The sequence below is a fragment of the Tiliqua scincoides genome, chromosome 2 (assembly GCF_035046505.1).
Source record: "Tiliqua scincoides isolate rTilSci1 chromosome 2, rTilSci1.hap2, whole genome shotgun sequence".
NCBI lineage: Eukaryota > Metazoa > Chordata > Lepidosauria > Squamata > Scincidae > Tiliqua > Tiliqua scincoides.
The window spans coordinates 116,016,020-116,128,479 of record NC_089822.1 but is presented as its reverse complement, the minus strand read 5'-3'; the positions used below and the strand labels follow the sequence as shown (position 1 = coordinate 116,128,479).

Here is a 112,460-nt window from a genome sequence, read left to right as displayed (position 1 = left end):
TACCCAACAACTGTGGATAAGAATCCATGGTCTGGCACTCTAAGGGCGCAATCCTAACCCCTTATGTCAGTGCTTCCCAGCACTGGCATAGCGGTGCCAATGGGACATGTGCTGCACCCTGCAGTTGGGGGGCACTCACAGAGGCCTCCTCAAAGTAAGCGAATGTATGTTCCCTGACCTCAGAGCTGCATGGCCCTTATGTCAGTGCCGGAGTGTGATCCTGGGGATGGGCAGGCAGGGACCTGGCAGTCATGCCGGCTCCCAACCCTGCTCCCTGAGCAGCTTCAAGTCGCTCTCCTCAGTCTTACTCCCAGGTAAGTGGAGGATTGCAGCCTTGAGGGAATTTTTTAAAAACGGAGACCAGCAACTGCTTGGGACGGTTCTTCATTTTAAACATTTTTTTTTTAAAACTTGTACTTATTATAAACTTTTCATTTACTCAATTTATTTGATTTTGTCATGGGGGGGTGTTAAAAATGTGCTTGCTTGATGACGTCACTTCCAGCTGTGACGTCACTTCCAGTGGGTCTGGATAGGTGCGTCATTCTAAAAACCGGGTCCCAGCGCCAAGAACCACCGCACGGTCCTGCAGCCGGGCTTCACCCCAGTGTGTCCCATCTCGTCACGGGTGTGGGGGGCTCGGTCCTGTCCAGCTCCCCAGCCCCAGTGCAGCCCCTCGGCGAGGGGCTTGCGGAGGCCTCCAGAACTGCCCTCCCGCCACTGGGTGCAGCCCAAACCCCCCGGGGACGGCTGCGCCAGGGCTGGGCGGCTGGACAGGACCGGGCCGGGTCCTCAAGCTCTCCCCCACTCGGCCGCCATGGCGGCGTTTGCTGCTGAGCAGGGCGGCCGCAACGGAGCAGCTTCCGCCCCGCCCTGCTTGGCCCTCTTCCCCCTCGTCGCCTGGAGAGTGGCTGCGATTGGGCGAAGCGGTCCTAAAGGCTGCGCCCGCGGAGGGCGGCGCTCTCCTCGTCCGCCCGCTTCCGCTTTCAGAGAGAGGCGTGTGGGCAGAGCTGGTTTCGGTGAGTACAGGTGGTAGGCCGCCCGTCAGGCGCCCCGCAGCTCGGCACGCACGTCCCCGTTCCTCCCTCCCTCCCTCCCTCCGCGTCCCGCCGCCGCTCCCGCAGGCCCTCGCGTGTCGGGGAGCGCCCGGCCCTTGGCCCCTCGCCCCAGTCCACGGCGGCGCCCCCTGCACCTGCCCCACACGCCCTGCCCTCCCTCCCTTGGCGCTGCCTGTCCCTCCTCGGCTGCTCGCTCCCTCGAAGCGGTGCGGCCCCTCCTGGCCTTGCCCCTGTGAATCCTGAGCCCGCTGCGGTCACGTCTTGGGGAGGGGGTGGCCCCAGTGTGGGGCAGGCTGTGCCAAGGGGTTTGCTGCTGGCTGAGGCTACCTGGCTCTTCCCCCTCCTGGAGCGCAAGCCGAGCCGCCCTCTAGGCAAGGGGAGATGCTGCCCCAGATCTGAACCCCTTCCTCATTCCTGTTTGAGGGAACAAGCCCTTCGCTCTCATGAATCTTGCATCCCAAGCTCTGTATTCAAATTCTTTCTTGCTTCCAGGATCTGCCACTCCCGGTGGCCTTGAAGCACAAGGCTCTCGCCATGAGTCTCCAGTGGGCGGCCGTGGCCACGTTCCTGTATGCCGAGGTCTTCCTTGTCTTTCTCCTGTGTATCCCTTTCATCTCCGCAACAAGGTGAGAGGCTGGGGAGGCTCACTGGGGCGGTGGCCGAGAGGCTCTTCTTTGGCTGCTGGGGGCGTGTTGCTTCCCAGCTTTGGTTTCTGGGCTGTGTCATGAGGCTGATACCTATCAAATAAGCAGTAAGAATGTGAGCGTAATTGATGCTAACAGGAGTGGCAGAGGGTGCCTGGATCTGTGGGAGGCTGGAATAGTTAGTAGGCACACGTGATGTCTCAATCATGTCCCCCCCTCAGGAGTCTCTTTTCTAGGCTGAAGAGTCTCTTTTCTTTGCCTGAAGAGTTGGTTACCTGTTCTTAAACATCCATATGGCTGTTTCTGTGGCTTGGAATTCTTGGACCAGGATATAAAATCTGAGAACTCAAAGGGTTACCATCAGAGTTCTTTATATCTTATGTTAAATTTTAAAATTATATAATAAGGTAATGCAAATTCTACACCAAGAGCAGCTGATCTGTATAGGTTATGCCGGTTAATGCTTGCATAATTTATAGCTGCTTGTATAAGGTTCCTTTGCATTTTTCAGTATCTGGTGCCATATTGCCCAGTTGAGGTGATGCCATAACACATCTACACTTATTTTTCTGTTACTATTACATAGTTCTGGTCTATCATAGTAGGAGGGGCAAAGGACCCCGATTCCCTTGTCCAACTACCGCGGATCTAAATTAGCATCTTTAGGCTTGCCTGTACTTCCAAGCATAGCTTCACAGCACTGAGGATTAAAACCTTATTGCTTTTGAAAATCAATATTTTCATTAAGCTGGATTCTGTTTCAGTGCAACACCAGGGTGTTCTGTATTCCTCCTGCAGAATCATAGCCCCCTCTGGTGGCTTTGCTTGTTTTTTCCTTTCATCCCCCTTCTGAATTTTCTTGAGCAGATGCTTCTAACCTGTCACCAAGAGTGGGTCAGTGCTTTCCTTAAGAGAAGGGAGCTTTAATGCCTCGTTCGTTGCTTTTCCTCCAAATGTGATATACTCCTTCTAGGACTCTGAGTTTACCTACAATTCTGTAGTGTCCCCCAACTGGAAATGGCCTTATAGTGCCAGATTTTGGGGGCGGTGTGTGGGAAGGGGAATGGCCCTGAGAGAATCTCTAGGGCAGTGGTTCCCAAACTGTGGGTCAAGACCCACTAGTGGGTTGGGGCCTGATTTTGGGTGGGTTGTGAAACTGAGAAGCTGATAGCTGACAAAGCAAATGTATTGAGCCCTGTGAAAACCAAAACAGCAGCATGTGCACATTTACTCACAAGTAGACAAACTTGCCTTGTGTTCCCCTCAGCCTGCCCTTAGAAGTGGACTAACACCACCAGAATGGTCTCAATCCAATGAACACAGACCCCAACAAACTCTCCAGAAGGAAGCTGATAAGGAAAGTGTGGTGAGCCCTATGGAAAGCAACACTGAGCCACACAAGTGCATTTACTCATGAGTAGGCATCCATGCCTATCCTCTTATTGAAGACCAGGTAGAGGGGGAAGCAAGACAACCAGAATGATCCCAGTCTGATGAACGTAGTGCTCACCAAATGTTTCAGAAGGCAACCCCCTCCCCAACCATAGTAAAAAAGATAAAAACAGAGCTTGAGCAGCAGATAAAGTGAAACTTTTTCATCTCTTAAACTAGATGGTGTCTTTTGAAAAAGTGGGTCTCGGTGCTAAAAGTTTGGGAACCGCTGCTCTATGCATAAGGAATGTATCTGCCCCCCCAACTGGAATTGTGCTGATTTAGAAGTTGCCCTTCCAGGAGAGAAACTTTCTGTGCCCAAACTAAACCGTTGTTTCATGTGTTTGTGTTTTTTTGACTGCAAGCTTTGGGCCTAATGCCTAGACTTTCTCCACAGATGGCAGAAAATCTTCAAGTCCCGCTTAGTGCGATTAATGGTGACATATGGAAACACCTTCTTTGTTGTGCTTATAATCATCCTTGTTCTGTTGTTTTTGGGTAAGTGAAAACCACTTCAGGTGGGAGGTTAGAATGGGATGATCTTGGTATCATTCATAGGAGTAATTGCTGTGTTCGGATCCCAAGGATTTCATGCTTCTTAAGAACATAAGAACAGCCCCACTGGATCAGGCCATAGGCTCATCTAGTCCAGCTTCCTGTATCTCACAGCAGCCCCACCAAATAACTGACTAACAGAATGGAGGCTGCTGGAGACTGGAGTGTGGCTGCTCAGCCCAGGGGTTACTGAAAGCTAAGATGCTGCTGCAGCAGCTGGAGAAACTGCTGACTGGGGCAGGAAGGATCTCTGCATTTCAAAGGGGCAAACTATCCTGGTGGTGGGGTCTAGCGTACTTTCTCCAGAGCTTGAGCCTCTGTTGGGAAGGAAGGGAGGCTAATTAGTGTGCAGTGGACATAAGCGCTTTTGAACATTGATTTGATGGGACTGCTCATCCAGCCATGCTTATTGTCGGACCAGAGTGCCAGGTTTGGCTATGAAGGATTAAGGTTTAAAGGGTGACCAGGGCAACTCTTGATTCCCTCATATGGCATCCTCTTGAATTGTCTAGAATGGCATTTTGTGTCTAGAAACTATTGAATGGGGTAATAGTCAAAGGGTAGGAAAAGTCGACATTTGTTCTGCAAGTGTCTTCTGCAGGGTCTCTTTCATTGCTGTCCTCTGATCTACAGTTGACCTATGCAATTACTGGTGAGCAGATGGCTCTGCCTTGCATAAGGAGCTGGGGTACGAGGCCTTTATGACTTGTATTATGAGATATAAGTCTGTGCAATACTCCCCTCTGCCATGCCTATGTAGGAAGGACCTTAGGAAGCCTGCTTTGTTGTCAGACCTCCATTCCAGTACTTTGCATACAAGGGTGCAACACACTTGTTGCTAGGCCTGATCAAGATGGTTGCTGTGGATGGAACATAGTAATAGGCATGCAAAAGGTTCACTGGGAAGATCTGCCTTGATCTGTTGATCTGCATGGTGTGTTGATGGCAAGAGTTGTAGCTGCTGAAACATGCCGCTGAAACAAGCTCCTACTGCAGATACCCTTGGGCTGACTACGCTACAACAGGTTTCTCCAGTTCAGGCTCCCTGGCAAAGAACTAAACTAGAATGAGTGCCACACTATTCCTGGAGCTTTTGCACAAGCTGTGGTTTAGGCACAAGTGGCACTAGGAGGATATGCAGGAAAGTGGCATAGGCTGGCCTCTAGAACCTGTTCAGAACAGGGATGACCACTTTTGTATTCATGGGAGGAGGAGTACTCTAGAGACCAGTCATATTCAACCTTTTTTGTGCCACAAACCCTAAATAAAGTATGAGGCTGGGGACCCACCATTGATCCCCCCACACTGCCTCCCCATCACTGCCCCACACTCCCTGGTCCTGCAGCTTCTTGGGGTGCCTTGTCTTTGATTGAGAAGATTAATGTGTGCCCATCTTTACAAAGAGATATGAGAGGGCTATTGTTGCAAATGACTACCAGCTAGTGCTATCGGATTAAAAATACAATGGTTGGAAAAATTGAGAGGGACACAGGAAAGTAATATTTTCAGTTTGCTGCAATATGCACAGGAAAGAGAGGCTTTCAGGGGAAATCAAGCATTTAACACTGCCCAGTCCTACCATGAGCACAAAGGGAAACTTATTGCTGTATTTCAGTCATATTTACATAGAATATATAGTCACTTTTTATACATATATAAAAAACACATGTGCGTGCACACAAATATATATACATCAATACATCTCTGTACTGAAATCCAGAGAAGGAATGGAAATGATGACCATAATGAGAAATAACACACTGAATGCTACCATACACGATAGAACAGTAATCAACATATATAAATTATTTCAACATTGGGCAGACATTTTATTTCTAGACCTGTCTTTACAGGTGGAAGAACTAAAAGCATCAGCTATTTGAGGCAACATAGTGTAAGCTTGAGGGCCAAACTGCTCCCTATTCTAAGATGCTGAACCTGCTCAGCAGCTTCTGGGGAATTTAAAATCTTGGACTGGGGATAGTAGTCTGGGTGTCCAAAGTAGTAGACATCCCTCCCCTGTCTGACAGGCTTATTGATCAAATATGCACAGGATGAGGCTGCTGGTGCCCGCTGCCAGTGCTTGGGCCTCTTCATCTTCAAAGAATGGCCACCTGAAGGATCTCATCTTGAGTGTACTGGTCCAGGGGGTTAGAACATAAGAACATAAGAACAGCCCCACTGGATCAGGCCATAGGCCCATCTAGTCCAGCTTCCTGTATCTCACAGCGGCCCACCAAATGCCCCAGGGAGCACACCAGGTAACAAGAGACCTCATCCTGGTGCCCTCCCTTGCACCTGGCATTCTGACATAGCCCATTTCTAAAATCAGGAGATTGCACGTACACATCATGGCTTGTACCCCATAATGGATTTTTCCTCCAGAAACTTGTCCAATCCCCTTTTAAAGGCGTCCAGGCCAGACGCCAGCACCACATCCTGTGGCAAGGAGTTCCACAGACCGACCACGCGCTGAGTAAAGAAATATTTTCTTTTGTCTGTCCTAACCCGCCCAACACTCAATTTTAGTGGATGTCCCCTGGTTCTGGTATTATGTGAGAGTGTAAAGAGCATCTCCCTATCCACTCTATCCATCCCCTGCATAATTTTGTATGTCTCAATCATGTCCCCCCTCAGGCGTCTCTTTTCTAGGCTGAAGAGGCCCAAACGCCGTAGCCTTTCCTCATAAGGAAGGTGCCCCAGCCCCGTAATCATCTTAGTCGCTCTCTTTTGCACCTTTTCCATTTCCACTATGACTTTTTTGAGATGCGGCGACCAGAACTGGACACAATACTCCAGGTGTGGCCTTACCATAGATTTGTACAACATACAAAACATAGATTTGTACAAGGAACAAGGGTTCCTTGTCCTTTCTTGTTAACTGGGTTCCAGTTGCATACTGCCTCCAAGCAATGGAAAAGCTGCTCAGCTGGAGAGGGATTGGGGTGGAAAGGCTGATGCCACCCCTCCAATGTCATTTTCCCCCTCCCCTGGCCAGAGAAGGAGGGTGCTGCAGAGCACCCCCAGCAGCCCCTTCCGTGGCTCTCCTGCCCTGAGACTACACACCCCAATACTCCCATCTCTGCGTGTCCCAAAGAAATTGCAAGATCTTTGCAGGTACCCCCAGCCAGTGCCTTCTGGATGTCTTGCGGTTGCTGCTACTACAGCCCTGAGTGCCACGTACTGCAACCAGACTTTTGACTTCCAGACTGTTGACTCAGACCGCAATCCCACAAATGAGACTTTGTGATCCTTTGGGATTGTGACCATAATGTTGGAAGAACCCTACCCTAGACAGTGTTCTGGACTTTATTGACCAGTAACCGATAAAGCTCTCAGAAATGTAATGTTTGCGAAAGCTAATATAGGGTAGATGCTATGTTGCAGCAGTCCAGACTAGGTGACAGTGCCTTGAATGATGATGCTTTGTTGATTCAGCTGCTGTAGGAGAGTTACAAGCATTGTATGGATGCAGCTGAAAGCCTGATTGTTCAGGGTAGTAAATTTCATGTGATCTGTGCTGGAAGCAATGAATTGGGTGTTCTTGTGGCACTGCACACCTGACCTTGTGCCCCATTCTTTGAATGGCCTGTTGCTCCCTCTTCCCCTTCCAAAATGAGGAAAGTCCTACTTTAGTTTACCTGAACATCGAAAAAGAACTCATGGCCTAAGTAAACTTTTCTTCTTTGTCTTTAGCCTGCCTTGGATTCCCCTGGAATGTGCAGTGTTGCAGTTAATCCTTCAGGAGTCTGTTGTCTGCATCCACTCATTCCCTTTGTCTCCCTGTCATTCCACTTTGCATGTGGTATGGCAGTGGTTTTCATACTGGAGATTTGACCCACTGGAAGTGCTTGTGGGAATGGGGGGAGGCAGCAGGGGAGGGGGAAGGCAGCGACGCGATCCCCAGGATCGTGCTGCTCAGGGTGCTGCAGGGGCTTGGGTGCACTTACCCAAGCCTCCTGCAGCCTCCCTGGGGTGCAGGGAGCCCTGCGCAACCTTCTGCAGGGCTCCCTGCAGCTGTGAAAGTGAAAGCGGCGTGATCGCACTCCACTTCTGCTTTAGCAGAGGGATCCTGGGGATCGCGCTGCCGCCTCCTCCCTTCCTCCAGGCTGCCCCCGCCCCTGAAGAGGGCAGAGGCCAGGACCCACAGGCTGGGGCGTCACAATGCCCCAGTTTGAAAAGCCCTGTGTTATGGTGTAGTTTGCCCATCCTTTTCCCAGCTGACTGGTAAACAAAGAACTTGGGTTTTAGCCAGCTCATTGCACTGTGAAGTCCTTCTGATACCCAAGAGTGGGACTCAGGTGTTTCTCTCCCCCATTCAGTCTCCAGCCTTATAAGTAAAACCTGGTATACACCATGTAATACTTGTGATCTGGCTGGTTGAATGGGGAGGGGTGGTGTTGAAGTGGGCAACAGCGCAGGATTTTGTGTGAAGTCTTTCTGAGGGGTTCAGGGAAGTGTGTGGGTCAGGTGGTGGTGGCTACCTGGGGCCTTGGAGGCTCTTTCCCTCTCTCCCAGCAAGGGGGTGGCTGGGTGGGCTATCCTTTGCCCTCTTCCTTCTGGCATTGGGTTAGCTGTCCAGGGCTGCTTTGGCACCTTCTTTCCCTCCAGGAAGGAGCCGTTGACATTTCCTCTGTCTTGCATTCAACTGTTTCATCATTGTCAGCAGCCAGGGCTATAAAGTCTTGGCTGCACTCTGTGCAGGACCTCTCCCTCCCCATGGCTGCTGATTGGTGTCATCACCATAGCAAAGGGGGAACCATTTTTCCCTCTGCAGAGCCACTCAAAAGTGTCCCTGATCAACTTCTGTTGGTAGTTTTGTGGAGGCTGCATGGCTTGGGGGCAGCAAGCCTTCACCTTTACAGCATTTGGGTGAGTTGGTGGTATCTGGACACAGGTTATAAAAAGCAGGATCATGTACCCCTTGACATATTTGCTCTGGTTACTTTAAGCATTGGGTGATCAAGGATGCCTGGCTAGGTGTGAGTGCAAGTACCAACATAAGAACAGCCCCACTGGACCAGGCCATAGGCCCATCTAGTCCAGCTTCCTGTATCTCACAGCGGCCCACCAAATGCCCCAGGGAGCACACCAGATAACAAGAGACCTGCCTCCTGGTGCCCTCCCTTGCTTCTGGCCTTCTGACATAGCCCATTTCTAAAATCAGGAGGTTGCACATGCACATCGTGGCTTGTAACCTGTAATGGATTTTTCCTCCAGAAACCTGTCCAAACCCCTTTTAAAGGTGTCCAGGCCAGATGCCATCACCACATCCTGTGGCAAGGAGTTCCACAGACCAACCACACGCTGAGTAAAGAAATATTTTTTTGTCCTAACTCTCGCAACACTCAATTTTAGTGGATGTCCCCTAGTTCTGGTGTTATGTGAGAGTGTAAAGAGCATCTCTCTATCCACTTTATCCTTCCCATGCATAACTTTGTATGTCTCAATCATGTCCCCCCTCAGGCGCCTCTTTTCTAGCCTGAAGCGGCCCAAACGCCGTAGCCTTTCCTCATAAGGAAGGTGCCCCAGCCCAGTAATCATCTTAGTTGCTCTCTTTTGCACCTTTTCCATTTCCACTATGTCTTTTGAGATGTGGCGACCAGAACTGGATCCAGGACTGAGTTTATATATGGTAGGGAAAGTGTTAGCTTGCCTTTGAACCTCTGTGTCCCCCTTTTACCCAGATCCACATTTTTGCCTATTCCTTAAAATTGACTTGTTTTGTTTTTTTCCTCATAACATTTTGTGTAACTTAAACCCTTTTAAGAAACTTTCTGTATGTCCATTTAAAGTGGGAGGTGGTTTGCCCTGGCTTCCGACATCACAAATGCCTGGTGTTTCTTTCCAGGGAAAGGTTCTGCCTTCTTTACAACTGGGATGGAGATTTCCCAAGGTGACCTCGTATCTGGAACTCTCTAGCTTTGGGTTGCAGCAGCAGTTTTCTTGGTTTAATGGGTGAAAGGGGGATGGGAGTAGTGCTGGTTGCTAAATTCCTAGCCCCTGCTTATCTTCATTCCAACACCAACTAGCAGGCAAGGTTGCTACGGCAATGAAAATGCTTGGAATAAAAAGCAATAGCTAACGTTCACAGCAATGGGTGAGATTGGAGCTTCACTCATGTTTGGCTTTCAGATAGACTCTCAGGGTATGAAGAACTTTCATTGTCTTGCAGATGCTATTCGTGAGATCCGGAAATATGACGATGTGACAGAGAAAGTAAACCTGCAGAACAACCCTGGAGCAGTGGAGCATTTTCATATGAAGCTCTTCAGAGCCCAGCGAAACCTCTACATTGCTGGCTTCTCCTTGTTGATGGCCTTGTGAGTACCTGGCAGGTTGTGCTTTTCAGAATAGATTCTACAGGATGCTGGCAAGGGTCAGGAGGCACTGGAAAGAAGCACAGAGCTCTCAGGGTAACAGCGCAGTAGCTACAACCAAGCTACATCATCCCTAGTACCAAGTTCTTAATGAGACCAGAGTGTATTTATTTGGGGGGGAGGGCTTAATGTCATTCCTGCAGATGGTGGCAAAGAGTTTGCCATGTTGTGCCCATGTGTCTCCATTGAGGAGACCTCTTTTGTGGGGAGCAGCCTGTAGGCAGACCTTGATACCTCCCTCTGCTGGCTTGTTTGGTTGTCTTGCATCACCATTTGGCTGGATGGTTTGCACTATGCCCTGATTTTTGCAAGGCACTGTCTGCACCGAGGCCAGAGGTTTCCAAACTCTCCAGGAGACTTTGAGACCTCACAAGTCTTTGCTTGGGGCTCTCAGGCTTGGAGGAATACTTTGGCAAGGAAGGACTTGCTTGGTGTGATAGTGGGGTGTTGCAAGAAACCGTAATTTCTTCTGTGTGGTTAAACCAAACTGAAATTTGTTGTTTCTGAGTAACCTGATCCTAAAAGAATGTCATAAGCTTTCTTAACAACTGTTGCTCTGCATCTTTAGCCTGTGGACTAAGATTCTTTTAACTGTGTGAGGTGATGACCCATTTCTGATTCCTCTTAACACTGCCATAACGATGCTCATGTTGTACCATGTGAAACATCAACTTGAGATATTAGTCTGCTGCACCTCTTCACCTATCTGTATATAAACGGAACACTGCCATTTCTCATTCAGCCATTTTAGGATACGTAACAATATGGGCTTTAGCGAAAGTCTAGAAAACTTGACCTTCTTTAGCAAAGTTGGCCATTGAGAGATTCTGGAGGCTTAGAAACTTAATCATGTTGAATTCAATCTTTGGATTGAAGTGATAATTGTGCCTTAGTGTGTAAATATTGGTTCTCAAAGTGTTCTGAGGAAACAGGAGTCCTCTGCAGAGGTTATGTGTCAAACAAATTGGCACAGTCTTCCTGAGGGATGGAAGTTAACTGCTATAAAAACAGGTAGGATTTGGTGTCAAAAGTGGTAAGTATATATTGCTTGCTGTCAAGATACTTATCTGAAAAATTTATATCCCATCTTCCTCATACTTTCTCATGTCCAAGGTGGCTTAAAATGCTCTGTTATGTACAACGTAACACAATAAGTTAAAAAATCAAAACAAAGCATCAAAACATCAGTTCCAGCGCTAAACACAAACATTAACCACACAAAACAAAGCAAAACCAACACACAATGTCAAGCCAACAGGGGGAACAACACACAAATTAATCCAGAGAAGAAGTCAAACCATAGCACTTGCAGAGGCGCAAACATCCACCCATCAACCAAATGCTAGACAAAACAGGTGTGTTTGAGCCCTTGCCAAAAAGTCATGAGGGAGGGAGTAGTTCTTAATTCCCCTGGAAGGGAATTCCATAGTTGTGGTGCCACTACAGAGAAGAAATGCCCCCAAGCCACCACCTTGGGGTAGAGTGGCACTTGAAAATGATAGCAAGGTGCTTCACTTCCGGGTTTTGTTTTGTATGATTCATTGGTCGGTTATATCTCATTGGTGGGTTATATCTAGCTCATATCACACATTCGTACATCTTTGTGGTGCTCTTGATTGTGTGTTAATCTGCTGTAGCTACTTTGCTGTAGAGCCACTCCAAGGAAGGAAGCAGAGCATTAAAGAATAGTATTGTTGACCGGTTCTGCAAGTGTACACATAGCCACATCACTCCAATTCCTGATTGTTAGGTATAAGGGCCTACTAATCACTTTGCTTGCAATCTGGTCTAGAGATCAGTAGTAGCCAATTCTGCTATAATTCTGTTCATTTTTTTGAACTGCAAAACTATGGATTGAAGGAGATGGTGGCTGAACTGGGCTGCTGTGCTTCTACCACCCACAAGGTGGCAGGCCAAGAGTATCTTATTGAAAAGCGGGTTGCCCCAGTTAATTCATGGAGACAAGAATAGCAGCAATGTTCGTATTGAACCAGAGCTTAAGAGAAATTAGACCTGCACGCACCAAATTGGAAATATCTTGGAGTAGGTATTGCTTGCTTACGCAACTGAACAGGTTTTCTGCACATGGAATTATAGTAGGAACTTCTCAGTCTGGCGGAAGGCTTGGGCTCGCCTAACTCCCTTCTAGAAACTACAGTATCAGTGTCACTGTCTTAAACTGTCAAATGCTTCCCCTTTTCATATAGAGGGCAGTTGTGTTTGGTATTAATTCTCTAGCCTTTTGTCAGTGGGTGTGGCTTGGCCCAACTGAACAATTGAATTGTATTCTTTTTGGCACTGAGAACGGACCACAGAAATTTGATGTCTACTCCAAGACTGCCTGTTCAGTTCTGTGGTTTAACTATCAGCTGCTGTTGACTAGATGAGACAGCTGACAAAAGGGCTCAACAATGCCTGTGCATTGTAAATCGGCAGTCTGCCCACAGTGCTTGCTGGAGTGGAGATGAGCTGTGACTTCCCTTTACAGCTCTCTCTGTCTCTGTGTGACTGTTAAGGAGGGGGCTGAATGGGCTTGCAGTTGTGGTTTCCTTTGTAGATGGTTCAGCATCTCTAGTTGCTGAGGAATGGAACCAAGGCAGGGTCCCTTGCCTAAATCTCACTTGTGGAAGTTCATCTAAGGCAGGGGTTTTCAGCCTGTATGATTACAGACCTGTCTGTAATGGATTGCCCAATATGTTACCAGAGTCAATATCTTGGTTTTATTTTACATATTTACAGCTAGAAAAGAATGTCTCAATGTATATAACAATCTTTTAATTGTTCAGAGATCAAGTCCCATATCCCCATCGTTTGGTTCCTGTACCGTCAAGGGGTATGGATACCCCTTGTTAAGAATCTCTGATCTAAGGCATTGTTGCACTTTTCTAGTAGTCTAGTCAGTCGTTTAAGACAGTAATTGGAAATACAGGTTATCCACTGGGGTTCTGTTCTGGAACCTCTAGTGGATTAAAAAAAATCAGTAGATAAAGTAGAAAAATAGATTTAAAGACTCATTTCCAGGTTTTTTGCCCCTCCATTGCTTCTAATGGAATAATGTCGTGTCTCAACATCTGCAGAGGTTTGATTTTGGGACTCTCTGCTGATACCATAAAATGTGTTAAATAAATTAAAAGTGTGTCCCTTTACAACTGTGGTTTAAAAACAGCTTTACTTACTGCCAGCAATTAGAAAAGCAAAGGCCCTCTTGCCTTTGCCTGGCTCAGCTAAAGAATGGAATGATCGCTTGCATGACTCTCTCTACAACAGTAAGAAAAGCAGTTTTTTAAAATGTGATTTTAAAGGAATGTTTTTTCCCCTTCTCCAGGAATCAGCACATTCCTTCCCATTTGCAGTGGCCATTCGTGTTGAGTCAAATCTATGTATAAAAAAATCCCATGTATAAAAAATACTTATAATGTATATGTATAACAAGGTTGTATAAAAAACAAGGTTGTATAAAAAAATGTATAACAAGGTTGGACCTGTATGTGACTTTTAGTCAAAAGAAGCTTTCCTAAACACAGGGTAGTCTTTTGCTGGAGGATAACTGCAACCATCCTGCCTTGGGCTTATCTTTTTTGGAGAGACGTGGGCTAGTTTGATTATTTTGCCTCCTTTTTTTTGTATTTGCTTCATGATACTCCTGCTGATAACCCTTACAGTGGTTTCCTCCAGCTATGTCTTGCACTTTTGTCTCCTCCCTTGGCCAGCAAGCCAGTCCATGGCTGCCATGCAGGTCAGTTAGTGGTCCTGTGGCAGTGATCAGACTACTGTTGTTGACACAGCAAGGCTGAGCATACGGGTGGTTCTGGCATTTGTGTCCTGCTGCCTTGTCTCTCTTTTCTGATAGCTCCAAGATGACATTTTTTCCTTGGGGAAGTCAAGCAGTCATTGGGTTGTATAAATCTTGCCACGTGACAGTAATTTCATGCCAATGGACTTCTTAAACTTGGTATTAACTTTTTTAACTTAAACCACCTTTCACAATTGAAAGCAGCTTCTCCCTTTAGAAGTGGAGAGATGAAGGCTATGTATATGTGTCTTGATTGGAAGGAAGCCTTTGGTGACAGGACTAGAAGCAATAGGCTGAATATCTAGGCCCAAGGGGAGGGGAAGAGCAATTGAGCAATAGGGGAGGTCTGAGGAAAATAGCCTAAAGGTTTTGTATTTTGAACTTTTGGGAAGAAATTTAATAGGCATCCAGATGAAGAATCCTAGTTGTCAACTCTTCAGTGGGCCAAACTTGTAAGTAAGGATAGGTTAACTATCAATGTTTGCTCCATGCACAGAGCTGCTCTGCATAAGACGAGGCAAAGGGCTCTCTTGCTCCCTCCTTCCCCATGCAAGCAACCACAGAGGCTTTGGCAGGCCTGTCCTTTCATTGTGCACCTTGATTCATGGTAGAACTTGTAAAGGAGGACTCTAGTGTAGGGACTGGGGTGTAGTCCTTGCTTTGGCCTGCATGGGAGAAAGTTGAGGTACATGTGTGTCCTGGGGATTGGAGTCTGTGCTACAGGGCCACCCTGGGCTCTTGAGCCATGTCCTCCTTTCTACATTGGGCTGAGTGAGTATTAATCTAAGTGGACCACCTTCTTTTAGAAATTCTCCAAAGTCTCAGACAGTGACTCTTCTCAGTCATGCTTGCTGAATCTTTCCCTTGGGATGTCAGGAGCTGAACCTTTGACCTTCTGCAGGCAAATAATGTGTTGAGTCAAATAATGTGTTGAGTCAAATCGGTGTTGGATCTTCCCCTTAAAAAGCACCCTGTCTTTAAGCAGATGCTAAGAATTGACCTGGAGTCAAAGTTAATGTGTCTTGCCTTTGAAAATGGAGTTGGGGAAATGGCATTGGCTCGTAAGCGCAGATACTGATTTTGACCTGAATGGCTTTGTAACCAACTAGAGCCATGTCCTGAAAGGTTTTCCCCCAGAGCCTGTACTGGCAGTTCTGTTGCCAGTTGCTGTGGGGTTGGATGCTGGTCTTCAGTATGCCTCATGAGCTCTGACTTCTGGATTATGTACTTTAAGTGCTACCTTCAAATACTGAGTCACCATGTTAGAGGCATCAGTCACTTGATTGCCGATTGGTGGAAAAGCATTTATTCCTGGACCAACCACCTGGTCTCCAATCTTGACAGAGTTAACAGTGCAGGCTTTGCTTTGGGATCCTAGCATTTTAATAGACAGATGCAGGAAAACCCTAGAAAGCATTATCTGGCCCCTGAGTTAACATGCAAAGGGAAAGCTGAGAGATGACAAGACAATAATAGATACTATCTCTGATGTTGGGTGCTGGTTTAAGGTCGTTTAAGGGTGCTGCTGGTAGGGTTGGGTAGGAATGTGCTTCCACCTCTAGAGGTGATGCTTTGTTAGAAGGAATCTTTTTTCTCATCTACATGAAATCAAGGATCATATCCTATTGGCGCCTTGGTGGCCTTTTCTTCAGCCTGCCCAGGAACACACTTGTATGCATTACTGTTGTGTCATCTTGTGACATTGTACTGCACATTTCCTGATAAGAGATGAAACCCAGTGATCAGACTTGTATCTGGTAAGGGGACTGGAGTAGTCTAGTTCAGCGTTTCTCAAACTCTGAGGGAGCTCAGTAAGTTCTTGCAAGGGAGGGGCTAGGGCAGCGATGCGGTCCCCAGGATGGTGTTGCTAAGGGGGGGTTGAGAGGTGTGCTTTCCACTTACTTTGAAGGATGTAGAGCTGCAGGAGGTGCAGGAAGCTCTGCACCTCCACAGCACTCTTCAACTCTTGGAATCTGCAATAAAAGTGAGCGCAAAGCACCTCCTGCAAAACGGCAGTGCTTTGTGCCCGCTTTTACTGATGATTCCAGGAGTTGGGGAGTGCTGCGGAGGGCTCCCCACAGCTCCTGCAGTTCCCACCAGTTTGAGAACCACTGGTCTAGTTGTTTAAGGAATTGGATTCAGATTGCTGTTCTGTTTGCCAATTAGCTTTGGTCAGAGCAAGTTTCTTGCACCTCAGATTCCTCAGTATGAAAGCAGCCTTGGGAAATGCATGGCTATCTAATGTGTTCATACTGGAGAACTTGAGAGAAAGGAAAACAGCTTGTCTTGCCCAAAGTTAATTCAAAAGTCTGTGACAGAGCAGAGATTTAAACTTAAATTTGAATTCCATGTGTGACTAGAGCACTCCAGTCCTTCCATCAGACCTTATCCTTGCTTGTGCTCTGTAATGAAAAAGATTATTGGGGAAGGCAGGCTTTTTAGAGCATAGCTCTTCACCATCCAGGCAGCCATTGTTCATTTCAGGCATTCATTTCTGCTTACTGGACCAGAGACTGAGCCCAACTTTTGCTGACAGCTATATTGTATCAAGCAATGATTTTCTGTATGAACTGAGATGATTCCTGTCTCCGGTGCATGTGTAAGCCATGTTTCTAGTCCTTAATTCTTAGAGCCCCTGCTCTAATTTGCTTCTGTTTCTATCTCTTGCAGCCTTCTGAGACGTCTGATCACCCTTATCTCTCAGCAGGCCACTATTCTGGCTTCCAACGAAGCCTTCAAGAAACAGGCAGAAGGAGCCAGTGATGCAGCCAAGAAATACATGGAGGAAAATGACAAACTGAAGAAGGTATGGTGCTGTAGGATCAAGATAGAGCCCAAGTGGTGGTGTTGGATTTGCTCTTGTGAGATTGTTGGGAATTGTGGCTATCAGGGGTTCCTGGGATCTCTGCTCTCCAAAAGGCAACATGGGTAGTATCTTAAATTTGCTTATGAATAATGTCAAAGTGGGTAACTGTTCTTGTAAATGTAAACAAGAATTTCTAGCCCATCTGGCTTTGAAGGGAAAGTAATTGCAGGATTTGCCCTAAAAATCCATAAGGCATGCCAGAGTTGAGTGCATTTTGGAGTATCATCTCTATAGCAGTGGTTTCCAAACTCACTGGGGCTATGGCACCCTTTGCGCTCACAGGGCATTGCATGGCCTCTTTCTGGCTCGCCAGGGCAACATAGCATGAGATGTTGGCCTGGTGAGTTGGGAAGAAGAGGCTGCACAGCACTCCTGTGAGTGTGCTGCAGTGCACACCTTGAGAATTTCTGTTCTATCTATACTGTCTGCACCAAGGTGGTTAGAAACTAGTGGCTTCTTAAGCCCTGAAAACATAGTGATGCTGTGTTCAGCAACAAATTCTTATATCTGTGCTATGAGCTAAATGCCCAATATTGTGCATTTGGATATTGAGGCAGGAACCTGTGTGTGCACATTCAGTAGCATTTTTGACTTGGAATAGCATACTTTGATGGTTTACTGCAAGCTACTTTGGTGGTTCCCATGCTACAACTGGAAATAACTAATGCAAAGCCCCCCCCCCCACTCACTCACTCACTCACCCCACCCCACCCCAGGACACTAGTTTGCACAATTCTGTGGAAGAAAATGTATTTGGCAAGACTTTTCTTGCCTCTATAATTCATTGATTTTAATATTTTTAGTATATATGAATGTTGCTTGTTGTGGTGCTTAACTTTTGTATGCTGCTTTGACCTTTGGAAAAATTTATGTCTAAAAACTTATGTAAATAAGCCTCTGAAGTCTTGGAAGGGTTTGATTTATGGATGTGTTTATTGGTTGGTGTATTGCAATCCTGTACAGTTTTGCCTGTCACTTAAATACGCTGGCTTCCCTTTTATGGCAGTAACCTTACCAATATGCTGGTCTCCAACTGAGACCTTGTTTTTCCAGGAAGGCGATGTGGATGATTTGACTCTGCTAGACTGCTGTACTAGCAAATGTCAAGCGTGCATAGTAACTTGCATTGCAGCTGCTCCTCCTAGTAGCCTGTTCCTGGCGTTTTGAATCACTTTGTTTAAAACCCATTTTTGCCTGGCTCACAGGTGTACATGTTTGGTCCCTGTTGCATATATGCAATGTTGGGCAGAAATGACTTAAAACAATGAGTACTGAAATCTCATTTCTCATTCAGTGCTACCTGCTGTTTGGGGAGGGGGGAGGCTTTCCCAGCCCTACCTGGTACACTTCACTCATGTACTGAAAAAGGATTTACGTTAGAGTGAGTTAAGACTCTGAACACTTCTATTAGGAGTCATATTTAGCCATAACTGTTCAAAGCATGGGAGGCCAAACAACAGGGGTGAGCTGCATATGGCCCTTGCCAGGGGTCCATAATTGGTGAGGGCATCTTGTAGTCTGACAAGAATTGACAATCTCTGGAGGCTGGGGAGGGACTGGGAGTGTCCCTGCCATTGCAGTCAGCCTTTAAGGCACCCAAGTATAGATGGCAGCTGCTTTCAGTGTGCATGAGGCTCGACTTCATGAAGAGCCCCACCCGGCCTGAGGTTCTTGGGTTTCTGAACTGGGCGCCAGTTCACCTGCCAGTAAATGACACTCTATTCCCCCAAGTGTTCTAGTGTTTCTGGGAATCTGTTGCAGCTGTAGATCTCCAATGCAAAATCCAGTAGCTGCCGCAGAATCCTGGCATTCTAGTTCCACATCTTGGAACATTAAACCTTCACCTTCATGATGGGGAAAAAACAGAAGAAACTACCCCACATGCTTTCAGAGTTAAGACTTTGATTGGAACTAAGGTGCAGATCTGGATACCATTTCAGCCTTCCCCATGCCCCCTCTTCATGCATCTTTTTTCAGGTTACAGTTTGCTTCCACAGAGTCACAGCCCTGCCAGCCCAGTTCCATAGCCAACAAAATTGTTTGGAAACTTCCAAAAACACAGGCTTATAAAAATGCATCATAACTTTCCTTTGCAGAATACAGGAATCTTTTTCCCTGGACAGAGAAATTTTAGGCTTGCCTGTGCTGTCAGCTGTTTAAACCTTCATTAGGCTAGCACTTCTGTTTGGATCATCCTGAAGAGGGAAGCCAAGCTCCACAGTGGTCTCAGGCATGTAGAAGAGTTTTTATGGAGTCAGTTTAATTGCTACAGTATATTAGCAGATGGCCTTGACCCTCTTAAATGGCTGAGATATCTCTTTAAACTTTAACTATAAATGGTATGCAAAGATTCAAAATTGCAACCTTGTTCAAAGGTGATGCTTGTTGTGTGTCCTATTGCTGTCTTGGTTATCTTGTTGTGGAAGAACTCTTCTTCCTCTGGGCATCCTGGAGTGCTGCAGCACTTTAATTTTTTAATTAAATTTAATTCTAGTGTATTTAAATGCTGGAAGTCAGGCATTACTTATGCTGATAGTCTTCTTTTTGTTGATATTGTTATGTTTTTGAATTTCAGTGTCCTCCCTATAGATTCTGGTGTGGTATTGTTACATTGTGGAAAGAACTTGCATCTGATTAAAATTTATTTGGTGACCAGTTCTCACAGCATGCTCTGCCACTGCTGAATTTGTTCTAAGCAGCAATGGCTTTCATGCTCCTTATTCTTGCAATCACATTCCTATTTGTGGTCCCTATGTAGATTTTTCCACATGTGAAAGGAATACTTGGCAGCACTTAAATACACTAGAATTAAAAGAGAAACCTACATAGCAATGATGAACAGGCAAAGTTTGTTAGTATGCCTTTAACAACTTAAGCAGGAACTGGCAGTTAAACTGGTGGCCAGCTAACAGCTGAGATGATGCAAATTCTTTGTAGCCCCTGAAGGTGCTTTCCACAGCTGAAAGCAAAACATCGGCACTAGATCCTACAACATATTTTAGTCCATGACTTAAAGACCTGAGAAACACTTCAAATTATGATTTGAACTCATCCAGCCATGTGAGTCTGGGTATGTTTGTAAAACTGTTGCTTACCCAATTCTTCCTCTGTACCTCTTCTTCCCTCAATAGGACCTGAAGCTGGCAGAAGTAGGGGGTGTGAACCTCAAAGGGGCTGGAACTGAGGAAGAGAACAGAGCACTGGAGGCTGAAGTCAAGAAACTGAAGGATGAATTGGCTTCCACAAAGAAAGGTGAGAGGATTTGGGCAGGGGGGGTGCTGAACTGTTTCCTTGGAGACATTTTTTAGACCTCTCATTCTAATTGTTCAGTGTTTCTGATAATACAAGATGCTTTTTTAATCCAAGCTGTTCATGGAGAAAGAGACCATTTGAGCTGCTCCCACTCCATTTGTGCATAGCTGGCTCAGAGCTAGAAACTAATAAAAGGGTGATACAGTATCTATTTATATCCCTAGATCTGTGTTCATGTGCCTTCCTCGTGTACCATCTCAACCTTCCCCACCCGCTGCTTTCTCTCAGTACCTAAAATAATTCATTTGGCATCAGCATTTGTAAATAGAGCAGACTAACCCTAAGCCCTTGTTTGTAAATACTCTAATTTGTCAGTAGGCATGTGGTGGAAGTCTCTTGTCCTGCAAAGCACTGCTTAACCAGCTCCCATAACCAGCCGGCTCTTGACTAGACCAGGGGTGTCAAACTCGTTTCATATGGAGGGCCAAATAGCATTCATGATGCCTGCTGAGGGCCGGAAGTGATGTCATTAGGCAGGAAGTGATGTCATTAAACAGTTCAAAACAAAAAATAAGTACTTTTTCTCACTTAGGAACTCATCTGCAAATGACAGAAAACACGCAAATCTTGATCATATTTCAAGATATTGGAGAGCCCAATTTTCAAGTGGCCTGCCCTTTCAGCAGTAACTCCTCAGCACTGTTCAGCAGCTGAGAGCCTGAGGGCCAGATAAAAAGCTTCTGCGGGCCGCATCCGGCCTCTGGGCCTTACGTTTGACACCCCTGGACTAGACTGCGTTGATGGGGCTGCCTCTTTCAACCATTGATGGCTTTTAGCTTTTCTAAAGTGGATGAGTTGGGCAGACTAGGATTTTTCCACCTGGATTCTTAGGGCACAATCCTAACTGTGCCTTGGGCCAACATAAGTCCCTTGCATCGGCCCGTGAGGGTAGCAAATGTGCCATAAAGTATGTTTGCGCATCCTTACGAGGAAGCTGCATTGGTACAAGGAGATGCGCCAACACATGGAGGCTGAGTCCAGCCTCTGTGGTGGCTTCCCTGCCAAGTCTTGCGAATGGCCCCAAGGGTGGGTGGGCAGGGAGAGGGAGGCGGGGCTGGGATCTGGCAGTTATGCTGAATCCAATCCCCATTCCCAGGGAGAATGGAGCAACTTCAAGCCATTCCACTCTCCTCGGACTTGTGCCACCTCCAGAGGTAGTGCAAATCCGAGGAGACCCACAGGGGCCAGCAGCCCTTACCCTGGGGTAAGGGGAAAAGTTGTCCCTTGCCTCTGGCTGAGCTTCTGGCCACAATCCTATGCCTCTTGGCTTGCCTGTTCCAGCGCAGGATAGGATTGTGCCCTTCAAATGAGATAGTTATGCTTCTCAGCCTTTCCTGGAAACTGCTTGCTTAGCCCCTTACTCATTTGCCCCTGACTAAAAGGCAGCTTAAGCTGCCGTGTAACCCTGATCACTGAGGCAAGATGAATCAAAGCTCTAGAATGCAATCCACTAGGTAGGCCTCCACTAGGCACTATAGAACGCAATCCAGTAGGTCAGCCCCTCCAAGTGGGGTTGAACAGGTACTGTGTAAAAGCATAGTAATTGGTGGGTCATAGTACTGTTTGGGTCTTCCCTGTTAGGCAGCAGAACATTTGATTTGACCTGATTCACTTTTGTTACCCCTGCTTTTTCTGCCTGTCTGCCACAGTTGCATAGCCTTCGAGGTTCAAGTCTCTCATTGGCTGTACTCTGTAAAGGCCCCCCCCCACACACTTTGATGCTGCTATGTAAATATGAAATTGTAGAGAGTTTGGGCACATCTATAGATCTTGATCTATGTGTGGATCAATTTAAGTTGCCAGCAGTAGCTGTAATGCAAGTCCAGAATGATAAAGCTTAGAGGCAGGTGTATCTGCGTTCTGCTTGTGCTGGGCACTGCTTCGGGTTTGATACTGCCACTTAAATTGTATGTGGGGGGGGGGGGAGAAACTGGGTCAAGAGGAATCCAGCAGTGTCTACAGTGAGTTGGGTAACCCAGTTTGCTATGAGCAGAAAGCTGAGTTGGACAGAAATTTTTGGTGTTCTTGCAGTGGGTAGTGCATTCCTAGCCCCCCTTTCTTGGCTCAGGTATCTGGGTGCATCCTCAATCTTGCATCTACATGTTGAGACACTCTTGCTTCCGCTGTTGTGTTGCTGAATTTAAAATACACATGCACCCCTTTCTGGTTTGCTGGCTCTGCTGAGAGAAGAGGCACAGACTGGTTGAGATTGCATTTGAGAACAGTAGCCTCTAGACCAGTGTTTCTCAAACTGTGGGTGGGGACCCACTAGGTGGGTCGTGAGCCAATTACAGGTGGGTCCCCATTCATTTCAATATTTTATTTTTTATATACTAGACTTGATGCTACCATGGTATATGACTGCATTTAAAGAAATTTTGCAGCTCTATAGTTTTTACAGGCTACTATGTATATGCTTTTAACAATGATAGTCAGTGGGGCTTTCTCCTGGGTAAGTGTGGGTAGGATTGCAGCCTAGGATTGTTAAAAATTTTCTTGCTTGATGATGTCACTTCTGGTCATGACATCACTCTAGTGGGTCCTGAGAGATTCTTATTCTAAAAAGAGGGTCCCAGTGTGAGACCACCCAATGTGAGTGTGAGAACCACTGATCGACTTTTAAATCTGGGAGCTGCTATTCTCAAATGTAGTTTCAACCAGTCTGTGCTGCTTCTCTGGGTCATTGGAGATGCCAAACCAGAGAGGCTAACATCAGTCCTGGAGTTGAAATGCTTTGTGAAATGCTGCCCTTCTGACCTTTTCACTACTTGGTAGTCTTGTGGAACGCTTTAGTGTGGTGTTTTTCCACTCAGTTTCATTGGATCGAATGTCAGTGGCCTGGCAGGCCTATAACCAGTTGCATCCTATGTAGATCTCTAGACGTGCAAGCAGTGGTCACAGCAACTTCAAGTTTGACTCTTTGCTTATTTGGGGGGGCGCTAGCAGGAAGTTGGAATTGTTTTGTTCATTCCTGGATAGACTGGGCTTCTCTCCTTCCAGGGTGTCCATTTGTAGCCTTAGGAAGCTTTTGGTTCTCTTGCCCCCTGCCTCCCCCCCGTTTTGCAATCAATGTGAGTGAATGGGATGCATTGATCTTGAGTTGGTGGATTGACTTGCTGCCTTGAAGCTCATCTACCTATTTTGGAGGAGTTGGTAATAGTTTGGAACTTGCTGTTTCAGAGAAATGTTTCATTCCTCATGAGAAGGTGCTAAAATTGTCAAAGCACACCACCAGATTTTGACAGTTTTCTGAAAAAGTGTATGACATTATAGGCTCACATCCCCCAAAGGCCCTACGAATATATGGCCCTCCCTCAAATTCCCACAGCTCACCTGCAGACCATTCACCATGTGGCACCAGTTTTGACAATCTTTGTAGTTGAAATTATTTATTAGAGAAACTTATATCCTGCCTTTCCCAAATGTCGAAGGTGGCTTACAAAACTCCATAGTAGAATATAAATGAGTTTACAATAACTTTCTACGGGCAGCTCATAGAACCCTTCTCTTCTAGATGGAATCCTTCATGGCATGTTTGTCACAAAATGAAGTGATCCAAGCCTTTGTTAGCAGCAGTGTTCAACTACTGTGTGCTGTGCAAGTCAGTGTGCCACTGCCGCTTTGCAGTGGTTGAACATCACTGCTTCTTCAAATGGTGTCTGCTTCTTCTGGTAGCAATAATGCTATTGTGGAAACATTCTAAATGCTGTAGGACTCTGAACTTTCTGGTAACAGATGTTTGTAACATCTAAATGGGCTACTGCTAGAAGACTTGTATGCTGCTATTCTCAGTGGATCCAAGACAGTTCAAATACAAAACTTAAAGCAATGTGTAATGAAACAAAAGCAGCAGAAACAATAGGATTAAAACAGGAGAGCAAGAAATCAAAATGACAAGTCAAGGGGTAGCAAGGAACCCCGTCAGAACAAAGGTTGTCTGCCTTCTCTGGGAAAAATTGGGTAGGTGCAAGCAGTACCTTATAAGAAGAGAATTTTATAAAGAGGGAGTTGTGACTAAAGTTCCCTTTGCATATCCCATCGCTATCCAAGGAGCAGCTTCTGGGGATATGTGAACCACCCAAGTTCTTTGGGACCAGGTATACTTACCTAAAGGACCACCTTAGTCCCCAAACCGTATAAAGCTTTGAAGATCATAACCGGCACCTTGAATTGCACCTGGAAGCTGACTGGCAGCTTATTGAATAGAGAGCAATCACACTGGCTTACCTCTTAGAAATTACTATTTGCCTAAGTGCTGTGCTTGTTAGAGAGGTATAGAGGATATAGCAGAGGGTAAGTTATTGATAGAGTTGGGGGATGTGCCATTCTAAGCATGGAGGAGCTGTGATATTTTCTTTCTTGCATGTATCCTAGATAGTCCTCAGGGACCTGTTCTCCCTACCCCCCCCCCCCCCAGCCCTGGCAAGCCACTTGGCATGCTGTTTCTAACCTGTCTAACTTGGGGTTGAAAACATTTCTTACATGACCATTTTTTTCCTCCCCACAGCCTTAGAGAAGACAGAGAGTGAGGCATTGGCTATGCGTAAACAGGCTGAAGGACTGACCAAGGAGTATGATCGGCTGCTGGATGAACATGCCAAGCTCCAGGTACCTTGGGGGATGTAAGAGATGTAGCAAAGATCTGTTTTGAGCAATCCAGTTGGGGCCTTAATGGCACCCATGTCATTTGATTCTGTGGTTGGCTGACCTGTTTCAGAGCCAAAGCTATCATTTCCCCCTCCCCCGGCTTCTAAAGATTGCATTGCTATGACTTAATGTATGTAAGAAGTGATGCTTAGGCATAAGCTTGAGCTACTGGTAGCACTTGCACTAAGGCCTCTGGTCTGACTTCTGGCTGCTTTTGGTCTTGCAGTGCAAAGGTCATGCTCTGTCCTGTATTGTTTCTCCTCTTCCCCTGTCCCTCAAATTGGGAATGCTTGGTTCTCATTGAGTTGGGCCTGGAAAAGAAAAATACCTTATGGGTGCCTTCCTGTAGTTTTAGAAGGGGTTCTTTACCTGGGGTCTATGGGTATGCTTCAGGGGGGTTGTGAACCAGGTGCAAAAACGTTGTGTTGATCTGCACCATGAATAAAGTCTGTGGTGGGGTCCCCTGCTCCCAGAGGAGTTGAGAGTTGTCTGCTGTTTCAGCTGTGAATGGTAATGGACATGACTAGAATCGTTTAAGCTTCCAGGGTAAGGGAAAAACAAACTGTCTTGCTTATAGCTCTGCAGTTCCTCTTCTACCTCCTCTGTCATGCTCGTCTTTCTCTTCCATCTTACTGGATCATTTGTTGTCCATCAATTACTCTTGTAGACATGTAGAATTCCTGCAGGGATTTTAATAATTTGTCTTTATTTCCTTTCTGTTCAAAAGTTTGATCAGCACAGTTTCATCTTGCCTATGGCTTCCTCTTAAATCCCTGTTCTGGGATTTAAGAACCATGTGAGCTAGGTTCTCAAAGGCCATGTGAGTAGCTTCTAAGTGCATGTGAGTGCATGCAGTGGTGGCTTCTGAATCCATAGTTTGCTGCTGCTTCATTATCAGTGTAGAAGATGCAGCAATCTCTTCTCTTCCCACTCTTAAACGCGGGGAAGGTAGGAGCACTAGGGCAGTCACGAAACATCTTGAACCTGGCCATAGCTGTGTGCTGTGACCCTTTTCTCCTATCCTGCTTCACTTGAAGCCTCTTTGGTCAAATTTGAGGTCCCTTTAAATTGCAGATCCACAACAAGCCTAGAATCACATGTGAGTTTAAAAATAATCTGTCCTTGGTTGCCAGGGCAATCTAATCCTCCAAACAGTTTCTGGAAGAAGCTATATAGCCTGGCGTGTCTGTACCTCCCCTCCCTTCCCATTTGCTGAATCCCAGCAAGGGGAGGAGCTGGGCAGTGCTGAGAGATTCTTCCTGGTAAACATCCCTCCACGTTTGTGGCGGCACGTAAGCAGGTCACAAGATGCTGCCTCACCTGGGAGCTGATAAAGGTGAATGAGTTGTGATGCAGGAAGAGGAGCTGCAGCAGTAGGCTGACATGCCACAGAAGTGCTTGCACAGGGCAGCCTGAGCAGCGGAGCCAGGCCCCATGCACTTGTTTGAAAAATGACAGATAAGACAAGGAGGATGGAGAATGCTGAGGTTTTCGGGGTTAGATCGGGATTCTAGAACTAGTGGCTATAATCTGCAGCTGGAGACTGGAAACTGAACAGTTTGGTCTTGTTTGAAACTGGTTAAGACTAGAAACTTGAAACATTTTTATATGAGGGATTTCTCACTGGCTTCTCCCCACCTCTCAGTCTTAACTCGGGAGCTAACCCTCTCATTTCTAATGCTCCCTATGACTGAGGTTGGCTATTCCTGTGAATATTCATTTTGGAGAGATTATCTGCAATGTTTCTCTTGCCTGTGAGAAATCAAAGTGATTTTTGTAAAACTGTAAACCTGTAAAGTTGAGTGGGGTGGGGTTTGGCTTGATGCTCATTGAATGTCCAGGGTGGTCCTTTCTACCAGCGAGGTGCTGCATCACCTGCTGTTTTGCTGTGAGCACATGGGAGTTAGAATTTGTTGGCACTCTACATCAGGTCGATAATGAGAGGTCATAGGATGTTGCAGCTGGGTGTCCTGCTGTTAAAGCAAACCTAAAACCTGATTAACTCCTCCTGGAACTTCAGTTACTGTGTCCCAACATGGCATCTCTCCAGGTAACTTGGTCCTTACGTGTAGCTTTGTGAACACCCCCCTCACAATTTATTGTTTCATTCCACAACCTGTAGATTCTTTCTGAGCTTCATCTTGCCCTGCCTGTTGCAACCACTTGCTTTTTCGTCTTCTCAGTCCTGGAGCTGAAGCATGGCCCAGTCCCTTCTAAAAGTAGTACTGGTAGAACAGGCTGTAGCAAAGCAATTTGCAGCAGCAGAAGCAACCAGCATGCTGGTGGAAAAGCTGGAGTATTCCCACAAGTGCCAGCAGCTGTTGTAAGGCCAATCGGAGCAGGCAAGCCTGATGAAGGGAGTGGAATATGGTGGGGGAGGGGTGGAACAGGGACAGATTGGGCCCAGGAGGGGGGATGGGTTTGGTGACTGGTGCCCACTTGGTCCAAACCCCCTTCCCAGGCCTGATCCACCTGTCTGGGAGGGGCAAATGTTAAGGGGTGGCAGTGGCAGTGCCTCCCAAGCTAGAAGTTATTGGATTCCACTCGGCAATGTGCAAGGTATCCTAATAAAACTGTTTTACACCTCCATTTTGTCACTCTGTCCAAGGTGCCAATGGATTACCTTGCATCTTGCCCCAGCCTTGAGGATTGGTCTGTCCTGTTACTTTTCTGTTCCACTTTAAAGTCTGGCTCTGCCGCACTCTTCAGGAAGATGATGGGGAAGGGAGAGTAGGGGGAAAATATGGATTGTGACTAGGTAGCAAAGCACCCTCATGTACAGATACAAGGTAGTAGCTATATCTAGGTGAAGCATCTGAAATGTAGTGGCCAACTACTTCTGCTTTCCATCTGCAGCCCTGTATGCTTGCCCTGAACTGTAGCAGTTGTAACCTCCTTCCTCATTGGTATTCTAATTAATTCCTTCATGCAGTCTGCAGGTTGCATAGTAAACATTCCCACATGGAGCCAGGTAGTCTTCCTTCCCCTTTGGCTGTCAGATCTTCCCCTGCCTGCCAGGGTAAATTACTTAGGGCTCCCTAGTAAGAGTTGACAAAGAAGCAGAATTCAGCAACTGCCCCTCTTGGGACACTTTGGGCAAGTTTCTGGTCAGTGCTTATGTGGGGTAGGATTTCCTTGAGTTACTGGACCTCATGTGTGAACATTTCTCTTAATGCATTTTCGTCATCTCTTCAAAAGGACTGTTGCTGCCCAGTCTCCATATCTAGTTCATGTGTTATGCAGCAAGCCCAATGGCTGCTCTGATAGAATAAGACCTAGTGGTAAGGTAGAATAGCGAGATCAGAGGTGTCAGGCATAAGGCCCATGGACCAAATGCAGCCCCCAGAAGCAATTTATCCAGTCCCCATTATAATTGGGCTCTCATATCTTGAAAACATGAACAAGATTTGCACATGTTCTCTTCTGTCATTTGCAGCTAATGAGTTTATACGTGAGAACAAAGTGCTCGTTTCTGGCTATCTTCTGCTTAATGACACTTCCAGCCCATAGCAGGCACCATGAATGCTAACTTCAGCGCTCTGTATGAAATGAGTTTGACATCCCTGAGCTAGATCTTCTGCCTACAAGAGAGCTTATCAAGATACCTACTGCTGGTAATCAGCTTCTACCAGGCAGAAGTGTAACCTCTGAGCTTTTGTGGCATGTGGCCCATCCTTAGATTTTTACTCTTAAATACCACACCTATACTCTGTATGCACTCCAGAAAGGGAAGGCGGGATTTGGAAACTGTGCCCACAAAATGCAAACTTTAAGCCAATAAAGCTGGTGTGTGTGTAAACTTGTGCAAATTGAACATGTAGATTGCGTAATTCTGATCTTGATAGCGAGGAGGAAGGGCAAGGAACTATATAGGAGCCTGCCTACCCACCACTGAAGAGGTAATTCAGCTATCTCTCTGGCAACTTAAAATTGTCAGGCATTGTCCTTGTGCTTTTATGCATATTAAAACTGTAAGGGCTAGAAATGGTTTTTTAGAAAAGCAAGACTGTTCAGGTGAAGTCTGTGTTTACCGCCAGATCAACCTTGTGCGTTCATAGAACTGTAGCCTGCAAATAGCTCTGAGAATATCTAATATCGCTTACGGTATTGGCACTGACACAGATACTAGGGAGAGAGTATGTGGGGTTATCAACTTTTTATAATACTGGCATGACTTATAGAAGTGGTCTGTTCGTTCTCTCAGCATCCGCATTGAAGTACAGTACACTGACCCGCATGGCATAAAGGCAAATAAATGTGACGTGCTCAAATGATAATGCCTGACGAACAGCTCATGACCTTGCAGAATACAAAGAGCAGTGGCTTGAATGGTGCTCTTACATCCTTGACCAGCAGGGAGTGGATCTGTTTGAGAATGCAGTCTTGTGACTAGCCCATTGTCTGCCTGAAGTGACGCTTGGCTTGATTTAGTGGATATTCTGTGCAGCTGAAAGCTAGCTACCTTGTCCTGTTGTCTGAGGAGCTCTATAAACATCTTGGGCAGGAGAGGCTAGGCTGTAATTCTGCAGAGGTGCTGAACCTGCCTGCTTGAGAATTGTGACTCTAGTTTTCTTTAAGAAAGCTTCTAGTCATTCATGCTTAAATGCATGTTGGAAAACACTTCTAGATTGGCAGTTGGGCAGCAGCTGAATTCTCATAGCTGTAAACACCTTTCAACAACATTGAAAGTTTAAGCTACAGCCTATGATTATATAGCAACTCGCATATGCCTGGTGCTGTACAGAATGAAAATACAGGTTCCTGTCCTCTAGGCTCACAGCTTGAACACTACAGTTCTCACAACTACCTTCATTATTTAGTCAAGCGTTTTAATAGTACTGAATCTAGTATTGGCTAGTTACTAGTACTAAGAAATACAGGCAAGATTGCAGTTAGCAGCAAAGAGTGTCTGCCTCATTTTTCATTCCTGTTGCTAGGAGCATGTTCAGTGTAACATTTCAAACGGAGATGGCTGTGTGGCATATTCTAGATAATTTAGCTTGATCTAGGAAGAGAGATGCACCAGAAGAGTAGGAATGCCCAAATGGAGCTTGCTGTTTACAGGTTGATATGCTATGATTACTTATAGGACTAAACTTTCAGGAAATAAGACATGATGCTGGCTCCCACTGAGCTTAAAAATTAAAGTCCAGTAACTGCTGCCTAAACAGTAGTACTTACATTCAGGTTGCTTTGTGCCCATCATTGGCTAGAATTTCAGAAGCCAGGTGGGTAAACGTCCAGTGGCTCAAGTGGGAAAGGTGCTGCAGTGTCAGCATTGCTCTTGGACCCTCACCAAGAGGAGTGAAAGCCTGTAATGAGCATTCTCTGTACATAAACTGCACAGGTTGTAGAATTCAGTGCAGAACTTGTACAGTTTACAGCTGAGCGTTTAAGCATAGAATACACATATAACTCTGGTTTTGAGTTTGCAAAATGGGAAAAGTGATATCTTTGTTCTAATCTCATGTTTTTGCCCTTGTCTCCACCAGGCAACTTGTGATGGCCCAAGGGACAAGAAAGAAGAGTGATTCCCATATTGGTGGCTCTGGCCAGTCCTGTTCCCCTGGTTGCTATACATTCTATGGGGGTGGGTGGGAATGGGATGACCTAGCTGAACCCCCACGCTTGCATTTTGGGCCTGGCAGTGGACTCATCCACCATTATTCCCTTCCCTTGATGCTAGCTTCTGAGTGGATTGCTAACTCTTTATGTCCCTGCCTCTTTCTGACTAGAGATGTGCTGGCAAGCTCACAGCCACAAACTGCATTCCAGAGATTTTTCTCAAGATGGGGGGGGGGGAGAAGGTAAATAGTGCTGAGGTGAGGCTATAGAATGGGCTTAGCTGCTGCTGTGCCTGTTTCTTCCAAACATGGGTGGCACTCCTCCCCCACCCCAGTCTCATCCAAAGCTTGAGAGCATGAGTGGGCATGCCCCAGTGTACTTATGTTGGTATTGCCAGGGATGGCTGTATTTGGGGAAGTTCTACTCTATGTTCACACCCTCTGTACTTTTTTATATTAAGGACAAGGTGTCTGTATAAAGCTTCTCATTAAATCTCTGGAACAACATTGGTATTTGACCTCTGATTGAAAGGGGGCCTAGTCGTGGTGTCAGTGGCATTTTTCCTTCTGCCTTACCTTCAACTTTGTGGTACTGAATATTGTGTTCTGGATTAATGAAGTGTGGGGCTCAAGGTGTTCTTGCCTACTATAATGAGGTCGGCACCCAGAAGCTGACCCACAAAAGGTGCAGGCCTTGTCCCCAGGCTTGGCTACAAGGCAGCAGGAGGATGACCTTGAGGACCCCTGTTTGTCCTCAAGGTCATCCTCCTGCTGCCTTGTAGCCAAGCCTGGGGACAATGCCTGCACCTTTTGTGGGTCAGCTTCTGGGTGCTGTCCTCATTATACTCAAGGCTCATTATACTCATTATACTCAAGGCTCTGACCTGTATTCAACCTCAACAACCAAAACAACAAATTGCTGCTGTGTGCAACTGTGGGCAGAAGGTTGCCATCAGAAGTGACACAATTGCCTGAGAGCCATCTGAGTAAGAGAAGTCCCTTGCTGAAAGAAGGGAAAGAGTAGAACTTAATGGAGCAGCAGCTTAATGGCCGCCATGTCTCAAGTAACTTCATGAGTGGAAGAATGGAAAACGGCTGGAAGATGGGATGAAGGTACAAGAGCATAAATTCCTGAATCTACCTAAGTCCACCTAGGCCAGGGGTGTCCAAACCCTTTGGCAGGAAGGTCACATCTCTCTGACACTGTGTTGGGGGCTGGATTAACTAACATTTCAAATGTGAATAAATTTACATAAATGAATATATTGGAGATGGAACTTCTATGAATGAATGAAGGTCTTGCAGATTGGAGTCCCTGAGGGCTGCAAGTGGCCCATGGGCTGGGGTTTGGCACCCCTGACCTAGGCCAACATCCATTTGTCAACCAGATGCCCCTCAGAAACCCATAAGTGGGGCATGAAGGCGATAGTCCTCTTCCATACTATGCCTACTGCGACTGGTTCTCGAAAGCATTCTACCAAGGATGGGCACGTAACTCGACTCATGTTAAGTGGCTGTTTTTGGCTTGAATCATGAGTGTCACTGAACCTGACTTGCGACTCTGGGGCCAGTGATTCAAAAAGAGTCTGAACTCAAAATGACTGAAATCCCTATCTCTTGTGTGTGCTTGCTTGCTTATACACTCCCCACCACCTTTTTTGATGTGCACTTTTGCTCAAAGACTAGCAACTGGAAGGGACTGAAGTTCTTTCAAGTCACAATGGGTGCGTACTGTGACTCATAAGACAAGTCACAGGGTAGGTGACTTGGGCACATCCCTGCATACTACTATGACCATGGAAATTTCTAACCATATTTGGTAATGGCCACAAGTTTAATTTCTGAAATTTACCAACTTAACCTGGTACTGTATGACATTACTGCCAATCAATTTCGGTGACCCTGAGTATATAGTATTTAGAGGGAGAGGAGAGAACTTTTCATACCATTCAAAATGTTGATAAACCTGTAACTCCAATTAGTGGCCCATTTTATTTCTGAATCAGAAAATTCTGATTTGAAAGGAAGGCATTAATCCCTTGATCATTTTGTCTGCCTCTTTCCCAACTCTCTTAGGGTAACTAGAACTATACAGATGCAACCATAATGTAATAGAAAAGTATCTGGGATTTTGCTATCTCGTATTCCATTCCTTCCTTTAAAAAAAAATCCCAGTTTTTCCCTGCTGCTGTATGCCATGTTGATCTTTCTGTCAACTCTCCACGTGATCCCAAGATCCTCCCTAGTTTATTATTCAGTTCACCCCTAATTGTATATGAGTGTGTTCTAGAATTTGTTGTCTTAATGGGCCTCCTTCATAGGGTGAACAAAAATCCTTAAGCTGCTGCGTCAGGGAGAGTTAAACATGTGCTTGGATCAAACTGGGAGTCCCTTTCAGCTGTACAATGAAGATTTTTAGAAGCTGTAATTATGGATCTCTTGCACAACATTGTTCCATCCGGAGAGGAGAGAGGGAAACAGTTGAACAGGACTACTACATTCCTTTCAAGCATTTTCAGCAAGTGGTTTATAGTGGTACCGTATGGTGTAAAGGGTTACAGTTGGCATCTCCTACTCTGCCTCATACAAGGGTTCTGAACACAAGCTGAGCATTTTTAGCTGTGAAGACAAAACTTCCAAATTGTTCTAGCAACTCTGATTGTAAGCTAAATACAGATGTGTGGGTGGAAAAGTGATATGTGGGAACTTCTGGAATGGGACCAGAAGTTTTTAGGTAACTTGAAGCATTTCCCTAAATGGTCTGAAATCTGAACCTTGTAAACCAATTATTGAAAAGTAGCTAAATCAGTTTTTCAGCTTCGGATGGGGTGGTGGTGACAACTTGGTTTGAACAAGTGATTGGTGTGCCTATGGAAGTCTTAAATAGTTGAAGGGGATGGATTGGTAAATGAGCCTAACAAAGCTTCTCCCTAAACTTAAGAGTTTTAAAATTGTGCTAGCATTGACCAAGTTAAGAAAACACTTTAGGAGAAGTTGGAACAAAGAAGCAACTTGTATTGGAAGAAACTTGTTGATTAAGAGGCTAGTGGGGCTGGGAGGCCATAATGCCCCCTCCCCGTGGTACCTGGTGTGGACTGCCTTGCTCCCCCACTAGCTACACCACCGGCTGACACCAGTTGGTTGCCTATCTCTTGATGACTTGTAATGTGTTGCCTCCCTACAGAAGTGTTTGAGCAATGGGAGGTGCTGTGAAGGCTTTCATTGGGGGTGTTTGGTCTAATGATTGCGATGTGTCACAAACTTATGGGGGTTTGCGGTGCTCAGAGTTCTTGGTTCTCGAACCCTAAAGCCCTCAAGGCCCCCTGTTCAGTAGTACTGCTAGACCAGTTACTAGACCTCAAGGAGCACTTGGTAGCTTGTTGAATGGCTAGGCAGGATTCTGCACCTTTGTCCCCAACAGACAATGAAACAACTTGGTAAAAGAGATTTTAGTTTATTAAGTACATAAGGTTACATAAAGTTACATAAGGCAGCAAATGCTAGAGGCATAAACATCTAGGAAACATATCAGTATTAAAATAACAAAGCTAGCTGGTTATCTCTATTTTTCCCTAACTCTCACCTGGGTCAGCTTCTTTGTAGATCTCTTAGCTCCAGGCTACCTGTGAAGCCAGATGCCCATGGTCGACAAAGGCCCCCAGCGTGCAGGATGTTGCACCCAAAACCTCTGTTCCAGCAGCCCCCTCGGGTCTCCTTTTTTTTCTTATGCTAATAGTACTGAGGTGACTTTGGGCTGTCCAATCAGGGACTTTTGGGGACAGAACTTTCCCAAAGCTGGTCTGGTTGCAAGCCCTCCTAGTTCTTACTCCTCTTACTGGGGATCCACAGCTGCCCTTTGTCAGCTTGATAGGCTTGGTAAAGGTGTTACATTCTTATCTTCCATTGATTTGTAAATCTGGTTGGCTGTTTACTCACATCCTTGCAGCTAGGAACTGCAAGCCACTTTTCTGTTACTGGCTTAGTTTGGTTCACGCTCTACATGCTATTAGGCCTAAACTGTACATCTTCATGACACTGTGTTGACACAAGTCATGCTTAAGATGGTGTTAAGCAAACGCAGTATGGGCAGACTTGGCCCTGGATATGGCCGAGTAACAGGTAACAGGATCCTGCTTCTCTTGCAGGATGTACAGTTGCCCTCATAGAGGGTAGGTCTGCTCATGGTTTGCCCCAATCCTATGGGTCTGGATTCACTTGGCATGCACACCTGGTTTTAGGTCCCTTTTGCCTGTTCATAATACCCTGCTTATTGAATCAATTGGGAGGCAGAAATATAGGTGTTGCTGGAGAATGCATGTGACCTGATACCAGAAATGGTGATGGTTTATCTTGCCACTCTGTATGGCTCTTAGTACATGGATCACATTGACTAGAGTGAGTCATGTGGGAGGAGGCATTTTCAGCTTTCCTTGCTTTTGTGTAAAGGGGTCAAAAGAAGTACCCTGTCTGCCTCCTGTTCATTCTCTCTCCCTTTGTGTGATGCAGGACAGCAGCAATCAAGAGACTCAGCAGTGTTGGGTACACCCTTTTGTCTTGTTCTTACCCTTTCTAATTGCCCAAGGATAACCCAACCACAGTTTCTTCCTGAGAAACTGGGCTTAACTAACACTTCCCTTATTTTTGCAAGAGAGGCTATGTGGACAGCACTGCAGGGTAGCTGCCCAGTCTTCCAAAGTTTACAGCTGAAGTGGAAAATTTTGAGTCTTTCCTCATTCTGGATTGGTGTTTGTGCATTGGTGTGGATCTGTTTTTCTAGGCCCTGCCAGGTAATTTATCATGGCAAAAGCAGGGCTATAGCCAGGAGTAACAAACTTAAAACTCTTCTCAGGCTTCCTGGCAGGGTGAGAAGAGTTCTCAATTGCAGGCCTGTTCTTTCTCCCCTGTCAAGGTTGAATTTGGCTGGAAGCCCTGGAAGTAGGGAGACATGCCCTGCTTTGTAACTGCAGGATGTGTTTTTCCTTGTGACAAATGTGTGTGTTTTGCAGGGAGTGAAAATAAAAATTCCTGTGTCTGCTGCTCTGTTAACCAACCCTCCTTCCGCACCCCAAATGATGGGTTAGAGCCCTGCTTTCCAGCTTCCCCCCAAATTGCTTTATTCATCTTTCAGACTGGAACTTAGGCTCCCAAGAACTCTCACTTTGTAACAGCCTATTCCTGTGCTCATTCGGCTGCTTTCACCAGCTCTTTTTACAGCTGCCTATAAAGAATGCTGAATGTTTGGCTACCCACCCTACAACAAAGTGAGAAAGCAAACCTGAGCCTCTGGTTCCAACTGGCTACTCTTCCTCTCATCTTCCCAGAAAGGGAGGGTGGGGGTAGAACTCAATATGCCTAGCTCCAAGGAGTCCAACTTCTGATAATTGAATCCTGGCTTCTTGCATTGGTTGAGAGGGGGAATAATTGCCTGCCTGTTGGAACAGCATATGCTTAGCACCAGGACTGCAACTCACAAAGGGTGCAAAAAGGTGCCTGAGGGGGGACATGACTGAGACACACAAAATTATGCAGGGGATGGATAAAGTGGATAGGGGGATGTTCTTTTCTCTCTCTCACAACACTAGAACCAGGGGACATCCACTAAAACTGAGTGTTGGGAGAGTTAGGACAGACAAAAAATAATTTATTTACCCAGTGCGTAATTAGTCTGTGGAACTCCTTGCCACAGGATGTGGTGATGCCATTTGGCCTGGATGCCTTTAAAAGAGGATTGGACAGATTTCTGGAGGAAAAGTCCATCACAGGTTACAAGCCGTAATGCTTATGTGCAACCTCCTGATTTTAGAAGTAGGCTACCTCTTAATGTCAGATGCAAGGGAGGGTACCAGGATCAGGTCTCTTGTTGTCTTGTGCCCTCCCTCAGGCATCTGGTGGGGAGGAAGCTGGACTAGATGGGCTTTTGGCCTGATCCAGGTGGGCTCTTATGTTTATCCTCTCCTGTGTCAGCGAATTGCTTGCTACTGGCAGCTCCCCGGTACTGAGCAGGCCAAGGCCTCTGGTGTGCTGTCCCTCAGCAGCTGCCCATTGTAAAGAGATTCCTCTTGGCTTACCTTACCTTACTGCCATTTATCTGTTACAGATACAGCCTGCCTTTGTCATAGAGCTCAAGGCAGCACATATGAGGTCTTCAGGTGGTCTCCTATCCAGGCACTTAACAGACCAGATCTGCTTAGATTCAGCAAACGTCAGAAGTCCTTGGACCATGTTTGCACAGTGCCTTGGTACTGTACTTGTCTCAGTCCTTTTCTGGAAATTGTCTACTATTCTCAGTTGAGCCAGGAATGAGGAACCCATATTATGCACAGAACTAAACTTTCTGTGAATGAGTTTTTCTTCTCTTGCTTTTAGTCTTTTATGGCTGCACTACACTTAAATGTATGTGAACCTGATGAAATCTTGCAGCCAGAGTGGTAACTCAAGATTCCAATCACTGAGGAATGCACTTCAGTGCCCTGCATATCTTTGCTTCTCTCCATGATGAACATGATGAACAATAAGAATAAACTCTCCTCAAAAATAAAAATTCTGACTAAACTTTACATAGCATTCTCTTTTCATGAGGTTTAAAGGACTACCTGTGCCCACTTGATCCTTTTCGCCTGTTGAGGTGACACCTTTTCTGTGTCCTTGGTTGAGAACTCGCCTGATTTAATCAATGCACAAATATGGATTTTCAAAGATTCCTACATGAGTGATCTGTCTCTGTTTGAAATATTTCTAGTTCACCATATGAATAACACCATTTTTCTGACTTAGAGAAGTGATTAATGTTTTATTAAAGCCTGACCCACAAACCTCATGCTCCTAACTTGGGTTCTCCTAGCCCAGATAATTTTTTGGTAAACCTTAGGAATTGCTTTTCTGGAGGAGATCCAGGTCTGAGTTCCAGCATTCTATTTTTCACAGCAGCCAAAGGCTCCATTAAGTATCATATCTAATAAAGAACCTTTGAGAGACCTCCTTCTCTGTGGACTTGCCTACAACTTTTAAAAAATGTGGGCCAGTGGCCATTGCCACATTTTGTGATTCCATAAGTTATGCATAGTGTGAATAAATGCTCTCTGTGTACTTGCAGATTACCTTAATAATATCAGGTATCAACAGAGTTCTAAGCACTGTGAGAAGAAAATTTCTCCACCTCTGAATGTTTGTTTCTATTCAAAATGGTATGAACCTTTGTAGTGATCTTGCCTCATGGGAGACAAAAAAGCTGTAAATTTCTTAGCTTCCTATGCCTTTGTAGGAAGACTTTTGCTGTCACTGAATCAGGTGAGTTGCCCCTGCCAACCCAGTGACTGAGGGTAGAGAAAAACAATTGTTGAGCAGCAGCAGCTCTTGTAACTGTTGTAACCAAGGCTGGTTTTGGGACAGTGCTAGAAATAAAGATTGTAATGAATGTTCACTAAATCGTGTTTCCCAACTAAGTTCGCAGACTATTGGATGGGGAGAATCTGCACAAAACTGAGGATATAAGGATTCTCACTTAAATGCATCATTGCAAATATGCATCATTTTGCTTCTGAAATATCCCACAAAGCTCTGAACTGAAAAAATCTTTAAGAACATAGGAAAAGCCTGCTGTCTCAAGCCAAGTGCCCAGCATTCTGGGAAGCACACAGGCAGATGAGAAAGGCATACCCCTCTCTCGCTATTGCTCCCCTGCAACTGTATTGCAGCTTACATACTGCCACTGAACCTACAGGTCACACATTGCCAATATGACCAGTAGCCACTGATAGATCTGTCCTTCCTGACTGTCCAACCCCCTTCTAAGGCATACACACTAGTGAACAACTCCACATTTTGTGCCAGCAAATTCCACAGCCTGATCGTGCAATGTGTGAAATAATGCATGGAGGTGAGGGCAAGCATCCCAACAAGTCAGCTTGCTTGGCCTGTATGGCAGGATTGAGAGTCTGTAGTGCAGCAATTTTCAACTAGTGTGCTGTGGCACATTGGTGTGCCAGTTTAGGGGCAGGGTGACTTATTAGTAGAGCTTTTGGGGATGTGAACCCCGCACTGGCAATGCAGTGTGCCTTATCAAATGTAAAAAAACCAGATGGTGTGCTCTGAAAATTTTAGCATCTTGTCAGTGTGCCATGAGATGAAAAAGACTGAAAACTGCTGTAGTGAATGCACTTGCTGTATTGCATGACCAGGATTAGCAAAAGCTAATGGATATGGACAAATTGTCTGCAATAGTGGAGGGGGGGAAGTCAACAAATTGTAGTACATCGTAGTAAAAAGAACTAAGGAGCTTTATAAGGTTTCAATCTTATGTGCTTGTGTACAAAATCAAAGGAAGTGCTTGTGCTGTGGCAGCCCTTAGCTCATGACTGTTGCTAGAGGTTGAGTAGGCTCAGATCTGTGGAGGGCTTGCTGCTACTATTTCTGAAATTGACTTCCTGGCACTTGGTGCAAAGAGCACCCTCAAGGGAGAGGTTGTAGCTCAGTAATAAAATACATACTTTGTATGCAGAAGGTTCCAGGTTCAATCCATGGTGGCATAAGAACTAAATATTGGGGGAAAGGCTGATTTTTCTCAGGATCTGGGAGAAAGAACTGTTGACAGAATAGATGAGACTGGGTCAGATAAACCAATAATCTGATGCACATACGCAGCTTACATGACAGCAGCTTCTGGGGCAAGGACCATAGGTCTTTGCGGGCAGAACCTCCTAATTCCTGCAATCCCTGCAACCTCCAGGTAGGACTGGAAGAGACCTCTTTGAAACTCTGCTGAGTCAGTGTAGACAAATGGCAGCAGCTGGTTAATGGGATAAGAAAAGAGGATCAGCTATGTACTGGGGTAGGCCATGAGCATCAGCTATTCTGATTGGTGCAGTTTGTTTTCTCTCCACCAAAGGATGTGCCACTGGTGGGCCTTGCTAAATGCATCAAAAGCCAGCCTTTTGGCTTCCAAGTCAACATTTCTGGATGCATCATTAGTTGTAAAATTTTTTACAATTACAAAAAAGCTTCTGGAAAAGACAAGAGATCAGGGTGATGTAGCTTCTAGGTCCCACAAGGCAACTTGTTGTCTATCTTTGACCTGCCCGTACAGTGTATGCGCATCCCTTCCTAGAGTTGCCTTTACAAAACTGCTTTCATTCCAGTCTATGTGCTCCTTTCTCTCCACTTTACTCCTTGGGCTCCTGGCTATTCCTCTGTCTTCCTTCCCTGCTAAGCAACAATGCAACTGCTGAAACTTTTACCTAAAAACGCAAGGGTGAACAAACTGTGGAACTTCTCTTTGGCATGCAGCTGTTAAGCCCAGGGAGCCTTGCCCCCAAAGTGGCAATTATAAAGTCTCTATGGCAGTGTTTTTCAACCTGTGGTTTGGGACCCACTAGGTGGGTTGCAAACCAATTTCAGGTGGGTCCCCATTCATTTCAATATTTATTTTTAATATATTAGACTTGATGCTACCATGGCATGTGACTGCATTTGGGGAAATGTTACAGACCTGTACTTTTAACAAGCTACTATGTTTTAACAATGTTAGTCAATGGGTCTTACTCCTTGGTGAGTGTAGGTAGGATTGCAGCCTAGGATTGTTAAACATTTTCTTGCTTGATGATGTCACTTCAGGTCATGTAATCACTTCCGGTGGGTCCTGACAGATTCTCATTCTAAAAAGTGAGTCCCGGTACTAAATGTGTGAGAACCATTGCTCTATGAAGTTTGGCAGCAGCAGGTTTGAGTTCCTGACCTGTGCGTGCTCAGTTGCTCTGCCTGAGTTTTCCTTTCTACGGGGCTTGCCTTTCTTGGATATACCACAGCTCAGCTGGTAGTCTTGGCAAGGGTGATGCTGAAGCACCAACAAGTGGTGGTGGGTAGAATTTGCCAGAAACTAGCCTTTGCTTCCTGACTGCTTCAGAAACAGCAGAACAAAGTTTCCTACAGCAGCTTTATGACTTCCAGCCATGGAGGGGATGGAGTTCAGCTTAGGGGACCCTAATGCCTTTCACAGTGAAGCAGAACCCAAGAAAGCTGTTATGCTTGATCTTGTCTGATCTCAGAAGCTAAGCAGGTTCGGGTCTGGTTAGTACTTGGATGGGAGACCGCTTGGGAATACCGGGTGCTGTAGGCTTATACCATAGAGACTGAAGGCTGCCAGCCAACCATTTGAAGTTTTCTGTGCCTCTACTTAGCTTTATGGTTTCCTTCCCCTTTGCACTGCACCCCAGATTGTCACTTGTCCCTTATGCTGTTTGACTTCCTTGTAAAACTGCATCCTGCAAGCAATTCACATTGGTGTCTAAAAAACCATCAACTGCAGAGACACAGCCCAACAAAAAGCAGGTGTTTTGCCATTTACCACATCCCTGGATGCCTTTGCCAGGTTCCTCATGTCTTGCTCTTACAACATATGTGATGAAGCAGATGTGATGGCGTAGATAGTACTGTCTTGCATAACATGGAAGCAGGGCACTTCCCTTTCACACAAATATTGATGTGTGTAGGTCATTCTACCTGTAAATTCACAGGCTCATACAGCCTATTACCAGCCTAGGGCACACAGCCAGACACAAACAGCCTCCTAGAGGAGATTGGATGGCCTCTCAGCAATAAATAGCTCCCACAGGCAATATTGGCCCTAATCTCAGGGACCTAGTAAAAGCTGTACAACTTAAACAGTAGAATGCCCAAGTAGCAAGAATGGCTACAGTTCCCCAATACAAAAAAAAATAAAAAAATACAAGCTCATAGCTTAAGTATATTTATTAAGAATTAAACAGTTATGGTTATATCTCTTTATAAAAGAAAGACCAATAGAGATTTAACAGACTGCTAAAACAATAAAGTTATATTCCTAACTTAACAAAGCTGACTACTTAAAAAGTACCATAGTTAGCTCTACCAGCATTGCTAGTTCACCTGTCTGAAGTAATGAGATGTTCTAACCTTGTGGTGGTGGTGATGAAGATGATGATGTTGTGCTGTCTGCCTTGCCAACTACGCATACCTCTAGCCCAGGGGTGCCCAAACCCCGGCCCTGGGGCCACTTGCGGCTCTCGAGGCCTCTCAATGCGGCCCTCAGGAAGCCCCCAGTCTCCAATGAGCCTCTGGCCCTCCGGAGATTTGTTGGAGCCCACACTGGCCCGATGCAACTGATCTCAGCATGAGGGCAACTGTTTGACCTCTCGCATGAGCTGTGGGATGAGGGCTCCCTCCACTGCTTACTGTTTCACATCTGTGATGCAGTAGTGGCAGCAAAGGAAAGGCCAGCCTTGCTTTGTGCAAGGCCTTTTATAGGCCTTGAGCTATTGCAAGACCTTCATTCAATCATACAAGGTCATCTTTAATATATTCATTTATGTAAATCTATGTAAATTTATTCAAATTTTAAATGTAAATTAATTCTTTTTTTCCCTGGGCCCCCGACATAGTGTCAGAGAGATGATGTGGCCCTCCTAGCCTGATCGAACATCCAATCGGGAGACAGGCCTGAAATTTCCTGACTGAGTGATGTAATGGGGTCACAGAGTGTCCTGAGGCTACTAAAAGTTCAAACCATTTAGCCCAAGTGGTGGGTCACCCGCTGAACAGAGTCTTCTTGACTATAGTGACTGTGCAGCCCCAGCTGGATGGAACCTTCTTCATTTACACTGTAAATGAAGCTAGATGGAACCTTCTTGTTTATAGTGTCCTTGTACTTTCATTGACCTCCTTCCACCTGCTGGCACTTAGAAACTTCAGCTCTTTTTCACAAAATGGAGTCCAACCATGATCTAGTCTTCTTTGTCTCCTTATACTACCCCTCCTGTTTCCCTCTAGAGATTCCCATAATCCAGTAGGTACTTATGCCTTTGTCACATACTTTTTGTGGCAGTGGGGCTTTTGATTCCAGGCCAATGCACCATGCTATTCAGCAATGCTTTTGCATCTACCTGTTCTCTCCCTTTAAAGGGGATGGTGGTGTTCTTTGTGGTGCTAGCTGTCCTGGCTGTGGCACTGCACAAAGAGACTTGTTGCTTCCTTAAGGCAAAAGTTCTGGAACTCATGTCTCCCTGGAAGTCACTGTCCTAATCCGATGCCTGTTTAACTTGAGTTGAACATCCTGTGGAAAAGGTGCTCTGGGCCTGCTTGATGGCATTCTGCATATAGCTGGACTGAGACCCCTTCTGTACCATTCCAGGGTAAGGTTTCCAAGTCTCCTAAGGCTCCAGTGTAAAATGTAAAAAAAACACAAACCTCTACGTCCATAGTAGAGGTGGGTGAAAAGTTTTATTTTTTCATGGATTTTAATTACTTCCAAAGTTAGAAGTAAAGAAAGCAGTGTTATGTGTTTTTATTCCAAGGGTGCATTTTTTAAAATTATAATTACTTTAAAAGTGTACTAGTTAGGTGATATAGTGTCAGCAGCTGCAGCACCGTGTATGTGGAGATGTTGGAGAATTGTTTTTGCTTTTTTTGTTTGCAGACTTGGGGTGCATTTTTTTTTTTTACAAAAATGAGAAGTGAAGAAAGTTGTGTTATGTTACCATTGAAAAACCCACCTCTACTCCTAAGTGATCACCAGCTCATGATTATCTTTTCCATGTGATTTTAGCATAAAGATTTCTTCTAGCTGTATTGGAAGCTGCATTGCCTGTATCCCACCCCACTACAGCAACCAATGACCCAAACTACTTATGTTTTCCATATGATGCAGAATGTCTTTTACTACACCCCCATATGTAGTACTTCCACTGGGCTGTGATTTAGTTCAGGTCTGCAGCACAGAGGCAGAAGGTATTTAGCCCTTTCTCAGCACTTGCTTTGGTGCTGAAAATCACATCTCAACTAACCCTTAAAGTGTCTTTGCAGAAAGAAATCTTGCTCTACTCAAGCAGTAGAACTTGAGCTAATAGAATGGGCTGTATCACTGCAGCCTACTGGTGATGGAGGGTGCCATTTTAATGCTCCCCTGAGAGTAAAAATAAACCATGGGAAGGAGGATTGCCTTCCCCTTTGCTTCAGGCCTGTCCTCCTGAAGTCTTGGGAGGCAGTTAATCTTCAGGTCAAAACCTGAAGTCTGATAATGCTATTACTTGATCACCTGTCACCCTCACACCTTCCAATCATATTCTGTGTCCTAGACATAATCTGTTCCTTCTCTCACATGCATCTTCTTTGCTACTAGCTACTACGCAATGCCTTGTCCAAACAAGTTTCATTTTTTTAAAATCAGTGTATGAAACCTGAGGCTTTATGTATTTGCAGCTGTTACAGTGATTTGTAGTACAGAATTTTGATTGGCTTGGCATGCTGTATGCACGTACATACATACATGCAAAATTTCTGTTCATAAGTCACAAAGCATTTGGTGGATTATGAACAAAATTCTGCCAGCCAGCCAGCCACCCTCCCTCAATAAACAAAGGCACATTCAGCTAGAAAGTCAGGGAGGCTCTTTTTATTGCTGTGTTTCATGACAAAGTTAGTACACACACACAAAATCACAAACCATATATAACCTGCACTGGGCAGGACTTGAGGGGTAAAGGAGAAGGTTTGAGACAACACTGGCATTGAGACAACACTGATGAGTTTAAAGCTGCAACCCTGGAAGACTGCATTTGGATGCTCCCACAAACTCTAGTGATGCAGGCATGAATGAGTTGCATATGAGAAGATGGAGTTGCTCTCCCAGTTTTCCACAGCAGAAATTGGCCCTGAGCAGGTGATGAGATAGCCAATAGGCTCTTGTCCTTCATTCTGAAGGCAAGTGGCAGGCAGAGACTAGGCGCTTTCACAGGACTGGGGCTGTTTTAATGGCAGCAGCACAGTTTGGAAAATTCCTAGCCATCCAACACTTCAGACCAAAACCATCTGGAAAATCACTCCGACAGTTCTTTTGAAAATGGAAGACAGCAGAACTGATTAGAATTATCAGGTTTATAGAACATGGCTGTTAGTTGATACAGGAAATTAATGCATGTTAGTAACACATTTCATTTCAACTGCACTTTCTAAAGTATGTTGACATTTCTCCCCCCCCCCTTCCTGAGTCATTCAATAATTGACCATACTGGATTCTTGACCTTAACCTTAATTCTGACCACCAAATTAATAAAGAAACTAAGAACCCAATCCTTCCCAGCGTCAATGCAGCCAAAATGCAGTCCCAGGGTAAGGGAACAAATGTTCCCATCCCATGAGAAGGCCTTTGTAACCGCCTTTCCAACTCAGGAGGTAGTGCACACCCTGTTGGCAAGGCTGCACCAGTGCTGGAAACTTGGATAGGATTGGACCTGTGAGGGGTAAAAATCTATGGTCAGTTAGGGATGTAAGGAGAGTGGGCTTTAGTTTTTAGATCAAAAGCAACAACAAAAACCATTGAGATTGTTGGCACAGCCCAGCAAATTCTTTTCTGTTCATAAGATGAGCAAAGCAGTAAAATTTATTGTTTCTTAGGGAGAGGTGAGATTGGCTTTGGCCAAGAGAGAGCGAATGACAGGAAATCTCTGGCCTCCTTTTGGCAATCTATGCCATTGACTAATGGATTTTAAAATCTGGCTGAATTTCAGAACATCAATCAGGAGTCCTCAAGCTTCTATTTGTTTGATCAAAGGGGTTTTGTTTTCAGTGTATGGTGCAGGGGCTATGTCATGATGCAAACAGGATAAAAGGGATAAGAGATGAGGAAGGACAAACACAATTGTTAAAGGGGTGTGAGGCAAATTCTATGCGACTCCTGGGCCAGATGAGCAGCTCATCCTAACCAAAAGTCAGAGTATAAATGCTAATCATATACAAACCTAAGTTGCATTGCTCATTCAGTTAAGAACTGGCCCTCCCCTCCATGCCCCTTCCAGCTGTGGACATAAACAGGCTGGAGGATGACTAGGGCACTACAGCATTGTAGTGTGGTTGCCTTTATCCACTCTCTAATTGGGCCAAGCCAAACTGAGAATGAGCACTCCCTCCAGTGGATGTGACTCTTCACCATGCTACCCTAGAAGCTTAGGGTCCAATCTTATCCAACTTTGCAGCACCGATGCAGCGATGCCAGTGGGGTATGCACAGCAGTCATGGAGGCCTTCTCAAGGTAAGGGAATGTTTGCTTACCTTACTTTAGGGCTGCATTGCAGCTGCTTAAATGCTGGAAAGTTGTATAGGATTGAGCACTTTGTGACATCAACAGCAATGTAATGACTCAGGAAGGGCAAGGCCCCAAGGGGATGGAGGAGTATGTAAAGGTAACACCCAAAGCAATTCCAGGCAAAAGCCTTTAACACCTAATGGGGTCAGGGGCAGATCCGGCAGGGGCCATGGTTGTGTACCCCGAACTGTCACACCAATGGGGAAGGGTGACCTCAGGGATGGGGAGCAAAGTTGAGCTCCAGGGGAACGCCCACTGGGTGAGGTGTTGGCGGCAAGATTGTGCCTGGCTGGGAGCCCAGGTCTACCTGCCTGGAAGAGGTGGCTCCAGAGAACAGTCATCATGGGAGCCCAGGTCTACCCACCCAGCAAACCTCAGCCATGGAGGACAAAGTACAACTGGGAGCTCTGGTCTAACTGCTTGGTTGACCTGGGCTCTGGAATTTAGGTAGTTCTCATGCCCTTCCAAATACAAATACTGGATCTGCCCCTGAATGGGGCTGAGCTACTAAACATTCAACAGATGCTTCTGAACAAAAGAACTAACCAGTGCACTGGTGAGATTTTTATAAAAATTGAAATTATTCCCTTTAAAAGCCAAACCAAACAAATCTGGATTACAACTAGTTCTGCACCAAAACCTGGTTTCATCTCAAAGGCTGTCTCCCAGGCAGAGGCCCTTTGTAAATTAATGTTGTGACTTAATGACTTGTTCTTTACTGGTTCCATCCAGTGACCTTCAAAACCATCTCTGTTTTGTACCAGTCAACAGTACACAAAGTCCCATAATTACTACAGGGAGAGGGAGATGCTATTTTCATTTGGAGAGGTGGGCTTAGTTTGCCAAAAAAAATTTCACCAGATTTGTACACATTAATCTCTGTACCCCAGTTGTAAAAACTTTACAAGTTGTGAATAAATGTCTAATGTCTTGAATTTTCTTGTTTTTAAAATAACTAAAACTGTTTAAACACCTCCGTACCCTAAAATGTTTGTGTGCATGTAAATTCTTTAAAAATACTGAACAGCTAATTTTGTAAGAGAATACTAAATCGGTGTGCATGTGCCTGTGCCCAAAAAGCCAGAAAAAAAATATTGAAAAGCTGCCTCTTATATTGAAGCAGAATCTGAGCAGACACAAGTAAAGTTAGATTCTAGAAGGTTTATTTTTAAGGTCAGGAATGGGCCTGGAAGCTTTAATTTTAGTTGTTGTGGACATACTTGAATCACTGGGCCTGAGCATAAAGAGCACTCACGTCTTCTAGCTCTAATGTTTATTGTAATGGGTAATGATAAAGAACCTATTTTAGACAGGCTTTCATCCTAAATGAGCCACAGATTTTAGCTTGCAATTCAATCATCTCTAAAAGGCACCTATACTGAAATTTTGGTAATATTCAAACATATTTAAATTGAATCTATCATTCAAAAGGCAGGTGATTAATCAACTAAGAATTCTTTAATCAGTAGCCAGCCTTAAAAACAAAACAAATACCCAATACATATGGCAGAGGAGAAGGGCCCAAACTGTTTGCCCATTTGACCTTTGCTGGTGCTAAATGTTGTTGCATTAAGAATTCAGACATGACAAACCTCCAATGCAGGAAATAGTTTGCAACTTGTATACAGAATGCCATGCTCAGTGCAATCACCAGGTTGCTGGGGCCCTTAGGACAAAGCCTGGAACTGGACACTCCTGCTGAGCACCAGATGGCACACTGGACATCATGGCTACCAATCAGTCCTGCGGGTTCACATGTCAACCTAGCTAGTGAGCCCTTGGCCAGTGCTCCATCTGGCCTATCCCTGACACCATCCCTGGACATACTTGACAATTGCACATGGGTATATTTGCTGTAGATAGAGAAAAATGTAACTCATTTGTGATGGTCTGCTTGTAGGCTGCATAGCACTTCTGCCTTTAAAGCAAGCATTAAGTTGGGCAAAGCCCCGCTGGGTTGGCTCAGGGGTCAATTCAGCCCAATGTTCCTTCCTCCATTGTTTGTCCTCAGCCTCTGGTACAAACCAGAGGAATGCAACATCTGAACATGGAGGCTCCTTTAGCTTTCTGTGCAAGAATTTTGTTATGCTTGAAGTTGTTCTGATTAGTACCTATTCTGTGAAGTGTCAGTTGATATACAAAAAGTTTAAAAAGCAGATATCAGAAGACAGTACAGTATTCATTGTGGACTGCACAAGCTATGTGCAGCATAGGATGGAACAAGTCATATAATTATTGGTTAGGGTGGGCATCGTTTATCCCACCGCCACGAGCATTCCTCCTGTCCGCTTTCCACCACCATAGCCATATGCTGACATGATCCACCACTAACATGATTGCCCTCCCTTGTCCCTTCCCTCCCAACCCTCACAATTTTTAATTACCCTAGTCTCCTGTATCATTTGGCTTGCTATGTTATTTAATCTTTCACATATATATATATATATATAATTTATGAAACAAATATAGACTATTTCCCTTTCTTATAAGTGCTTCCTTTAAAAATATATAAGTGGGAAGCTTTCCACACAGTTCAAGTTCTGTTTGTTTAAGATATATTGGGGTGCGTGTGTACCAATCATGCTCTCTCACTTAGAAAATGTGCAAATTAAAAGCCCAGCAAAGGATTTTTTTGTGGGGGTGGGGGAAGAGTTGAGTGTAAGGATACTTGACGTACAGACAAGTTACTTTAGTTAGGTTGGTGATGTTGGGTGTCATACTGAGCAGAGAAATGCGGAACATCTGGATTCTCTTTCTAGCGCCCTTGAGGTATAATTCTAAAATGGTTCCCCCCCCCCAACAAGTTCAGGGTACAATTTGTGCAAACAGCAGGTAACACACAATGTATTACCAACACCTTCACAAACTGGTGATTTAAAACATATTTAAAATGAATCTATTAATACCATGAAACTCTGGGCTGTTTCCTGCAAAGCATTCTTATAACTAAAGCTGTAACATGGGACAGATTTATAGCAGCGTCCACTTGAAAGTGTGGCTCCAAGAAGTCTGAGCATAGCTTTGCAAACCTGGTTTGACACAAGAGTAGCTACAGGTACAATATAAAATAATTCTGTCCCAGATTATAATCTTCAGCAAGGAAATGTCTTTGCAGCTCCTTTCCAAAATCTGTCAGTGTGGGAAGCATCTTCCAAACCTGATGTACACTGAGACAATTAGCTGCAACCAACAATGGCTGTTAACAGCTGTTTCTCTTAAACAGGGATACCTCTTTGCTGCCCTACATTGGAGTGAGAGGAGCAAGGCTAAAGCAGGGGCTGCTTCAGCAACCCCAACCATTCCTCACAGAAAGGCAGTGAAGTTGGATGCATTAAAACAACATATACCATCTCAACATAAGACCGAGGAGGTGGGAGCTGTTCCAGACATTCCGAAGGAACAGTGGATATGACTGCCCAGTCACCACTGTTGGTAGAACATACTGTCCAGGTTTCCAGCCCCTTTTTACTCCTTCCTGCTTTTTCCACCTGTAAGATACTTCTTCCCTCACAATGCTGGAGACAAAACCCAGGCATTCCTCCTCTACTTAGACCCCAGAGAGTTGGGGATAGAATTCTAGGATTTCTGGATTACCAAACTCTAGACCAGGGGTGCGCAAACCCCGGCCCGGGGGCCATCTGTAGCCCTCGGGGACTCCCAATCCAGCCCACGGGGAGCCCCTAGTCTCCAATGAGCCTCTGGCCCTCCTGAGACTTGCTGGAGCCTGGGCTGGCCCAACGCAACTGCTCTGAGTGTGAGCGCAGTTGTTCAACCTCTTGTGTAAGCTGTGGACTGAGGGTTCCCTCCACTGCTTGCTGTTTCATGTCTATGATGCAGCAGCAGCTTTGCACAAGGCCTTTTATAGTCTTGAGCTATTGCAAGACCTTCATTCATTCATTCAAGTTCCACCTAGAATATATACATTTATGTAAATTTATGTAAATCTATTCAAATTTGAAATGTAAATTAATTCTTTTTTTCCCCCGGTCCCCAACACAGTGTGAGAGAGAAGATGTGGCCTTCCCACCAAAAAGTATGATCACCCCTGCTCTAGACCACTGGGTGAAAGGAAATTCACCCTCCCAAGTGTTTGGTGTAATTATATATAATGCATCTATAGAAATTTAAAATATTTTGTTTTTAAAAAATAACTTTTCTTTTAAAAAATGTAAATCTAAGGCTCTCTTTTTCTCCCCTTCCCTCCCACCACCCTTTAGAATTCCCACCCTCCACTCAGAGATCTGAGGGCTGGTTGTTCTTTCCCTCAGCCAGGCTTCATTCTGGTACCTCAGGAGAGAAGGTGGAAAGTAGATTTAGAACCAGTAATACCTTTTCCCAACATGTAGGGAGCACTGCCCCCAACTCAACACATGGCAGGTGAATTGGCAACCAAGAGTCAAGTGGCACCAAAAAAAAAAAGTGCCTCTTGTCATTGGGATACAGTAGGTGAGCACTGGTCACATGACACTCTCCAAGATGACAACTTTGGCGCTCCCATCAGAAACAGGGGTCAGGCTGGTCAGAGCACCAATCTCTGATTCAGGCACCTTGTATTCCAGATGGTGCAATCCCCAGATTGGCTGGGTGAGATGATGCCAACGCTGCAGGGAGAGAGAAACAAGCGTACCAGTGGAGAGCTGCATAAATTCAATGAATGTACAATGTTGTGCATGATACCTTTTCTGTGTCCATAACGCCTTCACTCTCTCACAGTCCCCCCCCACTCACATGCGCATGCTACTCATACATGCTAGCTTGTATCAATATCTCACACACAACATTTGCAAAATTTCAATAGTGCTGTCTATGCCCTTCATTAATGAACCCCTTCCTTTCTGCCAATGGAAGGAATGTTTCTCCCAGCCCTAGAAGCAGTGTGCTGATAGGTCTTTTAAACCTCAGAGGACTTGAAATGTTCATAAACATTCCAAAACACATCAGCAGCCTCGCCAGAAGCAAGAGAAGACTAATTTCAATCACCAATGCAGCCCCCTGAGGTAAGGAAAAGCTCCCTTACCTTGAGGAAGCCCCCAAGCTGCCCTTCCCCACATCCTGCATGATGCAGCACATAATCCATTGGCATTGGTGCTGGAAAGTTGAATTGGATTGGGCCTTTAGTCTGATATCTTATTTGGCTCTCTACAACCATGGTGAATTCCCTGAAATCTGACTCTGACTTCAAACAGATATATAGATATCTCAAAAAGAAGCCAGGTTGGTGGTGATGGGGTGCTCCCCAAGCTAATACCTTGTATATTTACATTATACACACCTAAAAACTAGTCTGGCCCAATAGTGTTAAAGTACAACAGAAGCATTTTAAAAGAATTGGGCCAAGTCCATCCAACTTTCCAGTACTGATGCACTGAAGCCAACAGGCTGCATCCTGAGGTGGGGGTGCAGTCATGGAGGCTTCTGCAAGGTAAGGGAATAAATGTTCTCTTACACCTCAGGGCTGCACTGGTGGTGGGAAGTTGAATATGACAGAAGGGCAAGGGCTGCATGTGCTGAGCAAGTGCATCCACTTCTCTAAACAAAACAAGTACAGGCATGTCCAGAGGGTCCTGACAAACACTCAGATCAATCAGCAGTAATATGTGAAGCAGTACACACTGCAGTGCATGGTCACAACTGCTGAATGCCCCAGGAAGGGCACCTGGAAATGGGAAGGGAAAAGAAAAGGGGGGCTTGCTAGTGGCCTCTGAAGACTGATGATGAAGGCACAAACTATGCCTTCATGTAGGGACAACAGGGCCCTCCTAATTCACTGCTCAGCAGTGACAGTCCTTTCTGCTGCCTTGCTTGACTGCTGCTGAACTTGCGACAGACAGGAACTGCAAGGCTCCATGCCACAGATTGGCTTCAGCACGTCATGGACAGAGATGCTTCAGCTACGTGGTCCGTCCTTGGGTCAGAATGACTGCCAGACTAGTGCAGATGCAAAATCTGCTTCCTTCTATGATATCACGGAGGCGATGTGGAAAGTAACCCCTGGATGTTCTTCAAGACTCACATCCCTAACCCTGAGAACCCTGAATATCAAAGAAGCCTCACCTCAGCCAGTGTTCCCTTGGCACGAATGAATTTGTACAGGGCAGTAAGAGGGACACATAACATGGAGGATAGTGCAAAGCCCCAGCCGATGGCTTCTCCCCACCAGGGGTAAATATAGCTGTTGTTGTAGATCAATGGCTTGTAGTAGGCGATGTTGAAAAGAAAGACGCCCTGGAAATTGGGAGGGATGAATCAGAAATCATGAAGCTATAGGCTTTTTTCCAGCTTCTGTCCCTGGAAGATACAGGTTTCCTTGCTCCCACCTCCACCCTTTAAGCAGTGGCATCACTAGGGCTTGCGTCACCCAGTGCGAGAGGCCAACATATCACCTTTCATATCACATGATCTCCTCCCATGTAGTGCGCAGGACAACAACCCGGGTGGTAGGTGTGGTGATGTACCATCACTCCACCCGTGCTGGTTTTTGGCCATTCCTTTTGAAAGAATAGAGATATTTTAAAGCAGTTTGTTTCATTGCATTATGCTGAAAATTAGACATCGAATGGAATATCACATGATGGTACTATTCCTACAAAGGGTGATTTTGGTCACTAATGGTGTCAAACCCCCCCCCCCCAGGTTATCACCTTAACAACACCTTATTGGTTCCATGCTGTGTTATAACAACAACTCATTGACTCTTCAAACACTCAGTCTAATTGGTCTGTTTTAAATTAAGGAAACGTACTTTTTAGTTACAGAAGACAGTTGCATTTTGTGGGGTTTTCTGGTTTTTTGGCCATAACTTTCAATAGAATGGAGATATTTCACTCTGGTTATTTTTAATGCATTCCCCTGCAAATTAGGCATCGAATTGTATATAACATGATGGTATTATTTCTACAAACTGCGATTTTAGCAATTTTGGTCACTAGTTGTTTGACTCCCCCATGCACGTCACCTGGTGCGGGCCACACCGCGCGCATCCCCCTAGTGACGCCACTGCCTTTTAGTTTAACACACATAAGACCACACCCTTGGAGGCTAACATTATTCACATACTTCTATTTCATTTCTGTGTACACTAAAAAAAAAACCACTTACTTTTCCCAACATCCCTCTTGAACCTTTCAGCCATGTTTTGAAGGCATTCTTGCTAGGGAGCATTAAAGCAACTCCCTAGACACTTCACAGGATATGGATGCTACAATCAGGGATCACACAGATCTGCAGTGCCCACAGTGTGGCTGCTAGTGGCTCTAAGGAGCAACTTGAATGGTGCCTAGCATGTGTGTAGAAGGCTGCTGCTGCTGATATAGGAGGGTCTTTTTGCCTGCATAAAGCAGAGCAGCAGTAGAGTGTGGAAACTAGGAGGAGCATTCCAATTGCTCCCTAGAGGACACACACCAGAATTCTGCTTTCTTGTGAGATTTGAGTATGCAGACCTGCATTTCTCAAATGTGGGAGGCAAAGTGTAGGTCAAACTGTGAACAGATAAAGGCCAAGAGCAAATTGCTCAAGGCTACAACTGAGCTGAAACTTGAACCCAGACCCAAGAACATCTCCATATATAGAGGCTGACTGTAAGCTTAGAAGTCTGTCAAAGTTTCCACCTAACCCCTGTGGATCTTTGGCCTGTCCAGATCACCACTCTAGGGACTCTACAGGCTTCGTAAGGATGGTGCAACTTGGCAATAGAACAGAGTCATATGCATGCAACAGCATATTGCATCACCAACAAGGTTGCCAGGTCTTCAGGTTTGACCTGAAGTTTCAGAGTTCTAGCCTCAGGGCCTCCAGGTGGAAGGGTACAATCTCAGGGTGAGGGGCCAGAATCACAGGGACGAGGCTATTTTCTAATTGGTGAGAACTTTTGCTATTATTAGTTCTGCCCACCTGTTCATCAGACTCCAAAGTGCTGGGGGGAGGGGCAAGAAATGAACAAAGTAGGTTTTGAGGGAAGACATGCAATCTGTGAGGAAAAATGTGGGGCCACTTGCCCTCACTCAGCAGCTGCAGGAGTGCTGGTCTTGGCCTGGGACATGCAGTTTGTCCCCCACCTGCCTTCTGGTGCTGCTCTGTGTACTCTCACTGTCATTGGTGCTGAGGGTTCAGGGATCAGCACAGCCAGGTAGGCCCCTTGATAGACTAACCCTTTATGCCATCCTGAGCTGCAGCTATGGCTGCTCACTAGTGCTGCCAATGACAGCACTAGGTAAAATCAGGGGAGGAAGAGGTGAGAGCAGGAAAGTTTGCCCAGGGACAGTACTATCATGAGATATGTTCAGCTATCTCAGATTTTGGCCCTATTGAGGGCAACAGACAGACCTGATCCATCAAAAAACCAACTAAAGACATTCTGGTGCCTGAAGCAGAAAATCCAAAATTGCATCTTCCCGCTCACTGAGAACACAGTCCCCAGGAAGTTCTCCTGCACTAACCTGTCTGTCACAAACAAAAGCTATGAAAGAGCATGGCAATATCTGCACTTTTCAATGGAAGGTCTGGAGGAAAACATTCTGGGAAACTGTACCCTGTGTTGATGAAGAAGGTGTTTAATGTGTCATTTTGGATTTGATGCCAAAGGCATCAACTGATTCATTCTAGGATTGCCTACCTTTGCACTCCAATAGCACCACATATGCATACAACATCCTGCCCTCTTTCTCAAGTACCATTTGCCTACCTTGGTTCTGAGCTATAGCTGTCCCCTTTTTTACATTCCTGCTACCAGCTTGATATAAAGAAACATTATCAGGCAAAGTTTTCGCCATCACTTATCTCTGTGATAGGGAAAACTTCATCTAATAAATCCGCATATGTAGTTGGTTACTATCAAAAGCACATCAGCAGGGTCAATAAAAGGAGCTGGTAACCCAATAGGTTACTGAGCTAGCACTGAATCAATAGAGGTGGGACACAACAGCTACAGCTTTTCCTGGTTATGCAGAAAGAACTAAACTTGTTGAAGGCCAGCACTCCTCGCAGGAAAAAAATAAGAGTTGTGTTAGAGTAAGAGCATTACCAGGCAAACGAGAGGGGTCAGAAACATCCAGCACCACTTCATCCATGGGAAAGGGCGGTAGCCAATCATGCAGGCAATGTCATCCATGAAACGGTCAGCACCTGAGAAAAGAGATAAGCACTGAGAGAATGAGCAAAAGCCAGAAACACCTCCTCACTCTCACTCCCAAACTCCAATCCCATCATGCATTCTCAATAGCTCTTGACCCACCCGCTCTCTACCCCAGTTGCTGCATGGACAACTTTCAAGGTCATGACCCTGCTTGGGCTTGCACAGCCAAAGAGGAAGGGAAAACAGAGATGCCTTTGACTAGGAATAGTGAAGAACAAAACATCAAGTTCAACCTTTGCCCACATTTATTGCTTACATGGAGAAGGATAGCAGTCTATCTTCCTTCTTCACAAGCTAGTTCTCTATGTGCGTGAATTTTTCCCCTTATGTGGTAGCTTTCAACTATGCTGCCTGTAGTAGTCAGTCCTGGAACAACATTACCACATTGCTTCCTTTTTCAGTAGACCAGCCCTTAAAGAGGAGCTAATTTGTGTTAAGTAACCTTGAACATGTGCCTGCAGACTTGCTGATGCTGCACAGTCCAGGTCTTTCCTGCTTGCTGTCTTAATTCAAGGTGGTAATTCCTGACCCCATTCAAATTATGCAGTTGCAGGGTATCATCAAAAGGCACTCTTGGGTATGAGGCTTCCAGCTGCTTTAAGCCTCTACTGTGCATGTGTGGAACAAAATACTAAGAGGCTTTTGTAATGCAAATGAGCATTCAAACTAATTTAGGGTTTTTAACACGCACTTTACAAAACAATTAAAAGCAAGAACCAAGTTAAGGACTCAGGTGTGAAAACATGCTAAAACAGAGTTCAGTTCTAGATGCTAGGGCTCAACTCCAAAACATGAAGGCAATACATAGACAATGGTATATATACAATGGCCTGCTAAAGGAGGCCAATCTCCCAAGACCTGCTACTCGTTCTCCACAGGATACAGGATACAATGGTCCCTAGCAGGCCAGATAATTATCTTAAGGCAGCCGTTTTCAAACTCAGGGAGAGTTTGAACTGCAGAAAGTCTTAGTGGGGGCTGGTCTGCAGAAGTGTGATTGCACTACTTTCACTTTTAGAAGTCTGGGGAGCCCTGCAGACACACAGGGCTCCCCGCACTCCAGGACGACTGCTGCAAGGACTGGTGAGTGCATCCCAGTCCCTGCAGCCCCCTGAGCGACGCAATCCTTTGGATTGTGTCACTGCCTCCTCCCTGCCCCACCCCTTAAGGGGGCAGAGGCCAGGGCCTTCAGGCTGGGGCATTGCGACGCCCCAGTTTGAAAATCACTGTCTTAAGGTGAATGGTAGACAGAGGTTTACATGGAGTAGGGACATTCTTGCTGGGCTAGAAACCAGTCTAAGGATCTCTGAAGACTTCAGGACCAATCCTATCCAAATTTCCAGCACTGATGCACTATGCTATGGGAGCATGCGCAGCATCCTATGTTGGTAGGGCAGTCACGGAAGCGTCCTCGGAGCTGCATTGTGGCTGCACTGGTGCTGGAAAGTTGGGTAGGATTGGGCCCTTAGTTTCCAATGCTAGGATTGCGGATTTAGCCCAAACTATCTATGATGGCAGAAGACCTGGGTCTTTCTATGTAAATTTGCCCCATTCCCAAGAAAGATGGGGCAAGTGTGATTGTAAGCACCAGAGGTGCACAAGCAAGGAGTGCTGACCCTTCCTCTGTTCATCGCTCATATCCTCTGCAGTCTGTCCCCAGGCTGGTTGCTTTCCAGGAACTGATACTGGAAGGAAGCATGACAGGGAGAACAGCATCTACAGGGAGGTGCTATGGAGGAAGGAAATAATATCCACAACAACAGGTGTCTACCAACCCCATTTGGCATTTTACACTGTGCCTCCAGGCTGTCATTTTACAACTGAATTGGGGAAACCCATGTTTAAAGATATGAAGCTTCTGCCACCACCACGTGTAGCTTGGGCCTTGGCTGCACTATCTTTCTGTTTACATGCAGACAGCCTCAGTATACCTCTGCACATGTATAGAATATTTCTGCCCTATCCTTCCATACCAGGTAATCACAGACCAGCTCCTGAACAGCTGAAGTTATTGGACAGAGGATGCAGTCACTAGGGAGATACCAACTGAGCTTCCTTTTTCCAGAATAAATGTGAAAGTTGTGGGTTTTATGCTGTCTGGAGTGGCCATATATGCATGCACACATATGCTAGGAGCCACAAATGAAGGTGTTACACCCTCCAGTGGTGTCTCCCCATTTGCATTTACTCCACTCTCCCTGAACCCATGAGGATCAGAAACTTATTTTCTTTATCCAGAGTGCATATACAAATGTGTGCCAGGGAACAGGCATACAACATCAAAATTGCGGTTACGTCCCCTCCTTTCCTAAGAGATATACGACTCAGTCTTACCGTAGACCCAAGCGATCACGACACACTCCCAAAAGGCCTGCCACAGCAATGTCATGCCACTCGCTGAGTAGTAGTCAAACAGCTGGAAGACATACATGCCCCCCTAGCAGGAGGGCCTGGGTTTAAGATTAGCATGACAAAAACAGCATTTTTGTAATACGAAAGTCTGCCTCACAGCTCCTGCTACTCAGCTCCCCCTTGATGTCTTGAAACGTCTTCTAACTAGGGTCGTCTCCATTCTAACTAGGGTCTGTCTCACTCCTTGGCAACCCAGGTTAAGCTGCAGCTAAAGATTGTACTTTTTCCCCCCACAGCATCCAGTGGGAGCAACTTTCCCTTTCGAGCAGTATTTTGTTTCTGCTACTTAAGAAAAGCAAGTGGAGGGGGAGGCTTGGCACTGAAAGGAAGGATCTATTAAAAGACCAAGGAGCCAGTGGCAATAGAAGCCAGCAGGGCTTGCCCAAAACACAAGGACAAAAATGCAAACTGTGCTCCAAACCGCACCAGCTGCTACAGTTTTAAATGCTGCTCCGAAACCACTGCTCCTGGCAGCTGCCTCTTTCTGCCCCAGGACTGGCCTGGTCATAGATATTAGGGAGCAAGGAGCCTTGTCAACCTCTCTCTTTTTCTTTCTTAAAATGTCTCTTAAATGCTCTCTAGCCAAGAGGCAGGTGTGAGGGACAGCTGCATGAGCACCAGCAGCTCTTCAAGACTTGCGGCTCTCTGAGAAGGGCTGAGGGGAGCAAGGGAGCTGCGTGCCAGCCTTTCCCAAATGTTTTATTTGTGGGGAAACTGTGTTGTTTTTTTTAATGTTACTTGGAAATTTTTCTTTGACAAGCATTCATCATTATAGAAGAAGAATGGGAAATTCTTATAGAAAATGTATTTTCTGTCTTTGTGGTATGGTGGTGGTGATTTTAACCCCCCCCCCCCCACATAATGAAAAACAAACAAAATGAAAAATAATAAGGGGAAATAAATGACATTAAGATGGAGAAAAAGAAAGAAGAAAGGAACTGGGTTAGAAAAGGCAAACGGAATGAAGCCATAATGAGGTGGAAAGGGATGTGAGTGGCAGTGGCGTCACTAGGATTTGCGTCACCCCCATGTAGTGGGCAGGGCAACACCCCAGGTGAATGTGGTGATGTACCATCGCGCCACCCCCACCGGTTTTTTGGCTGTACCTTTTGTTAGAACAGATATTTCAATGTGGATTGTTTCATTGCATTCTGCATGAGACTACGCATTGATTGATATATAACATGATGGTATTATTCCTCCAAATTCTGATTTTAGTGATTTTGTGACACACACACATACCCCGTGTCAACTTACTAACAACTTGTTGCAGCAGTTCTCAAACTTTTAGCACTGGGACCCACTTTTTAGAATGACAATCTGTCCAGGAACCATTGGAAGTGATGCCATGGTCAGAAGTGACATAATCAAGCAATTAAAATAAATAATTATAAATAATTAAAATAATTAAATAAGGGGGAGCCAGTCCTGTTCCACCAAGTGAATCTACTCTGAAATAAGTCCTATTGTGGTCAATGGGGCTTACTCTCAGGAAAGTGTGAGTAGGATTGCAGCCTGTGAGCCCAATCCTATGCATGTCTACTCTGAAGTAAGTCAACGGGGCTTACTCTGTAGTCTTCCTGCAATAACAACCCCCCAAAAAGAATCGGTGAGATTTCCAGCCCTCCCAGTGCCCAGTTTAAAGTTCTTCTATTTCAGGCATATCCAGATAAAGACCCACCTGGTTTTGCAAGTGCAAAATAGAAAACTTTCCTCTTACTTCTTTTTTGTTCTTTTTAGGGAGGGGGCAGGCTGCCTTCTGGAGCAGCTCCATCAGATCAGGACCCTTCTGGTGTCCTCACATTCCCCTTTGCCTGGCCTGACCACCAGCCAAGGCACACCTGCCTACTCGCAAGTAAACTGCTTTGCTTTCCATAGGGCTCCATAGACTGGGAGGGAGGCAGCTAGGAGGGAGGAACCTCCTTCTCCAGTGTTTTTGGGGGCTGCACTCATTGGATGAGGACCATTCTGACATCCTTGGAGCCTCTCAGCTTGCCTTGACTAAGGCAAGTCTGCCTACTTGTGAGTAAACGCGGCCACAAGGCTTCCTTTTGGGCTCAGACTCGCAGCTGGGAGGGGGAACTCCTTGGGTGTTTTTTAGGGGCTGCAATCATTGGATCGGGACCATTGTGGTGGTCCCATTGGATTCCTCCACCATTCCGGAGAGGACCGTTGGATTCCTCTCAGTCTGCCCTTTCCGACAGACTATGGCAAGTATGCCTACTCGCAAGTAAACACGCGATACAGCATTCACTTTCTATAGGGCTCCACGCATTTTTTCCTTCTGGTTTTTTGGTCATACCTTTTGAACGAAAGGAGCAATTTCAATTGTCTTTTGCACTGCACTCCGCTGGCCATTCCACATCCAACTGTGTATGGCATGACGCGGTAGCTCCTAACCCCGTGATGTTAGCGCATCCTCCCCCGGGCGCGTCACCTGGTGTGGCCCGCACCCCCCGCGCGAAGCCAGTGGTGAGTGGGAATTGGCTACAATAAGGATCTATCTGTGGTTATAGGTCAATGGCAGAACACTGGCTTTGAATGCAGAAAGGTCCAAGTTCAATCCATGGCATCTCCAAATCAAGCTTGGAAAAATCCCTACGGGTGCAATCCTAATTCACTTTCCAGCACCGACATAAGGGCAATGCAGTTCCTAGATAAGGAAACAAACATTCCCTTATTTTGAGGAGGTCTCCGTGAGTTCCCCTCAACTGCAGGATGCAGCACACATCCCACTGGCACAGCTATGCCAGTGCTGGAAAGTGGGCCTAAGTCTGACACTTCAGAGAGCAGCTGCCAGTCAGCATAATACTAAGATAGATGAACCAAAGGTCTGATTCTGCATAAGGCAACTTCTTATGTTCATATCACCCAGAGTTCTTATTAAAGCTAGGCATTGTATCATATGAATGCAAAGGAATATGATGCATCTCTACTATCAAAAGCAACCTTTTCCTTCACGTTTAGGTCAAGCATTTCACTAAACTGGTTTTAATCTACAGTTGACATTGCCTCTCAATGTCCCCTCGTTTGCCCAGTTGCCTAACTTCTGGGTGCTGCTTCCAGGATTCTCTGCACCGATTAGCTGTGGGGCGGGCCACATCTGGGAACCCCAGCATGTCCTTGCTGCCTCCTTCAGGATGATGGCACTGTTGTATGGTGACCAAGAGAGAGGGTAGGGTGTCTATGCTGCCAGAGGCTTCCCTGCCCCCAGGAACAGAGAAGGGTTGCTGCACCCAGCCTGATGGGTTAGTTTTCCAGGCACAGTTCAGCCCTTCCCATGGCATACAAGTATGCCTCTGGCAGGCATCTGGGAATCAGTTAGGAATGAGCCTGAAAACATGAGTTGGCACTTTTTTTTCTCCAGAGGAGTGAGTCTGGCTTCCCCCTGCTTTCATGCCGCAACTGACACTTGCCTGTTCATAGACTGTATTTGTTTGTGCTACTTGTTTAACAATGCAATCAAAAGTTGAGAGGTTCATATTTAAAGATCTCAACCAATTCTTTGTGTGTGACAAAACTGCTCTGTGGAGCTGTGACAGCACAGCTAACAGCCAATCAGTCCTGTGCACAGCCAGCTTTCACTTCAATTCACAGAATGGTTTTCCCTGAATCCAGCTCTAGAATGAGTACATCTCATGACAGTGTATACATTGCACTTTCATAGTGTGATGGCCCTTGATTTTTAACTATAAGCACCTTTAAGAAGTTGGTTGGTGCAGTTGGGGTAACAAGGAGAGCCTTGTTAGGGCTTGATAAACCACAGATACAAAGTGAGTAAAGAGAGATCATGAGCCCCCTTGGACCTCCAGAATCCTGGGTAAGAGTAGAGGTTGTGCAGGATTTTAATAGTTAGGGTGTTTAAGTGCCCAAGATCTTTCCTGACCTTGACATACAGTCATCCACACTCAGGTCTGTCTAAACTCCTACCTGATTTTAAAGCTGATCCCTCTCTTACACTGAAATTGGATCTCCTTGTTCAGGTCATTTTCACCTTCACTGAAGTCTCCTTAACAATGCGACTGTCTGTATTGGAAAAGGGCACATAAGCTGAGCCAGAGTTTGACAGATTAAAGTGGAGCAGTTAGTAAGGTGTCTCAGCTGTTTTGCATGCTAACTGAAACAATCCTTGAGGAAAGGCCACCCAAAGGATGATATGAACCAGGGAGAATCAGAATCCAGCCAGGGAATATGTGAGAGAATAAGAGAATGTCTCTGAGCATTTGCAGAGTTTTTTGCCCACTTCATGAAGGCAAATTCATATCTTACAAGATCAGTCACCACATATAAGCTGCAGAATCAAGTGGTAAGGCTTTTTACTGGATTGCACCATTTCAGTCTTTAGGTGGGGAACTGCGTGTTTGACTATATCCCCCACCCCCAATAAAACTTCCCTGGATACAGAAAAGCTAGCATGTCAGGGAGAAAGAGGTGGCCTAGACTCCACCCTCCCATGCCAGGTTTATGTGTGTAAGGAAGTTTGCATATGGAGAATATACAAATAAGCATGCAATACCCCACTCGCAGGTTCAAGGAAAATTTTGCCTTTTGATTCTGCTGACAGTATAAACTGATCTTCAGTGGGTTTACCTCTTCCAACATATGCTATAGACTGTACCATGTGAGGGCAAATGCTCTATTTCAATTACATGTGCACTGCAATTTCATGTAGTTTGTACACATAGGCCCAAATCCTAACCAACTTTCTAGCACTGGCATAGCTGTGCCAATGGGACGTGTGCTGCATCCTGCAGTTGGGTGTCACTCACGGAGGCCTCCTCAAAGTCAGGGAATGTTTGTTCCCTTACCTCAGACCTGCATTGCCCTTACGTCAGTGCTGGAAAACAGCTTAGGATTGCGCTCATAGGCATAACGGGGGCAGTACTTGCTTGTAAGTGCTTGCTTTCTGCTCCCTTATTTTGGAGGATTGCTTGAAGACAAGGGTTCCCAAATTCTCAGGGAAAGTTTGGGATCCAGTAAGTGTTTGCATGGGAGGGGCTGTAGCCCTGCAGCTGTGACCCTGAGCTCCTATACACTCTTTCATGGTAAGTAAATCCACAAGCCAAAGAGCAGGCCAGTTTCTTCCCAAATCTGACACAATATTAAGAGTGTCATGTATGCATTCCTTGACCTGGTGCATATGGCTTATGGCAACAGCCGCTGTCATTCACCCACAGTAGTGCAGCATCCCGTGCCGTCAGTGAGTCCAGGTGAGACTGTAAGATACCAGGAAATTTCTGGGCCCCTCCTTTGGCTCCTTGGCCCAGGTACAAATTACCCCCTTTACTCCCCCCCCCCATGAACCCTGCCTGAGATACTTTGAAAACTAAACTTTGTTATAGCTAAGCTGCTAAAACGACTGAGATCTAAGTTTTTGCAAACTAACTGCAGCTGATCTGGAACAAATCATTGGCAATAGAAATACTATTAATTAATGCTTTTGTTTTAAGCACATGTTTAGGAATTGGATTTCTCTGACTGCTATTAAAAATTTACGCATTTTCCATTTCTTGATTTTACTTTCACTGTGGATCAACAACAGCAGCAGAGATATCAGAGAAGGGGCCTAAATCCTGCAGCAACCCCACCATGAGACTGCCTTGTGTGTCACAAAGGAAAGGGTAGCAGAGTAGGAGACAAGCAAATCTGACCCATGGGGTGAACATTATTTGATTTATAAAATATTTATTCCACCCATTTTGGTCTGCAAAGAGACCTGCAGCAGGAAGTTTTCCTGTGTAAGCTCCACGGAATTGAGCTCCCACTCATTTCAATTAAGTCCGTGCAAGAGAATTTCCCAACAGATGAACAACTCAATCCTATCCTTCCCGGCAGCGCTGGGTACAGCAGTGCCAAAACTGTTACTGCTATATCCAGTGGGGCCAGGGCAGCCCCCACAATAGGACTTGAGCCAGCTACTTTACTGGCACAGACTTGAGAGGCCCTGGGCTGAGCTTTGCAGCCCAACATGGGGCACAGCATCCGGAGAAGACTCCTCTGCTAGTTACATACTCCTCCCAGGACTGTCATCATTCTGCACTCCCCCCGCTCTGAAAAGCTGTATCGCTGCTCAGTGGTGCTACTTACCATCGGCGTCTCTTCACCAGCGTCCTCCTGGCACCAAGACCCAGTGCCGGCTGGTGCTGGCCCAGCACTGGTGCCACCTCCTCACTGGGTGCTGCAAACGTGGTTTACAGCACATATGCAACAGTCAGTGCCAGCAGTATGCTCATACTGTGGCGCCTGAGCCCATAGGATTAACAAGGGACTAAGAAGTCCCTTGTTAATTAGCAAGTGTATGTTTGAGGCTGTCGCTTGGATTTGCTATTTCAGGCACCACCAAAACACCTTTATCCTGTCCCACCTAAACCTTCTTCTTGGCTTTTCAGAAACTGGCAGGTATGTGGTTTACACACCTCCTCACCCACCCATCTGTTTATTTGGGTTAGGTACACACCACCTTTCAGGTTAGGCTTCATACCCAACATAAAAGCAGAAAACAGTCTTAATGAATGAACTAAACCAATAAAATCATGGGGAAAATGAACAACAAAACCACCACAATCCGTAAACCACTAGAAGAAAAACAGTACAATATATCATCATAACTTCCCATTTCATCAGATGATTTTAAAAGCTTGGGAAGATAAAGATGCTTTTGCACTGAGAACACATTAATGGGGATGCAAGGGGAGTTTTCCTGGGGGAAGAATTCCACAACATAGTGTCACTTCACCTCAGCAGGAGGGGATACGTAGAGGCTGTTTTGGGAGCAGGTGTTCCTATAGGAATCCAGGTCCTATAGGAATCCAGGTCCTATTGCTGACCAGGTGCAAACTATATCAGGTGGCCATCTGGTAGAAGGTGGTTTGTGTAACTGATACTGCTTGCACCTCCACTGACAAAGCAGGCACACCCCCCAAACTGCGAACCCAATTAAAGGGTGCCAGCCAGCCAGACTGAACATCACCTTCCTGGGCAGATGAATCACTAAATTTGCACCCAGAATGACTAGACCAGTACCCAGGTCTTGTCAGGATTGAGTTTCACAATTTTTTAGCCTCAGTGGCAGTCGTACCTCCGTCACCATGGACAGTTCAATGAAGAAGCAGGCAAAACAGCAGACGGCCACAGTGACCTCTCTTTGGAATCGAAAGGTGTAGGCGGTTGGGAAGAAGTCCAAGATGCCCGTGATAAAGCCTTCAACGCCCACAAACTGCACAGGGAGGGGAAGGTGAGGTGGTAAAAGAGAGCAGGAAGGGAGAGTGTGAGATGCAGGGCAGTGAATCTGCTCTCCTCCCTGCATCAATGCAACTGCCCACTCATTTGCAACTCCCAGCCCCTTCTTCACCAACAACTCACCTGACTATCCAAGCCCAGGAGCAGCAGCATGAAGAAAAAGAGGGCAGCCCAAAGTGGGGCAACAGGCATCAGGGTAACAGCTCGTGGGTATGCAATAAATGCCAACCCAGGTCCTGTGGGGATTTGGGGGAAGAAGAGACAAGAATGGAATCCTCACATAACCAGCTCCCAGTTAGGGATGGATAGCCCTATTAGGCCATTGATAGGGTTGTCAGTCACACACACCATGCAAGTACACAACTTGGGAGTCTAGTGGAGAAATCAGGATTCAAATTTCATTCAGAAACAACAACAATACAAGTTGCTAGTCCTCTGGGATGTAGAAATAAGCTTGGTAATTCCAGTTATCTGGAGATAAGGTACAATGCAGAGCATTGAACCATGGTCTCCTCTTGCCTAGGAGAAGCACAGCAAATTATGCAAGCCTGTTAGCTTGATTTGCATAATTTTTCATAAATTTGATTCATATTGGCACACAGTTTGGACTGTTCTGCTGCAGAGTCCATGCTGTCCTAGCTATTCCTGCAGTTCCAATTATCATGCAACACAAATGCTGAAATTGGTATTGGCCTGGAAATTCAGCATCATGAGAATCTCAGCTCTTACGTTTTTAAAAATAAACATTCTCTCCCACCTACTCCTGATCAAAAGAACAGTGGGGTACCTGGGTGGTGGTCCTTGGCTGCAAGTACACCCAGATGCCATGGCTGGGGGGGCACCTCCCAGCTGTGCCACCCATCAGGGGCTCCTACACCCACTGCCCATCTGAGACCTTCTGAGGGCTGGAAAGGCTGTGCGTGGCCTCCCTATCACTCAAAAGGCCTTAAAACATCTATTCTGGTTTTTTGGAGTGTCACATCCATGGTGGACCTCTGCTTGGCTAGATCTTGAGATGGGGTTCCTACCAGGAGAGATCGGGGGTTCTTGCTGAGATCGGGGGTTCTTACTGAGAAGAAGTTGCAGAGGCCTCAGAAGTGGTCTACACCACTGGTTTATTTGGGTTAAGTTCTTTACATACATCTGGCCCTGCTACTTTACAGGAGCCAGGGTTGCATTCAGCCCTTAACAAGAACCCTGCTTCACATGCATAGGGGGACATGGCTTTCCAGGTCTCATGGGTGCAGTAAGAGGTGGTTGGTGCCTCCCTGGGGAGGGTTGAGTTGGAGGTGCAGGTAGGTCCTGGAGTCAGGGCTAACCACCAGGTGGATGTAGTTCTAGGGGCCTCGTGAAGGGTTGGCTGGGGGTTGGATGACTTTGAGCTGCTGGGTGAGAGTGACCCTTACCCAGTGGCGTAGCTAGGTCAATTGACACCCAAGGCCCATAAATTTTTGTCACCCCATACGACATAATTTTTCAAGTGATGTCATGGCTGGAAACGACATCATCAAGCAAATTAAAAAAAAATAATTATAAATAAATTAAAGAAAAACAAATAATTACATAAGAGGAAGCCAGTCCTGTTCCACCAAATGAATTTTCTCTGTAGCCAGCCTACAATAACAACCCCCCCTCAAAAAAATTTTGTTTTTTGGTTTTTCAGCCATAACTTTTGATAGAATGGAGATACTTCACTCCATTTTTTTCAGTGCATTCTGCTATAAATTCTGCATCCAACAGTGTATAGCATGATGGTATTGTTCCTAACCACCACAATATAGGTCCCTTGTAGTGTCACCCCCTCAAGGCTGACCTAGGGCAGACCACCCCCCACCCCTTGCTAGCACTGCTCTTACATCCTGCCTTGGGCTGGCTATCCCAGAAGGATAGGGCCATCTGCCCTCCCAAGGGGCTCCTAGAGCTCCTTCCAGGCTGGGAACAGGCCATGGTAAGGGTATGGGGTCGACTGGCTCCGCCCCTTCTATCCTTGTTCCCAGCTCGAGATCTCATGAGATCTTGAGCCACACCAAGGCAGCAGGCCAGCTGGCAGCAGGTGCAGGCCAAGCAATGGGCAAAAGGCCAATCTCCCAGCCGATGTCCCACCCAGTGGGCATGTGGCAGAGGCGCCACGGGAGTGTGGCCACCTCCTGGGCATTGGGCCAGCTGGCAGCAACCCTGGCCATAAAATGGGGGACCAACCTGGCTGGAGGTTCCCCAGTTGCATTCTCCTCGTCTCCCGGGTGTGCTCCAGCCGCCACTCAGATGCTGAACTAGCTGGCTGCCGCCCCAGGCGGGTGATTGGGAAACACCCCCATAAGCAGTTTTCCAACTGCAGGGCCATCCTTTGCTTGCCTCCCCAGGTATGCTCTGGCTGCCAGGTGGGTTCCTGAGGGACACGGGAGAAAACTGGAAGTGATGTTTTAAGGCCTGGGGAGGGCACTTTCAGGCTTGCCCTGGGGTGGCACAGTGGCCAGGTCTGCCACTGCAAAATAAAGTTTCTAGCGTTTAAGGCTTCAAAGTATGTTGGCAAAGATGGTGAAATCTCACAAGCCGAAGGGTTGCTGAGTGCCATTTCTAGGGGAAAGGCTTTCAGTGCCCTCCTTGCTTATTTCTATGACTAGCAGAGCCTGAATAAATTATCAAAATAAATTATCAAAATAAGCAAATAAATTTGCATATCAAGGGGCCTCCATTCTTCTTGGCACCTACAAAAGTTTATTTCTTTAACAAAACAGTCATCACAAAGGATGGTATTTTATAACCAAAAGACATATATTGCAGCATAATCTTAAAAAAAAAAAAAAAAAACGACAAATCTGAATGTATAAAACAAAAATTGGAACAACTATACAGATACATGAAGTCACAAAGTCTACTCTTACCCTAAAAATTCTAATTAACCCCTTACAATTATCCATGTATAATAATATAAATTCTGACTGAGTTTTAGCAGCAACAAGAACAGAATTCACTACCTTAGGCACGGCAAAACAATGATCTCAATCAGAGCATAAGTACATTTAAATTCAGTCAATAATAGGTCTGATGCAAAAAATCCTTGATATATTGTTTTTGCAACTGATTGTAAATTGGACATGAAATAAGGAGAAAGATTCTTTGATTCATTTTCTCCACAGACAAATTCTCTGCTCGCTTGGGGCCTATTCCTATTCTCCTCAGTGCCAGTGGCACATGTGTACCACTAGATCAGAGCGTGAAAAATGTATCATAAAGCACGTTTGTGGCACCCAGGGAGGAGGGAGTGCCAGCGCCAGGCCTCAGTGCTGGGAGTATGCCCATGACGAACCACCAGAGTAAGTAGCACCTCCGAGCAGCAGTGCAGCTTTTCAGGGCGGGGGGAGAACAGAATGGGGGAGGGACCTGCCTGGGAAGGGGGTGAGACCAGTGGAGGAGGCCTCCACCAGATCCTATGCCCTGAATCGGGCTGCAAAGCCCAACACAGGACTTCTCAAGTCTGCAACGGCAAAATAGCTGGTGAAGATTCAAGCAGACCCATTGCGGGGCCTCAGGCTTTGCTCAGAGGAAGGGACGAAAGAAAATTAATGTCCATGTAAAGGCAGTACATAATACCAATTTCATTTAGGCAGAGGTTCATTTCTTTTTGCTCAGAGTTAACACAGCTCTGGCTATCTAGCGGGCCTACATTCATCCAGCAGTGCCTGTGTGGCAGAATGTTGGTTTCTCCTGTACCCGTCATCTGGCTCTCTTGAAATGTCTCTCAGCTCAGAACACAGTGGCTGTTCCTTCACCAGCTGACAAGGGAACAGATGCCAAGTTCCCAGTTACAGAGAGACTGAAAAGAACTGGTAATTTGAGGAGCAGAAAGAGGTTAACAAGACAGCTGATGACAGAAGCAGCAGGAATGTGTGTTCAGAAAAAGAAGGAATTGTGACTTTACAATCAGGCCTGTCTTGCGAGCAAGAAATACAATTCCTGCGATCAGCACGAGTTATGCTAATTCTTTTCATTTGCCTTAAATGTCTCAGAGACAAAGAAAAGCAGGGGATATGAGGATGGGGGATTTTTGAGATTTCCTTCAGAACAATAAGGAACTTGTTTTGTACGTTTCAATGGAAGCGGAGATTCTCTGGATGCCTATTTCACTCCAGACTGTATGCTTATGAGACAAACTCATGGAATACCCAAAGCCCTACATATGGTAGCATGTGCACAGCATGTACTGTTAGGGCGTAATTCTAACTATGAGTTAGGAGAGTCGCAAATGTGCCAAAAAGCACATTTATGCCTTCTTGGGAGCAAGCCATGCCAGCGCACAGAAGTGCGCTGGCACACGGAGCCTGCATCCAGCCTCCGTGGTGGCTTGCAGGGTGAGCCTTGCGTCAGCCAAGCTCAGCCAACACAAGGGTCTGGGCTGGGTGGGGAAGAGGCGGGGGGAGGCGTTCTGGGGCAGCAGAGGGTGGTCGCAGGGGCAGGTGGGTGGGGAGCGAAAGGTGGGGCTGGGATTTGGCTTTAATGCCGGATCCCAACCCCTGTTCCTGAGCAGCGCGGAGCGGCTTCAAACCACTCCACTCTCCCCAGACTTGTGCCACCTCCAGAGGTGATGCAAGTCCAAGGAGACCCACAGGGCCTGCAGAGGCTTACCCGGGGGTAAGGGGGAGAGTTTCCCCTTACCTCTGGCTGAGCCACTTTGGTGTCCTATCTCACACTGGATACAGCGCAAGCTTCCTGGTTTGCCTGTTCCAGCACAAGATAGGATTGTGCTGTTAGTTACATAAGAGGCACATTCCCAGAGCAACATCCTATGCCAGTGGTTCCAAACTGTGAACCATGGTGCCTAAGGGCACTACAACAAAGTCACAGGAGCACCTCGGAATGTTTCGAGCAGCACTCCTGTGTCACAATGCTCTTTTCTTCCTGGTTCTCCCAGGTGCCACCATCTTCAATCACACAAGATCTCTCACAATACTTGTGACATCTTGTGTGATCCAAGGTGGCGGTGGCCAGGAGTCCCAGGAAGAGGCCACTTTACACTGTTGTGATATGCATCTGAATATTGGAATTACATGGGTGGGCCGACCTGCACGGATCCTTTTAAAGGACACCGTGATAAACACACAGGGATGCTGTGGGATGTCTCCAGCAGTCTCTTCTTCCTGACTTTCCTGAGTGCACCATCTGGGATTATGCAAGCCCTCATACAATTCTTGCACATGATTCTCCCTAATCAATGCTTGGGTGAGAAAAACCAACACATCTAGCCCTATAAATAATCATCATTATCATTATTAATACTGACACGGTTCTGGTACCCAGTTATTTACAGCAATGACAAAATATCTCAGCGTGGAGAAGTGCCTCCTGCACAGCTAATAGTATATGAATAGGGGCTCAGAGATGAGGGACTAAGGGCGCCATCCTAACCCACTTTCCAGCACCGACATAATGGCAATGCAGCTCCAAGGTAAGGGAACAAGCATTCCCTTACTTTGAAGAGGCCACCGTGAGTACTACCCAACTGCAGGATGGGACACATATCCCACTGCCACTCTACGCCAGTGCTGGAAAGTGGATTAGGATTGTGCCCCAAGACTATGGTTCTGCAGACAGATCCAAATGTGATGATCCCCCTCACTGAACCAGGAACTGAACCCCAAACATCCCAGCTCCCATCTCATTCCCAGGTGACTCTGTGACTAGAAGCCTAAACATTCACCTGACTCAGCCACCTTGGCGATGTCAACCCCCTGCTCTGCTGCCATGAAGCCCAGGATGGAGAAGACCACAAAGCCGGAGAAGAAGCTGGTCCCACTATTGATCAGTGCCAGGATGATAGCGTCTCTGAGGAGGGAAGGCAAAGGGTGACAGGGATTAAATGAAATAGGCAGGACAGTCTGGAGGGATTCTTATTGCGGTGAACTATTTGATCAAACATGGGTAGAAGGTGGGGAACTTCAACAGCAACACCACGAAAAATCCACTTCTTTAGGGCTTCCTCTTGCTTTCTCTGGCTGCTGTTCAATTTTTAGGCAGCTGTTCTTGAATACTGTTGTACCACTGGGTGAGACTTCCTGGATATACATATCAAAACCTGGTATATATCATATCAAAGTATGAACAAAATTATGGCCAGCACTAAGATGATGTGTCTGAAAATGTGGTTCTCCTTTAAAATACCTCAGACACCTTCTCTTTTAAGACACACCTGAGAATCCAGCAATAAGTGAGCAAACTGGCAGAGAAGGGAAGATTGTGGGAAGAGGGCAACTGGCAGATCCTCTATTCACCCTACCCCACTTTCATTACATAGCGAGAGCTTCATTATAAGGAAGCAAAAACAGAGAGGCAAGGCCAAGATAAAATGATCAATAAAACCAGCAATAAAATGATCAAGCGCTATTTTATAACTGGGCTTTGGATGTTCTTGACATAATTGGTTCTACACAATAGAAAAGTCTAAGGCTGACACTCGAATTGGCCAACTGGACAGATTAAAAATGGCACAGCCAACTCTTATGCCTTTAATAGCCATTTGATATGCAGAAACAAGCAAGTGACATTTTACAATGCTAAAGAAACATTATCACCTTGTCGTGTCTGCTTATCAGAGGGCACAGCCGTGACTGTGCAGCTGCATGTCAGTGACAAATTCAACAGATGCAGCTTTTCCTAGTCTGGATATACTTAGCAATGTATTACTGCCTGCCATGGCACTGTTGGTTAAGAGCTCTGTTAAGAAAAAGAAAAAAGCAGTGGCAACCTTGCAGAAAACATTAGAGCTACATGATACTTAAACTCATCTTTAGAGAAGGTTTTCAAAACCCAGAAGTGGTCCTCTGCAGCTTCTAAATAGCTTCAGAGGGGACCTTAATGAGTGTGGAGACTTCCCCCCTCTCCACCATTTGTGCAGTGGAAATTGCTCCTTCAGGTGACAATTTCTGGAAATCACTGCTTTGGGGGCAAATTGCCCTGAAAGGGAGATTTTCACTGCACACCAGGAGGCGGAGGACAGTGTTAAACGCCCTTCCACTATGCTCCTATGTCAAATCTCTCTCTCTCTCTCTCTCTCACACACACACACACGCACATACACATACACACACCATTCCAGTTGCTCTGGGGCCTCAAAAGGTCACTTCTGGTTCACTTCCAGATTTTAAACCCTTCTGTTAGAGAGAGGTTCAAAGTATCATCTGTCTGGCTTCTAGCCTCCCTGCCAGTTTCAGCTTCATCCTCTGGTTGTGTACAAAATGGGCTCTCACTTATAACAATTGTTGTTGAACCGGTTATAGCTGCCCAGGGCAGTGAGTGCCCCCAGTCCTATGGCATACGAGAAAAAGATTTGGGTCCCAGCATCAATCCACACCTGAAAAAGAAAGAGAGAGACAGAGAGAGAGAGAGAGAGAGAGAGAGAAAATTGAGAGGTGAATCCAGGAATCTTGGCTCCAAGTTCCTTCTGACCAAGTTATCAACCAACTCCTTTAGAACTGGTCTTGATCTGAATTAGCAGGTGTTAATATTTATACAGGTCTGGCCTTTTTTATCCACAGATTTGGGATGCATGGATTCTACTCACCATGGGTTCCAAACCAGCAGTGGAGGGCTGGACCGGAACTTCCAGATGTGACTGAAGGTGTTTCTATAAAAACCAAAGTGTCTTTCTGGCACCTCCACAGGCCCACAGAGGCCATGCACAGACTCTAGGGGCCTCTACGGACCTCCAGGCACAACCAAAGAACATCTCTGGTCATGTAGGTAATCTTGGACTGGGCCCATGGATAACCTCAGGTAATCTTGGACCAGGCCCATGTATTCACTTATCCACGGGGGGGAGGGGGAACAGGGACAGATTCCTGCAGATACCAAGTCCAACTGTATTCATTCTATGAAAAGCATTAGTTACCACTAAAGGAGTCAGTAGATTAGTACTCCTTTTGGAGCATGACAACTAATCGCACAAGCGGCGAAGGTAGGCGTGGGGGGCGGGGAGGGGGCGTTTCTGGGCAGGGGGAGGGCAGGTTATGGGTGGCCCCGGGACCCGGCGGTTATGCCAGATCCGAACACCCGTCCCCAGAGAGAACGGAGCGGCTTCCAGTCGCTCCGCTCTCCTCGGACGCGCGCCACCTCCAGAGGTGGCGCAGGTCCGAGGAGACCCATTGGGGCGTGCAGCCCTTACCCAGGGGTAAGGTGAAGAGCTCCCCCTTGCCCCTGGCTAAGCCGCTGCAGCCAACAAACCTGGGCTGGATCCAGCGCAAGCCTCCTGGCTTGCCTGCTCCAGCGCAGGTTTGGATTGGCCCTTGGTCAAAGTATATTAGGATTTATGTAGCTGGTATCAAGAAACTTATTTCCTGTACCCGCTGACTTTGCTTTCTGTTTCAGAGTGCTGCCCTTTTGCTGTTTTCTGCCAATTCTTGTATAACAAGCTGTGGTTAAAGGTGTAGCAACAGAAGCTGACTGATAAGCTGACAATCTTATTCCTAACCCTGCCACCCCCACTCCAGGACTTTCAACTTACCTGAGGGGAGGCCAGTTTGGACCAGTCGGGTTTGAGATAGTAGATTATCCCATCTTGAGCTCCAGGCAGCATCACCCCTCGGATTAGCAGTATAATGAGCACCACATAAGGGAATGTAGCAGTGAAGTAGACAATCTGTATTGAAGGAGAGAGGAAGTTGATACTCCATGGAAAATGACCCGGTTTCTGAGATTCTGATATGGACTGGGAAGGTTAAAATGCAGAAACATGCCTAAAAGGAATCTTAAAAAGCTTGGGAACATTTAGGAAGGAATGTCCAAACCTCGTGACAGAGATGGCATTGCAGTAGTGCACAAACCACTACTTTTATGGTAGCCACTTTTGCTCCTGTGCGATTAAGAGAAGCGTGACATTCAGGCAAGGAACAGATTAGGCTCTTCTTGCCAGTTATGGCAGGAAAAGTACAATCTGCCAAATTTTCAAGTACTGTATCAGAAAGGGAACTTCGCATTGCTTGCAGGTTGGACATGAAGGTGCAGGTTGAGCAGGAAGGCAGCACCTTCCAAGGTGTGTTCTGGCAGACCGAGTGGTCCATACAAAGTTGCACCATACTGAGTCAAACTATTGGTCCATCTAGGTCACTACTGTGTACCCTGACTGGCAGCCCTGTCCAGGGTTCCAGGCAAAGGTCTTCTTTCCTAGCCCTACCTAGAGAAACCAGGAATTCAACTTGGGACCACCTGAATGCAAAGAGGGTGCATTAGGCTTCTGCACAAGAACTTCTGGCACTTGAGGCTGTCTCCCTTAACCTGCTCATGCACCAGCCTCTGCTCCTCCCTTTCCTGGATTGGAAAAGGAAAAGGGGAAAGGAGCAAAAGAGGAAGTGTGGAGGAAAGGAGGATGCTATCGGAGATGCTGTGGCCCTAGTCCACCATTAGATGGGAGATCCGTGCTCTCCACCAACTTGAGGCAACCAGCTGGCCTCAGGAATGAGCCGGCTGTGTCTGAGGGTTCCATCCCCCAGGAGCTTATCTAATGAAAAGATAAATAACACAGGCCTAAAGTTTTCTCCCCAAACTTTATGGTGGTTTGATATGAATTTGGGGTGCTGATTCCAAAAATGGCATCCGTTTTGCCCTATCATGTGTAGATTTGGAGATATAGTATAGCCTCATTAGTGAATGGTTCAAGCAGCTTCCTCAGGAGGAAGCCATGGTGTAGGCTTCCTCCTGAGGAAGCTGCTTGAACCATTCACTGAAGGCTATGCTGTGCCTCCAAAACTAGACATGATAGGGCAAAACGGATGCCATTTTTGGAATCAGCACCCCAAATATACCCACGAATTGGTGTAACATTTAAGGAAGCAAAATGTGTGTTGGCCTGTGTAACGGGTAGTCAGGCTTCCCTGAAATAATGCTTGCCTATCACAATGCACAGCTACAGGGGAATGCTGCGTGTATCTTAGGACACACACCGTTCAGAAAGAGCAAGGTTTTGGCTAAGCCCCAAGTGAACTGTGCACTGTGTCTAAATCATGTCGCAGAATCTTCTGCAATACTTGGGGATTCCATGGTCCATATGCTGGGGTTCAATACAAAACTGATGGAGGTAGCATTCCCAAAATGAGACTATTTGAAAACCAAGGGACTAAGGGCATTCAGTCATTAACAAGAGAGAGAGAGTCCATACATTCCCTTTGTTTAGAAGTGCAGTGGTAACCTAGGGATGCAAGAATTAGAAGAGGGAAGAACCAGAGAAGTGCAAACAGCCTTTTTTATGCACCGAAATACCCACTGCATAATTTGGATTAGTCCTACCATCACTCAGAATCAGTGTGAACCGAATGCCACAATGCATCTGGGATTCAAGAGTCCAATTGTCGGAAATCACACAGATGCATACACACAGCTCCACTTCCTCAACTCTTTACACAGTTGAAATAAGGTTGCTTCCGCTGTTCCACCCTGCAGTGTAGCACACTTGAAGTCTTGCTCATTATAGAGGGAAGGGAGGGTGAGGGATGACTGGCAGAGAGCAAAAAAAGGTGGGAGAAGCAGTGACTGACTCATCTTCTGCTGCATTAGGGAATTTAAAGCCACAGATGCATTCTCCAAGTTGTGACCTGGCAATCCTAAACATTCATGACCTTGTTGAAATGCTGAATGAGATCAAAATGACAAAGCACCCTTTGTTGCAGATGAAAGTGCTCTCAACATTAATAATGGAAAAATTATAAGAAGTTCAAGGCATTGGCTTTCATCTTCCTTCTCCCAATGGACTAGGAAGCCCATTAGTGATCAATAGTTTCTCCCTTGAAAAGGTGCTCCCCTTAACTACTTTTATGTGGCATTATAAAAAAACACTTTGAAAGGGATAAAGGCCTCTAGCTAACTCTGAATGCTCCCCTTCAGCCTCAGTTCTGGTCTGGATCTTTGGCAGGTTCTGGCTGCCCACTAACAGAGACCAGTCTGGATAGACAGCGTTCAGCCACGTGGCCCGCTCTGGGCAGCCTCTCCTCACCCAGGCCATGTGCGCATAGCAGTGGCCAACTGTGGGAGGTCAAGCCACGTGCACTTCTCTGCTGAGGCCCTGAGACTGCTCTCCCCACCCCCAGCTGCTGTCTGGTGAGAAATGTCAGGCTTGCTCAGGCGTGGAACTTGCTGATGGGTGATATTTCAAACGCACTGGACTAAAACTCTGGAGGGCAGCTGTCAGGCACTGGATGCCTGAGGGGAAAAGGAATGCATATATGACAGAAAGGGAGACTTTCTTCTTCTTCTACATAGACTATGCAGCAAAAGGAGGCACAGAAGAGAAAGGGCCATAGGCCAGCGGTACATCCCTTGTGAATCCCTGGCATCTCCATTTGAGAGGATCTAGAGAAGCAGGGCTGAGAAAGGAAACCAAACTAGATCACATGCCTATTCTGTGATTGGGGCTTGGGTGTTTGATTTTTAAATGTAAACAGCAGCCATGGGGTTGTGTGATCTGGACTAGGATCATGGGAAAAGTAAAAGGCTGAAATCCCCCTCCCTCCCCATGCTGTGGTCCCAAAATGTTGAAGGCTCTACTCAGCTGCTATTTTTATTTGAAAAATCATGCATGCAAACCCAATCCCACAATAGAGCATACCATCTACTCTTGTCCTGAAGAGCCATTGCCAGTGGAAGTAGAAAATACTGGGTTAGGTGATCCAGTGATCAGACTCCAAAAAAGGCAGCTTTACATGTTCAACCCCCACCCCAGGCAGACACTCTAGAGCCGGAGTGTAGATTCGGGGCTAGGAGTAGGGTCGTGGGCACTGTGAGAAATTTTGCTAGCCTTATTAAAACATTTCATTTTTTTCTTTCCTTGGATGTGCCTCCCTGGCAGGAGCCTTAAATTTGCCTTGAAATTTTGCTTTTGGAGAAACTGAGATGCAACACCCAGGACTAACCCACCATGTGGAAAGTTGCCTCATGGCATGGAAAAGGCAGATGAACTCACAGCACAGTGACTAAGATGCAAGAATGTTTTCCGTGGATCCTCCTGGGTCAGGGTGTGCAGACCCTTCCTCAGTCCTATTAAAATGTACTTCTTGCTCCACATTCTCAAAACTCTTTGTATGTTTCTTCTGAACAACAACTTGCAAATTTGCCTTAAGCGAAACTTGGTGACTACCCTAGCCAGGAATATCTTTGTCCTCAGGCTGAAGCAGAGTTAGGAGTGGGGAGGAGGTAAGGGGGAGCAGGCTGGCTGATACTGACAGGAAATGTCTCTGTCAATCAACCAGTAAGGGAAAGAAAAAATGGAAGCTCATGCTATGAAACCTGGACATCTCTTCTAAGGATGGTACATTAGGGGGCCACCTCAGGAGGTAGAAATTTAGGCTCCGTTAAGAATGACAGGTTGGGAAACAGACGTGACACACAGGGCACAATTTGCTAAGGAACAAACTAGATGTGGCAGTGGTAGACCTTTACGTTAAACTTGGGTCTACTGTGTATCAGGTATGTGGCTTAAAATTCATCATGAGCAGGGAAGTCGAGCCCTTCCAGCTGTCCCATTTTGCCCTGTAACCACCACACATTAACTGGGCAAAAAGTTTAAATGGGGGAGGCTCAGGCCCCTCCTCCAGCCTCTCCATGCTACATTTCCAATGGCCCTTTCCTGTGTTACCTAGCAGGAACCAAGTTGAGTGCCACCATAATATGCAGAAGCCCTCCCGGTGCAAGCTGCCCCACTGACCTGAATGGGAGCTGTGCCCTTTGGCAACTTCTGTTCATGCCAGTGGGTCATGCGCAAGAAAACTTCCTTGGGAACTGTGTCCCATTTTTTTTTAGGGAAAGGCGACATTTTGTATTTTCTTCCTCTGGAACTGAAATGTCTAGGGCAGTGCTTCTCAAACATTTTGCAGTGGGATCACTTTTTAGAATGACAATCTGTCTGGGACCCACCAGAAGTGATGTCATGGCCAGAAGTGACATCATCAAGTAAATTAAAATAAATAATTATAAATAATTAAAATAAATATTTAAATAAGGAGAGATAAGATGGGGAGCCAGCTTTGTTTCACCTAGTTAATTCTCTTTGTAGCTTGCCTGCAATAACCTCAACTCCCCCCCAAAATAAATCAGTAAGATTTCCAGTTGTACCCAGTGCCCAGTTCAATTAAGTTCTTAAACCAGTTCAGTGTGATTTGGGATGAAATCAGTTTTAAGTCCAACATGGTTTGGGGGGGAGGGGACCTAGACTGAGATTCAAAGCTTGCCTCTAAACAGCATTCAAAACCCAGAGTGATGAGATGAGGAAATGAGGCTCCACTGGAGGGGAGGGGGGGATCTGGAAAAGGCAACAACCCCTTCCAATAAAGCAATGGTTCCCAAAACTATTAGCAACAGAACCCACTGTTTAAAATGATAAACTATCAGGACCCACTTAGGGTGCAATCCTTACCTGCGCTGGAGCAGGCAAGCCAGGAGGCTTGCGCTGCATCCAACGCAGGTTCGTTGGCTGCAGCGGCTCAGCTAGGGGCAAGGGGAAGCTCTTCCCCTTACCCTTGGGTAAGGGCTGCCCACCCCAATGGGTCTCCTCGGACCTGCACCACCTCTAGAGGTGGCGCACGTCCGAGGAGAGAGGAGCGGCTGGAAGCCGCTCCATTCTCTCTGGGGACGGGGGTTGGGATATGGCATAACTGCTGGGTCCCATCCCCGCCCCCGGCTCCCCACGCACCTGCCCATCACCCATCCTCCCCTGCCCAGAAGTGCCCTCCACCACCCCCCACGCCAACCTTTGCTGCTTGTTCCGACGCGAGTGCGCCAACACAAGCAGTGGTATGGGAGCCGTCGCGGAGGCTTCTGCACATCAGCGCATCTGAATGTGCCGATGCGGCTCCCGCCCACAGAGGCGCAAACATGCCGTAACTCCAGAGCCTCTTATGCCTGCATAACTGCCGGTTAGGACTGTGCCCTTAACTTTACAGGGAAAAAAAACCACCTAACTAGCTCAAGCTTCTATGTCAATCCTTTTTAGTGTTGGGGGCTGCCATCTGGAGCATGTGTTGAGCTCTACTTTCATCAGATCAGGACCATTCTGGCGGCCTCACATTTCCCTTTGCTTGACCTTCAACATGAGCCAAGGCATGTTCGTTTACTCGTGAATAAATGTGAACATGTAGCTTTTGATTTCCACAGGGCTCAATACATTCATCAGCTTGGAGGGACATCCTTCTCGGGTGTTTTTTGGGGGCTGTGTTCATCAGATTGGAACCATTCTGGTGGCGTTTGATTCCTCTCAGCCTGTCCTTTGCAATGGACCAAAGCATGTTTGGCTACTCAAGAGTAAACACGTGATGTGGCTCAGTTTCACTTTCCATAGGGCTATATGCACTTTTCTTCTCAGTTATTATTTGTCCGTTTCAGCTTCATGACCCACCAACAATCAGGCTGTGACCCAGCAAGTGGGTTGTGGCCCACAATTTGAGAAATCCTAGTCTAGGGCCCTCCCTTCCCTTTTAGCATTCTTCAATTGACACTTTTCCCTATGCTCAGACATTTGTACATGTATTACCATGCCAAGCAAGCATCCTTGACAAGAGTGGGCTTCCTGGGAAAACTCCTTGATCAGGACTAGAAAAGCCATACAATGCCTTTCATGGCCTCACACAAATCTCCATAAATCCCTCCAGCCTCAGGTAACTCTTCCATTCAAGCTTTCATCCTTGCATATATACACAGAGCTCTTCCCCCAAGCTTTCCCCTTTAAATAGCCTTTACCTTTCTTTTAATCCATGAATCCTCAGATAATCTGTTCATTCATCCTTCACACACACACCTCTGTCCATTGTCCAAGTCCTCCAGTGCCACAAGAGTGAATCCGTGGGGTATATAAGCATCTCAGATGGGCTGCCAAACTGCCTGCAAAGGGTTCTGAGGAAGGAGGCTATTACCAGTACTGGGAATACTCCAAGGGGGAAAAGCTTACCCACTTTCCTGGAGCCTTGTGTGACCTTTGCCATGATTCATGCGTAGTGTCTCTCCCAATTCATAATTACTCCCCACCCAAGTGTCAGGTTGTCTCCCCGTCCCTGATCTCATACCTTTCCTGTGGACTTGACGCCCTTCCAGACACAGAAGTAGACAAGGACCCAGCAGGCCAGCAGACAGAGAGTGACCTCCCAGTTGATGTCCCCGGGGAGCTCCAAGCTTCCTGACAGACGCAGCACCTTATTCCTGAAATTAGGAAGAGTTAGCATTGGCAAGGGAAGAAGACCTTTTCTGATCAGTGGGTTTTGCCCAGACTGGCCCAAATGACACTTTGATCAGTCCACCCCAGGAGGGTCTGATGACCAGAGGGGGATAGGGCAATAACATGCCAGGACTCACTCCCAGAACTCGATGACAGGTGACCTCTTGTCGGAGAGTTCATCACAGGTGAGATTGCCACTGGCGGTGCCATTGGCGCAGTCGCCATGCCGGAAGATCTCCACACACTCAGGAGAGTTCCAGGGATTCCCACAGGTTGCCCAAGGCAAGGTTGCTGTGAAGGACTTCACCAGGTAGTAGAAGCCCCAGGCAAGCACCATGATGTAGTAGGTGTTGCAGTAGAAGACAATCACCATGGAGGCAAACCCCAGTCCTGTGGAGAAGTGAAGTTCTGTGTGAAAATTTGACCCAGGGGGATCTGAGGTGATCTCACCCAGGCTGCTTGAGCATGCGGGGGCTGCCTGTGCTCCCTGCAATCCCACTGGGTGAAGGACTGTTAAATAGGGCAGTGGTTACTCTGTGTGCACCCCATAAGAAAATTCTGTACCAGGAAATGCTGGATTCTGTAACCTCCATAAATTATGGCTTCTGGGATTTCTTCAGGCATTGCCTTCTCAAATCCATTGATTTCTCAAATCTCCATTGTTGTAAAGGCTAGAAAGGCTTTTTAAAAATGAACACTCAGGTTATCAGGCTGAATTCTGCAGCCAATAGCACATTTTGCACTCCTGCATAATCATGCAGCTACTCCTGCTACCCACTGACTATCCAGGCCAAGACTCATTGCCGGTCGCTTTCCTCACTCCCTACCACTCTCACAAGCCTACTGCAGCCTGCAAATGCTTGGCCACATTTCAGTGGCGGACCTCCCATTCATTCTATGGGGCAAATACCCCAGGCGCAGAGCCTCTCTGAGGCTCCCAATGGGATCGGAAACTGTGCTTCCGGTTTTCGGAAGCACAGTTTAAGCAACAGGGAACCTCAGAGAGGCTTCCCTGATGCATCCTGGAGGCTCCATGAGCTCCAGGTAAGGGGGGGCAGATTTGCGTGGGGGAGGGGGGCAGCGACATCCTGTGCCCTGGGGACAGGACTGCAGGTCCACCACTGTGCTGTGTACTCCATCTTGCACTGGAGGGGCTTATGAAATGTGTCATGATAGTAGGAGAAGGAGGAGGTATTATCTACTTCAAACCATGTCCAGGACAGGAGACTGGCTTGCTACAAGGGACTAGGAAAGGACCCTAGCCCCTTGTTTATGTATGTAAGCTGTTGGTTGAACCCCCAAGATGGGGACAGTAGATCATGAATGCTGAGATTCAGGCAGTGATCCACTGCTGCTAGAAGAGGAACTGTGTTTGGGAGTCTTCTCTCTCTGAAGCCCTGAACAGCAGCTAGAGGAAGTTCCTGCTCAGCCTGCTGCCCAGGTCAGTGCCTAAAGTAGCTAGGTAAGCCCTTTTATCTGGACAAGAGAATGGAGATAACAAGGGGAGCAGACAGCATGCATCCTGGGGTTGTCTTTAACATCCATTTATCCTGATCCAGTCCTTTGCCCAAGGCCAGATTCAAAGGCTTGAAATCCAGGCAACAGCCAGGGGCAACAGGGTTGGTGGGTGGGGTGCAACAGCCATTTTGGTTATTCTTAAAATTTAAACATTTCTGTAAGATTAGAGTCTGTGGGGCATGTGAGCCTTTTAGATGAGTTGCCAAGTTGCTAGCAAAAGGTTCTGAGGAAGGAGGCTATTGCCAGAGCCAGAAGTACTCTGAGGGGGAAAAGGTTACCCACCTTCCTGGAGCCCTGCATGGCCCTGCATGGCCTCTGAATCTATTCATGCATAGATTCTCTCCCAATTCCTAATTATTCCCCATCCAAGTGTCATACAGTATAGTTTTAATGTGCCTATATACGAGTAAATGCATTAATAAATGCAGATTTACAGATCCATTCATGCAATTTATCATTTTGTAGGACAGAGACTAATCATTCATGCAGATCGTGCAACTAAGTAACAAAAGGGGCTACAAGTGTGATAAAAAAACAAGGTATTCAAAAATTAGAGGGGGTGGCTAAAGCACTCACTGCTTAGGGTGCCATTTGGCTAGGGCCAGCTCTACATTCTTGTGCATGCCAATGTGATCAAGTATTCCAACATGCTCGCTCACTCAGCAGATGGCTGGTTACAGAGTTTGAGGAGAGGGTGTTTAGATGGAAGGGACAAAGTTTTCAAAGTCTGATATACAGAATATTCCTCTGTAAGCAGGAACCTGTTGTGAACTAGTCCCAGACTGGAGGTAGGTGGAGTGGAAGGCAGGGCTAGGAAGGAACCAGCTGATGTCAGAAGAAGCAAGTCTCTTACCTTTGAAAAGTGGTGCGATGTTCCATACGTTGATGCTTCCAGCTTTCATGAACTGCCCCAAGGAAATTTCCAGGAAGAAGATGGGAATTCCACCAATGAGGGCAATAAGAATGTAAGGGATGAGGAACACACCTGTAGCCAGGTGAGCAGCACAAAGTAAGCAACAGCCCCCTTACTCTTTCATTCCACCCTCCTGAGCTTCTCCACATAGCTATACACTGTGCTTCAGTAATACAAAATGCTGTGTGCGAAAGCAACTCACACTGTGCAACAAGGAAAGCAAAATTCTATGGCATATATAAATGATGCAAACACGCATGATTTCTTCTGCATCATTGCTTTTGCTTCCGCTAATTGGGTGGGAATCTGTACAAGAATTTATACAGAGTCCCTCCTACTGGAAATGTTATTCACCCACTTCTCTGGCTTCTGGGATATCACAAAGCATTGCCTGCACACCATGGAGCATATTCTGGGCCAGGATTAGAGAATGTGTGTGCATGATACAAACACACACAAGCAATGCAGCTGAAGGCCCCCCTCCCCAAACCTGTTTCATGGGAACATCTCCCAGCTCTGTTCAGAGATATTTGGCTGGCAAGGCAGAAAGTTCAATGTTACAACCAACTGCCATGCATACAGAGGCAGCCCTGACCCTTAATATAGCTGCAGGGGAGTCAGAAAGAGCTTCAGTACAAAGGAGGAAATACCGTTCTCTGCTGTCTTCCCTGTCCCTGCTTGAACTCCACAGGTATTCTAATCTGAAATCTCTTTCAAGCATGCATGTCCAGAAAGAGTCCCTTGGCCTTTCTTATGTTACCTACAATGGTTGTAAAATTTTCCGTTTTGCTGAATGCTGCTGCCTTCTCTCAATCTTGACTTCCTGCTTCTTCTTCCCCAACCAGACCTCACCGTTCCTGTCACCACTGTGGCACTGGGTCCCAAAGGTGATACTATTTATATTATAAATCCCAGGGTTAAGAGAAGGCCCAGAATCACTCATCTCCCAGCAAATTCCTGTCTAAGAGGATAATCTTGAGGATGGGAGATCATTCCCATGAGGATTAGCAAGACAGTGGTTGGGGAACCCATTCGTCACTGGGTGCCGAAGAGGAACAGGAAATGCAACCTCTGGTTTGCAGTGCGTAGCTAAGGGGGTGCAGGGGGTAGCAGCTGCACCAGGCTACGGGCTGGGGGGCAACAAAGCGCAACAACTGCACTGCTGCAGCCCCGCCAGGCACACTGGGAGCGCAACAATCATCCACAGGTGTCGCTGCACTCCGTGTATGACTTAAGGCCCCCCAAGCAGCCAAATTAAGAACCCAATCCTATCCACACCCACCAGGGAGTAAGTCAAATTGACTACAGTGTATAATGGAACTTACTTTTGAGTAGATATGCAGAAGATTTCACTCAGGTAGCCCAATCCTCAGCTGCCCAGAGTGTGGGCCTGCCGTGGCGCCAAAATGGCTACCATGGCATCCTTAGCACAACCAGATAGCCCACAGCAGCTCCTCAGAGGAAGGGGACTTCCGCCTCCTTCTTTCAAGCAAGGGAAGTAGCCCTGCAATGGGGCTACGTGATTCTATGGAAGCTCTTGAGGCGGCACAGAATCAGACTCCCGTGTCAGGTCGTGTGGCCCAACATAGGACTAAGGATCTGGTGGAGCTGAGCTCCACCGGTCTCACCCTCCTCCAGCTCCACTTCCTCCCTCCGCCACGCCTTCCCCCACTCTCCCCCTGCCTCCCCCACCCCAGAACACCTCCTTCCCACCTCTCCACACACCCCCATTCACCTCTCTCCCAGCGGCGCTGGCCCAGTGTGGGCTCACTCTGGGCCAACTCCAGCACTCAGCCAGCATTAACCCTTTACAGCATGTTTGTAATGGTACATACTGGCGTTAAGCCAGCACACTGAGCTCAGGATTGGGCTCTCAGTCACACAGGCGCTGCCTCAGGACACTGGGAGGGGCTCCATCCATCCAACCTTCCCTGCCTTGTCTCTTCCTCTCCCTCCTCAGAGGCCACAGAGGTTGAGTTGGTGGGCTTGGGGCTTCCCCTTGGGGGGTGAGCTGGAGATGGTAGAGGAGGCACTCTTCCTGCTGCTGCAACCCACACAAAGGGTGAGTGAGCAGGTGAGTCCTCAGGGGGGTTGGCTCAGCTTCGCTGCCCGCCCTCCCAGATGCTGTTTGGAGGGAGCCCGTCTGGCAGGCAGACAGGCCACTGTTTGAGGAAGCAGAGGGGCCCCCAAGGTCTGTGTGGGTGACTGCCCTCCACCTCAACTCTGTGGGTCCCCCCTCCCGATGTGGAACTGTGAGCTGCCACTAATGCTCTCCTCCTCCTCTTCTTCCTCAAGACGCTTCCTACTTTGGGGTATTGTTTCTGGAGTGCTTTGCGCAGACTGGGGGGGGGGAATCTGGAGGTCCTGCCCAATTGTGGAGGCCTCTGATCTCAAAGTGTCCGTGGAGGGGGAAGGATCAACAGCAAAGGAGGCTTCATGAAGGAGGAAAAGGTATTTGCCTTCTTATACTGCAATCCTATAATGCTTTCATGGGACTAAGTCCCATTGAACACAATGAGACTTACTTCTAAGTAGACACGCATAGGATTGTCCTGTTAATCTGGAGTGGTATCACAAAAAAGAAAACAATTTAATTAGTTTTAAGGATGAGTGTTTTTATTGGTTATTGTTATATATTTTGTTGTTGTTTTTCTTTTAATGTATTGCCACGACCTATGGTTTTAAGCAAATAAATTGAAACTGAAACTGAATTAGTTAAATTTTATGTCGTAGGAGGGGCTACAAAATCTTCTTTGCACCAAATAGCAAATGCATTAGCTATGCCACTGCTGGTCTGTATGTCTGTGTGAGATGACCGGGGGGGGGGGGGCATGGCCCTGCTAGTGTGTATGACTAGGAGACATATGCATGAACATGGTGTGTGTGTGCTTCAATAGGGTGGTAAACCTGAATCAGGACTGTGTCACTTTCAGTTGCAGGTGAGTGTTCACCAGATGAAATATTCTTCCACACAAAATAATCCCCTCCACACAGAAAATTAGGGAGGAAGGTTTTTAGTTTAATCTTCTCCCTGACATACTAGTTTTTTATGCAGACAATTATTTTGCATGGTGAAGCACTAGATCAACCATTTTCAACCACTATGCTGTGGTACACTGGTGTGCCATGGATGGTCTGCGGGCATGCCACCTGTGTTTGGGGTGAACCATTTGTTAACAGGGCCACTGGGGGATGCAAACCCCTGCTGTCAGTGCTATGTGCCTTGTCAACTGTAAAAAAACGGATGAAAACTGATGGTGTGCCTTGAATACTTTAGTACCTTGTCAGTGTGCCATCAGATGAAAGAGTTTTAAAATCGCTGCACTAGATGCTATGAACTCCTCGCATGAAGTCTACAGCCCCAGTCAAAAAAATAGGAGCAGTACAAGAGCAAGGCTGTGACCCATAGGACAGAGATTCCTGTCTCTTAACTTCACTTTCCGTAGTGGTGCCCATCGCTGCCTCATAGCTGAGCCACTTCAGTTTCAAAGCCAGAATCAAGCCCTGAAATACATGAAGCAAAATAAAGGCAAGGTTGCCTCTGTGAACACTGAAAGCACTCTGTGAACTACAGAACTGTTAGGGAGCCCTCAGAATCTCCAAGAGAATTTTCCTCCAAACCACAATTCACATGCTTCTTCAGGGAAGCTATGACAGCTTAAGCAGGTATACAAACAATACAATTCATTTATTTTTCACTATTGATATGTGTCATGTGCTGTTTTTAGATTTAGAGGCAGGATTTAGAGGTGAAGAAGATATAAAATCCACGGATCCCACTGCTTTTCACTCAACATCAATCGATTTGTCTTAAAGAATCAATCTTCTTTATGTTTTATCTCTTTGTTGTACACCAGTTTAAATTTTAGAAAAGCAGTACATAAATCTTTTTAGAGTCCAATCTTATGCATGCCTACTCAGAATTAAGTATCAGTACAGCCAATAGGGCTTACTCCCAGGTAAATGTGGACAGGATTGCAGCTTTAAACAAACAAGCAAGCAAACAGGCAGAAGAGAATTTTTTTCCATTTCACTTCTGAGTGAAACCAGCAGTGCTCCTTCTTGCCCTCAGTATAACTCAGCCTAGGGACTGACCTGCATTAACAACTGGAAACGTACTTTCTGGGGCACAAAGAATGATTGTCAAAGTCAGTGTGCAAGAGCCAATGCCATAGACACGACATTACTAGCAAGTTGCCTGAAACAGAAGAAGCTGATACAGTCACCTGCCAGCAACGGCCAACTGAATGCCAAGCAGTGTTTCGGCACCTTTGAATCAGTCCTCAGAAACTGTTAGAGAGACTTTTGTTCAGGAGATGAATCTCCTGCTGGTTGGCTAAAGGTTAAAACAAGGGAGGTCCCTGCTTCACTCTCAGTCTGAGGGGTGGCAGTAGATTATCCCAGCCTCATCAGGAGCCAACACCCTCAGCCAGGGGTGGATCCAGTGTTTGTGTTGGGGGGGGGGATATGAGCACTACTTAACTCTAGAGCTCAGATCAACCAGGTGGGTAGACCTGGGCTCTCAGTTGAACTTTGGCCTCTGTGGCCAAGGTTTGCTTGGCAGGTAAACCTGGGCTCCCACCCCAGACCTGGAGCCCAGATCTACTGGCCTCTGTGGCTGAGGTTTGCTGGGCAGGTAGACCTTGAAGTGTTGCTGGGTAGACCTGGGCTTCCAGCCATGCTTGCGCTGTTGCTGCTCCCCATCCTGGCAGGCGCCCTGACATGCTGGCTTGACAGTTTGGCGCATACCAATGGCCCACCCTTGGATCTACCCCTGTCCTCAACCACCTTCCCTAGAAAGCACTGAAAGATGGGAGAAAAGTCATTCCAGTTCAGTAAGGCTGTCCACTGAAGAGCTCTTTATCTCCTGCCCCAGCTCTGGCCTACCTCCAACCAACTCTAACAGTGCCCCTCAGTTCCAAGTGATGTTTCTTCCAGCATTCTGCTCCCCTCACTAGAGTCACACAGCTCCCTTCCTGACCCTGGCTGCCACCCAGCCCCTTTGACTGTCTGGATCATTTTTCCCCCCTCCTGAGCTCCTATGAGCCTTCAAATATTATTAGCAAGATTTACATTATGCCTTGTCAGGGCTGAGAGCAGCAGCAGACCTCCCCAGCCCTGTGCCCAGGGCAAAGGTCTGTGATGGTGCTCCCCCTCAGGCTTCCGCCGCCCTCCCACGCACAGAAATCCACCCCCCCCACTCGGCACACGGAGCCTCGCACGACCCAGGAACACTTCGGAGAAACCTCTGTGAGGTTCCCCGATGCTTTAAAAACTGGAAAATCAGAAGCACAGTTTCTGCCTGTCGGGAGCCTCAGAGAGGCTTCCGCGGGGTCCTGGTGCCTCATGACTAGGGCTTTTGCCCCATCGGACCTAATGGTAGGTCTGCACCTGGCTGAGAGTCAAAAGAAAAGTACTGGCCATGCTAAAGCTTGTTTCTGCCATGTTCCCCCTTCCTAGTTGGCCTGGCCTTTTCCTAGGGCCCAGGTCTGTCTCAACCAGAATATGAGTCAAAGCCTGCAGTCTGATGGGACAACCCTGTGCCATTCTCATGCCCACATATAAACACACTATCACTAGGCTCCTTGCCAAATTTTACTGGCAATTCCTGGAGTGTTTGCTCAATTTGATTTTGTTCAATGACACTTTATTAGTATAACAAGATACTCTACACAAGTGGTGTCAAAACAACTGGGAACAGATCCCAGAGCTTTCCAGTGACTGAAGAAAAGAAACACACAACCCAGTAGGTGCTAGGAACAGCTGGGGGCTGCTTCCTTTTGTAATCCAAGTTTAAATCACAGCGGTTCTCCTGCAGTAGCTGCTGCCTATGAAACAGAATGCAATCTCTCTCTTGGAACTGGGTACATTTCCAACTGCTCTCTTACTCTGGACCTCTATTTAAAAGACTTGCAACTGCTAATATTGCCTAAAGTTATTCCCTGTAAATGTCAGGGGGAGACTGGCTTCAATGGTGCAGCTTGATTTTCTGCTGAAGTCTGCCAAAACATAAACCACCACCCCATCTCCATATACAACACACTTATTTAAAACAGCAGATTTTATTTAAAAATTTGTAGTTCTCAATAAAGCAAGGAGAAAAATGAAAGGGTGCCATCCTTGAAGGGACAAATTGACAATGTGGATTGCAAAGCCAACTCTGTTGGTGCAGGCAACAGTCAACTCTGTTGGTTGCTGCGTCATTCCAGCTAGATTCTACATGGACTGTATTTATTGTGGTATTTTTATGCTGCCTTCTTCTAAGGAAGTCAGGACTGCGTACCTGTTTCTCCCACCCTATTTAATCCTCACAACAACACTGAGAGGCAGAGTAGGCTGAGAGTTAGTGACTGGCCCAAGGTCACCCAGGAAGCTTCATGTTTGAGCGGGGATCTGATCCCAGGTCTCTCCAATCCAAGTCTGGCATCACACTGGCTCTGTGCAAATACCACAGAGAGCATTTGACAGGAAGAAATTTATGCAGAGATGTCAGCTGGGTCTGATCATTTTCCCCTGAGAGAGAGGCAGAATGTGTGCATGTGTGTGAGAGACAGTTATGATCACGCACACCACCCCTCCCCTTGTAGGCTCACTTGTCAACTTCCTTGACTGTTTTGTTCTCCTCTTCAAAAAGTAATGAGGAGAAAAGCTGCCTTACCTTAGGAACAAAATAAAGAGATGGCAAACTTGCTATCATATAGCAAATGGAACAGTCATCCTGATAGTGGAATCCAGACACATATGCACATCGCAAGAATGCAGGCAACTCCAGACAAACCAGACCTCTGGAAGCATCACGTACCAGCTAGCCTGGATGTTGGGTCCACTGGCTTGCAAGTCAAGATTCATGGAGTCACCTTAGCCATTACTGCTTTGTCATGTGTTTTGGGGCTAAGTCCTTGTTTTGAAAACAAGTAATGCAGATCTCCTTAAGCCCACTGATGCCTACACCATTTCCCTCATTCCCTGGCAGATCTCTTTCCTCCACATACAGCAGTATGCTTTGAACATTATGTTGTGCCAGTTCAACACAATTGGATGGAAATGAATGATTCCTGCTTTCAATGGACTTTCTTCTCTGCATCCTTTCCTTGGACCACCAGTTAAAAATGGACCAACCACAAAGCAGTTTGTGCTTCTTACAGCCTGATGTGTCATCCATGACCTTAATGGGTCAGTTGCTCTATTGAGATTTAATGAGTGGAAGCAGGTCTGCCAGAGAGCTCTTTTCTGTTCAGGCTCTCTGCAGAGTCAGGCAGTGGACATTGCGTCAAGTACACCTTGGCTTATGTCAGGGAACATTCACTTTGCATATAAGCTTTATGACTTATTATAATAGAAATTGCCTTGGAGTCATTTTCAGGGCTCAGGAGTGGACTTGGGCCCCAGAGATACTCAGAAGTAATCATCTCTTCTAATTTGCCCACTTCATCCACACACACACACACACACACACAAATAATCAAACTAGATATTATCTCTGGTCCCATCCTCACATTGGCCAAGATAATGGAAAATGTGAAACACTAACTGGGAAAAGCTAGGGGGTGATAAAAGGGGTGCTGAACACTTCCTGTGTTACAGGCTCCTCTCTGCAAATACCCACTCCAACACCCTGCCAGACTTTTTTCTAGTTTTGGAGGGGGAAGCTTAAATAACAAAATGTGGGGGAAGTGTTGGGGAGAATCAGCGGTCAAGGAAAGTGTTAAATTCTCCCTGCCACCTGACTCTCTCTAGCAAATGTCCCTTGCAAGCTTGCATTACTGTTAAGAGCAAGTGTTGCATAGTGGTTGATGTGGTAGACTAGAACGGAGAAGACCTTAATTAAAATCCCTGTTCCATCTTGAACTTACCAGGTGATCTTGGTCCAGTCATGCTTTCTCAGCCTTATCTATTTCACAAAGTTGTTGTGAGGTTAAAGTGCAGGGGGGAGGGCCACGTATGTTGTCCTAAACTTTTTGGAGGAAGTGTGGGATGTCAGTGTAATAGTAATACCATACAGTACAAGGTCATTGCATAATGTCTAGTTTAGCCCACAGTCAAAGGTGGAAGCAGCTCCACCATGAGGCAAGGCAAGGCAATGATTTTGAATGTCATTAAGAATGACAGAAAGGAGTCAAATGGGGCTCAATTTACCAAAAATCTCTGCATAACCCTTACAGAAATTGATAGGGATATGTGCACACTGAGGACAGAAGTGCTCTGGTGCAGCTGCTATCCATTTTAATGGCGCTAGTGCAGGAGGACTGTAGAGCGTGCCAAATCTTTGTGCACGCGCACAAACACACACAAAATTTGTAATTTTTGTGCATGGGGCGTAAAATCCTAAGAATGTAATCGACCCTCACAGCAACAGGTCTGAGAGTTAGAGTGATGAACAATCAGCTGCTGGATCACTGCTGTGAGCTCCTCAAGTTTAAGAAGCAGTGGGTGGCACAGAGGGTACTAGATACTACACTACGTGGGGAGGGCGACAAAGAAACCCCTTGCCAAGCTGAGGGCATCTGCTGAACTGTTGCTCACTTGTCTGGCCATGCTACTCCCATCACAATGTGTAGGGCCTTCTCACCTGTTCATTCCACCTCTCACTTAGCCATTATTCTCTGTAGGGGGGATATTATTGTCCCATACAACAAGCCCTGGCACTCCCTTAAGTGGGGTGGAGGCTGCACTTTGCTCCTCATCTAACAACAGATGAGTAGGGTGGCATGCTCTGGAAAGCCCCATGCCAAGCTGTACACTCCCCCTTCCCTTTGCAATTCCAGTTAAGACAGGATTCTTCCTGCCTCTAATTACAGCTCTGTCTTCCACCCTCACTCATTTGTCTGCACAGGAAAGACCTCACTCCTCACAGCCTCACCTGAATTTTCTCCAGCCTGAGCAGAATCACTTTCTCAGGTGATTCCTTAATGCCCCACAGTGGAGATTTCCGCTGCACATCACCACTCAAAGACCCTTTTGACAAGACAACCAGCACCACCCTCTTCCTGGTATCCAGTCTCTGAATCCTATCTGTTGCCTGCAGCATTTTGATCTGGCAAGAGTCTCTCCATAAGGTTATAATTCACTTTTGAGGATGCTGCATTAACAAAATTCATTATCCCCGGGGTTCAAGAATGCCCCACAGTCATGCCCTGGAATAGGGACGCTTCCTGAGCCCAGGTGTGAATGGGGTTGCCTGTGGTTACTCAGTACGCAGGTGAAGCAAGCTCTTTACCTCCCTTCCAGACTTGTGCCCTGACTTTGGAAACAGGTCTTGGGACTAAAAGCTGACATGACCGAAATCAGTTCTGTGTCCTGCTGTCTGTAGGAAACGGACCCTATCATTTTCTTTCGATGACTCCCACATTTTCTTTTTCTTGCAGATGCCATGGATCTCTGAACAGATCTCTGAACAACCTTGCCCCTCTCATGTTTAGACTATTCAGTAGGCGATGCCTGGAGAGCTCCAACCTCCTTTCAAGGTTGAATGCTTTACTGGTCTCTCTCCTGCTGGGCAGGACCAGTTGGTCCTAGGATCTCACCTACCAGAATGGACAATGCTCCACCCCCCTCCTGCAATGGAATCCCCACGAAAGGGCCGTCTCTCCCCCTCCATCCCTAGATCTTTTCTCCATGGAGTAGGAAGCCCTCTTTTAGGACAAGGGCTTCCATTCTGTCACCTGAAGCCCCTCTCTCCAGCCACCCCCAGTCCCACCCCAGCCGCCCACCTCACCACGTGCCGCAGGATGCTCACCTCCCCCGTTCTTGTAGCACAGGTAGGGAAAGCGCCACACGTTGCCCAGCCCCACGGCGAAGCCCACGCAGGACATGATAAAATCCATCTGCCGGGTCCAGGTCTCCCTCTCGGGGGGCGGCAAGGCCGGAGCCGGCCCGGGGTGGTCCGTGGCCTCCCCCTTGCCCGCGGAAGGGGCTCCCTCGCACATGGCGAAGGGGCACCCTGTCTTTTTGTCCTGTTGCTCCGCCGAGACGCTGTAAATGCCGCCGCAGCCGCTGCTCTCCGACGAGGCCCCCTTGGCCATGGCGCCGGGGGGGACCCCCGAGTCCCGGCCGCCCCCCTCCAGGCGGATCGGGGAGATGCTGGAAGGAGGGGAGAGGGGCTGCGGGACGGGCGCGGGGAGAAGCCCCTCTCGGAAGGGGCTCGCGGGAGGAGACGGTGCGGGGAGGGGGATCTCAGAGGGGAGGGCTCGCGGGGGGGCCGGCAGCCGCTCAGAAACAATCCACGAAGCACTTGAAGGTCAACCTGAAAAACCTCATGTGTTCAATGGACGCGGGGAAGGGGGTGTTAGAGGGCGGAGGGCGGCGGAGGCAGCCGGGGGGGGCACCCCCACAGCACCCCGTCCGGAGGCTTAGCGGGGGATGGGGTGGAGGGGGGAAGACGATCCCTGCCCGTCCGCAGCGCGCCCGTCGCCAAAGCTCCCTCTGCGCTTCTGCCGCCGCTCGCTCTCCTCCCCTTCGAGGCTGCTGGAGAGAGCCCCGTGACGTCAGCGCCCCGCCCTCCTTCCCCGCCGCCGCCTGCTCCGTTCCTCCTCCTCCTCCACGCTTCGGCACCGCCGGCCGCGAGGGGCGGAGGGCAAAGAGCAGGCGCTGTCGGAGGGAGGGAGCGAGCGAGCGCCCTCTTTCTCCCGCGCCCCCTGCACCTGCTCCTCTCCATCGCTCTGCGCCAACGCTGGACTGCACAGCTCTGTGGCGCTCCGCTCCGAAGGGGCTGGCTTGGGATGGGCGCGGAAACCCGTGACCCTTCCCTGGGACTGTGCCCCAAGGCTGCAAGTCGGCCACCCCATGCCCGTGGCTTGGGAAGACCGCCACTGAACTTGAGCCGCCAGGCACTTGCTTCCACGTAAGCGCGTCTGGGAAGGCTCGTGCTGTCGGCATCGCATACCAATCATCCCCCGCAAGTCAGTCTCCCTCCCTCCCGGGGCGCCTTCTCCGCCAGCCCTTTCCGTTCCACTCCATCTTTCCCCACACCGCCCTGTCTTCCCAGTCCCGCCAGAGGCCAGTCTGTGCAAGGGGCAAACTTGGACTGCAGCCTCCAAATGGTGATCATCTGGGAGGTGATCCTTCCTCGTCGATGTATTGAGCTCCTCCGAATTAAACTGAACTAACTTCCTTGTACCTCGGCGCCTCGCACCCCAATCTTAGCCACACTTTCCTGGGAGTAAGCTCCATTGACTCCAATGGGACTTACTTCTGAGCAGACATGCCTAGGATTGGGCTGTCAGGCGGCACTCCTAAACACACGTAGCAGGGAGCAAGACCATCGAACACAGTGAGTCTTACTTCTGAGTAAATATACACAGGAGTGCGCTGCCAGTCCCACAGACACGTTGCAGAGCAATCCGACAGCCCAATCGTATTCACACTTTCCTGGGAGTAAGCCCCATTGACTCTAATGGGACTTACTTCTGAGTAGGCTTGCATAGGATTGGGCTGTAAGCAGGGCCTCCGAGAGGAATTTTATCACGGGGTACACAGTTTCTTTTGGGCCCCCTTGCAAAGGGGGGAGTGAAACAGTGGGGGAGGGTAGTGATGGGCAAGCAGAATAGGGGCAGGGAGGGGTAAAACAGGGTAGGGGAGGGTAGAGACACCGGGATAAGTCTTTGGAGCCCAGGTCTACCAACCCATGTTGCATCAGTAGTGTCCCCAGCATCCCATGCAGGCAACAAGTCTGAGTAGATAAGAAAACATAAGATTCCCAGGAAATATCTGGGCCCCCTCCAGATAGCCCCTTTGGACTGTGGGTCCTGGTACAAATTACCCCCTTTACCCCCCTCTCCTAGGTCCTGGCTGTAAGGCACCTATTCTCAGAAGTAAGTTTCATGATGTTCAATGGGGCTTACTTCCTAGTAAGTGTGGTTACAATTATCACCTTGCAGCCTAATTCCTCTGCATATTTATCTGTTGATTACAATGGGACTTACTCCCAAGTAACTGCATGGATTACTGCCTCAGTAATCCATGCAGCTAAGAGCCCAATCCTATCCATCTTTTCAGCACTGGTGCAGCCACAATGCAGGCCCACAGTAAGGGAACAAATGTTCCCATACCTTGAGGAGGCGTCTGTGACTGGCTCCCCACCACAGGATGCAATGCACGCCCCATTGGCACAGCTGCACTGGCACTGGAAAATTGGATAGGATTTGCTCCAAACACAGCACACAAAAAAGAGCCTTGTCATACCTTATTGTGGCTTGTGCCACAATAAATCTGTTAATCTTTAAAACACCACAAGACTTGTTTTGTGTTTTTAATTCAAGAGACATGTGGGCTCCCACCTGGAAAGGAAAACCAAACCACCCATCTCAGAGACACTCCCTTCTCCATTATTTTTTCACTGATGTACTGACATCCCACCACACACCTTCTTGCAGTATGGGGGGGTCCCTTAGATGGTGGAAAAATGGGAACAAGAAAATGTTTCAAAAAATGACCTAGCTGCTGTTCTAAACATGTGTATAGCTGTAGACTCAGGGTCCAATCGTATCCAATTTTCCAGCACCGGTGCAATCGCAATGCAGCACCAAGGTAAAGGGACAAATGTTCCCATACCTTAAGGAGGCCTCTGTGACTGCTGCCCCACCACAAGATGCAGTGCATGCCCCATTGGCACAGCTGCACCAGCACTGGAAAATTGGATAGGATTGGGCCTTCAACAAACAGCCTCTTCACCTCAGCTCCCCCTCCACTGAGCCTATGCTCTAGAATAGTATGTGTCAGGAATGGTTATAGATAATGGTAATTGACTTTGTACATGGGAAACAGCCATCGTGTTTATTGTGGCATAATCTTCATGGGCTAGAGCTCATATCCTCAGATGCTTCATCATAGGCTCTGCCCCTGTAAAAGATTATACCACAGTATATTTGTGCCACAGAAGGTGTTTTTATTCTGTTTACTGCAGCAGGCCAAGATGGCTATCTCTGCACTTTGGACATGGTTAGAGGAGGAACCCCTTTTACTTAGTTCCCCTTCCTACATTCTAGACAGTGGAAAAGGTTTTAGAGTCCCTGTTCAAATAAAACTACTTTCCCCTCCCAGGCAGTCACATATCACCATCTACTTGAGTCACCCTTTGTATCCACAGTATTTCAGTACTCACATGAGCATATGAGGCTACCTTCTCCTGAGTCAACCTCTTGCTCCAGCTATCTCAAGCACTATCTGCACTAACTGGCAGCAGTTTTTCAGATAGCCGTTTTTCCCAGCCCAACCTGAAGATTTAAGGATTAGACCTGAGCCCTCCAGCTTTCCTGGGTTCCTGTCTCCAAATGGAGAGGGTAGAAGGAGCTGCAGAGTTCAGGAGCTTGCTGGTGTTGTTTAAAGGCAGCCCCCCCCAACTCATTCTTCCCAGTCCATGTAGCATTGTAAACAAATATATGCATAGGAACAGATTTCAGTCTAGTCACTGAGCTGCAGCCCCATCCCTTATAATAATACCTCACAGATTTCCTTTAGCTCACCCTTTCCCAGAATGCTCTTCCTGGTCAGTGGCTATGCAAGCCTTCCTTCTAACTCCTCACATCATACCCCTTAGCCATAAGAGGATCCTGGAGTCCTGGTCACTTGGTGGCAGGACAAGTGACATTCAGGGTTATTCAAGGTGATAGGGCTCAGGCCTTTGTGGAATTTATACTTTCTGACCTTGAAGCCCTTACCCTTCATCCCACACCCTCTGCATATGCTCAAAAGCACTCTTGTATTATTTCATGTATTCTATGTCCAAACTCTGGCACTGAAAATAGTCCCTGGGTTTCACTGAGCCCTACAGCAGCCTTGGGACAAACCTTTGAATCATATCTATTTGTCTCCTTTAAGCCTCACTGCCTGCTCTGCAGGCCCTGATATATCTCCTCATTTTATTTCCTGATATGGGAGGAGAAGAAGGTTTAATTAGCTTAGAAAAGCTCAGGTTGCCAACCAATCAAAATAAAACCATATATCACAAATATTCCTGGCCTGACCAGTTTTTGTGACATCTGGGCCAATTGCCCAATATATTTGTGTAAAAGCCAGGCTTTGGAACTGGTTGTCAGCATTTTGTGAGTAAAGCTGGAATTGAGGAAACAGCAGCGGTAGAATTTTCCCTTCATGTGCTTGCTTGAACTGCATGTGATTGTGTGGGCTGTGGTCCATGAGAGCTTCGATGCCACAACTTTGTTAGTCTTTCAGGCACCACACGTTTGAACTATGTCCGCCATCTCTGCACACCAAGGCCACTGAGCTCAGCACCCCCAAAGCACCATGTTATAGGCTACTGCAGAGGTGGCTGAGCACATGTATGTGATCCTTGGAAACTGGCTCTCCTTGGTGAGCAAAGAGGGCAGTAACAGAGCAACGTGGAAATTTGGCAGCCAGAGCTTTGGGGATTGCTCTCATATCACAGACGCTTTCCAGCACACCTCCTTCACCCCACTGTATCTTTCAACACCAGGCACAGGAACAAACATAAAGCTTTTATTATTTGCTCTACTCCCACTGGAATCTACCAGGGTCTGCTCCCAGACCTGAAATTTCCTGGGTCTCTCCTACATCTTCTCCCTGAACATTTGAAATCAAAAGTTGGCAAGAGTAATAAGAGCAGTACAGAAGGATCCGGGGGTCATATATGCTTCCTGGGTTCCCTTGCCCTCTCAAGCTCTGTTTCCCTGCCAATGGAATGTGCACTGCATGTTATGGATGGTGGTGGTCAGAAGGCCAATGAGAGGTGAGTAAAAAACTTACTTATTTATATGCTTATTACAGACACTCAAGCATAAGTCGATCTCATAGGGCAGGTTTTGAGTCAAAAATCATGGAATTTTCTATGACCCTCAGCTAAGTTGGGGTGTGTGTGTATATGTATTAAACTTAGGGGGATGTATGACTATAATTTTGATTTTACCCAAGGCCAGATCCTGAAAAATAACCTACCAGTAATTGTTACCTGAGAACCATACAGAGTCTAATATAGTAAATTATCATAAGATACATTTTTATTCATTAACTTTTTAAATTCTGCTCTTCACAACCTTTTTGTAAATACTATCAGAATAAGTTCACTGTAAACAATATACCAGTAGAACCATTAATCAAATCCTTCTTTAAGGTGTCTGGTGTGTTAAGTCAGAGGCTCTACATAGAATATACAACTTATAACACATAACTGGGAGTGCGCAATTCAGTTCACAGCAGAGAGACAAGCACCAAGGAATGAGTGTGAGCAAGTGCAGCTACACAAAGTTGCAACTCGATTTACTAAGATGTAGACCCATTGCTTTCCAAGGGTGTTATTAATCTAAAGTATTGTACTTAATTGCAGCCTCGTACTTTGCTTCAGATGGAAATGAAAATCCTGGTGTTTTAAAAACCAGACCTCTATCAAACATTTGCAAAATGAAATGAGGGTGCAGAAGGGTCATGTGTGATCCTGCCAAAGAGAATGAGGCTTGCTTGATTGAAATGGAAGTGTTGAGCCCCTGTTTACTTTTTTCTCAGGAGGAGTGAAACTTTGGCTGCAGTTTTCAGCCTCATTATCCTGGAGACTTAACAGCCCAATCCTATCCACACTTCCCTGGGAGTAAGCCCCACTGACTGTAATGGGACTTACTTCTGAGTAGATATGCATAGGATTGGGCTGTCTCTGCCCTATAATTATCTCTGCATTGTCCTCTTGCTGTCCTCTGGGCTTCTCCTGACTGCCCCCATGCGCCTCAGCCCTGACCCCTGAGTAACCCACAGATAAGTCGAGGAGATGATTTACCGGCAGAAATTTCTCGACTTATGGGTGAGTATCTGCGGCATCTAAAGAAAGCTTAGATAACCCTCAGACCTATAACAGACCCATGGGTCTGACCTTGGACCCATATCAGTTATGTAACTGACATAAGCTCAAGGAGAGTAAGGGGACAGGGCAGGCTGTAAAATTGGGGATAGGATCCTGTTGCAAGTTGCTGACACTGGGATCCACCCCCTGTAACCCCTGCCCTCCCTTAAACTCTGCCAAATCTCCACTTTCCCCACCCATGACCTACCCCGCTCGCTGCCTTACCTGTTCATGCAGGCTGGGTCCATCAATGGCAAGCCCGAGAACTGGTGACCATTTGCGTTAGCAGTTCCAACTCCCCCAGCAGCAGCATGCTATTTGTGGTGGCACGGCACCATTTATGATGGTGGATTGTGAGTTCTGATATTGTAAATCAGTGACAGGATTGGGCTGTGAGTCACTTTTTTTAAAGCTATCTAAACTTGCATCACTGCATCCCTGGGAAGTGAACTGCATAAATAAATTATGAGCTGTGATGAATTACTTTATATGTTTTGCATCTATCACCACCCATCGGTTCCATTGGGTGATGCTGAGCACTGGTGTTACGACAGAGGGAGACAAATCTCTCCCCCCCCCGCAACATTCATAATTTCATGACTCCTCAGTTGTCTTTCTTAAACTAAAAAGCTCTAAACAGAGAAATACACGTATACCCAGTCATGATCAGGGCTGGCCCATCCATGAGGCCAACTGAGAGCCTAATCCTGAGCTCCCAGGGCACATGATTACGACTGCACCAAAAATGTCCCGCCGGGTAAAGGGACTAGCCCCGCAATGGGGCTACTTGATGAAGAGCCCATGTCAGGCACCGAGCCTGACGCAGGGGCTCAGGATCCCTGGCTCTCTCCCTCCCCACTCCCTCCCCCCTGGCACGCCCCCTGCCCCCTGCCCCCTCCTCGCCTCCCGCCTCCCCGTCATGCCTTGTCCCCGCTCTCTCCCCACCCTCCGTCCACCTCCCCCCTTCCCAAAATACCTCCTCCCTGCCCCTGCTTTCCTCTCCACTGGTTGGCAGTTCATGTGATTCGCTCAGTGTTAGGCAACAGTGCGCACTGGTGCTGAGCTCAGAATTGGGCTCTGAAGCTGCTACATGAGGCAGTTGCTCTTTGCCTTCTTGCTACACTCCACTACTTCTCCTTCTATTTCCATTCCCAAGATTATCAGGCTTTACTTCCCTCACACATTTAGCATTTCATTTGTTTCTTTGTAACAAGATACTTCTTTTGAGATTTGCACAATCAGAATGCAATTCATCACATCCAGTAATCAGGGCAGAACATATGTACTGGTTACATTTTACAACCTTTCCATCTTAAAATCATGTGTACAGGGATCTCTTCCCCCCCCCCCCATTACCTGCACAAAAGTCTGTGAGGTACGTAACCATTGTTACATAATAAATCTCATGTCTGAGCAAGGATTTGAACCAAGGCCTCCACAGCCCAAGCTTTCTTCTCTTATCATTACAACAAATTGTATTCTATACTCCATTTAAAAATGCTGTCTCAAACCTCACCCGTTTTTAAAGGGAGAGACTTTCTTGGATAATAATACATAAAGCAGAATAAAAAAGAAAAAAGTAAAACAATCATATGCTGAAAGTTTAATGCATGATTATTTAACTGCTTATTTTGAACTACCGCAGATACCTGCCTATAAGTCAATCACACAGATCAGTCAAGGGCAGGTTTTGAGCCAGCAATCATGGAATTTTCTATAACCCTCTGATAAGTCGGGGGTTAAACTTAGGGGGGTGTCTGACTATAGTTTTGTCTGATTTTACCCAAGGCCAGATCCTGAAAAATAACCCACCACTAATTGTTACCTAAGAACTGTAGTCTCTAATTTATTAAAAACATAGTAAAAGATCATAAGATACATTTTTATTCTTTTTAAATTCTGGTCTTCACCACCTTTTTGTAAGCACTATCAGAGTAAGTGCACTGTAAACAACATACCAGTAAAACAGTTGTTCCCAACCTGATGTTCATGTACTCCCAGGGACACTCAACAGGACTTTTAGGGGTACATGAAAAAGAATGGAATAACGGCAGAAAAAGGCAGGTCATGCTCCAGAATGCCTTGCAAGCCAGGAATGCCTTGCAAGGACCAGCAAGGCAGGAAGGGAGGAAGCTAGTTGGCTGTGAAAACCCCACCAATATTTTTGGTCATCAATTCATGTATGAACCAGTGATTGAAAACCAGCACAGTAAAAAAGCTGAAACATAATATGGAAAGTGATCCATCACCCAGAATTTCTCAGCATACTTCTGGTGCAAAACAGTGCAAAGGCAGAGTCTTCTGTTCTTCAAGCAGATAAAAAGAGAAAACACTGTGATGAATACATGAAGTCTGGGCTTTCATATACAGGAGATGAGGGCTCGTATTATTAATTACAAACATTTTGCTAATATGAAGGGTACAATTTATGGAAATAGGCTGCCAGTGAAAAAGGTTGAACCATGAATCAAATCCACCTTTAAGGTGTCTGGTGTGTTAAGCCAGAAGCACTACGTACAACATACAACCCATAACACATTACTGGGAGTGTGCAATCCAATTCACAGCAGAGAGATGTAGCTGCATATATTTGCAACCCTTTTCACTCAGAAGTAGGCCCACTGCTTTCCATGGGTGTTATTCTTAAGTAAGGGTGCATTGAATTGTAGCCTGCTTCAGATGGAAAGGAGGATTCCCATCCTGGTGTTTCATAAAACAGACCTGCTTTGCAAGGATTTGCAAAGCAGAACCAGGCTGCAGCAGATGGAAGGAGAATAAAAGGTTAACAAATTGCTTCTAAGGAGCTGTGCCTGCCTGCTGCTTGAGAAACTTGGGGACTGTCTGCCACTTGAGAAAGGAAACTTTTCAGAGATAAGGTGAAGTGATAATTGGAGCTTGATTACTTGGCAAAAATTTCAGGTACTATAGGCAAGTATCTATGGTAGTTATTGCTTTTTGTGTTTTGGGCTTTGGTTTCAGTTCTGATTCAAGGCAGCAGCCAACCAAGAGATTTTAGGTCTGGGTTCACTTCTGGTTGCCTGAAAAAACCTCTCTGAGCAAGGTTTGGGTTTGGTCTGGCTCCCTCTGGTCTGGTTTGGTTTGTGCAGATTTCAGGTTTGGATTCTGCCCAGGTTTGGTTTTCAAGGGGGCCAGAAAAGATTTAAAATCCACTGCAGTGTGATCAGTTGTTCTGAAATATGTGATGCTGGGATGAAGAAGGGTCTACATCTTCATCCCAGGTGCAGAGCCAGGATGGTGAAGTGGTTTGGGAGGTGGACTTAGACCTGGAGGATCCAAATTCAAATCCCCCCTCAGCCATGAAGCTTCCTGGGTGACCTTGGGCCAGTCACTTTCTCTCAGCCTCACAGGGTTGTTGTGAGGATAAAAGGAGGAAAGGAGCTATGTACACCTCCCTGAGCTCTTTTGGAGGAAGTGAGGTGAAAAATAAATAAATATGTAAAATAAATACACGTTCAAGACCTATCAGTAACTCTATACCTCAAATTTAAATCCCAATTTGACCTTTTACCCATTTTCAAGAGAGCCAGAAAAGATGTAAAGTGAACAAGCAGGTGTTCTTTTCCTTGAACACAAGGTATTGGAATGAGTTTTGGCATGTATGCTTACAACATAATTCTCAGAATTTCCAACTTCTGCTTGGCCCCTCCACCAGTTTTCAGAAGCCGGAAGTAAAGATGCAAAACAGTTTGTAATACAATGCAAGGTTTCCCAGACATTTTACTTTTTAAGTTAAGCAATGTTCAAGGATCATTCATCTGTCTGAAAAAATCTTGGTGGTCTCCCATATCCTTTTTTAAAGCTGTGTTTATTGTGAATCCATCCCGAAACCACTCCCTGCCCTCCCCAAAAGTCCCCCATACCTCCCTCTCCCTGCCTACAGCCTACTCCCTCTGCCACCTTACCTGGTTTGGCGTGGGCTGTGACTGTCAGTGGCAGAGAAACTGACCATTTGCACTGGTGTCTCCAACTCACCCAGCAGCACAACTGGCGCTATGACCGTTACAATGCTCCCAGTACAGGAGAAATGATGAAGCGCATTGGAGGCATAGTAAAAAGAACTGTGGGGGCAGAAAGGGGGCAGACTATTTCTGGCTGGGAGGTGCAAGCTTATCTTATATGTTAGATTTCTGAAAGAGAAATAATAGTATGTTTTCCACTAAAGCTCCCAACAAAAACACGTTTTGTTTTTCTTTTCCTGAAACGAGACCTATTAATTTTGATACTTATTGCAATGCTTAGGACTGCAGCCTTATTTGAATTTCCAGTTTATGACTGAACAATGGTGGAGGAGGGAGCAACTTGTGTGGATATTGTTCATCCCCCGCCAGGTTGCTCCCCCTCTGAAGCACTCTGAAGTTGTGGGGAGAAGACACAGGCAGGCGTAGTTTATTCCTTTGGGCCCTTGCCCAGTGCTACTGGCCTTCAGTATGAGATAATTTACGTCTCTAATCACTTTGCTTCCCCAGCATGCTGCGTAAGCCACCAACCTCCTGAAATAAACAGGATTTGCTTCTTAACCCTGCCTGGGAGAGATCGCTTTAAAAAAGAATCCAAGCACAGGCACATGATGCCAGGGAAAGACGCCAGCAGAGCAGGATCTGTCCCTCACTGTCTATTTCAGCAGGTGGAAAGCTTCTCCCTCAGGGGTGTGTGTGTGTGAAATCCCCCCCCCCCCGAAAGGGATAGCATGATCGTCTACTGATGAGGAAAAAAACACAGTCTGGGATTTGGATTTTGGTTTCTTTCTTTCTTTGGATTTTTTTCTTTCATGTTAACTGCCAGAAAAGTAGGTGACAAGGTTATTCCCTCCTCCAGCTATTTTTTTAAGCTGTGTCCTGTTACCCTCACCCCTGGGGGCTGGGGGATAAGAATAGGCCCTCCACTGCCTTGTGGCTACATCCAATTATGGAAAAGGCTTCAGGAGTCAACCTCGAGGCAAAATCTGGAGCCGGAGTCCCTGAGGCAGTTCATGGCTCAACACAGTCACGTTCTGGCAACTCCTGCGATGCCGCTGGAACCAACTGTATTGGCTTCTGCCTTTCCATTGGACCATTCCAGCGACGTGGAGAGGGGGGATTTGCTGCATGGGAAACAGTCTATCCTCCATATCTACCTTATCAGCCTTCGTGCACTGGAGAGGACATTCTGTTCCAGAGCCACCATTCAGAGCATGATACCATAGTCTTCTGAGACTGAAGGATGCCAATGATGTCCTGTTACCAAAGAAACCACTAGATTTTGGGAACCATCAAGGTTCCATTCCCAAATCCATCAAAAACTGCTGATTTCCAGGCCTGGTTAGTACTTGGATGGGGGACCGCTTGGGAATACTGGGTGCTGTAGGCTTATACCACAGTCTTTCGAGACTGAAGGTTGTCAACCAACCAGAGATCTACATCTGAAAGGTCATTATGGGCGCCCCTTCCTGATCCAGAGAGCTCTGTACCCAGCTCAGCCCAGATACTAGAACATTCTGTTTCAATAGCTGGCAACCCCATGCCCATTTTTAGTGGTCATATTATTATTATTATTATTATTATTATTATTATTATTATTATTATTATTATTATTATTAACATGATTAACATGATTAACATGATTAACACATATTAACTTGTGTGAGCATGCATGTGTACATGCACATGTGTGTGTATGGAAGAGGGGGATTGCATAACATATACCCACAAAATATGTTTGAAAAAATGAGTCTTACCTTTGTGTACCTTTATTATATAGGATAATAAAGAAGGGTCATAGATAAAAAGAGAAATATCCCATATTATCCCATTTCTTGCACTACTGAGACAAAAAAATTCTTTATTTGAGCTAGTCTCTCACTATCTCCTGCCTCTTCCAGGCTCCATATCCCATTCTATCTTCTAGTTTCCCTTTATGCGAAGGAAACAGTCATGGCCTCTGTGAAACATGATTCATTCCTCTGTGAAACACGATTCATTCGTGTGTGTGTGTGTGTGTGTGTGTGTGTTTTGCAGATGACACATTACTTACCCCTTATCCCAGATGGAGGAAAAGTCAGCAGATGGTGAGTCGTATTCCTGCTGCTGACAAACAAATGGGATGAGCAACTTTGCAAAAGATGGGTGAAGCACACGTGTGGGGGATTTCCATGCTTTCCCAAAAGGAGGTGAAATTTCCGCAGTAAATCACACAAAGCCTTCTGGGGTTTGGCTGTGGTTCATTAGACCATCTGGGCTTGGCAGGGTAATTTGGCAGTGACCCACAGACCTGCTGCACATGTACAGAGCTGCCCGAAGCAGTTCAGGACTCTTTAGGAAAGCAAATGAATGGAAGGCAATGTGAGGGTAGGGAGAAGAGTTCTGCCTTTCTCTTGCCATACACTTCTTAACTAACCATGGTGTGTCACTTGATCTCTCCAGGCATGGGGTTGTCACCCTGCATGGCATTGTAATCCTATGTATATCTCAATGCATACCAGATTAGGTTTCAACCTATACTGCAGCATAATTTAATGCTACCCCAAACTCCTTTTCTCCTTGACTTTCCTTGTGACTTTTTAATATATGGCTACAATCCTTCTTTCCTTCCTTCCTTCCGCTAGATGTCTGGGTGAGATTCATTTCTCTCCCACAAACTGCTCTGGAAAAATACATGTTGAAAGGCAAGGTGTAAATGTACAAAAAATTAAATAAACGAAATTATCCCAGATCACTCTTTCACATGCAGCATATAATTAACCAGTTTAACCCACTGTCACAGGATAACTTCAGGATAACCACAGCTCTACTGACAAAATTGTATGCATGCTTTTATAGTCTCTGGAAGAACAGAAGTATGGTATTATATTCCATGCACACCTTCCCAAAGGCATTATTTACAAGCTGCACAGGATGGACTGGAAAACAGACAAATTGATTATGATGATGATGATAAAGATGTGGACAGCACTTTACAGAGTCACATAAAAATAAATACGGGTTCCTGTCCAGAGGAGTTTGCAGTCTAAATTTAAATGGTGGGGAGCACGAGAATAAGAAGAGGAATGAGAGGAAAGGCAAGAGTAACAAGGCGAACCTGGAACAGCATGGAGAAAACAGAAAGTTCTCTTGGGAGGCAAATGCTTTCTCAAATGCAGATAATTCCCCTTTGTTTAAGAGGAAGAGAGGACTCCAAGCCACCTTCCTTTGGCAATCAAGCAGTTGGATGCTGGACTGGGTAGAATATAATATTATAAATATTATAATTATGATATTTATATTATAATATTTATAATATATAATATAATTATAAATATAATAAATAATAAGCTAATTGCTTATTAATCTGTATATCACCTTGTGTTGATTTGTGCCCCACTGTAATGCATGAACAAACTCATCCAGAAGCCAGACATGCTGGCGACAACCACGGAGACCACCCATGGAGGACCCCCTGGACCCAGGACCCAGGACCGGAGGCTACCATTGGCGGAAGAAGCCTGGCCTGGCACAGCTGGCCATGTGCAAGGCGAGAGTGAGCACATCTCACTCTAGCCTTGAATCTAGTGACCTATGGACTTCCAACCTACCACCTGTAACCCCCTGGAACGGACTTACATACCAGACTCAGATGCTCTATGCTTGTGACTGACAATATTTTCTCAATGTATGTAACTGTGTTTCAGGATCTTGTATTCTCTACCCAATCATTTTTCTGCTTGTAAAATTGAAACATTCTCTAATAAAAAGTTAACCTCTTTGGATGCTGGACTGAGTAGAATAAATATTGCACTATGGAAGCAGGGCACTTAGCTTCAGTAAGGACGGGGATGATGACTAGTTTCCATGAAAGCCAGGTTGGTTCAGCAGAATTCTGCCATGGTGTTACAGTATTTCAGTGCATTGACAGAAGTTGCCAGTGTTGTTTGGTTTTAGATTGCTATGAGTCACCTTGAGCTTGGCATTGGACAAGGAAAGGCGGGATGCAGATATGTTAAAATATAATGCGGCTATCAGAGATTAAGAACTATGATGAATAGTTCTGCCTAACTGGAAAACTTGCAAATTCTTATATCAAAATATCGTTCACTCTGCCTCTATTTTATACTACAGATTCTAGTCTCTTTTTGATTTTCATCTGAGTTTTCCGATACCATCCTCCAAACATTTCCAAAGCTATTCAGTGAGGACATATAGTGGCAACCTTTCTGGATAGAATGGCCGGTCTCAGGATGGAGATTCTAGTTGGGACAGTGGCTTTCTACATGAAGAATGGATGTGGGGCCCTCTGCTGTTAGCACATGGAATTTCATGTCTTTTCCATAAATGGCTGGCCAGATCTCCTCAAATTGAGCAGTGAGACTTAGTGGCATATCAATGGGGAGGCAGGGTGGAAGGGGCCCCAGGTGCCAAAGCTGCAGGAGGGTGACAGAGGCCACCTCCCAATTTTTAAAATCTTGGTATTTTAAAATAATACCATCATATTATATATCAATCGATGTGTAATTTCATGCGGAATGCAATAAAACCACGTTGAAATATCTCTATTCTATCAAATGTTATAGCCGAAAAACCCAAAAAGGAAAACATAACTGCTGGGGCAGTCCAATCCTGAGTTGTCCAGAGCGCAGGGTGCTGCAGCACCAAAAACGGCTGCTGCAGTATCCTGCACGCCCTGGGCAGCTGCTGGCGCCTCCTCAGGAGAAGGGGACTTTTGTCTCCTAACCCTGAGTAAGGGAAGTAGCCCTGCAATGGGGCTAATTGACTCTGCTCCAGCTGAAGAGCTGCTCCTGCCCCCACTCAAGTCTCTGCTTCCTGATGGTTTGGGCCAGGTGACAGATTGCAGGCCCCGCGCTGGTTTTATGGCACATTCGTGACAGTGCGTGCTGGCAGAAAGCTGGTGCACAGGGAGGGGTCAGGCTGTTGGTCTGCAACCCTATTCACACTTTCCTGGGAGTAAACTCTACCAAACAAAATGGGACTTACTTCTGAGTAGACATGCCTAGGTTTGCACTGTTAATTGTAGTTTCCCTGTTCATCTCTAGGAGAGTCAAAGGGAATCTTCCTTTGTGGGAGCACAGCCACCGTTGGCGCGATTCTGGATGTGTCTGAGGGCCGCCCTCTTTTCCACACCTCTAGAAGCGGTGCCCACTTTCTCCAGTTTCACAGGAGGTGAACGCTGCTGCATTGCGGAAAGAGCTTTTTTGCGCTGCTCAAAGTTGCACTCGCCTCCTTTGAAATCAGAGGACTGCTTCTAGCGGTACAAAAAACTTCCATCGAGCCTGTGCCGCCTCCTTCCTCCCCTCTTTTTTTCAAAGGGGGAAAGGAGGAGGCAGGATGGAAATAATTGCGGTGATGTTGCCACAATTAGTTCCGGTCGGGGGCAGCAGATGGTGGGCAGTCCCCGGTGCAAAAAATGCCAAGACTACAGCTGGGCTGCAGCTTCCCATTAGTGCTACAATCCTATACATTATATAGGGTGGTGGGTTTTTCGCAAGGATTCCATGCTGCCCTGGTTGGTTCTTGTGGCTACCCAGGGAGCCAGAGCTCTCAGTTTGGGAAGCACTGGGCTAATCCAAAGGCAGAAAACTTGGGGTCAAATTTGGTCATGGTTAAGTGGATGACCTATATGTTGGTGTGAGTAGGGAGGACCATACGGCCATCAGAACATAGGCGTTTCTGGTGCATGTGTGGATTACTGAGTCAAAACAGAAACTGTCCAGGTGACTCATCATATAGACCAGCACTAGGATACATGCATGCATGTTTGTCCACTTGCGCATGCATGCTCGCACAGAGAGAGAGAGAGAGAGAGAGGCCATTGGTCCCTCAGAATTGTCAGCACTGACTGGCAGTGACTCCCGGGTTTCAGACAGGAATTTTTCTATGCCCTACATGGAGTTGCTGGGGATTCAACCCAGGACCTTCTGCATGCAAGGCAAGTGCTCTACCACTGATCTACAGCCCTTTCCAGGAGGAGATCCCATAGAGGCTTCTTCATAGAATCATAGAGTTGGAAGGGACCTAATAGGTCATCTAGTCCAACCCCCTGCCTTAGGCGGGAAATCCTCTTAGAGCATCTCCAACTGGTGCTTGTCGAGCCTCTGCTTGAACATCTCTACGGAGGGAGAGTCCACCACCTCTCTCGGCAGTCTGTTCCACTGCCGAACCGCCCTCACCGTCAGGAATTTTTTCCTGCTGTCCAATTGAAATCTCCTCTCTTGCAGTTTGTACCCATCGGTTCTAGTTCTACTTTCAGAGATAGCTGATGATGTCTTTATGATGTTGAAGAGACCTCAAGCTGCATGAGCAGACCAAGCAGAACCATCTAGTCCAGGGTGTCAAACATAAGGCCCGGGGGCCAGATGCAGCCTGCGGAAGCTTTATATCTGGACCTCAGGCTCTCAGCTGCTAAGCAGTGCTGAGGTGTTACTGCTGAAACAGCAACCCACATGAAAATTGGGCTCTCCCCAGTGGTGTAGCAAATGATCATGTAGCGCAGTGCAAAGCTCAAATGATACCCCAGAAGTGATGTCACAATTGGAAGTGACGTCACATCCAGGCTTTTAAAAAAGTGAAAATTGGGGGAAAACTCCTCCCCCCCAGCAGCTTGCCACCCACTTGTGAGCCTCCCTCCCACCGCCTCCCCCGAGTCAGTGGCATAGCGAAGGCATCTATATACTACCTGGGGGTCAAAGAAGATTTTGAACCCCCCCCTTTATGACAAAATCAAATTTAATTAATTACATAAATAAATAAAAAGTGTGTCCTTATTGATTAGAGACACTAGGGTGAAGAGGGACAGTTAATTCTCCCCCTGCTAAATATAAGAGGAGCTCTACTTGAAAAGTGCTTGTTTACCAGTTAGCTGGGGTTACCATATTATGATACATGGAAATGAGAGCTAACTTATATTAACAACTTAATGATTCCATGTTGTATCATAACAACATCTCATTGGATCTCAGAACAATCAGGGCACAATCCTAACCTGCGCTGGAACAGGCAAGTCAAGAGACTTGCGCTGTATCCAGTGCAGGATAGGGGCCCAAGGCGGCACAGCCAGAAGAAAGGGGAAACTTTTCCCCTTACCTCTGGGTAAGGTGCCTTTGTCCCTATGGGACTTGCGCCACCTCCTGAGGTGGCATAAGTCCAAGGAGAGCGGAGTGGCTTCAAGTGACTCTGAACTCCCCGGGAACGAGGGTTGGGATCCAGCATAAGTGCTGGTTCCCAGCCACAACTCCCGCTCCCCGCCCACCTGTCCCCGGGACCACCTGCCCTCCCCCACCCGGGAACGCCTCCTCCCACCTCCTCCCCGCCCACCCCAGAGGCTTGCGTTGGCCCAGCTGGCCAACGCAATCCTCGCTGAGGAAGCCGGCGTGGAGGTTTGTGTCAGCCTCCGCAGACCGGTGCACCTGTGAGCACCAGCCCAGCTTCCTCCCAAGGAGGCGCAAACATGCCTTATGGCATGTTTGCGACCCTCCTGGGCTGGAGCAAGGGATTTGCGCCAGCCCATGGGCACCTCTGGATTGCGCCCTCAGTCTCATAGGTCAGTTTTGAGTTAAGAAAATCCACTCTTTGTTCCGTTAGGCAGTTGCGTTTTATTTTCTGGCTAGTTGGCCATAACTTTTGATGGAATACAGATATTTCAATGTGGTTTGTTTAATTGCATTCTGCATTAAATTACCTTTCCAATTATACATAACAAGATGGTACTATTTGTACAAACCAAGGTTTTCACAATTTTGACCATAGTGTCAAGCTCAGGCTGTTGCCCCCATAAAGCTTGCTGCTGGGCGCAATTGCTAGCCCCTGCACCCTCTTAGCTATGCCAATGGCTCTCCCGTATCTTGAACTATGATCAGAATTTGTATATTTTCTCTTCTGTCATTGCAGCTAATGAGTTCCTAAGTGAGAAAAAAGTGCTTATTTTTGGTTATGACCTGTTTAATGACATCACTTCTGACCCTCAGCAGGCATCATGAATGCTGTTCAGCCCGCTGCATGAAATCTAGTCCAGCATCCTTGTTTCAAGAATGGCCAAACAGGTATCTTGCCTGTTCACAAGTGGGACAGGGAAATGGCATCCTTCCCCTGTTGTTTGTTCTCAGCAGCTTCAACACTAATATTCATGCCAGAAAAAATACTGAGAATGAGCAAGTGAAGATGTGTGGGATTTTAAAATTCAAACCGGTAAGAAGATAGAGCATAATACTTCAGGCATAACCCTGGAGACTGCAAAATTGAGGAAAAAGAGCTGGAAACAATTGCAAAGATTTAGAAATTGAAGTTCAGCATCTCTGGGGAAAAAAGTGAAAACAATCCCAGTAGTGATCTGTATTGGAAGATCAGAAGATCATCAGGTGGATGATGTGATGTTGACAGCGATTCCCATGTTTTGACAGCTGTTTGACAGCTCTAGGAAGGGCAGGGCTGTCTCCACAGCTGTAATCAATCAAGGCCAATGGAGACTCTGATGGACACCTGAGCCTCATTTGACCTTGATGGGACTTTGAATGGACATGGACTGAAGGGATGGCTTACCTGAGCCTAATTTGGACTTAACAAGGGGCTAACAAGGTAGCTCACAGCTAAGCTGCATTTTGGATCATGGGACATCCAAGGATAAAAGGCAGCTTCAGAAGGAGCAAAGTCTGACCAAGAGGTACCCTGACCCAGACCTACAGGACCAGGACCTATGAGAGGATTGCCAGGACTTTGCTGGAGAGGATACAGAGGAGGGACTCTGCTGCAGAAGACTGGATTGGGAAGATGGGCCTGTGCTTTGGGTGGATGAGCTGGATTGGGCTTGGACTGGAGGCTTTGGACCTTTACCCACTGAGTTAAGTGGAGTTTTGGGAAGTGAAAGCCTCTGGACAAGAGGACTTGCAGGGAACGTGTTTGTAGCAATAAATTCTGGTTAATTCTGGAATGAGTTCTGTGTTCATTCCTTTGTGCACCACAGCTGTTGTCTCTAGAGATAAGGGGGTGTTAATTAGCCAAAAAGTGGGCATTAAGAAGGGAGACGGAATATTTGGATGGGACATGATCAGAGCAAAAGGCACAACTCTGAGGGCCCTAAAGAAACAGCTATATGCTGGGTTATTCTGGCACAGATAAGTTAACAGCTAAACAGCTGCAAACAGTCACTCTACTGGGAAAATGCCACATATTGTAACAAATATCTCACCAGCTCCTAAATTCTTGGCTACAGTTCTAACTAGTGAGAGTCAAAAAATTTCAGTCCAAACACCTGTGGACTGTGAAAGTTTATATAGTAGTAGCAGTAACTTTATTTGTAAAGGTATATTTAGGTTCAAATATTCTGCTAAAGTCTTGTAAAGTCTGAAGAGGATTTGGTTGGTTGGCAACCTTCAGTCTTGAAAGACTATGGTATAAGCCTACAGCACCCGGTATTCCTAGGCAGTCTCCCATCCAAGTACTAACCAGGCCTGACCCTGCTTAGCTTCCGAGATCAGACAAGATTGGGCATGTGCAGGGTAACAGTTGCTGCTGAAGGGAATTTATTTATTTTAAATTTTTTTAACATGACTTTGTATGCTCCTTAGCTCTCCTCCCCCTTGCTTGTTCTGCTTATGAAATGTGGTAGTCTTTGACTATAAGCAGTAACATTGGTAACATAATCACCATAATATCGCATTTACATGGTGCTTGAGTGTGCTCAAAATGCTTCCCATATAGCAAACTGTGGGTCAGGACCCAGGAGGTGGGTCGCAAGCTAATTTCAGGTGGGTCCCCATTCATTTCAGTATTTTACTTTTAATATATTAGACTTGAGGCTACCATGGTATGCAACTGCATTTGGGGAAATGTTACACATCTGTACTTGGAACAGGCTACTATGTATAGGCTTTTAACAACGATAGTCAATAGAACTCAGGGTGCAATCCAAACATGGAGTTCGGCCAGCCCAAGGGCCGGCCTGGGAGGGTCACAAATGTGTTGTAAAGCACGTTTGCACCTCCTCGGGAGGAAGCCAGGCAGAAGCGCTGGCCTGTGGAGGCCAACAGAGGCCTCTGCGCTGGCTTCCTCCCGGTTCCTTGTGTCAGCTCAGATGAGCTGTCGTAAGGGTGACAGGTAGGCGTGGGGGAGGCGGGGAGGGAGGTATTCCTGGGCGGAGGGAGGGAGGACGATGGGCAGCCCCGGGGCTGGGTGTGTGGGGAGCTGGAGGTGGGGCTAGGATCTGGCCTTTATGCCGGATCCCAACTGCTGTCCCCAGGGAGAACAGAGTGGCTTCAAGCCGCTCTGCTCTCTTTGGACTTGTGCCACCTCAGGAGTGGCCTGTTCCAGCGCAAGTTAGGATTGCGCTCTTAGTCCTGGGTAAGCGTGGGTAGGATTACAGCCTAGGATTTTTAAAAATTTTCTTGCTTGATGATGTCACTTCCGGTCACGATATCCCTTCTGGTGGGTCCTGACAGATTCTCATTCAAAAAAAGTGGGCCCTGGTGCTAAAAGTGTGAGAACCACTGCCATATACTTATTATCTGCAATCCAAGGAAGAATAATGAATTGTTGAGGGGCAACCTTACAACAACCCTAGGAGGTAGTTCAATATTACGAGCCCTGTTGGCAACCTTCAGTCTGGAAAGCCTATGGTATCGCGCTCTGAATTTTATTATGGTATCGCGCTCTGAATATTATGCCCATATTGCAGATATGCATATTGTGGAAAGACTGAGGGCCCAATCCTATCCAATCTTCTAGCCGATGCAGCTGCAATGCAGCCCCAAAGGGCAAAAAGCCTCCATGAATGCCCCTCCAGGACAGGATGCAGTGCACACCCTGTTGCCACAGCACTGGAAAGTTGGGCCCCGAGAGAAACGTAGCTATTGGCACATAGTGAGTTCATCACAGTGAAGGCCACTGGGAATGTCCTTCTGATGCAGAGCTTGAGCATCCAGCCCTTTG

At 46.5% G+C, this 112,460-nt stretch overlaps 2 protein-coding genes across 2 annotated transcripts; one reads left to right on the top strand and one right to left on the bottom strand.

Annotated features, from left to right (window-relative positions):
• Positions 1–927: 927 nt before the first annotated feature.
• BCAP31 (B cell receptor associated protein 31) lies at positions 928–30,757 on the top strand. The gene is made up of 8 exons (XM_066614194.1): positions 928–1,019; positions 1,551–1,684; positions 3,531–3,631; positions 9,864–10,011; positions 16,532–16,667; positions 19,859–19,979; positions 24,547–24,647; positions 30,179–30,757. Exons 2-8 carry the CDS (start codon positions 1,593–1,595, stop codon positions 30,215–30,217), a joined length of 738 nt encoding a protein of 245 aa, XP_066470291.1. The 5' UTR covers positions 928–1,019; positions 1,551–1,592; the 3' UTR covers positions 30,218–30,757.
• Positions 30,758–49,576: 18,819 nt separating this feature from the next.
• SLC6A8 (solute carrier family 6 member 8) lies at positions 49,577–92,223 on the bottom strand. Its single transcript, XM_066616351.1, has 13 exons — positions 91,489–92,223; positions 81,693–81,824; positions 79,459–79,711; positions 79,173–79,305; positions 72,635–72,769; positions 71,382–71,485; positions 69,836–69,960; positions 64,264–64,376; positions 63,980–64,117; positions 56,824–56,926; positions 54,379–54,479; positions 51,414–51,584; positions 49,577–49,960 (listed from the first exon to the last, which is right to left on the bottom strand). The coding sequence occupies exons 1-13, from the start codon at positions 91,772–91,774 to the stop codon at positions 49,817–49,819; spliced, it is 1,938 nt and encodes a 645-aa protein (XP_066472448.1). The 5' UTR covers positions 91,775–92,223; the 3' UTR covers positions 49,577–49,816.
• Between the last annotated feature and the right edge of the window lie 20,237 nt (positions 92,224–112,460).

Excerpts from the sequence above, each read along its gene's own strand:
- SLC6A8 (XM_066616351.1), bottom strand. The coding sequence starts at position 91,774 with ATGGCCAAGGGGGCCTCGTCGGAGAGCAGCGGCTGCGGCGGCATTTAC. Across the intron at positions 71,486-72,634 it reads CCAAACTGGCCTCCCCTCAG|GTGTGGATTGATGCTGGGAC; the intron begins GTAAGTTGAAAG and ends TTTCTTTTTCAG. Across the intron at positions 64,118-64,263 it reads TCCTGGGCTTGGATAGTCAG|TTTGTGGGCGTTGAAGGCTT; the intron begins GTGAGTTGTTGG and ends CTCCCTGTGCAG.
- BCAP31 (XM_066614194.1), top strand. The coding sequence starts at position 1,593 with ATGAGTCTCCAGTGGGCGGCCGTGGCCACGTTCCTGTATGCCGAGGTC. Across the intron at positions 19,980-24,546 it reads ATTGGCTTCCACAAAGAAAG|CCTTAGAGAAGACAGAGAGT; the intron begins GTGAGAGGATTT and ends TCCTCCCCACAG. Across the intron at positions 24,648-30,178 it reads ATGAACATGCCAAGCTCCAG|GCAACTTGTGATGGCCCAAG; the intron begins GTACCTTGGGGG and ends TGTCTCCACCAG.